General features: G+C 48.7%; 3 protein-coding genes and 1 non-coding gene across 7 annotated transcripts in view; all 4 read left to right on the top strand.

The window, feature by feature from the left end:
• The window catches only part of LOC118356362 (leucine-rich repeat-containing protein 37A2-like), a 64333-nt gene extending 16547 nt beyond the window's left edge, over positions 1-47786 (top strand). Inside the window, 12 exon segments of the mRNA XM_035724458.1 lie at positions 15-86; positions 19836-19907; positions 20478-20552; positions 29368-29486; positions 32096-33408; positions 33411-33908; positions 34298-34402; positions 38384-38433; positions 39773-39827; positions 39909-39986; positions 47124-47188; positions 47283-47786. Coding sequence (XP_035580351.1) covers positions 15-86; positions 19836-19907; positions 20478-20552; positions 29368-29486; positions 32096-33408; positions 33411-33908; positions 34298-34402; positions 38384-38433; positions 39773-39827; positions 39909-39986; positions 47124-47188; positions 47283-47385 — 2605 coding nt within the window. The 3' untranslated portion in view covers positions 47386-47786.
• On the top strand, positions 882-954 carry TRNAQ-CUG. Its single transcript has one exon. It is a non-coding gene; the product is annotated as a tRNA-Gln (tRNA).
• Positions 47787-58945: 11159 nt separating the features above from the next.
• PLEKHM1 (pleckstrin homology and RUN domain containing M1) lies at positions 58946-104670 on the top strand. 4 transcript variants are annotated; one of them, XM_027567901.2, is made up of 12 exons: positions 58946-59070; positions 61743-61882; positions 67329-67576; positions 69280-69906; positions 76824-77232; positions 86615-86885; positions 89567-90487; positions 92745-92890; positions 96079-96272; positions 101031-101094; positions 101531-101688; positions 102442-104670. In XM_027567901.2, the coding sequence occupies exons 2-12, from the start codon at positions 61832-61834 to the stop codon at positions 102551-102553; spliced, it is 3201 nt and encodes a 1066-aa protein (XP_027423702.1). In that variant the 5' UTR covers positions 58946-59070; positions 61743-61831; the 3' UTR covers positions 102554-104670. The 4 variants fall into 4 exon arrangements, with proteins under 4 accessions (XP_027423702.1, XP_027423701.1, XP_027423705.1 ...); XM_027567900.2 differs by having other exon boundaries at positions 61739-61882; XM_027567903.2 differs by lacking the exon at positions 58946-59070 and adding an exon at positions 65223-65311 and having other exon boundaries at positions 61747-61882.
• Positions 104671-105649: 979 nt separating this feature from the next.
• On the top strand, positions 105650-138140 carry ARHGAP27 (Rho GTPase activating protein 27). The gene is given in 19 exon segments (XM_027568153.2): positions 105650-106196; positions 107169-107301; positions 108613-109290; positions 130876-130893; positions 130895-131284; positions 131544-131726; positions 131975-132055; positions 132128-132211; positions 132583-132650; positions 132980-133070; positions 133554-133658; positions 135550-135648; positions 136562-136667; positions 136802-136915; positions 137012-137110; positions 137267-137344; positions 137428-137562; positions 137718-137823; positions 137934-138140. Coding segments are annotated over 17 exon segments (2595 nt in total). The 5' UTR covers positions 105650-106196; positions 107169-107301; positions 108613-108630; the 3' UTR covers positions 138112-138140.
• The last annotated feature ends 4245 nt before the right edge of the window (positions 138141-142385 follow it).

The following is a 142385-nucleotide window of genomic DNA, read 5'->3' as shown; positions in this document are numbered from 1 at the left end:
TTTTCATTTTTCAGAATTCTCAGGGAAAATTATTTGACCGAATTACATAAGGACTCATTTGAAGGCCTACTATCACTCCAGTATTTGTAAGTTAATTAATCATTTATTATGACTTTTTAGTTATCTATAAAACAAATATGGGGTTCAAATTAGATAATTGTGACAATTTCTTCTAACAATAAAATTCTACAGTTCTGTAAGTCTGTAGGGCCCCAGCCCATCTCTAGCATTAAATATCTTCTATGCGTTTTCAGTTTTTTAAATTTTATATACAAGATATAGACAGAAAAAAAGCCCTACAGAGCGAAAGGGGTAATGAGGTCTGAGCAATTATAGACACCCATAGGAACCTTGTTTCCTAAGTGTTCATATACCATCTGCTTACATTTATATTTAGTTTATGGCTCATGGATCAAATCCCACCCATGGTCTGTCTTTATACAGCCTATGAGTGAAGGATGATTTTTACATTCTTAAAGGGCTATAAAAGAGAAAAGAAGAGAAAGAGAAGAATATGCAACAGAAATGGCATGTGGCCTGCAAAGCCCAAAATATTTACTATCTGGCTTTTACAGAAAAGGTTTCTAAAAGTTGGTTTAATAAAATGAGAGGAATTAAAGGTAACCTCAAATTATCACCTACAGGACAAGAAAATATAGAACACTTAGATTAATTTGAATGCCATTAACCCAGAATTTTTTTATAATTTAAGCTAAAATAAATATTTAAATATTAAATATTTAACTAAGCAGGTAAATTATGTAAGCAGTATTATCAATTATCAATACATATTAAGCTACCAAAAGAACAGATTAAGGATTTCAGTGTGGGAATTCTTATACCAATATTAAAATAGGTGTTTAAAATGATGGTTAAGGTGTGCCTGGCTGGCTCAGTTGGTAGAGCAAGTGACTCTGGATCTCGGGGTTGTAGGTTCGAAACCCACATTGGGTATAGAGATTACTTGAGAAAAATAAAATCTTTTAAAAAAATATAAAATAAGGGGGGGCGGAGCAAGATGGCGGAGGAGTAGGAGACCTAGATTTTGTCTGGTCTCAGGAATTCAGCTGAATAGGGATCAAACCATTCTGAACACCTACGAACTCAACAGGAGATCGAACAGGAGAGTAGCAACAACTCTCTGAACAGAGAAGCGACCACTTACTGGAAGGTAGGGCGTGCGGAGAAGTGAATCCGAGGCGATATTCGGGAGGATAGACGGCGGGGGAGGGGCCTCCGCCGGCCGCTTCTGGCAAGTGACAGAGCTGCGGAGCACAAAATCGGACCTTTTAGAAGTTGGCTCGGCGGAGGGACGTCGCTGCAGTGGCTAAGCGGGGGGTGGAATCCTCCCGGGACAGTGTGGTCTCAGGACCCTTGGGGTCACAGAGAGACCGGGGGTGCCTGAGTGCGCCAGAGCTCCCAGGTATCAGAGCAGGAAAGCCGGCTGCAGATACGGAGCAGAGTCGTGGGCTTTCAGCTCGGGGTTGCCATAAACTGTGATCTGCGGCCCAGTCGGGGCACGGCTCCCCCAGCAGGGACCCAACAAGCAGCAGATCCGGGGAGACTCCCCTTCCTTCCCGGGGAGGAGCGGTGCGGGAACGCACTGCAGGGATCTGCTGGGTTTGGAGACTCCGAGCGGGGTCGGGTGCCAGAGATAGCGGCGCTCGATCACAGGCCGGGTGAGCACGGAGTGCGGCCGGAGACCGGGGACACGGAAGTGACTGCTTTTCTCTGGGGGCGCACTGAGGAGCGGGGCCCTGAGTTCTCAGCTCCTCCGAGTGGAGATTGGGAGGCCACCATTTTCACTCTGGTCCTCCAAAGCTGTACCAAGAGCTTGCAGGGAACAAAAGCTCCTGAGAGCAAACCGGAGCAGCTTCCTTAGCCCGGACCGACAAGGGCGGGGCAATTCCGCCTCTGGCAAAGACATTTGGAAACCACAGCAACAGGCCCCACCCCCGGAAGATGAGCACAAACAGCCAGCAAGCCAAGACCAAGTTGATCGATCAAGGAGAATAGGAGAACTCCAGCGCTAGGGGAATACTGCACATAGATTCATGGCTTTTTTTTTTTTTTTTTTTACCATGATTCATTATTTCATCAAAGTTAATTTTTGTTGACTTTTTTTTATTTTTCTTTTTCCCTTTTTCAACCAACATCTTATAAATCCCTTTTTTTAAAAAAAAAACATTTTTTATTTTTTTTTCATTTTTAGAGTCATATTTTATCCCTTCATAGTAGTTACCCTTGTTTTTGGCATATATATATAAGTTGTTCTCTCTTTAAAATTTTGAGGTACAGTTTCTTCTAACAGATCAAAATATACCCTAAATCACTAGTGTATGGCTTTGTCCTAGTCTCCTGCCTGATCACATTCTCTCCCTTTTTCCTTTTTTTTTTTCTTTTTTTTCCTTAAATCTTCTTTCTTTTTTCAAACAACTTATCTTATCAAGTCCTTTTATAAAATCTTTTATACTTTTCATCTTTACAATCATCTTCCATCCCTTCATTGTATCAACCCTTATTTTGTACATATATGTCTTTCTTCCTTTAAAATTTTAGGAGGCACTTTTTTCTAACAGACCAAAATATGCCCAAAATCTAGTGTGTGGCACTGATCTATGCACTAGCCTGATCATATTTGATCATATTCTCCTTTTTTGAATTGTTTTGTTTTTGATTTTATCTTTTTTTTTCTTTTTTTTTTCTTTTTCTCTTTCTTTTTTCTTTCTTTCCCTTTCTTTTCCCCTGGTTTCAGGTCTTTTCTGATTTGTATACAGTATATTTGCTGGGGACGTTGTAAACCTGTTAGCCTTTTGTTCTCTCATTCATCTATTCTCCCCTGGACAAAATGACAAGACGAAAGAAATCACCTCAGCAAAAAGAACAAGAGGTAGTACCGTCAGCCAGGGACCTACTCAATACGGACATTAGTACGATGTCGGACCTAGAGTTCAGAATCATGACTTTAAAAATACTAGCTGGGCTTGATAAAAGCATGGAAGTTATTAGAGAAACCCTTTCTGGAGAAATAAAAGAACTAAAATCTAACCAAATCGAAATCAAAAAGGCTATTGATGAGGTGCAATCAAAAATGGGGGCACTAAATGCTAGGATAAATGAGGCAGAAGAGAGAATCAGCGATATAGAAGACCAAATGATGGAAAATAAAGAGGCTGAGAAAAAGAGGGAGAAAGAACTACAGGATCACGAGGGCAGAATTCAAGAGATAAGTGATACGATAAGATGAAACAACATTAGAATAATTGGGATCCCAGAAGAAGAAGAGAGAGAGAGAGGGGCAGAAGGTATATTGGAGCAAATTATAGCAGAGAACTTCCCTAATGTGAGGAAGGAAACAGGCATTAAAATCCAGGAGGCACAGAGAACCCCTCTCAAAATCAATAATAATAGGTCAACACCCCGACATCTAATAGTAAAACTTACGAGTCTCAGAGACAAAGAGAAAATCCTGAAAGCAGCTCGGGAGAAGAGATATGTAACCTACCATGGTAGAAACATTAGATTGGCAACAGACCTATCCACAGAGACCTGGCAGGCCAGAAAGGACTGGCAAGATATCTTCAGAGCACTAAACGAGAAAAATATGCAGCCAAGAATACTATATCCAGCTAGGCTATCATTGAAAATAGAAGGAGAGATAAAAAGCTTCCAGAACAAACAAAAACTAAAGGAATTTGCAAACACGAAACCAGCCCTCCAAAAAATATTGAGAGGGGTCCTCTAAGCAAAGAGAGAACCTAAAAGCAGCAAAGAGCAGAAACGAACGCAGACAACAGACAGTTAACAGTCACCTTACAGGTAATACAATGACACAAATTCATACCTTTCAATAGTTACCCTGAATGTAAATGGGCTAAATGCCCCAATCAAAAGACACAGGCTATCAGATTGGATTAAAAAACAAGACCCATCAATATGCTGTCTGAAAGAGACTCATTTTACACCCAAAGACACCCCCAGATTGAAAGTGAGGGGTGGAAAACCATTTACCATGCTAATGGACACCAAAAGAAAGCTGGGGTGGCAATCCTTATATCAGACAAATTAGATTTTAAAACAAAGACTGTAATAAGAGATGAGGAAGGACACTATATCCTACTTAAAGGGTCTATCCAACAAGAAGATCTAACAATTGTAAATATCTATGCCCCGAACATGGGAGCGGCCAATTATATAAGGCAATTAATAACAAAAGCAAAGAAACACATTGACAACAATACAATAATAGTGGGGGACTTTAACACCCCCCTGACTGAAATGGACAGATCATCTAAGCAAAAGATCAACAAGGAAATAAAGACTTTAAATGACACACTGGACCAAATGGACTTCACAGACATATTCAGAACATTCCATCCCAAAGCAATGGAATACACATTCTTCTCTAGTGCCCATGGAACATTCTCCAGAATTGATCACATCCTAGGTCACAAATCAGGTCTCAATCGGTACCAAAAGATTGCGATCATTCCCTGCATATTTTCAGACCACAATGCTTTGAAACTAGAACTCAACCACAAGAGGAAAGTCGGAAAGACCTCAAATACATGGAGGCTAAAGAGCATCCTACTAAAGAATGAATGGGTCAACCAGGAAATTAAAGAAGAATTTAAAAAATTCATGGAAACCAATGAAAATGAAAACACAACTGTTCAAAATCTTTGGGATACAGCAAAGGCAGTCCTGAGAGGAAAGTATATAGCAATACAAGCCTTTCTCAAGAAACAAGACAGGTCTCAAATACACAACCTAACCCTACACCTAAAGGAGCTGGAGAAAGAACAGCAAATAAAGCCTAAACCCAGCAGGAGAAGAGAAATCATAAAGATCAGAGCAGAAATCAATGAACTAGAAACCAAAAGAACAGTAGAACAGATCAACGAAACTAGGAGCTGGTTCTTGGAAAGAATTAACAAGATTGATAAACCCCTGGCCAGACTGATCAAAAAGAAAAGAGAAATGACCCAAATCAACAAAATCATGAATGAAAGAGGAGAGATCACAACCAACACCAAAGAAATACAAACAATTATAAGAACATATTATGAGCAACTCTATGCCAGCAAATTAGATAACCTGGAAGAAATGGGTGCATTCCTAGAGATGTATCGACTACGAAAATTGAGCCAGGAAGAAATAGAAAACCTGAACAGACCTATAACCACCAAGGAAATTGAAACAGTCATCAAAAATCTCCCAAGAAACAAAAGCCCAGGGCCAGATGGCTTCCCAGGGGAATTCTATCAGACATTTCAAGAAGAATTAATACCTATTCTCCTGAAACTGTTCCAAAAAATAGAAATGGAAGGGAAACTTCCAAACTCATTTTGTGAGGCCAGCATTACCTTGATCCCAAAACCAGACAAAGACCCCATCAAAAAAGAGAATTACAGACCAATATCCTTGATGAACATGGATGCAAAAATTCTCACCAAAATACTAGCCAATAGGATCCAACAGTACATTAAAAGGATTATTCACCACGACCAAGTGGGATTTATTCCTGGGCTGCAAGGCTGGTTCAACATCCGCAAATCAATCAACGTGATACAATACATTAACAAAAGAAAGAACAAGAATCATATGATCCTCTCAATAGATGCAGAAAAAGCATTTGACAAAGTACAGCATCCTTTCTTGATCAAAACTCTTCAGAGTATAGGGATAGAGGGTACATACCTCAATATCATAAAAGCCATCTATGAAAAACCTACAGCGAATATCATTCTCAATGGGGAAAGGCTGAGAGCTTTTCCCCTAAGGTCAGGAACGCGGCAGGGATGTCCACTCTCACCACTGCTATTCAACATAGTATTAGAAGTCCTAGCCAGGGCAATCAGACAACAAAAAGAAATCAAAGGCATCCAAATCGGCAAAGAGGAAGTCAAACTCTCACTCTTTGCAGATGATATGATACTGTATGTGGAAAACCCAAAAGACTCCACCCCAAAACTGGTAGAACTCATACAGGAATTCAGTAAAGTAGCAGGATATAAAATCAATGTACAGAAATCAGTGGCATTCCTATACACCAACAACAAGACAGAAGAGAGACAAATCAAGGAGTCTATCCCATTTACAATTGCACCCAAAACCATTAGATACCTAGGAATAAATCTAACCAAAGAGGCAAAGGATCTGTACTCAGCAAACTATAAAATACTTAGGAAAGAAATTGAAGAAGACACAAAGAAATGAAAAAACGTTCCATGCTCATGGATTGGGAGAATCAACATTGTGAAGATGTCAATGCTACCTAGAACAATCTACATATTCAATGCAATCCCCATCAAAATACCATCCACTTTTTTCAAAGAAATGGAACAAATAATCCTAAAATTTGTATGGAACCAGAAGAGACCCAGAATAGCCAGAGGAATACTGAAAAAGAAAAGCAAAGCTGGCGGCATCACAATTCCGGACTTCCAGCTCTATTACAAAGCTGTCATCATCAAGAAAGTATGGTACTGGCACAAAAACAGACACATCGATCAATGGAACAGAATCGAGAGCCCAGAAATGGACCCTCAACTCTATGGTCAACTTATTTTTGACAAAGCAGGAAAGAATGTCCAATGGCAAAAAGACAGTCTCTTCAACAAATGGTGTTGGGAAAATTGGACAGCCACATGCAGAAGAATGAAACTGGACCATTTCCTTACACCACACACAAAAATAGACTCCAAATGGTTGAAAGACCTAAACGTGAGACAGGAGTCCATCCAAATCCTAAAGGAGAACACAGGTAGCAACCTTTTCGACCTTAGCCGCAGCAACTTCTTCCTAGAAACATCACCAAAGGCACGGGAAGCCAGGGCAAAAATGAACTATTGGGATTTCATCAAGATAAAAAGCTTCTGCACAACAAAAGAAACAGTCCACAAAACCAAAAGACAACCGACAGAATGGGAGAAAATATTTGCAAATGACCTATCAGATAAAGGGCTAGTATCCAAAATCTATAAAGAACTTATCAAACTCAACACCCAAAGAACAAATAATCCAATCAAGAAATGGGCAGAAGACATGAACAGACATTTCTCTAAAGAAGACATCCAAATGGCCAACAGGCACATGAAAAAGTGCTCAACATCGCTCGGCATCAGGGAAATCCAAATCAAAACCTCAATGAGATACCACCTCACACCCGTCAGAATGGCAAAAATTAACAAGTCAGGGAACGACAGCTGTTGGCGGGGATGTGGAGAAAGGGGAACCCTCCTACACTGTTGGTGGGAATGCAAGCTGGTGCAACCCCTCTGGAAAACAGTATGGAGGTTCCTCAAACAGTTGAAATTAGAGCTACCGTTCGATCCAGCAATTGCACTACTGGGTATTTACCACAAAGATACAAATGTAGGGACCCGAAGGGGTACGTGTACCCCAATGTTTATAGCAGCAATGTCCACCATAGCCAAACTGTGGAAAGAGCCAAGATGCCCATCGACAGATGAATGGATAAAGAAGATGTGGTATACATACACAATGGAATATTATGCAGCCATCAAAAGGAATGAGATCTTGCCATTTGCAACGACGTGGATGGAACTGGAGGGTGTTATGCTCAGTGAAATAAGTCAATCAGAGAAAGACATGTATCACATGACCTCACTGATATGAGGAATTCTTAATCTCAGGAAACAAACTGAGTGTTACTGGAGTGGTTGGGGGTGGGAGGGATGGGGCGGCTGGGTGATAGACATTGGGGAGGGTATGTGCTACGGTGAGCGCTGTGAATTGTGCAAGACTGTTGAATCACAGATCTGTACTTCTGAAACAAACAACGCAACATATTTTAAGAAAAAAGAAAAAGAAGAAGATAACAGGAGAGGAAGAAAAGGGGAGTATGTCAGAGGGGGAGACGAACCATGAGAGATGATGGACTCTGAAAAACAAACTGAGGGTTCTGGAGGGGAGGGGGTGGGGGGAGGGTTAGCCTGGTGATGGGTATTGAGGAGGGCACGTTCTGCATGGAGCACTGGGTGTTATGAACAAACAATGAATCATGGAACACTGCACCAAAAACTAATGATGTAATATATGGTGATTAACATAACAATAAAAAAATTAAAAAAATATATATAAAATAAGGGGCACCTGGGTGGCACAACTGGTTGAGCATCTGACTCTTGGTTTCAGCTCAGGTCATGATCTCAGTGTCCTGAAATGGAGCCCCGCATTGGGCTCTGTGCTCAGTGCGGGGTCTGCTTGGGATTCTCTCTCCCTCTCCCTCTGCCCCTCCTACTTGTGCTCTCTCGCTCGCTCGCTCGCTCTTTCTCTGAAATAAATAAATAAATAAACCTTTTGAAAAAAGAAATTATAATTGTATGTGGAGATAAAAACCTTGACCTCATAATCTAGAAATTGATGAGACCACAAAAGATCCTCTAATCAATTCTTCTGCTCTCAGGAGAGGTTACTTCCAAGATCTATCAAGATCTATAGTTGTGGATTTTATTAAGAAGATCTTGAAGGTGAGACTCTCTTAAGAGAGGTGAGGAGAGGGTAAGTAGAGTTAGGGGCTCTGGAAGGTTCAAGAAACAATTCCTGAGATTCAGAGTGTAGGCAAAAGCTACTTATTCAATACTGTCATCCTACTAATTAGATATCGAATAGATAATTGAGGCAATATTTTCCTTTTACTTTTCCTAGAGATTTATACTGCAATAAAATACAATCTATTGAAAGACGTGCATTTGAACCGCTACCTTTTTTGCAGTTTATGTAAGTTACAAATATAATTTCATTATACTTGGAATTTTTGTTGAACTTAATTGTAAGCCTCTTTGTTAGAATCATTTTGAAATATGATTGAAATTTTATTAGTAGAAAGCTACTAAAATTATGTAGCAAATCTTTTTTGCCTGAGGCAAAGATTAGTGTGAGAATTGTATACAGATCAGACTGAATCATTCTAGAGCAGTGGTTCTCAACCGGGGTGATTTTGCACCCGGGTGACATTTGGCAGTGTCTGGAAACATTTATGGTTGTCAGACTGTAGATGAGCTACGGCATCTAGTGGGCAGAGGCCTGAGATGCTGCTAAATAACCCCCAGTGCACAGGACCGCCCCTCCTAACAAAGACGATCCAACCATAGATGTCACTAGTACCGTTGTTGTGAAACATTTTTCTAGAGAAATAAAGATTACTTAACACAAGTATTTATTGAACATTTACTGATTTGTATCTAATGCACCACAGGTATAAACATGAAAGTATAAATCTTTCATGCAAAATTTTTTTAAAAAGTATCTTCCACAGTGAGATTTCTTCAGTGTATGGAGAGAGTATTGAGGTTATGTTTCATCATATGTAAATTGGAATCACTGCCAAAGGATAAATGTTCTGAAAGAATATCTTTTGTTCTTCTTTTGCTTGTGTCTTTTTTTTTTTTTTAGAAATCTTGGTTGCAATTTACTCACAGAACTGAGCTTTGGAACATTTCAGGCCTGGCATGGAATGCAGTTTTTATACAAGTTGTAAGTGAAATAGAAAATGAATACATGTAAAAAAAATAACTATGTGTAAAAACACCATACAGTTATTGGTTCAGTGGGTGTAATAAGCCTAGTATGAACTCTGAAAAGTATGTCTTAAAATCTATTCATTTCTTCAGATGAGGAAACTAAGGTACAAAGAGGCCAAGAGACTTGTCTGTCTCATAAATGGCACACTCCGCTTTCTCTAGTACTCAGCTTTGGTGTGGGCAATAAAAGACCCCAAGCAAATAACAGCCAAATCAGCATTATCCTGGGACTCCATGACAATGATGCTTCTCCAATAGGTGCATGGTCCTTGAAATTCCACTTTTGAATTTAACTTTGATTCCTGCTCATGTGCAAAGTTCCTAACTGCTTCAATACATGCAAAATAAAGCTTCGAAGAACTAAGTTTAGCACGGAGTTGTCCAGGGAGCAAAAGTGTGGGTCCTTCCTCATCCATCAGCTTCTTTTAAATGGTAAAGCAGAAAGAACTCCTGAAAACTTACCACAAGGCACTTCTCTCCCCAGTCACCCAGAGCAAAAAGTATATACCTCTGAAGTAAACTATCCGGGGGCAGTAGGAACCTTTGAGGTACGGAAACCGATGCGTTTATGTTAAGTTGTAGTGTGGGAAAACGTTCATAAAGAACATACATTGCTGTAGCCTAATTTCATATGCTTTCTTTCCTGACTGTTCTTCAGTAAGAAGCCTCTTATTCCCTTTCAGCTGGAAAATTCCGTGATTTCTCTATGACATATCAAGTCATAGTGGGTATGTTCAATGGCCTGAGGGGCAGTTTAGACACAAGGTGAAGATCTTCCTCTAAACCTGACTTTGGAAAAGACTATCTTACCTGTCTCGTGGTTCAGAAATACAATTTCACACCGTTTATTGTAGAATGGATGAAGGTGTTGAGGGGGTGTCTGGAGCTGAGTAACTGTTGCCGCCGACGTCCATCTGTCGCAGCCTCCTCTCTCCTCTCAATTTGCTGATGCCTCACTCGTGGAAGGAGTCCTCAGGGTCAGTTTTTTGTTTTGCCAGCACAGCAGAGAACAGGCTCATTGGGTTTCTCCACCAAGAGGTATAACGTCTCAAACTCACCACCTTTACTAAGCACGCTATAACACCAAGAGTCTCTTACGAGAGTCTGAATTTCATTATAGTTAGGTGGGCAACATAGGAAAACATCGGGTGGAATCAGGTGATAAAAATTCAGGGATTCACTGAAAAACATTCACCGAGTGCCATGCCCACCACGTGTCGACGCTGTACTAAATACTGGGGGTGCAAAGAAGACTGCCCCCAAGAAACTTTCATACCAGAGGAGGAAGATGGGTGTTGAGGGAAAAGCACACGGGAGTCATGCGGGCATCTGTACAGCAGGGTCACAAGGTGGGGGGGTGACAAAGTAGGCAACGGGTTGCGGGATAGGAAAGATTCGTAATGGATGAGGCAACAACTTGTTTGTGTTGAGTTTCTGCGTGCATCTTAAATGACAGAAAAAGGTAATTAAAGAACCAGAGCTAGCTGGCGTTGAAAATAAATTCGTACACATGTCACATGGTTTGAATAGAGCTGCTCTACTGAAACGAATTCACGGTTCCTTCTGAAAGAAATCACAATATAGTAAGTGTGTATTGGGGGCGAGGCTCCTTTGTTTGGAGCCACATTTTTCTAATAGACAAAGCTAGTCCACTTCAGGAAATGTTTGCCATAGTGAGATATAGACTTTATTGCATCTCTTTTCAAAGGCAAGTTGCCAAGGGAAGATGCTACCCCTTGAATTAGGTCATGTTATTACCTATGTGACATATAACCTATGTCTCTTGGAGTTGGTTTCTATAAGTTGAAGCGATATTTTGTCTGGCATTAACTTAGTCTGTGAAACTTAGAGGCCCCAGCTGAGGTAGATTTATCTCAACCTTACGCCTAAGGGCTCCTCATTTACACAGGCCCCTTCCAAGGTCTTGGGAGGGGGTCCTAGCAATTTTTTCTATTCATAATTTTGCATGCTTTTAATAGACAGGATTTCCCAAAGTAGATGAGGTTCAGGCCCCCCAAGATCCTTTATTTACCCCTGGGTTTCAGGTAATTATAACTCAGGAAGTTTCTTGAGTGAAGCCTCTAAGTTATTGATAAACACAGAGTGAACTAGTTAGCAGTGTGGTAAAGTCTATTTTGAGTGGGCATGGCATTCGGTGAATGTTTTTCAGTGAATCCATGAATTTTTATCACCTGATTCCACCCGATTTTTTCCTATGTTGCCCACCTAACTATAATGAAATTCAGACTCTCGTAAGAGACTCTTGGTGTTATAGCGTGCTTGGTAAAGTTGGTGAGTTTGAGACGTTATACCTCTTGGTGGAGAAACCCAATGAGCCTGTTCTCTGGTGTGCTGGCAAAACAAAAATCTGAAACCCACCTCAAAGACATTCCAAGAACTTATTAATAAGGTACCACTTTCGGGGGTTTCTGTTTCATTTTGTTTCAATAAGCTACCACTTTTTGAATGGTAGTAATAATCGTACCTCTTTCAGATGAAATCAGGAATGAAATATATTATGGAAAACCAGCAGTGGTTGATAATCCTAAATGTTAAGTATATTTTTTTTTTCTGACTTTAAAGTGCTTCTCCTTCATTCACCTACACAGGTCCATACTGATGGCTTATTTTTTTTTTTAAGATTTTTTTTTCTTTTTTTTTATTTTTTATTGTTATGTTAATCACCATACATTACATCATTAGTTTTATTTTATTTTTTTTAATTTTTTTATTGTTATGTTAATCACCATACATTACATCATTAGTTTTTTAATTTTTATTGTTATGTTAATCACCATATATTACATCATTAGTTTTTGGTGCAGTGTTCCATGATTCATTGTTTGTTCATAACACCCAGTGCTCCATGCAGAACGTGCCCTCCTCAATACCCATCACCAGGCTAACCCATCCCCCTACCCCCCTCCCCTCTAGAACCCTCAGTTTGTTTTTCAGTGTCTGATGGCTTATTTTTTAAAATTCTTTTAGTCACACTTCATTGGTTCTAACAGTACAAGCTCCATGATTTTAGAAACTGAAGGACTCTACAATGTAGAGGCCTCTACCTTATCCACGTAGATCACATCCGCATGCCGGCTTGTCTGTGGTGCATCAGTCTTGTGCCAAGAACATAAGCACTAAGAGAGAATGAGGAAAATCTAAGCCTTACCCCTACTGAATTATTTACCCCACTATTGAGAATACCATTGAGGTAGTTGTGGCCACACTGTGAAGGCAAATCGAGCTGCAGTCACAGAGACACCCTAATGCTCCCCCGTCATCCAGTATCGGTTTCCTTTAGACGGCTGTGTGCACACACAAGTTTATACACTGCAGGGTATCGTCATCACTTTTTGCTATGTACTGGAAATCCTGGCAGCTTCTTCTCCGATTCAGAAAGGCATAAACGTTCAGGATGAAAATAATAACTCAGGTCTGTCCTTTGAGGGAACTTCGGGTGGCTGTTTTATTATTTTCTATTTGTAATAGTTCAAAAGGTTTGACATAGTCCTACCCAGCAACTACTATACTTTCCTTCTCCCAGCCGCATCTTATTCTTCCCACGTACCTAACAACACATCTTCTTTCTCTTGGAAGCAGAGTAGTTCTTCCTCTGCCCCATAACATTTCTTTATTACCTACCTCTAGTAGGCACTTACTGTGTTCCAGGCAGTAGGCTAGGGACCTTTACGTATTGTACAAGCAAGATAGTGTGCCCAACACTCTCAGATAGTGCCTGGCTCATGGGAAATGCTCAATACATGCTCTCTCACACTATATCTTATTTTCATGTTTCCAACAGCTCTTGCAATGTGGATATCGTTATCCCCACTTTGGGGACGAGGAAATTGAAACTCAGAGACATTGGGTCACTTGACTAGGTTCACACTGTTCATAAGTGGCAGAGCCGCCTAGGAGCTTTGCAAGTAAGGCAGCTCCTCATTCCCTTGGAGTAGGAGCTGAATGATGACTCTTTGGCGTTTGTGCGTTGTCTCTTGGAGTTGGTTTCTAACTGGAATAGGACCTTTAGAGCAGAGAGCTCCTTTTCCCTATGGCAGTCCCATGCTTCTGGAGCTCCTGGCCATGCCACCTCTGGGCATCCCCAGATTTTCTGCTCACTGCCCAGTGCAAATGTAGCATCATTATTACTAGGCACCTACTCTGTGCCCAGCCTTATGTGAGGTGCTTTGCACATGCTCTTTCATTTAATCCTCAGATTGCCTTATGAGGTAAATGGTGCTAAGTGAGACTCAGAGATGTTTGTTACTCCAGTCACTTCACCAGGATGTGACAGCCAGAATTCAAACCTAGGTCTTCCTGATTCCAGGGGCCCCTGCTTCTTTTGCTGTTCCTCACTGCCAGGAACTCTTCTTCAAAGCTATTCTCAGAACTTTGATTAAAATATAGGCCCACCATTTCAGATTCTTTAGACTTCGCCCTCCCCCACCCCGCCCCGAGAAAGGACTTACGTCATGAAGTTAGATGTCTTGTATTGAGGAGCTTCACAGGGGGGGTCATGTTCTCGTGGCTCATGGACCTATGTAGATGAATAAAGGAAAGGGGTTACTCCATCCCCAAGTACTTCAAACATACTGGAACAGGTTCTAGGTCACTCTGCTTATTTCTTGGACTGCCTTCCTCCAAGGAGCCAGTTTTCCCTGCCTGCCTTCGGATTCTAGCATAGATAGTTTGGAGTTGGTCCTATTTTAAATTTATTTTCACTGCCTGCTTTGGACATGTTTTCAGCTAAGGCTGTTAGGATTTCAGTACATTCAGGACAGTGATGACATGCTTCAGTCCTCAGTTCTTCTCTGTCTCCTCAGTTAATAGAAAGGAAACATAGCCCATCCGTCTGGACCTGTATAGATGAATTTGGAGGAAAAAAAATAACAGGAAAATATATTTTGTGAGCTACCTTTAATCTGTCCCGTTGTTCTACAGCAAAAGGCTTTTGCAAAAATACTTGAGTTTTCCTCTTCAAATAAGGCATATTTTTAAAAATCATTTAGAACAATATTCCTTCAACTTTGATTATGAGACAGCCTTTGAAGCCTCATAACTGTTGTTATGTTTTACTCCTATAAAGATTAAGTCCGTGAATATCAAAAAGCTGATGGACTAGGAGTCAGCACACTTTTTATCTGTAAAATGAGGGAATTGAACTGAAAGGGAAATGGTCTCTAGTGTGATGTCCTCAGTGCCTCTAAAACCATTTGTTTTGTGGTTTGTAGAAAAACAGTTACTGTGGAGTCCCCCATATGTAAACTGTTGGGTCACTTCTCATTCTGTCCTTCCCCCAGGCACAGCTTTCATGAAGGAAAGACAGCACTAAAGACAGGAGGAGGAAATAGGATAATTTAGAGTGGCCCTATATTTTGGTTTCACTAGGGATAAACGCAGGATGTTAATCTCAGTAGGACAAGGGCGGTCTGGTTAAGAGGAAACACTGAGCTGATGGATACAAGGCCATGGGTGAGCACCCAGGAAAGAGTGGAGGGTTAGAGAACTGAGATAATTTGGGGGGGAAGGATAACTAATTGCTAAATGGTTTCGGCTACATAACGCATTATAGTCATTTTGGAAAACAGAGAAACATGCACAGGTGGAGGAACTCACTTGCACAGAGCCCACCAATGAGCTTATAGATTTTAATGCCAATTTTTTTTTCAAAGCAAAGGACATCCAAAGCCTCAAAGTTGAGGAACTGTGCTTAACCAGACGTGTGACACTCACATTCTTCCTCTTTATAACATTATCTTATTCAATATTAACTAGTGTTACAAATCCAACATGTTAATGGTACTGAAAAAAATCTAGACGAATGGGCTAGAATAAGAAGAATAGGGGAGTTTCCAAGGCAAGAACAAAAATGCATGGTTCTTCCCACCCCCTACCCCCCCCACCCCCCCACCCCCCCAACCCCCGCTGCCTCCCAACCCCCACCCCCGCCCAGAAAAAGCATGGCTCCCAGCCTCACCATTGGCACCCTCCGACCTCCGTTGTGGAAGAGTCTGAGCCTTTACTCCCCTTTTCTCCACCTACCAACACATTTGGTCTTCTGACAACTGGTGCTCTATTTATCACAATATGGTTCTTTTTTTTTAAATGGACATAGAATCCACATAATATAATATGCAACATCATAAAATATACAGTCCAATGGTATACTTTGACAGACAATAGTCAGCACTAATGCCAAGGTATTTCCATCAGCCCCACAAAGAAATACCATACCCATCACCTGTGACTCCCCATTCTCCCTTCCTCCCAGGCCCTGGCAACAACTAATTTACCTTCTGTCCCTGTAGATTTGCCCCTTCTGGACATTTCGTAGAAATGTGTGTCTAGCTTCTTTCACCCAGCATGTTAGCTTCGAGGTTTATCCATGTAGCATGTCTCAGTACTTCATTCCTTTTTAAGGCTGAATAATATTCCCTTGTATACATACATCACATTTTGTTCATTCCTCAGTTATTAGATATTTGGATTGTTTCCACTTTTTGACTATTATCAATAATGCTGCTGAGTATTCATATACAAGGTTTTGTGTGGACATAGGTTTTTAATTCTCTTGGGTACATTCCTAGAAGTGGAATTGCTGGGTGATGTGGTAACTCTGTGTTTAACCCTTTTGAGGAACTGCCAAACTGTTTTCCACAAGTGACTACACCATTTTATGTTTCCACCAATGTATGAAGGTTCCAGTTTCTCCATAATCTTGCTACCACTTATCATTGTCTGTTTGTTTGGTTATAGCCATCTTAGTGAGTGTAAAGTAATATCTCATTATAGCCTTGATTTGTACTTGTCTAATGACTTAAGACATCGAGCGTCTTTTCATGTGCTTATTGGCCATTTGTGTGTTTTCTTCGGAGAACCATCTCTTCAAATCCTTCGCCAATTTAAAAATTTGATTATTTTTCTTTTTATTGAGTTGTTAGAGTTCTCTATATTCTGGATATTCTGAATACTAGACTTTTATCCGACATATGATTTGTAAATGTTTTCTCCCATTCTGTGAGTTGTCTTTCACTTTTGTGATAATGTCCTTTGAAGCATAAAAGTCTGTTTTTTATAAAGTCCAATTTATTTATTTTTCCTTTGGTTATTTGTACTTTTGGTGTCATGTCTAAGAAGCTGTTGCCTAATCCAAGGTCAGAAAGATTCCTAGTTTTATACCTTGAGCTCTTCCATTTAGGTAGTTGGTCCATTTCGAGTTAATTTTTATATATGGTATGAAGTGTAAGAATCCAACTACATTATTTTGTATGTGGATATACAGTTGTCCCAGCACCATTTGAAAAGACCAGTCTTCCCACACTGAATTGTTTTGGCATCCTTGTTGAAAATTAATAGAACATACGAACCATGAGAGATGATGGACTCTGAAAAACAAACTGAGGGTTCTAGAGGGGAGGGGGGTAGGGGGATGGGTTAGCCTGGTGATGGGTATTGAGGAGGGCACGTTCTGCATGGAGCACTGGGTGTTATGAACAAACAATGAATCATGGAACACTGCACCAAAAACTAATGATGTAATATATGGTGATTAACATAACAATAAAAAATTTAAAAAAAAAAAAAAAAAGAAAATTAATAGAACATAAATGTGAGTATTTATTCCTGGACAGTCGGTTCTGTTCCATCGATTTATATGTCTGTTCTTTTTTTCTTTTAAAGATTTTATTTATTTATTTGACAGAGAGACACAGTGAGAGAGGGAACACAAGCTTGGGGAGTGGGAGAGGGAGAAGCAGGCCTCCCGCCAAGCAGGGAGCCCAATGCGGGGCTCGATCCCAGGACCTTGGGATCATGACCTGAGCCGAAGGCAGACACTTAACGACTGAGCCACTCAGGCGCTCCTATGTGTCTATTCTTATGCCAGTATCACACTATGATTACTATAGCTTTGAATTGGGTTTTGAAACCAGGACACATGAGTCTTCCCACTTTGTTCTTCTTTATCAAGATTGTTTTGGCTATTCTGGGTCCTTTGATTTGATGTATGATTTTTAGAATTAACTTGCCAATTTCTGGAAAGAAGTCAGCTGCGATTTTGATAGGGAGTGTGCTGAAACCGTCGTTCAATTCGGGGCATAGTGCCATTTTAACAATATTTTCTTCTAATCCATGAACGTGGCATATCTTTCCATTTATTTTGATGTTCTTTAATTTCTTTCAACAATGTTTTATAGTTTTCAGTGTAGTCTTGTACTTCTTTGGTTAATTTTTTTCCTAAGTATTTTATTCTTTTTAATATTGTTACACATGGAATTGTTTTCTTAATTTCATTTTGGACTACTCATTGCTAGCGTATAGAAATACAGCTAATTTTTACACATCGATCTTGGATCGTGCAACCTTGCTGACCCCATTTATTAGTGCTAAGTTTTTTCCTACGTTCCTAGGAATATGTCTTGTGGTCTTCTGGTTTCCCAGGAATATGTTGAAGCATTTCAAAGTCTCTGTGGACATCTTATTTCTCAGCTTTTTCCTTTTAAGCTTTTTGGTTAGGCTATTTTTCTGTCCCTCCTGTTAATCCATTGCCTCACACGACCACCAGGATAAAACCTTTACCTGTAATTGTTTTTTAAAAATGCCCCTTGAGAAGAAGAGGCTTTTAGCATTGTGCAGCTCTCAGTGAGGTCAAAGACAAGCTTTTCAAGTGAGGTTTTCCAGGGAACCCACTATACAGTTAAAACAATGACAGCTCTTTGAAAATGAGGCTTTAAGGAAATCCAGCTCCATTTTGCTCCCCCGGGATGTGGGCTATTTTTCAAGGTGACCATCAGGATAGAGAGCAGAGGTCTAGGACAAGTTAAAACAACAGATCTCACTGTTCTTATAGAAATTAGTTTTTATTTAATAAATGCTCTCTGGGTTGCTGCAAGCCCGTTGGTTAAATTTTCCAAACTTCTAAAAAAGTTAATTCTGACCATTTTTGCCAGTTTTTGTCATTGTTGTTGTTGCTTTTATGAGAGATGAATTTTCAGATGTCCTCACTTTCCCATTTTAACTGATTTGCCTATAACATGGTTTTAAATCTCTAAAGTCTCAATGACCATTGGCTAATTAAACACTTAATCATGGGAGACGATTAGAGAAAAGGAATAAAAATAGAAAATGTAATTCTCAGAGAAGCTCTCCCAGGTGGAGAGATGAAGTTCAACAAAGTATTTCTATATTTAGTGCTCTCAAAGTTAAGTTGAAGGTAACACTATTTTTAAATCCCCTTTGCTTCATACGAGTTAAACACAGGCTTTGAAGTCAAAACTTGAATTCAAATTCCAGCTCTGCTTCTGACTCTCTTGACAATCTAGGACAAATTACATAACCTCTCTGTACCTCAGTTTCCTCATTGATAAAATGGGGTAATGATCGTATCTATCACATAAGGCTATTGTGAGGATTAAATGTGAAATGCGGATCACAGATACCTTACAGTCCAATAGCATTGGTTGTGATGATTATCTTTCTAATATTTGGCAAAAGTACAGCAATGATTCTTGAGTAGAGTCAACCTCAAGGAAGATTTTCTTTTCTTTCATCCTATTTCTTTCACCTTTTTTGTTTTTAAAGCATTGAGAAGAAAATTTATTCAACATTTTGGAATAAAAACTTGTGTCAAAGAATGACAAAATGTTATTTACTTATTCAACAAACATTCATTAAATAACTAGTAAATAACAAGCACTATGTCAGGCACAGGGACAATGACAATCAAGTATGGTCCCTGCCCTCAAGGAGCTGACCGTCCAGGAGATTGACAAGGAAATAGGTGATGACATGCCATGACAAAGGCTGTGATACAAGGGTACACGGAACATGTGGTGGGAGTATAGCTTTCACCAGTTCCTCCTACATTTAGCCCCTATTGTTTGGCTCCAAAACTGAGGAATTGGTCCTCTTTTTGTCTTTAACTGGGTGGTTTAAACTGTGGAATTTTTTAAATTTCTAGAGATAAGAGAAAAGCACCTTAAATCATGGAGGACACTAGAAATAGTATTTCCTACAGAGCCAGGGCTTCCTACTAGTGTAGTCTCTTCTGGGGTTTTCAACCTGAAAAGTTCTTTGCCATCCACTTAAAAAAAAAAATGTTTTTTCTCTTTCCCACTTTATCGTTCAGAGACCTGGGTAGTTCCCAAAGGGAGACTGCTTTACAGATTTATAGGCAAAGGCAGGAAATGATTACTTTTAACCTTCAAGTCCCATACCAAAAAAAGGAACATAAACTTTCATGGTAGTTGTTGAAAATGCAGATAATTTTAATTCCATTGCATTTTTCAGAATTCTCAGTCGTAACCCTCTGACAACTGTTGAAGATTCATATCTTTTTAAATTGCCGGCATTAAAATATTTGTAAGTATTACAACAATCTCATGGCTCATGAGATGATTTCTGCTGTTTTTTAAAGATTAAGTGTTTTGCATTTTGGTTAAAAAGTCATAATTTAAATTTAACTGGGTTATTGAAATAAGAATTATTGGCAAAGAAACAATGTGTATAGGCAAGACAGCCTGCAGAGGAAGAAAGCAGTATTGAAGAACACATACAGATATGGAACATGCAGATGTACGCAGAAATATCATTTATCATGTATGTAGAAATATCATTTGTCTCAAAAAGCAAAGTGGAATAAGATGTACATTATTTTTAAAAAAAAGATTAATCAAGAGAGGTGGATGCAATTGAGAATGAGAAGTAGGATAATGGTAAAAAGAGATTGTACTGTTCATCACCACGGGGATTAATTTGATGATGCACATAAATTTAAATTTCTTCAATAAATGTTCTCTGAAATTATTGTCCATAGCAAGTTAACTCTTGAGCTGGCTTGACGGAATTTAACTAATCACATGTTGTTAAGTCTCTTTTTAAGTATAGAATTTTTGTGTTGGGTATCATTCATGTTTGGACTTTCTCCTTCAGAGACATGGGAACAACACAGGTGTCACTTCCAACAATTGAGAGCATCCTCATGATGACCCTTGAATTGGAAAAACTGTAAGTTGATTTTTCTTATGTTTATTTTCACTTAGTTGTTTATGTTTGTTTTATTCTTTTCTTAAGTCAGATTTATTGAGGTATAATTTTCATTAAATAAAACTTACTCTTTTTAAGTATACCGTTTGATGAGTTTTGGCAAACATATAGTTACGTAACCACCACCACATCTGAGATACAGAACATTTTTGTTTGCAGTCAGTCCCCTTTTCCCACCATCAGCCCCTGGCAGCCACCAGCCTCATTTTTGTCCCTGAGGTTTTGCCTTTCCCACCATGTCTTATAAATGAAATCATACAGTATGTAGTCTTTTGTGATTGGCCCCTGTCACTCAGCATAATCCTTTTGAGATTCATCCAGCTTGTTGCATCTATCTGCAGTTCATTCCTTTTTATTGCTGAGTAGTATTCCAGTTGTATGGATACACAAGTTTGTTTATGCATTCATCAGTTAATGGACATTTGAGTTGTTCTTAGTTTTTTGGCTATTATGAATCAAGCTGCTAAAAGCAGTCACGTGCAGGTCTTTGTGTGAGCGTATGTTTTCATTTTGGGGGAGGTAAAATACTTAATGGTAGGATGGCTTCATCATATGCTAAGTGTATATTTAACTTTTTAAGAAACTGCTTACCTGGGGGCACCTGGGTGGGTCAGTCGGTTAAGTGTCCGACTCTTGATATCGGCTTAGATCATGATCTCAGGGTCGTGAGATCAAGCTCCCAGTTGGGCTCCACACTGAATGTGGAGCCTGCTTAACATCCTCTTTCTCCCTCTTCCTCTCCCCGCACCTCCTCACCCCTGGCTCATATGCACCCACGTGTGTGCTCTCTCTAAAAATATATTTGACAGAGAGAGAGACAGCGAGAGAGGGAACACAAGCAGGGGGAGTGGGAGAGGGGAAGCAGGCTTCCCGCTGAGCAGGGAGCCCGATGCGGGGCTCGATCCTAGGACCCTGGGATCATGACCTGAGCCGAAGGCAGCTACTTTAACCACTGAGCCACCCAGGCGCCCCATGTACAGATACCTTTTTAAATGATGTGTCCTTCAAATCCATTTTTTCTTTTCCTTTTCTTTTTTTTTTGACATTTATTTATTTATATTAGACGAAGAGAGAGAGTGAGTGAGTGTGGTGGGGGGAGAGGCTGGAGGAGATAGAGAGAGAGAATCTCAAGCAGACGCCCCGCCAAGCATGGAGCCTGACTCAGGGCTCAATCCCACAAGCCTGAGACCCTAACCTGAGCCAAAATCAAGAGTTGGACACTCAGCCAACTGAGCCACCCTGGCACCCCCAAATCCATTTTTTAATTGGATACATATTACTGAGTTTTAAGAGTATGTTATATATTCTGGAAAAAGTCCTTTCTCTCAGATAGGTGTTCAGCAAATTTCTCGCCGGTTGTAGTTTGTCTTCATTCTGTTCTATCTCTGAAGACCAGAAGTTTTTAATTTTTAAATTTTGATGAACTCACCTATTTCACCCATCCTCCCACCCCCTGTCCTCTCTGGTATCCATCACTTTGTTCCCTATAATTAAGAGTCTGTTCCTTGATTTGTCTCTCTCTTTCTCGATTCGTCTCTCTCTTTCTCTCTCTTTTTTTCCCTTTGCTCATTTTTTTTTGTTTCTTAAATTTCACATATAAGTGAAATCGTATGGTATTTGACTTTCTCTGACTGACTGACTTCACTAACATTATACTCTCTAGCTCCATCCATGTTGTTGCAGATGACAAGAGTTCATTCTTTTTTATGGTTGAATAATATTCCATAATTTATATATATGAATCTTCTCTTTATCCATTTATCTATCAATGGACACTTAGGTTACTTCCATAATTTGGCTCTTATAAATAAGGCTGCAATAAACATAGAGATGCGTGTATCCCTTTGAATTAGGGTTTTTGTATTCTTTGGTTAAATACCCAGAAGTACAATTAGTGGATCATAGAGTAGTTCTATTTTTAATTTTGTGAGGAACCTCCATACTGTCTTCCTCAGTGGCTGCATCAGTTTGCATTCCCACCAACAGTGGTGGTTCCTATTTCTCCATATCCTCACTAGAATTTGTTGTTTGTGGTTTTTATTTTAGCCATTCTGACAGATGTGAGGTTGATATCTCATTGTGGTTTTGATTTGCATTTTCCTGATGATGAGTGATGTTGAGCATCTTTTCATGTGTCTGTTGGCCATCTGTAGGTCTTCTTTAAAAAAAAAAGATTTTATTTATTTATTTGAGAGAGAGCACAAGCTGGGGGAGAGGCGGAGGGAGAGGGAGAAGCAGACTCCCCGCTGAGCAGGGAGCACCCTGTGGGGCTTGATCCCAGGGCCCTGAGATCATGACCTGAGCTGAAGGTGAACGTTTAACCGACTGAACCACCCAGGTGCCCCTGTGTGTCCTCTTTGGAGAAATGTCTGTTCATGTCTTCTGCCCATTTTAATTGGATTATTTGGGGGGTTTTTTGGTGTTGAGCTGTATAAATTCTTTATATATTTTGGATACTTAACCTTTATTGAATATGTCACTTGCAAATATCTTCTCCCATTCAGTAGGTTGTCTTTTAGTTTTGTTGATTGTTTCCTTTACTATGCAGAAGCTTTTTATTTTGATGTAGTCCCAATAGTTTGCTTTTGTTCCCCGTGCCTCAGGAGACATATTTAGAAAGATGTTGTTAAAGCCAATATCAGAGAAATTACTGCCTGTGCTCTCTTCTAGGATTTTTATGGTTTTAGGTCTCACATTTAGGTCCTTCATCCATTTTGAGTTTACTTTTGTATATGGTGTAAGAAAGTGGTCCAGTTTCATTCTCTTGCACATAGCTGTCCAGTTTTCCCAACAACATTTTTTGAAGAGACTGTCTTTCTCCTTGCATATTCTTGCCTCCTTTGTCGAAGATTAATTGACCATATAATTGTGAGTTTGCTTCTGGGCTTTCTGGTCTGTTCCATTGATCTATGTGTCTGTTTTTGTGCCAGTACCATACTCTTTTGATTACTACAGCTATGTAATATAACTTGAATTGTGGAATTGTGATATCTCCAGTTTTGTTTTTCTTTTTCAATATTGCTTTGGTTATTCAGGGTCTTTTGTGGTTCATACAAATTTTATGATTGTTCTAGTTCTGTGAAAACTGCTGTTGGAATTTTGATAGGGATTGTATTAAATCTGTAGATTGCTTTGGGTAGTAACCATAGATCTGCTTTCTGTTACTCAAAATTGGGTTGCATTTTCTAGAATGTTATATAAATGGAGTCATGTGGTAAGTACTCTTTTCTAACTGGCTTCTTTCATTCACCGTAATTATTTTGATTCATCCATGTTGTTATGTATATCAATAATTCATTTTTATTGCTGAATAGTATTCCATTATATGAATATGCCACAATTTATCTGCTCACCATTGATGGACATTTGATTTGTTCCAATTTTTGGCTATTAAAAATAAAGCTTCTATGTGTGTACAAGTCTTTATATGGATACATACTTCCATTTCTCTTGGGGTAAATACCTGGAAGTGGATGGCTGGTTCCTATGGTAAGGGTGTGTTTAAGTTTTTAAAAAACTATTTTCCACAGTGGTTGTACCATTTTACATTCCCACCAGCAGTGTATGAGGTTTCCATTTTCTTCACATGTTTGCTAATACTTGCTATAGTAAGTGTTTTTAATTTTAGACAGCTGAACAGGTGTATAGTGGCATCTCAGTGTGGCTTTTATTTGCATTTCCTTTATAATTAATGATGTCAGATATCTTTTCATATGCTTATTTGTCTTTTGCCTACATTATTATTGAATTTGGAGAGTTCTTTATATATTCTGGAAAGAAGTCCTCTATCAAATATGTAATTTACTAAGTATTTTCTCCCATTTTGTAGCTCGTATTTTCATTCTCTTAAGGGTGTCTTTGGCAAGATAGAAATTCTTAATTTTGATGGTGTCCAATTTATCCATCTTTTTTTGTAGGCTATGCTTATGGTGTCATATCTAAGAAATCTTGCCCAACACAAGGTCTCCTGTGTTTTCTTTGAGACGTTTATAGTTTTCGGTTTTATATTTAGATCTTTGAACCAATTTGAGTTCATTTCTATATATGGTTTGGATTGATGTTTGCTTTTTTGCATATGGATATCCAGTAGTTCCAGCACCATTTGTTGGAAAGACTATCCTTTCTCCACTCAACTGCCTTGGAACCTGAAAATAAGTTATCCATATCTCTTTCCTTCTGGACTTTCTATTCTGTTTCTTTGATCTGTTTGTCTAAATTTATACTAATATCACAAAGTCTTGAAAGTGTAGCTTCATAAGTCTTGTAATCTGGTAGCGTTAGTCCTCCAATTTTGTCTTCTTTTTCAAAGTTGTTTTGGCTATTCTAGGAGCTTTACATTTCCGTATGAATTTTAGCATTAGCTTGCCAATTTCTACAGACAAGTCTGGTGGGATTTTTATCTGTAAATCAATTTGGGGAGAATTGACATGTTAACAATACTGAATCTTCTGATCCATGAACACTTTATGTCTCTTCATTTATTTAGGTCTTCTTTAATTTTTCCCCGGAATATTTTATAGTTTTCAGTGTGTAAGCCTTTTACATCTTTTCAGACTTTTCTAAGTATTTTATACTTTGGATGCTATTTTTTAATGATGAAATTTTTTAAAATTTCAATTTCTAATTGTTTATTGCTAGGTATTAGAGATAAATTAATTTTTTGTATATTGATCTTTTATCCTACAAACTTGAGAAATTCATTTATTAGTTCTAGTATCCTTTTTATAGATTCCATCAGGTTTTCCCCATAGATAATCATTTTATCTGCCCATAAAGATAGTTTTGCTTCTTCCTTTCCGTTTTGAATACCTTTTATTTCTTTTTCTTGCTGCATTGCGCTGACTGGAACCTTCAGTGTACTATCAAATAGAAGTCATGAGAGAAGACTTCCTTGCCTTTGTCCTGATCTTGGAGAGAAAGCATTTGTCTTTCACTATTAAATATGATGTTCGGGTTTTTTCTGTAGAAGTCTCTTATCAAGATGAAGTTTCCTTCCATTCCTAGTTTGCCAAGGGCTTTTTTTTTTAATTTGTAATCACGAATGGATGTTAGATTTGTCAGATACTTTTTCCCCATCTATTACAATGATTGTATAATTTTTTTAGCTTATTAACTTGGGTAAATTACATTGATTTTCAAATATTAAACCAATCTTGCAATCCTGAGATAAACCCCACTTCGTAATGTAGCATCTTTTCATATATTGTTGGATGTGATATAGTAAAATTTTGTTTAGAATTTTGTATCTGTGCTCATGAGAGATATTGGTCTGTTGTTTTCTTTTCTTGTAATGTCTTTGTCTAGTTTTGATAAAGCAAAAGTTGGCCTTAAAAATGAGTTGGGAAGCTTTCCCTTCTCTTCAATTCTCTGGTAGAGTTTGTGTAGAATTGGCATTATTTCTTCCTTAAATGTTTGGTAGAATTCACCAGTGAAGCATGTGGGTTTGAAGCTTCTATGTGAGAAGGTTGTAAAGTACACATTCTATTTCTTTAGTAGTGCTATTTAACTTACATCTTTATTTTTGAGTAGTTTATGTCTTTAAGGACTCTGTCCATTTCATTCTGAATTTATTGATATGAATTAGTTTATAATATTCCCTTATTATCCTTTTAATATATATAGAATTTGTATTGATGTCACCCCTCTCGTTTGTGTTGTTGAAAATTTGTGTCTTCTCTTGTCTTTTCTTGATCAATATGGCTAGAGGTATATCAGTTTTATTTATCTTCTCCAAAAACTGTCTTTTCATTTCACTGACCTCTCCATTTTTCTGTTTTCCATTTTATTTCTGCCTTGATCTTTATTATGCTATTTCTTCTCCTTACTCAGTGATTAATTTTCTTTTTCTAGTTTCTTAAAAGTGGACGCTGAGGAAGCTGAACACTGTGTTAGCAACATCCCACATGTTGACATGTTTTCAGTTTCAGTCAGTAAAAAGAAATAGTTCTTAATTTCCCTTTTGCTTTCTTTTACCCACAGGGTTACTGAGAAATGTATTGTTTAGTTTCCACATATTTGGAGATTTTTCAAATCTGTTAATTTCTAATTTAATTCTATTGTGGTCACAGAACATATGTTGAATAACTGAAATCCTTTTAAATTTATTGAGTCTTGTTTTATATCCATGTATTCTGGTAATAGATGAGAATATGGTCTATTTTGGTAAATATTATGTGTCTACTTGAAAAAAATGTGTATTCTGATGTTGGGTGGAGTGATCTATAAATGTCAATTAGATCAAGTAGGTTGATAGTGTTCAAGTCTGCTATATCTTTACTGATTTTTTATATTTTTTTCTGTCAATTATTGAGAGAGGGGTATTGAAATCTCCAACTATAATTGTGTATTTATTTGTTTCTCTTTGCCATTCTCCTTAGTATATTTTGGAGTTCTTTTACCAGATGCATAAATATTTAGGTTATGTCTTTTTTATTAGTTGCCATTTCTATCATGATGGAATAACCTCCTTTATCCTGGTGATATTCTTTGCTGAAATTGACTTTGTCTTATAGTAATATAACCACTCAAGGTTCCTTTTGATTTGTGTTAGCATAGCATAATTTTTTCCGTACTTTTAACCTACTTGTATCTTTCTATTGAAGATCATTCTTGTAGACAGCATGTAGTTTTGGCTTGTGCTTTTTTTATCTGGTGTGACAACTCTATCTTTTAATTAGGGTGATTATACCATTTATATTTAATGTAATTATTTCTATGATTACATTTAAAGCTACTGTCGAATATTTTCTATGTGTCCCACCTGTTCTTTGTTTCATTTTGTTTCTCTTTTTCTTCCTGCTTTTGTGTTGACCGAGTACCTTTTTTTATTTTATTTGTTGACTAATTAGCTACAACTCAGGTTTTGTTATTTTAGTAGTTGCTTAATGGTTTGTAGTGTTCATCTTTAACTTACCACAGTCTATCTTCAAATGATGTTATATGATTTTGTGATTGGTATAAGAACCTTACAATACATAGCATACTTCCATTTTTCCCCTCCTGGCCTTTGTGCTATTGTTTTCATACATTTTACTTTTACATCACACCATATTATTTTTTTTGTTTAACCAATAAGTTAACTCTTTTATTGAAGTATAGTTGATGTAATATTAAATTAGTTTCAGATGTACAACATAGTGGTTCAACAATTATATACATTATGAAATGCTCACCACAATAAGTGTATTACAGTATTATTGACTGTATTCCCTACATTGTACTTTTCATCCAGTGACTTATTTATTTTATAACTGGAAGTTTGTACCTCTTAATCCTTTTCACCTATTTTGACCTTATCCCCACCCTCTCCACTTTAGCAACCAGTTTGTTCTCCATATTTTAGAGTGTGTTTCTCTATTTTTTGTTGTTTGTTCATTTGTTGTTTTTTTTAATTCTACATATAAGTGAAATCACATTGTATTTGGATATTTAAATAGTAAGAAAAGCCTTATATATTTACCTATGTAGTTACCAGTTCTAATGTTCCTCACTCTTTTGTGTGGATCCACGTTTCCATCTGGTATCATTTTCCTTCCGCTTAAAACTATTTCCTTTAGCACTTCTACAGTGTAAGTCTACTAGCGATGAATTCTTTCAGTTTTTGCATGTCTCAGATAGTCTTTGTTTTGCTTTTGTTTTTGAAAGATCTGAATATAGAATATTAGCTTGATAGTCGTTGGGTCCCCTCTCTTCACTGCTTTAAAGACATTGCTCTACTGAGTTCCATTATTTCCAACAAGAAATATGTTGTCATTATTATCTTTGTTTCTCTATACGTTGTGTGTGTGTTTTTTTCCTTTGGCTGCTTTTAAGATGTTCTCTTTATTGATGGTTTTGAGTAGTTTGATTATGATGTGCCTTCATGTAGTTTTGTCCATGTTTCTTGTGCTTAGAGTTTATTGACCTTCTCGGATTTGTGGGTTTATTGGGTTTGCCTGTTTGGAAAATTTTAGGCTATTATTTTTTCAAAATTTCTTATATTTCCTCTCCTTCATTCACTCTAAGTACACATATATTAGGCCACTTGAAGTTGTTGCACAACTCACTGAGTTCAGTAGAGGCATGGGTTTTTTAGTGTGGGTTTTTTTAACATATGAAACACAGTTATAACTTTTTTAAAAAAATTCACTTATTTGAGAGAGAGAGAGCATGAGCGGGTGGGGCAGAGGGAGAGGGAGAGATCATCTCAAGCAGACTTCACGCTGAGCTAGGAGCCCAATGTGGGGCTTGATCTCATGACCCTGAGATCGTGACCTGAGCTGAAACCAAGAGTCAGATGTTTAACTGACCGCACCACCCACGCACCCCAGTTACAACAACTTTTTAAATGTCGTTGTCTGCTAATTGTAACATCTGTGTAGATTATGGGTTAGTTTTGATTGATTGCTTTCTATCTTCAGTATGGGTCATATTTTAGACTTATTCAGACTCTTGTTAGAAATCTACCCTCTTCCTGTGTGCTCTCAAGCCAAAGGGAGACTTTTGGGTTGGAAGGAGATACTTCTGAATTCAACTACAGATCAGTGCCACCCAGTTCTCATCTCTATCTTATTCTAGGCATACCATACCCCCTACCATCCTTACCTTTCTGTGGACACCTCTGTCCTTCTATTTATTTACAATATTCAAGAGCAGCAATGGGCCAACTGGTCCCTACCCAAACATCCAGGCCACATGCCTCAAGAATTCCTTTTTGCACAGCCCTGTGATGCCCTTGGCCTGCCTACTCAAGTAACTCCTTTACCACTAATTTAATTCTCTGTGTTTCCATGTATAGGATTTTACCTAGCCGTATGGCCTGCTGTCTCTGCCAATTCAAAAATAATATTGAGGTTGTCTGCAAGACAGTCAAGCTGCATTGTGACAGTGAATGTCTGACAAATGCCACACATTGTGGTGAGTCTGAATTGCCTCATGGTAAATTTTTAAATTTTTATTTTATTTATGTTTTTTTATTTTTAATCAACCATGATAAAATTTTTAACTAATGATGTCATTGCATTATTTTTATTCATTCAGAGTCAAATCCCTAAATCTCTCTTTTGTTAAGAAAGATTTAGTTATTTATTTGAGAGAGAGAGAGCACGCGAGTCGAGGGAGGGGCAGAGGGAGAGAATCTCAAGCAGACTCCCCGCTGAGTGCGGAGCCCAGCGCGGGGCTCGATCCCATGACCTTGAGATCATGACCTGAGCCAAAACCAATAGTCGTATGCTTGAGCCACCCAAGCACACCTCAGATCTCTAAATTTCTAAGAACTATTCCTTTGTTAAAAGTCAGATTCTCAGTTATGTTATTAAATTAATTACCCCCAACTGAAAAGTTGTTGATAGAGTGCCTCACAGTTTGTAAACTGATTTTATATGCATTAGATCTCAGGTGCCCTTTGTCTTATAGGACAGGTGAAGATACATTTTTATTTTGTTTATTTTTACAAGTAATATACTATAAGAGTAAAAGTGGTGCTGATTTATAAAAAAGTGTTATTCAGAGCCTGAGACTCCCTGTTCCCTAACCAGAAGCTGCTACCTTCTAATGGATAGAGAGGGCTCATCAAAAGGAATGAGATCTTGCCATTTGCAACGACGTGGATGGAACTGGAGGGTGTTATGCTGAGTGAAATAAGTCAATCAGAGAAAGACACGTATCATATGACCTCACTGATATGAGGAATTCTTAATCTCAGGAACAAACTGAGGGTTGCTGGAGTGGTGGGGGGTGGGAGGGAGGGGGTGGCTGGGTGATAGACATTGGGGAGGGTATGTGCTATGGTGAGCGCAGTGAATTGTGCAAGACTGTTGAATCACAGATCTGTACCTCTGAAAGAAATTATGCAATATATGTTAAGAAAAAAAAAAAGAAGAAGAAGATAGCAGGAGGGGAAGAATGAAGGGGAGTAAGTTGGAGGGGGAGACGAACCATGAGAGACGATGGACTCTGAAAAACAAACTGAGGGTTCTAGAGGGGAGGGGAGTGGGGGGATGGGTTAGCCTGGTGATGGGTATTAAAGAAGGCACGTTCTGCATGGAGCACTGGGTGTTATGCACAAACAATGAATCATGGAACACTACATCAAAAGCTAATGATGTAATGTATGGTGATTAACATAACAATGAAAATTTAAGAAAAAGATAGAGAGGGCTCTTCTATTCTTGGATTGTCCAACTCTGAACTTGTTCTGAATCTTAAGCTTTTCTGTCTAAAAACACTCAGGTGCTTTTAAGTGTTTTTCTGTATACTATGTTTTATTGGCACTAACTTGATGACTTCCAAAATGTGCTTTTGCACTTGGATAGCTGGAATACAGGTCCTTATCAATGATCTAGGGTACATCAGAAATAATACTAAAAAAAAAAAAAAGAAATAATACTTTGCTACTTCTGTAAGTAAGTACAGTGTTGCTTATTTTTCAAAACAATTTTTTTACCAATTATATTACTCCCTTCTCCCTTAGAGGTGGGTAGAATAGGCATGTTTAATCTCCGTTTACAGGTGAGGAAGACTGTGATCAGAGGTGTTAAGTGCTGTAGCCTAGCACTCAAGTGTCTCATTTTGCACTCTCGGCAAGCCTGTTGCTCCTCCTTTCTCGTGACCCTTATTACCTCCTCCTCTGACCCTCACCACCACCACTAAAAATACTTCCCGATCTTCTGGAAAAGAAACCCAGCAGCACAATGCTGTGCCGTCTATACAAGCTGTGCACCTGACCTTCAGATAGTTGGAAGCTCTGAACAGTTCCCTAAATAAAGCAAGAAATATTAGAAATGAGAGTGAAGTAGGCATCTGGCAAAAGATTCTTTATCCCTTCTGCATGTTAAAACCTCAAGTATCATTCCATTGATTTATTGAACATTCCACATTGACATATCTCTCACACCTGGGAAATATCTTAACCTAGACCCCAGATCCCTGCCCAAATTTAAGCAAAGAGCCAGGGTGGACATAGTGGGTTTTTTTCTGTTTAGAGCTTATGTTATGTGAGCTGCAATATATGGGAGCAGAGACCAAGCAAAGGAATTGGTGGGTAGGTAGAGAGGGCATGTCCAGATGAGGACCTGCTAACAGTGGGTGTTGTCATGGGCATCTGTGATGGCAGCAAGAACACAAGCATGCTGAAGAGTGCAGGCAGGAAGCATCTGAAGCAGAACAGGATGGGGTATATGAATGCCAGGAGTCACATTAGATCTGCACACAGTTTAGCTGAGTGTCTTCCAGCCTTGACTTTTTTTGAGTACTGCACAGTCGAGCCTTTGGGGACCCATGGAATAATCCCAAATACAGTTATTCACACTATGGATGGTTCTGAGTAAATAGCTGCTTTTTCAAAAAATACCCTTTTCTCCTTTTGTTGTTGCCAATCAGAGATTCAAGTTTGAGTTTGTCTCCTCTCTAAATGGTACTCAAATATTTGTTGATTCTTAATTTATTTGGGATGTATGACTGTGGACTGACAAAAAGCTATACTATCAGTCTTTCATTATCAAAACTAGTCTCTTCTTTGTTGACAGATGAAGAATTATCTGTAAGGAACGCAGAAGGATCATTCATGAAGGTATTGAAATCCCGGAAGAAGAGCACCAGTACTGAGCTGACGATTGAGCCAGAGAAGGCATCCTCAGACAAAAATGGCGTCAGTTTAGCCTTTCTGAATGAGCAGCTAGACTTTAATGATGAAAGTGATGTTATTAGTGCGCTGAATTACATATTGCCTTATTTCTCAGAGGGAAATCTAGAAGATGTAGAATCAACGTTATTACCATTCATTAAACTTCTGTTTTCAAATGTGCAAGATGGAGACAAGCCCATGGGTCCCTTGACAAACAACACAGGGAACACTTCTCTTAAACCTGGACCCAACAATTCAACTTACAAAAATAAACTGAGGAAACTCTATTCTCTAGAAAATTTATTAGATGCAGAAATTCAAGAAAAAATTGATGAGGTGAAAAAGAAAGAAAAAACTGCCATGCTTATACATTCCGGCCTTTTCGGTCCCAAATTCAAACGCCAAATCTTTCCAAAGAAATTGGAAACTACCCAAGCACAGGAAAAGAGCCTCGCCAAGGCTGAGAGTGTAGGGAAAAAGATGCTGAGAGTAAAAAAGGTTATCAAGGGCCCAAAGGGCCTAAAGAGAAGGCACTTCAAACAAGTGGGCAATCAGAGAAACTGGCGGCAACAGAATGCCCAGCCATTTGTGGAGAATAGGGCCAAAGAAAGAAGGGTCAGTAGACCGTCCCCAAGGGAGCTGGAGCAGCTTCACATGGCGCAGAGGCCCAGGAAATTAGTGGGAGACTCCTTCAATACGGAGCCTTCGTTCATAAAGGAGCACAAGGCAGCAGTCTCTTCGTTCGTGAAACAATACTCCTTGGGCAGGCCTTCTGCCTCCACTGCTCCAAAATCCCTACCTGAGGTGAAAAACAAATCAAAAGACTTAACCTACACCATTTTTGTTTTAGAGGATGCAAATGCTAGAGTTAGGAATATGAAGGCTTCTAAACCAGTCTCACATTCCAGAAAAAAGTACCTCTTTCATAAAACTCGCTCACGTGTGGTCCACAGAGCACCCAAGGCCAAGCTGAGTCGAAAATTCAGAAAGAAAAGTCCTCTCAGTAATAGGCTGATGCTTGCAAAGAGGCCTCCATTCTCTGCCATCAGGAGCCTCATAAATTCCCCTTCACGGGAGGCTTTTTCATCTTCAGGAGAACTAAGTTCTCAGGAAAATCCCTTTCCAGAATTATTAACTCCTTCAGAGCCTTTTAGACAAAACACTACTGTAGAAAACAGTACTGCACAGAATGTTTTTGAGAACCTATTTCTACAAGAAACATGACTGTGCCAAAACAAACCCTCTTTGAATTCAGGAACCATAAGAATCTTTCCAGTGCATATTCTACAGCCACCACAGACAACTTTATGCCAACTGTTAAACAAACCAATGAAACACGATGGATATACCACAGCACGGGCACTGAATTGCCCCCGAAGCCCACAGGCTTCACTGTGTCGAAGCTTTCAGCCCCAGGTGACCTATTTGAAATTCAGCTAAACCAGCAGCTACGGTCCCTCATCCCGAACAACGACGTGAGAAGGCTCATTTCTCACATTATCCGGACTTTGAAAATGGACTGCTCGGAGACCCACGTGCAACTGGCCTGTGCCAAGCTCATCTCCAGAACAGGCCTCCTGATGAAGCTTCTCAGTGAGCAGCAAGAAGTAAAGGTGTCCAAGGCAGAGTGGGATACGGACCAATGGAAGACTGAGAACTACATCAATGAGAGCACAGAAGTCCAGAGCAAACGGAAAGGGCAGGAGTCCAGTGAGGTGAGGAAAACTCCTACAACATGGGATCTGGACTTTGAGTCAGTTTAGGACATGCCATGAAAGCGCCCAAGGACAAAGGCCAGGGGGCTCCTAGTCTGGGTCTTGTCTTAGCCAGGTCACATTGGCTAAGACAGTGATCTGCCACTCTGCTCATTTAGACAAGAGTGCCACTATCCCCAGGGTAGACGAGAAGGGACCTAACATACCAGATAAACGAAATTTTGAAGAAAAGGCTAATGATAAGATTACATAACACATTAGATTTGGTGTGTTCCTTAAGAACCTGTAAGCCACTCATCTGAAAGAATGGGGTCTATTTTAGAGGAGCTGAAGAATAGTTAGCTTTCATCTTGTGCCTTTGTTTTCTAAAAAAATGATTATTTTTTTAGCTCACAAAAGAAGTTCCAGGTTATGGCTATAACAACAAACTCATCTTGGCAATATCTGTGACTGTAGTAGTGATGATTTTGATTATAGTTTTCTGTCTCATTGAGGTAAGGACAACTGTTAATTCAGATTTTATCTTTATAATAGATTCAGAACCCACAAACTGAAAATCAAAGCCACTTTCCCACCTACTACTACTTGATGTTCCTCTTCAGTCTGGAGGACTGAGATATGCTTTGTTCTCTTTTTGCAAAGTATATTCCAGGGAATTTTAAAGGAACCCCACTGACAGGAGATCTGTGGATTGTAACCAACGCGACAAGCCATTAGACTGTTCTGAGACATTAAGTTTAAGCAGGCCAGAGTTGACATGATAGTAACATTTCTTCAACTCCAAATTATGTTGATTAGATGTACTCACCAGTCACTCTCAGACTACCACTGATTTCTTTCCTTGGCTGAAATGATGAGCGAGATAGTCTCCACCCTCCTGGAGCTATCAGTCATCCGAGAAAAAAGGACATGGCTTACAGATAAAAATGTCATCTTGTTGATTAATTAGATTACTTAGCAGCTTTCTCCTCCACCGTGTAAGGTGTTATGTAACTAGGTTCAGTTAAAATACTGCAGCTAAAATCCTGCATCAGACTCTTCCAAAGCATGTCCTATTTATAGTCGCCTGTTGCTGGAGCTTGCCTGTTTACCTTTTCTCCAATCCTATAATGACTCCTTACTTTTCCCAACAGGCAGGTGCTAAGGTTTTTAAAAGAATGATTTAACAAGTTGACAGTCTTGACTCTATCCTACCAATCCAACCTAATTTACCTTATCTACATTTTCTACTGTTGTGGCAGGCCTCCATTCCAACCAAAGCAGCCCCTCACCACACCCCAGTCACCCCATGCCCATTCCTGTTTCTGTCGGTGACTTTGCCCATCTGAAATTCCCTTAATTTGCTCTGCCTGTGGAAGTAGCGTGAATCTCTCAAAAGCCAACTGAAGTTCATCTTTCTCCATAAAGCCTTCCCTGAATACTCCAGCGCTCCTGGTCCTAGTCCTTCTGTGAGATTTGTCACCATTTCTGAGGGTCTACAGTGATGCATTCCCCTCCCCTGATAACAAAAATAGGGTAAACAATTTTTTAAAAGGCAGCTCCCCAAGAGAGAAACACCAAGGTCAACACATGGAGCAGAGCAGAGCAGAGATATGTAAGGATCAAGTGGCTTCCTGGTTTATCAGACCTGAGTGAAACCTGACTGGATATATTAACTGCTAAAGAGAAACGTGTCTGTCTTCAGGAAGGTTGGTCGGTAGTAAAAACATAGAAATGGTGAAGAAGAGCCCAACATGGGCAGTGCCCATCCTCGGCTTGCCCGAGAGTAGGAACGGCACCTCAGGCAGCAGATGAAAGTCAGGCCCACTAGTGAGGCTGTGCCTGGCGGGGAGACGGGTGGATCTGGCTACTTCAGTCCTTTCTGTTAAACACTGGATTCAGCTGGTTACTTTCCTTCTAATTCTCTTCTCACCAAATAGCCTTCTGATTGTGCTTCAGTGTGCCACGGAGGCCTGTGTCCATGGGAGGTAATTCCGAATCATGTAGACACAGATGCCCTATCTGTGGAACAGATATGTTTCTCATTGTCAAGTCCTAACCTGGCATTCTGATTTTGATCAATCCTGGGGCATTGATAAAGTGAGATTGCCTCTATAGGAAGAAGTGAGTTCGCTTTTGATGAGGACAGAGTCTGATTTCTGAGCCCAGGAGGCTAGGAACTGGCGTGGAGTCAGCTTACCAAGGTCTCTGGGAAGATAAAGCATTGGCCATTGTCCAGATAGTACCCTCTGCATCTCCAGGTGGCACGTGGCCTTTGGTTTTTAGGGAAGTTCTATAAATTCCTATTGCTGTTTTTAATTTCTTAACCTTGTGTTTGTATTTATGAGGTTTCATCATTTTGCCTCCCTACTTTGATGATAAGCTTTTCGATGACAGAGACCATGCAGTGTTTTTCCTTTAAGACAATAGTAGTGTTCATAGGAAGAGAGATGAGACATTATGTCAACTTCACAATGAGGAATAAGGCAGCCTAATATTTATTTGAAGTAGCATACAGAGTCCGGCAATAGACAGACCCATGTATTACTAGGACTTCTGAAATGTTACCTTTTAGTATTCAAACCAGCGGAAGAAAATAAATAAGTGGTAATAGAACAACTGCTTCATTATTGGGGAGGAAAATAACAGCAGATACCCATTCCTCACCTTAAAACAAACATATTTCAGTAAATGTAAAAAAAGAAAACAACCCATAAAACTATTAGAAGAAAACAGAAGCAATATTTTTATCATCTGGTGGTGGAAAAGAGCTTTCTGACCCAATACCACAGGCAGAAACCTTTGATAGATTTGATCATCCTGTCTGTGACACCATTAGCAAACGTGGGACTGGTTTATGCCAAGCCTAGGAAGAAGAATTTTCCATATCTGATTTAATCCCCACAATCCTGTGATGACAATATTACCATCCCTCTTTGATAACTGAAAGAGGATGAGCTTAAGGGATGGCAAAACCCAAAGCAGAACCCCGTTCCGCCTGACTGCAGACCCTGTGCTCCGGTTCCACGTGTTCTGTCTCCTTAAAGATGAAAACACTGGCAAATATTTGAATCATTGAAATTCAATGAAAGCTCCCGAAAAGATTAATATATTTACTATAAAGAGAGTTTTATAAATCAATAGGAAGACCAGCAATCCAGGGAGGGTGAAGGGGGCAAGGACTATGAATGATGGGCAAGGACCTATCTGCCAGTCCTCTCCTCACGCATTCTGGGATGTGGGTCTTGTTAAGGAGGCCTCTGTTGCCTCTATGCTGGTTTCTTCTATGCTCTCCTAACATTTGTTGTCATTTATATTTTTTAATATGTATAGAATCCGTTTTGTTTTTTGGTATGGTTGAGGTGAGGGATCTAACTTTTTTTTCTCCCTACCTAAAGATCCAGTTACTTTAAAATCTTTTATTGAATGGTTCATTCATTCTTCACTGATCTAAAGTACTATTTTTATCTGGACTCTTATCAATCCAGTTTTCTTTCCCTGTACCAGTATCACACTATGTACTTAATTCCGGTTGCCTTATAATAACATATTTTGATGTCTGCTACGGTAAGCTCCTGCTCTTTGGTCTTCTTTTTCGTACATTTCATACCTAGGCTTGCATATTTTCTCCACCAAATGTCAGCTGGCCAGTTTTTGTTAAAAAACAAAACAACTATCTTGAGATTTGAATAGGATTGTTTTGAATTTGTAGGTTAATTCGAGGAGAACTGCCATCTTTGCAACATTCTAGGAACATGGTATCTCACATCATGTACTCATTTCTTCTTAATGTCCTTCAGAAGAGTTTTAATATTTTCATCTCATAAGCCTTACCCATTCTTTGCTATAAGTTCATTCCTAGGTACTTTATGCCTTTTATTGATATTGTAAACGAGATCATTCTTCCATTTGTTGATTAGTTATTTGTGGAATGTAGGAGAGCTATTGTGGTTTGCATGTTGAGCTCTTGATTTTGTATCTAGCCATCTTAGTGACTTCTCATACTTCAGTAAAATTTTAGTTGATTCTCTTGGGCCTTTTAGGTTGTCCATAATTTCATATGCAAATATGTTTTGTTTCTTCCTTTCCAATACTTCATTTTTCCTATTGCATTGATTAGGACCTCGTCAACAATGATGAATAGTAGCAGCAATAATAGGCATCCCACTCTTGTCTTTGACTTTGAAACAATGCTGCTGCTTAGCTTTCTGGTAGATGCTTTTCTTTTCTTTTCCTACCTCTAAGAATTTTTATTAGAAATTACTTGTTGAATGTCATCTAAAACCGTCAATAAGACGTATTGCCAGCTACACACAAGATCCCAAGTTAGGTACAGTGGAAGAGTCATAGGACTATTAAGCAAACCGAATTCCTGTCCTCAAAAAAGTTACCATCTCACTGGCTAGGTAAGACTTAAAATACAAAGGAATGAATAAAGATTTGGAGGCAGTGGTCATCAAGATGGGTAACTGTGATCACGTTTCCTTCCAAAACAGATTTATTCTCAGAGAACAGCATCCGAGGAAGGTAAAGAAGGAAGCTCAAGGTAAATATGAGTCTGGCAATTGTTAAAGTAGAATTTTAGAACTAGATTTTAGAACTCCTCTCTATTTCAATCCCCTTGTTTTACGCCCAGGACACCACCAAAGGCAGAAAGAATACTTATTTGGCCTAATGCTTTGCCTGGATCCAGCAAAATTAGCTCCCCAGCCAAACCTGAGTTAGAATGAGACTGGCAGAGAGCATCTGCTGTCACCAGTCCTGTAAAGAAAGAGGGTGGAGGTGGGGAGGTGTTGGTTCCTGCTGGTAGTGAGCATCAGGCCTGGCCGGAGGCCTTCTCGGAGGCTCTGGGGAAAGGATAGGGAGGGCCACAAAGTCTTAGGCTAAGAGGGCTAGTCTTCAAGGCTGATGGAAGGCAAGATATATGGCTCCTTCCTGTAAAGTGGCAGGAAAACTTTTTCTTCCTCCTCCTCCTGGTTTTCGAGCCCCCACTCTCCATTCCCTTTGTGCAGACCCCATAGAATTGTAACGGGGAGAGGCCTTAGATAATAGTTTGTCTCTTCCTTTTATAATAAGGAAATGGAGAAGAAGAAAAGGAAGGTAAATTGCCCCGTGGTCATACAGCTAGTGAGTGTCAGAAGATGGTTGCTTTCCAGTTGGGCACTCCTCCTCTGATTACGCTGTTCTTGGGCTGCAAGCTACATTTTATGTCACAATTCAGTACACACATACCGTAGAGACGTAAGCAGTTTCTAAGACAAACTTACTATACACTCTTTCTCTATAGTGTTTGTATTCAAAAAGAATATTTTGTGTTTTAGTGGTAGTTGTGACCTTTAAGCTGATTTCACGACATACTCACCAGTGACAGCCTGCAGTGTGAAAGTCAGGGAGCTAGGTATCTTTGCTGGTTGGACTCAGGCATTTTCTTGGTGCGATTCAACTTGCAGGATAAAGCAGCTAGGGAAATAGAAGCACCTCTCCTGCCCCCTCCCCAGGAAATGATGTCTATGAGACTAAGTGCATAGGAGACCAATGTAAAATACCTCCGGAGAGTAAGGTGCTTCTGCCGTGCGACTGCACGGTTTGTTCACTGCACGAGGGCACTTGGCCAAGGGCCCAGGTGAGCGGGATGAAAATCCTGCCTATACTCCATGCCGAGCCACATACAAACATCTCTGACATTGTGGGGCCATTACAGACAGACATGGGAAAATTCTGGAAGCCCAGCATGCATGGGATTATTTTCAAGATCCCAGGCCTGTGGTGATTTTGCTTCCTGTGATTATGGACAGAGGTGTCCTAATAAGACCAGAGATGCACATTGTGAGAGGCATGGGAAATGGTATGAATCACTAATTGTCTGCGTGTGTGTTTCCTCCAAGGGGCTTCTTTCAATCCCTGCTGCGGAAGAGATGCTCAACAGAAAGTGAGAGTCAGGTAAATCTGAGCAGGGTAAAGTCCTGTGGCTGGAGAGTGCAGGGGAAATGCAGAATTAACATCGTCCTTTCTGTTTTCTAGGAGGGCTTTTTCTGGAGAAGGCGGCCACTTTGGCTTCGGGACATGTACAGACCTCTTAATGCCACACGCAAGAAAAACATGGCACAGGAATGGGAGCAAGATGGCGGAGGAGTAGGAGACCTAGATTTTGTCTCGTCTCAGGAATTCAGCTGAGTAGGGATCAAACCATTCTGAACACCTACGAACTCAACAGGAGATCGAACAGGAGAGTAGAAACAACTCTCTGAACAGAGAAGCGACCACTTACTGGAAGGTAGGACGTGCGGAGAAGTGAATCCGAGGCGATATTCGGGAGGACAGACGGCGGGGGAGGGGCCTCCGCCGGCCGCTTCTGGCAAGTGCTAGAGCCGCGGAGCACAAAATCGGACCTTTTAAAAGTTGGCTCGGCGGAGGGACGTCGCTGCAGTGGCTAAGCGGGGGGTGGAATCCTCCCGGGACAGTGTGGTCTCAGGACCCTTGGGGTCACAGAGAGACCGGGGGTGCCTGAGTGCGCCAGAGCTCCCAGGTGTCGGGGCGGGGAAGCCGGTTGCAGATACGGAGCCGAGGCGCGGGCTCTCAGCTCGGGGTTGCCATAAACTGTGATCTGCGGCCCAGTCGGGGCACGGCTCCCCCAGCAAGGACCCAACAAGCAGCAGATCCGGGGAGACTCCCCTTCCTTCCCGGGGAGGAGCGGTGCGGGAACGCACTGCAGGGATCTGCTGGGTTTGGAGACTCCGAGCGGGGTCGGGTGCCAGAGATAGCAACGCTCGATCACAGGCCGGGTGAGCACGGAGTGCGGCCAGAGACCGGGGACACGGGAGTGACTGCTTTTCTCTGGGGGCGCACTGAGGAGTGGGGCCCCGAGTTCTCGGCTCCTCCGGGCGGAGACTGGGAGGCCGCCATTTTCGCCCTGGTCCTCCAAAGCTGTACCGAGAGCTTGCAGGGAACAAAAGCTCCTGAGAGCAAACTGGAGCAGCTTCCTTAGCCCGGACCGACAAGGGCGGGGCAATTCCGCCTCCGGCAAAGACATTTGGAAACCACAGCAACAGGCCCCTCCCCCAGAAGATCAACACAAACAGCCAGCAAGCCAAGACCAAGTTGATCGATCAAGGAGAATAGGAGAACTCCAGCGCTAGGGGAATACTGCACATAGATTCATGGCTTTTTTTTTTTTTTTTTTTTTTTACCATGATTCATTATTTCATCAAAGTTAATTTTTGTTGACTTTTTTTTATTTTTCTTTTTCCCTTTTTCAACCAACATCTTATAAATCCCTTTTTTTAAAAAAAAAAACATTTTTTATTTTTTTTTCATTTTTAGAGTCATATTTTATCCCTTCATAGTAGTTATCCTTGTTTTTGGCATATATATATAAGTTGTTCTCTCTTTAAAATTTTGAGGTACAGTTTCTTCTAACAGATCAAAATATACCCTAAACCACTAGTGTATGGCTTTGTTCTAGTCTCCTGCCGGATCACATTCTCTCCCTTTTTCCTTTTTTTTTTTTTTCCTTAAATCTTCTTTCTTTTTTCAAACAACTTATCTTACCAAGTCCTTTTATAAAATCTTTTATAATTTTCATCTTTACAGTCATCTTCCATCCCTTCATTGTATCAACCCTTATTTTGTACATATATGTCTTTCTTCCTTTAAAATTTTAGGAGGAACTTTTTTCTAACAGACCAAAATACGCCCAAAATCTAGTGTGTGGCACTGATCTATGCACTAGCCTGATCATATTTGATCATATTCTGCCTTTTTTGAATTGTTTTGTTTTTGTTTTTATCTTTTTTTTCTTTTTTTTTTCTTTTTCTCTTTCTTTTTTCTTTCTTTCCCTTTCTTTTCCCCTGGTTTCAGGTCTTTTCTGATTTGTATACAGTATATTTCCTGGGGACGTTGAAACCTGTTAGCCTTTTGTTCTCTCATTCATCTATTCTCCTCTGGACAAAATGACAAGACGAAAGAAATCACCTCAGCAAAAAGAACAAGAGGTAGTACCGTCAGCCAGGGACCTACTCAATACGGACATTAGTACGATGTCGGACCTAGAGTTCAGAATCATGACTTTAAAGATACTAGCTGGGCTTGAAAAAAGCGTGGAAGTTATTAGAGAAACCCTTTCTGGAGAAATAAAAGAACTAAAATCTAACCAAATCGAAATCAAAAAGGCTATTGATGAGGTGCAATCAAAAATGGGGGCACTAAATGCTAGGATAAATGAGGCAGAAGAGAGAATCAGCGATATAGAAGACCAAATGATGGAAAATAAAGAGGCTGAGAAAAAGAGAGAGAAACAACTACAGGATCACGAGGGCAGAATTCGAGAGATAAGTGATACGATAAGACGAAACAACATTAGAATAATTGGGATCCCAGAAGAAGAAGAGAGAGAGAGAGGGGCAGAAGGTATATTGGAGCAAATTATAGCAGAGAACTTCCCTAATGTGAGGAAGGAAACAGGCATTAAAATCCAGGAGGCACAGAGAACCCCTCTCAAAATCAATAAAAATAGGTCAACACCCCGACATCTAATAGTAAAACTTACGAGTCTCAGAGACAAAGAGAAAATCCTGAAAGCAGCTCGGGAGAAGAGATATGTAACCTACAATGGTAGAAACATTAGATTGGCAACAGACCTATCCACAGAGACCTGGCAGGCCAGAAAGGACTGGCAAGATATCTTCAGAGCACTAAACGAGAAAAATATGCAGCCAAGAATACTATATCCAGCTAGGCTATCATTGAAAATAGAAGGAGAGATAAAAAGCTTCCAGAACAAACAAAAACTAAAGGAATTTGCAAACACGAAACCAGCTCTCCAAGAAATATTGAGAGGGGTCCTCTAAGCAAAGAGAGAACCTAAAAGCAGCAAAGAGCAGAAACGAACACAGACAACAGACAGTTAACAGTCACCTTACAGGTAATACAATGGCACTAAATTCATACCTTTCAATAGTTACCCTGAATGTAAATGGGCTAAATGCCCCAATCAAAAGACACAGGCTATCAGATTGGATTAAAAAACAAGACCCATCCATATGCTGTCTGCAAGAGACTCATTTTACACCCAAAGACACCCCCAGATTGAAAGTGAGGGGGTGGAAAACCATTTACCATGCTAATGGACACCAAAAGAAAGCTGGGGTGGCAATCCTTATATCAGACAAACTAGATTTTAAAACAAAGACTGTAATAAGAGATGAGGAAGGACACTATATCCTACTTAAAGGGTCTATCCAACAAGAAGATCTAACAATTGTAAATATCTATGCCCCGAACATGGGAGCAGCCAATTATATAAGGCAATTAATAACAAAAGCAAAGAAACACATTGACAACAATACAATAATAGTGGGGGACTTTAACACCCCCCTGACTGAAATGGACAGATCATCTAAGCAAAAGATCAACAAGGAAATAAAGACTTTAAATGACACACTGGACCAAATGGACTTCACAGACATATTCAGAACATTCCATCCCAAAGCAACGGAATACACATTCTTCTCTAGTGCCCATGGAACATTCTCCAGAATTGATCACATCCTAGGTCACAAATCAGGTGTCAATCGGTACCAAAAGATTGGGATCATTCCCTGCATATTTTCAGACCACAATGCTTTGAAACTAGAACTCAACCACAAGAGGAAAGTCGGAAAGACCTCAAATACATGGAGGCTAAAGAGCATCCTACTAAAGAATGAATGGGTCAACCAAGAAATTAAAGAAGAATTAAAAAAATTCATGGAAACCAATGAAAATGAAAACACAACTGTTCAAAATCTTTGGGATACAGCAAAGGCAGTCCTGAGAGGAAAGTATATAGCAATACAAGCCTTTCTCAAGAAACAAGAAAGGTCTCAAATACACAACCTAACCCTACACCTAAAGGAGCTGGAGAAAGAACAGCAAAGAAAGCCTAAACCCAGCAGGAGAAGAGAAATCATAAAGATCAGAGCAGAAATCAATGAACTAGAAACCAAAAGAACAATAGAACAGATCAACGAAACTAGGAGCTGGTTCTTTGAAAGAATTAACAAGATTGATAAACCCCTGGCCAGACTGATCAAAAAGAAAAGAGAAATGACCCAAATCAACAAAATCATGAATGAAAGAGGAGAGATCACAACCAACACCAAAGAAATACAAACAATTATAAGAACATATTATGAGCAACTCTATGCCAGCAAATTAGATAACCTGGAAGAAATGGATGCATTCCTAGAGATGTATCAACTACCAAAATTGAACCAGGAAGAAATAGAAAACCTGAACAGACCTATAACCACTAAGGAAATTGAAGCAGTCATCAAAAATCTCCCAAGAAACAAAAGCCCAGGGCCAGATGGCTTTCCAGGGGAATTCTATCAGACATTTCAAGAAGAATTAATACCTATTCTCCTGAAACTGTTCCAAAAAATAGAAATGGAAGGGAAACTTCCAAACTCATTTTATGAGGCCAGCATTACCTTGATCCCAAAACCAGACAAAGACCCCATCAAAAAAGAGAATTACAGACCAATATCCTTGATGAACATGGATGCAAAAATTCTCACCAAAATACTAGCCAATAGGATCCAACAGTACATTAAAAGGATTATTCACCACGACCAAGTGGGATTTATTCCTGGGCTGCAAGGCTGGTTCAACATCCGCAAATCAATCAACGTGATACAATACATTAACAAAAGAAAGAAGAAGAATCATATGATCCTCTCAATAGATGCAGAAAAAGCATTTGACAAAGTACAACATCCTTTCTTGATCAAAACTCTTCAGAGTATAGGGATAGAGGGTACATACCTCAATATCATAAAAGCCATCTATGAAAAACCTACAGCAAATATCATTCTCAATGGGGAAAGGCTGAGAGCTTTTCCCCTAAGGTCAGGAACACGGCAGGGATGTCCACTCTCACCACTGCTATTCAACATAGTATTAGAAGTCCTAGCCACAGCAATCAGACAACAAAAAGAAATCAAAGGCATCCAAATCGGCAAAGAGGAAGTCAAACTCTCACTCTTTGCAGATGATATGATACTGTATGTGGAAAACCCAAAAGACTCCACCCCAAAACTGCTAGAACTCATACAGGAATTCAGTAAAGTAGCAGGATATAAAATCAATGCACAGAAATCAGTGGCATTCCTATACACCAACAACAAGACAGAAGAGAGACAAATCAAGGAGTCGATCCCATTTACAATTGCACCCAAAACCATTAGATACCTAGGAATAAATCTAACCAAAGAGGCAAAGGATCTGTACTCAGAAAACTATAAAATACTCAGGAAAGAAATTGAAGAAGACACAAAGAAATGGAAAAACGTTCCATGCTCATGGATTGGGAGAATCAACATTGTGAAGATGTCCATGCTACCTAGAGCAATCTACACATTCAATGCAATCCCCATCAAAATACCATCCACTTTTTTCAAAGAAATGGAACAAATAATCCTAAAATTTGTATGGAACCAGAAGAGACCCAGAATAGCCAGAGGAATACTGAAAAAGAAAAGCAAAGCTGGCGGCATCACAATTCCGGACTTCCAGCTCTATTACAAAGCTGTCATCATCAAGACAGTATGGTACTGGCACAAAAACAGACACATAGATCAATGGAACAGAATTGAGAGCCCAGAAATGGACCCTCAACTCTATGGTCAACTTATTTTTGACAAAGCAGGAAAGAATGTCCAATGGCAAAAAGACAGTCTCTTCAACAAATGGTGTTGGGAAAATTGGACAGCCACATGCAGAAGAATGAAACTGGACCATTTCCTTACACCACACACAAAAATAGACTCCAAATGGTTGAAAGACCTAAACGTGAGACAGGAGTCCATCCAAATCCTAAAGGAGAACACAGGTAGCAACCTTTTCGACCTTAGCCGCAGCAACTTCTTCCTAGAAACATCGCCAAAGGCACGGGAAGCCAGGGCAAAAATGAACTATTGGGATTTCATCAAGATAAAAAGCTTCTGCACAGCAAAAGAAACAGTCCACAAAACCAAAAGACAACCGACAGAATGGGAGAAAATATTTGCAAATGACATATCAGATAAAGGGCTAGTATCCAAAATCTATAAAGAACTTATCAAACTCAACACCCAAAGAACAAATAATCCAATCAAGAAATGGGCAGAAGACATGAATAGACATTTCTCCAAAGAAGACAACCAAATGGCCAACAGGCACATGAAAAAGTGCTCAACATCGCTTGGCATCAGGGAAATCCAAATCAAAACCTCAATGAGATACCACCTCACACCCGTCAGAATGGCTAAAATTAACAAGTCAGGGAACGACAGATGTTGGCGGGGATGTGGAGAAAGGGGAACCCTCCTACACTGTTGGTGGGAATGCAAGCTGGTGCAACCCCTCTGGAAAACAGTATGGAGGTTCCTCAAACAGTTGAAATTAGAGCTACCGTTCGATCCAGCAATTGCGCTACTGGGTATTTACCCCAAAGATACAAATGTAGGGACCCGAAGGGGTACGTGTACCCCAATGTTTATAGCAGCAATGTCCACCATAGCCAAACTGTGGAAAGAGCCAAGATGCCCATCGACAGATGAATGGATAAAGAAGATGTGGTATATATACACAATGGAATATTATGCAGCCATCAAAAGGAATGATATCTTGCCATTTGCAACGACGTGGATGGAACTGGAGGGTGTTATGCTGAGTGAAATAAGTCAATCAGAGAAAGACATGTATCACATGACCTCACTGATATGAGGAATTCTTAATCTCAGGAAAGAAACTGAGTGTTACTGGAGTGGTTGGGGGTGGGAGGGATGGGGTGGCTGGGTGATAGATATTGGGGAGGGTATGTGCTACGGTGAGCGCTGTGAATTGTGCAAGACTGTTGAATCACAGATCTGTACTTCTGAAACAAATAATGCAACATATTTTAAGAAAAAAGAAAAAGAAGAAGATAACAGGAGAGGAAGAAAAGGGGAGTATGTCAGAGGGGGAGACGAACCATGAGAGATGATGGACTCTGAAAAACAAACTGAGGGTTCTAGAGGGGAGGGGGGTAGGGGGATGGGTTAGCCTGGTGATGGGTATTGAGGAGGGCACGTTCTGCATGGAGCACTGGGTGTTATGAACAAACAATGAATCATGGAACACTGCACCATAAACTAATGATGTAATATATGGTGATTAACATAACAATAAAAAATTAAAAAAAAAAAAAAGAAAAAAAAAAAAAAAAAAAAGAAAAACATGGCACAGAAGCTGCATGACAGGGATTCTTCTGATGAGGATGAGATTTTCAACAAGGAACCGGGGTACCTGATTTGCAATTCTTACCTCAAATGAGTAAATTATGAAAAGTTGAATTGTTCCTCTGCAGAGTAAAAGCCTTTGGTATTCTTTTCGCAGAGAGAAAAGTGAAGCCCCAGCAGAGAAGGCTCAGGCCACAGATTCCACCACTGAAGAGCTGGGTGACGAGAGCGAGACCCTCACCGAGATTGTCATCGAGTGAGCCCGTCCTGCCTCAGGTCGCCTACGAAGCTTATGTTCTGATATTGGCTTCTCAGCATTGCTTGTAAAATACTTATTTTTCTCCTATTAAAATGTATGAATTCATAACCAATTCTAGCCATGTGGTAAGGAATTAAAATGGAACTAGTTAAACATGTCCATCCAGGGAACAGCGGCCACAGGCGTGAGGAGCAGGACTGAAGCTGGAATCCCTCGTGGGAGCCAGTGTACTTCCACAAGAGCAGTGCAGGCAAAGGAGGATGAGTAGGGGCGTCGTTCCCTCGTTTCCCTGATCAAATCAGTCTCTGGAAACTGGAAAACATATATTCAGGGAATGTAGACTCTTAAATCAGTTAGCAGTTTATTCTGGTGCTCTCTCCCCTGGCTATTCACAACACGCTTGACCTCCTGCCCAGAGAGGACCATCTATTTCTGGCCCCTCTCATAAGGTCTTCGGCGTTGCCAGAATATTTGGATCACTGAGACTAGCTCCACTGCAGGGCTAAGCCCTGTCTTTCTTCCCAAGTACTCAAACTCATGCACCAAATGTGTGCCCTGTCTTGGCAAGTAGAGGGTTCTTCAGCCTTACAAGCCTGTGGATAATTCACATTGGGGTGTTTGGGGTTTGTTTTCTTAAAAAGAAAAAAAAAGAAGAAGAAGAATGTGTGAGAGCATTAATTACCCAATCTGCGGAAAAGGCAAAAATTCCTCCACTCCTGCGCACCCGGGTGGTTCAGTTGGTGAAAACATTAAACTCTTGGTTTCAGCTCAGGTCATTATGGATGTCCATACACGTAATTGGTGCTCATCACTGGGGGGCTAGTGGTGGTGAACATTGGGGGCCGGGGGAATCGCATCACTAGCTTTCAGGTTACAGCTGCTTTCCATAGATTCAAAGCTGCTGCTGCCACTCAACAGACTGCTGAGGTCACCACAACCCGCACAGTCCCAAGCCCGGTGACGAGTGGGGTAATATGGAGTCCAACGTGCACCCTGCACGTCTGCTACTGCAGAGGAGGAGACAGTGGCTTCCACCTTTTCACCTTCCAGATTTCACACAGGTACATTTTATTGGCAGAACCCTGCTGTCAAGGGAATCTGTGAAATGTGGTTTGTGGGCTTCCAGCACCTGCAAAGAAAGGGATAGAAGTGGGTGTCAAGAGCCAACCAACACAATCCAACAAATGGGTGTGTGTTCAAGTCTTTCTAAAAGGGAGGTGGAGTCTACAAGGAGTAAGACGGTGGAGAGCTAGCTATGTCAGAAACCTAGAAAGGTGTCATTCTAGCTAGGCAACAGGTGAGGTACCAGATACTAGATACTGATACATGCAGTCATCCCCAGAGCTGACTGGAGAAGCACCTGGAGTGGATGATTAGTTTGGTCTCTGGAATGTTCTCATTGGAATGAGAGCTGGAAAGACTATGGGCAATGAGGTATCTGAGGAAACACAGTCCTCAATCAAAAAGGCTGCCAGAGAAAAGGTATCCATAGGGAAACACAAATTCTCAAAATATAGTCTTTAAACATCTAATTCAAACATCCTTGAGATGCTTCTTTAAAAGACTGATCCTGAAAAATTAACAGATTAATTAAATTTAAAGGCTGATCCTGTGCATCTCCCCTGTTGGAAATAAACCAAACCAGAAACTACTTAATTAGTCCAGACAGATCTCAATTAGTAATATAATACTGCAGCAGTAGAGGGAATATAGGACTGTTGTAGTACAGGGGATATGGGACTGCTGTAATACAGGGAATATGGGACTGCTGTAGCACAGGGAAAATGGGACTGCTGTAGTACAGGGAATATGGGACTGCTGTAGTACAGGGAATATGGGACTGCTGTAGTAGAGGGAATATGGGACTGCTGTAGTACAGGGGATATGGGACTGCTGTAGCACAGGGAATATGGGATTGCTGTAGTACAGGGGATATGGGACTGCTGTAGTACAGGGAATATGGGATTGCTGTAGTACAGGGGATATGGGACTGCTGTAGTACAGGGGATATGGGACTGCTGCAGTACAGGGAATATGGGACTGCTGTAGTAGAGGGAATATGGGACTGCTGTAGTACAGGGGATATGGGACTGCTGTAGCACAGGGAATATGGGATTGCTGTAGTACAGGGGATATGGGACTGCTGTAGCACAGGGAATATGGGATTGCTGTAGTACAGGGGATATGGGACTGCTGTAGTACAGGGGATATGGGACTGCTGCAGTACAGGGAATATGGGACTGCTGTAGTAGAGGGAATATGGGACTGCTGTAGCACAGGGAATATGGGATTGCTGCAGTACAGGGAATATGGGACTGCTGTAGTAGAGGGAATATGGGACTGCTGTAGCACAGGGAATATGGGATTGCTGTAGTACAGGGGATATGGGACTGCTGTAATACAGGGAATATGGGACTGCTGTAGCACAGGGAAAATGGGACTGCTGTAGTACAGGGAATATGGGACTGCTGTAGTACAGGGAATATGGGATTGCTGTAGTACAGGGGATATGGGACTGCTGTAGCACAGGGAAAATGGGACTGCTGTAGTACAGGGAATATGGGACTGCTGTAGTACAGGGAATATGGGACTGCTGTAGTACAGGGAATAAGGGACTGCTGCAGTACAGGGAATATGGGACTGCTGTAGTAGAGGGAATATGGGACTGCTGTAGTACAGGGAATATGGGACTGCTGTAGCACAGGGAATATGGGATTGCTGTAGTACAGGGGATATGGGACTGCTGTAGTACAGGGGATATGGGACTGCTGTAGCACAGGGAATATGGGACTGCTGCAGTACAGGGAATATGGGACTGCTGTAGCACAGGGAATATGGGACTGCTGCAGTACAGGGAATATGGGACTGCTGTAGTACAGGGAATATGGGCCTGCTGTAGTACAGGGAATATGGGACTGCTGCAGTACAGGGAATAAGGGACTGCTGCAGTACAGGGAATATGGGCCTGCTGTAGTACAGGGAATATGGGCCTGCTGTAGTACAGGGAATATGGGACTGCTGTAGTACAGGGAATATGGGACTGCTGTAGTACAGGGAATAAGGGACTGCTGCAGTACAGGGAATATGGGACTGCTGCAGTACAGGGAATAAGGGACTGCTGCAGTACAGGGAATATGGGCCTGCTGTAGTACAGGGAATATGGGCCTGCTGTAGTACAGGGAATATGGGACTGCTGTAGTACAGGGAATATGGGACTGCTGTAGCACAGGGAATATGGGACTGCTGCAGTACAGGGAATATGGGACTGCTGCAGTACAGGGAATAAGGGACTGCTGCAGTACAGGGAATATGGGCCTGCTGTAGTACAGGGAATATGGGCCTGCTGTAGTACAGGGAATATGGGACTGCTGTAGTACAGGGAATATGGGACTGCTGTAGTACAGGGAATATGGGACTGCTGTAGTACAGGGAATATGGGACTGCTGTAGTACAGGGAATAAGGGACTGCTGCAGTACAGGGAATATGGGCCTGCTGTAGTACAGGGAATATGGGCCTGCTGTAGTACAGGGAAAATGGGACTGCTGTAGCACAGGGACTATGGGCCTGCTGTAGCACAGGGAATATGGGACTGCTGTAGTAGAGGGAAAATGGCTCATTGTGACCGGAACTCAATTGGGGCTAGTACAGAGGTGACGGGGTTTTTCACAGCGAGACTGAGGGAAATGGGAAGGGAATGATTGGGAACTTTGTTGTCACAAGTGAAAAACTATAAAAAGAGTAAGCTGTGTCAGCCAATATGAACCAAATGGGCTTGGTAACTGGCGCTTATCCAAGTTAGGAACTAACCTCTCCCAGAAGCTGGGATACAAGGGCCCTCTCAGGTGTTGGCTGGAATAAGCAGCAAATTCTTCAGACAGCCTTGAGCTTTCGAAGGCAGGCACTTTAAGGGAGGTTTCAGTTCTACTAGGGATGCATGCATGAGCTGTTCGAAACTATGTTAGTGTTTGTTCCAGTCTTCAAGGGCCAAGCAAGGTGAATGAAGAAGAGGGCTCAGAGGAGACTGGCTAGCATTTAGAGAAAGAGAGAATCTGTCGCCCTGGAAACCCACATGCCCACCCCTCATGAGCTGGTCTCTGAAACAGAGGGACCATTCTAACAAGGCTTTTTTTTTTTTTAGCATTATTTGTTTGTTTGTTTGTTTGTTTGAGAGAGAGAGAGCATGAGAAGGGGGGAGGGTCAGAGGGAGAAGCAGACTCCCTGCCGAGCAGGGAGCCAGATGCAGGACTCGATCCTGGGACTCCAGGATCATGACCTGAGCCAAAGGCAGTCGCTTAACCAACTGTGCCACTCAGGCACCCCTCTAACAAGCCTTTTTATGCTCACCAAACTACTACAAAGTAGGGCAAAGAGAGCCGGGAGGCGGCGGGAGCAGAGGTTCTCTGGCTTCAACAGGGATTGGAGGGTGGGAGAGGCATTGCAGAGCCGACTGAAGATGACCAGAAGGCACCACTGGATTCTTACCCCTGGAGTCCTGAAGGCTCACGCCGGCTGGCTGCCACCCCCATGGAAGTCAGGGCCTCTCAGTCCTGGGGAGCGCCAGGCACAACCAGCTCTGGCTCCTGAGGTCCTAGTTGGGGGGAGATGTTGTTGAGACCTGGGGGGTGGGGGGGGAGCACACCCATTCAAGAGTTAAAGTCCTAGAGGCCTGAAGCAGAAGCAAGAATGGCGCTTCAAGGTGAAGCTTTCTGTGTTCAAGGGTAGTGTTGGAGAGGGTTTGGCGCCATGCTGTGGAGGGTTCCAGCTTGCAGGGCCAAGGGAAATTAAGACCTGAATCTGTGAACAGCATAAAGACCTCACGTGGATGAGGGCGACACCCCAGAATGGTGGAACCGTCAAATAGAACGCCTTCTGGCTCCCTGACACGTGAACCACCAAACCAGCCCTGGACTACAGTCCTTAACCAGATGACTGTATCAGAGATCAATAAGCTTCTTTTTTATCTACCACACTGTTGTGTTGGGTCTCTACTGCGGCCGAACCTATAGCCTAATGAAGGAGTAACATGCACTGGTTATCCTTCGCTACAACAATGCTAACTGATAAACCATCCCCAAACTCAGCGGACTGGAACACCACTTCTTGCAGGATGGCCGGTACAGCTGTACTCAAAGGCTCTGCCGGCTGGGTCAGCGCCGCTTCTCACTGCTGGTCTGCAGATTGGTGGGGCTAGCTCTTTTCTACCTGTGTTGGTACTGGGGCCCCAGCTGAAGAGGCTACCAGAAGGAAGTGTAATAAGAGGCCAAGCAGAAACTTCATCGGGCCTCTTCAAGCCCAGACACAGAACGATCACACTTTCATTTCTGCCCGTTCCTTGGGCCAAAGCAAGTCACATGGCCAAGCCCCAAGCCAGGGGACAGGAAGTACACTCTGCCCATAGGGAGACATAGCAAGAGTGTGGATGCAGGGAGAGCCAATAATCCTCTCTATCCCGGGATGGGACCGAGCCCTGGTTTAGAGGTTATGTACAAGGCCCCGCTCTTTTAGGTGTCCCCTGTAAATGGAGCAGAGGGAAAGATAGTCCATCAATGTGAAAGCCCCACCACAGTTCTCTGTTAGGGCAGGAACCCTGACAAGGAAGAATCACATCTCCTTCCTCTCCCCAATGCCTAGTACCAGACCCTGCCCACAGCGATGACTCAGGAATCTTACTGGGTGGATTTTAAACCATTTCTTCATTCTCCACATATGATTTCATTTTGAAATACAGACTGACCTCCTAAAGGTCAGCATATAGTGCTATGAGTTTGCCCCCGAAGCTGCAAAGGGACTATGCCATTAGGAGCTGGGATTTGTACCTAGATCTGTCTACACTGAATCCTGTATCCACTGCGTCCCATAGGAACCTCCAGAAGAAAGGGCTTCTACAAGTTAAACATCAAACCAGGGTAGTGAGGGGCGCCTGGGTGGCTCAGCTGGTTGCGTGACCCACTCTTGGTTTTGGCTCAGGTCATGATCTCAAGGTCCTGGGATCAGCCTGTGTGGGGTTCCACACTCAGCGGGGAATCTGCTTGAGGATTCTCTCTCTCCCTCTGCCCCTGCCCTGCCCAAATAAATAAATGAATCTTAAAAAAAAAAAAAAAAAAAAAGGTAGTGAAATTTCTTTCTCTTGAGGCCTTTTGAAACTAGAAAGATTCTCATCGCCTGAAATGTCCTAAGAGGGAGGCTGTCTAAAGGCACGACCCTAGTCAGGGATCTGCCTGGACTTTGGACCATTTGAAGAACAGTGAGATTCACCATCAGAGCCCCCAATGCTCCACAAGGCCTCCGGCGCCTGTCATCATCTCTTTTGCCAGCTCTCAGGGCAAAAGCAGAACTGGCCCCAGATGCTCTACCTTAATTGCTGCCTTTCCCCACATACTTTGCACTCCAAAGGAGTACCACTTGAAGAGAGCCAGGATTAACCCTAGAGAATGCCACCATCACCACCGAATTCCAGGCACGGGGCATGTGGGTGGAAAGTATATTTTAGGGCAGTGACTCATGGTAATTGCTTCCTCCAGTCCCTAAATGGGACTATTCAATGTCAAGCTATCTCAGGCTCGGGCTGACAAAAGCAGGGGGATAGGGAATCTAGTGTTGCTGTAAGCTGTTGGTCAGGATACATGAATATATACACTGCTTGAATAACTTGACCAAGGTCACAAAGACAAATATATCAGTCGCTGTTCTTTATGCTCCAAGTGAAAGAAATCCAACTAAAATATGCTTGAACCAAAAATGTCATACAGTGGATCAGCTCATATACCCGGGAAGCCTAAGTGCTTAAAGCTGGCTGCATCTAGGGCTCAAAAAGCGTCATCCTTTCCCCATCTGTTCCTCAACTGTGCTTTCCTCTGGCTTCAGGCTCTGAAGGATGCAAGCCCCAGGGCTGCAAAGATAGTCATTAGTAATTCTAACTCTACACCCATGTAGAGGAAAACCCATCCTCAAAATGCCTCTGGTTGGTCTGCTTGGACGCTACCTCTGGGAAGAGATTTCTGATTGGCCAGCCATGGTCACGTGCACATGCAAGGTCAGGTCTTACACCAGTACTTAAGTTCGGTTAAAGCACAGGGACTGAGTTGAAAGTTAAGAGGGAGGTTGTCTTACCGCAAGATAAGGACGTGAGGTAGCAAATAGAGGATGAAAGATTGAAGCTAGATTGAACAAACCCTTAAGCCTAAACTTGGAACAGGCTTTCACACATTCATAGATGCTATTGTGGTTAAGTAAAACACAAACTCACTTAGGAGCAGGAGTGCCTTCATGATAATTTTGGGTCCTTGTGTATTTTTTTTTCCCAATTCATAGCTACTAAAGGTATAACCACTATCATGAGCCGATCCAAAGACCGTTCTGTTCTTTGATATTCGATAGGGATTCTTAACTGCAGATGAGCTCCAGCAGAGAGAGAGAGTAAAGAAAGCAGGAAGAGAAGGGAGCCAAGAAAAGGCCAACCCAGGAAGCAGTGAGGGAAGGTTCCAGGGTGGCAGCTGTGGGACAGGTGGATGAGGTAGCTGGAGGGTACGGGAAGGCTAAGTACCGGCCACGAGAGCACTGGAGGGGACCAGAGGAGCGCTAACGGCAGGTAGCACAGGAGGAGGAGAAGAACGAAAACATTCCGGGGTCAGGGATGGAAACAATCACAGAGTACATGAGGAAGCTCGGCAGTGAACAGTCACAATTCTGTAAACACTATCAGTTATCTTGAAAGAGTGACCTAACTAAACCCCAAGAATGGACTGGGTTGTTAAAGAATTAACTCCTTGGCTGTGGTACTAGGAAGTCCTTAGACAGTGTCTAAAATGGATAAATCAAGAGCTAGAAGCGCAAGATAGGTGGAGACAAGCATGAGAAGATTCAGCTATTCAGCTAGAAGTAACCAGCCCCAGTGAGCTGGCTCAGGAGGGTGGGGATGGGGGGGGGGGGCGGCAAGAAACTGCTGTGATCATTAGGTTTCCTCACCACTTCATTTCATACTATTTAAACTGTAAACTATGTGTATAACAACATTTGGGGGTTTTAAAAATTCATTATTTTGTCAAAGCTTTATTTTTGCCCAGCTTTATTGAGGTATAATTGACAAATCAATAATTAAAAACCCTTTAAATCCATTTTTTAAAAAGAGAGTGGGGAGAACCAGCGTTCCTATAACAGAACCCAGGAGAACATTAGCTATTCCAGTTTTGAGAAAGGGTTGCATTAGTATTAGTTTGATGATTTCAGTCAGCTGCCAATTAGGGATACATCTGGGGTTCAAACAAGAAAGGCTCTCAAAAAAAAAAAAAAGAAAAGAAAAAGGAAAGGCCCTCACTCCAGTGCTCAGAGAGAAGTTAAAAACGGGGATCTGACTGGATTGGAAGGGGAGAATTAGCCCAAACTATAATAATAATATAGCCAGTCATCTTTTTTTTCCTTTTTTTTTTTTTTTAAAGATTTTATTCATCCAGGGGCGCCTGGGTGGCTCAGTCAGTTAAGCACCTGCCCTTTGGCTCAGGTCATGATCTCAGGGTCCTGGAATCAAGCCCTGAATCCACCCCCTGTTCAGCGGGGAGCCTGCTTCTCCCTCTCCCTCTGCCCCTCCCCCTGCTCATGCTCTCTCTCTCTAAAATAAATAAATAAAATCTTTTAAATAAACAAATAAAATTTTTTAAAAAGAAGGGAAAAAAGATTTTATTCATCCCTTTGAGAGAGGAGCAAGAGCATGAGCTAGGGGAAGGGACAGAGGGAGGGGCCAAGCTGATGCACCGCTGAGCAGGGAGCCCATTGTGGGCTGGACCCCAGGAACCTGGGATCATGACCTGAACCGAAGGCAGACGCTTAACCAACTGAGCCACCCAGGTGCCCTATAGCTAGTCATTTTCAAGTGCTTACTGCAGCCAGAAACCATCCTAAGGATATTATCTTATTTAATCCTCACATTAACTGATATTTTCCCCAATCTACAGATGAGGAACTGAGGCTCAGATAGTTTTGGGAACTTACCTGAAGTCACACACCCTGGCCCCTCTGCCTGGGGCTAATGGGCCTTAGGGTGTTCTGACTTCTCTTTTTTTCTAATCATCAATCAAACTTAGAAGATTCTATCTTCAGTACTATCTCAAGGGGCCTGTGAAAACCACTGACTGTGGCAGTGGTCTTAGCCCCACACTTGCTGGGTTGTCTTGGGCCCCCACACAATTGTAGGGAAGGCCCAGTAACAGTATGAGCTGGTGTTCAAACCTAAGGATTCCTGGCTCCAAACCCCACTTGCTCCACCACCGAACTATGCCAGCCCTCCAACTAGAATGAGTGCTGGGTGAGAGTCCTCCCTCTACCATTTATTAGTTGTGTGGCCAAGTTACTCAACTTCTCTCTTAAGCCTCTTTTCTTATCTGTGCTTTGGAGATAACAATGGCAACCTACCTTCCCAATGGTTGATTAAGGACAAATCACAATTCCTACCTGGCAAACAGCAGAAGCATTTGCACAAATGTTACCCCTCAGCTCCTAGGTTAAGACAGAGATTCTTACATTTTCTTATGCTTCAGATCCACTGGCGGTGAGAGCAGGGCTGAGGAGAGGTGGTCAAGCCGAAATTCTTGGACCCCATCCCAAAGTGACTCTCCAGGGTAGGGGTGGGGTTCAGGAATCTACACGCTGGACGTGTCCCCAGGGAATTCAGACACCCACAGTTCTCCTACCTGACTTTTTGCATAACTCTGCATAGTGCTTGAAATCTAAGCTGACAGACCAGTGGCCTGTGAGGGGTCTTTGGGAATGTTTCAGCCCTTCCTGCACTGGCCTCCAACTGTGTCTGTGCATCCTCCCTTTTCCCCTCACCCTATCTGTCTTTATCACCCCTCCCATCCCAACCCCCCCCTCTGTTCTTGCCTCCTAGCTTCCTCTCCACCTCTCGCTGCACCCTCCCCTGAGCTCAGCCTGCATTCCTACTCACCAGCCATTTCTCTTCAGTCTCTTCACCTGCAATGCTCTTTCCTCTATCCACCTAGAAGGCTCAGATACAAGTTGCCTCCTCCAGGATAACCTTCAAGCCCTCTTCTCTGGCACCATGGCACTTGGCATGTGCCTTTATTACTGTTCAAATGACATGGTAGTGTGAGATTTTTTTTCTGCCTGGAGACTACCTGGTAGACTCACGGCCCATGAATGGTGGAAGTGTGCACCAGAGCAAGATGAAGAGAGGAAGACAAGCCCATAGACTTTGCAGAGGGGCCAAGAGGCATGGGAAGGAAGAGAAGATCAGGAGATGGGACCTCCTGAAAAGGCAGACAAGAGATTACTATGTGGGGGTTCCCACAGCTTTTGCAGATAGAGGCTGTGCAAAAATTCATTGGAAGAACTGAGGAATGTTGCTTGCTCCATTTAAGGGAGGGCATGCTTGTGTCAAGACACTGATGCTCTTGCTGTGCTAATTATAACGAGAAACACTATCCTTTTGCCCAAGAAATGGGATTTCCCTAATATAGCCCTTACTTTCCACCTTGTTTAACACCAAGAGAATACTTTGCCTGTATGTCTTTATTTCTAACTTCCTCCTCAATGATTAACCATACTGAATGCATTCAGGCTCATCTAGTCTAAAACCAGGAAGAGGTGGTTCTCACTCCTGGAGAGAGAATTACTGAAGGGGCAGCCCCCAGGCACTCAAGTGCCACATCTCCAACAGCTGGTTTTATAAATGGAAATAGGCACTGGGACCTGGACCTTCCCAGAAAGGCCAATGAAGCCCCTGACCCAGATCAGTGGAGCTTGCTTCCAAGAACTGTTCCTAGACCAGCCCTGTAGATACTCCCTAAGTTCCCCTGGACCTGCAGGCAGCAGTACCTCTCCACTCCAGCACTCACCCCACACTCAGGCCCTAAGCTCCCATTTGACCAAAGCCTTCAGGCGTGAAATATCGGAAGCAAAGACATCCCCCTCAAACACACACTTCTGACCTTTTGTTCTGGGTTCATCTGAAAGAGAAATATCAACTCTACCAAGGAAAGCAAACAAACAACTACCTGGCTGGATGAGAATAACCGGACCCTTGATCTTCGCGCCTCCAGGCTGATGGGCAGGTTACGGGAGAAAGGCCAGGGGACCTAAAGGCGCTCCCCTGGTGTAAGGTGTGGTCAAAACACGTATGCTTTTCCCCAAAGCCGCAAGGCGGGAAGCACCACCTGCGCTGATGCCCTCAGGGAGGCAAAAATAGGGTAGGCTATTGGTCCGATTTTACAAGTGGGAGCCTTCCCCGCAGGAGGCCAAGAGACGGTCCCAATGTTACACAGGCGGTGCTGTGGCCAGGCGAGGTCATGAACCCAAACGCCAGGATCTAGTCTGACACAGACACTGCTAGAGGCGGACAGGACATGTTCCGCCCGACGCTGATGGCCTTGCCTAGTGACCTCACCTCTTCGCGCTCATCTCGGGGGGTGGAGTCGGGAGCCTGCCAGTTCACTCACCTGTTAACGGTTTGGCAGTTTGGGCGTGCGGAAGCGTTGGCCCCGCCCCACGGCTCCTCCAGCCCTGCGAGTGGCTCCGGGGACCGGGGGCGGGGCCGGGCGCCGAACCGACGTGATGGCGTCAGACGCCGCTAGCGCCGTTTCCTGTTGTCAGTGGCTGAGAGGTCGCAGCGTCGGGTCGGAGTTTTAGAGGCTGCCGCGGCCAGGAGTGTCCCCCGCCCCGGCCCCGCTCCCTCTGGTGAGTTAGGGGTCGGGGGCGAGGAGGGCGAGAAGGGGCGGCGGGGCCGAGACGCGAACGGGCGGTGGGCCACCAGCCCTGTCCGTGCTCCCAAACCCCTGGTTGCCTTGACACTGTCCTGCTTTAGAGCCCTTTCCCTTCCCCACCTAAGCCCCGCACCCCACCCCACCCGGACCCGAGCCTTCAGCCCGCACAGCCACTGCTGACCCGTCCCCTCCATCTTCTCCCGCCCGGGACCCGAGCCAAGCCCCTACCCCCCACCCCCTCACCACTGGTGTTGCGTAAATGCAGCCACAATTTTGACCCCAGGGGTAGCCCAGTTCCATCCCCCAGCGCAGCCACATCCCTCCGCCTCCCTCTAACGCATCTCCTCCTCACCCCTCAATCCCTTTGGCAACTCCAATGTTCCACGCCAAACTCCTCTGATCCCCACCATTCTGGTTTTCCCCTATTCTGGCTCAACTTTCTTATCCTAGCCCCCCAGCCCTCACGGTCTGCCCAGCCGTAACACCCCACCTCCACCCAGCCTCATTTAATACCTACCACCAAAGCAGACGCTCTGTTGCGCTCACCCCCTCTTCTTAATAACTCTGATCTCAGCCCTATCCTAAGTCTTATATGTATCTTCTTGTCCTCACAGACTCAACCCCTAACTTCTGAGCCCACCACATACTTTCTTATCACCTCCAGCCATCCCGAGGACACTTCATCCCTAAGTCTTTGCTAAACTGCCCCCAACTCTTGCTGCCCCAGTTCCTACCACCCCTCCCCGGTCTTATTAAAATGAGGTCTCCACATCCCCATTTCTTCACCCCAACTCTGCACCCATTCTTCCCTTGACGTCCCCATTTGATCTGAGAACTTAGTGCAGTCCCCCACCAACCCCACCTGCTTCCCCTCAACAGCCAAGTCAAGGTGCTTCCTCAGAGCCAGGCAGTTCCTGAGCAGCTCGATGGGTGCAGGGCCTCAGATGGTAAATAAGTGTGGAGGAGTACAGCTCCACCTCCTGTGGTTCAAGGGCTTTTCCTGGATGTCTGGTCCCCTGTACCTGTTGTCCTCAAGGATTGTTTCTAGCATTCCTATTACATTACTTGTGTTGGCTGCTGGAATGGTAGGTATCATCCAAATACCTGGACCTGGGACAGTGGAAACTTATCACTTCCTTTTGGATGGTAATCTGTAGAAGCTCAGAGGGTCCTACCATGTGGGGTTGGCTGTGGTCACAGAGCCATGTCCAAAAGTGTTGTCCTGGCACTTAGAAAGGACCCTCACCCAGTGCTCCCCCCAGCCAGAGCTGATTGCAGATTAGTCCCAATACTGAACACAGGGAAACACAGTACCAGAGGTGATGTTACATGTTGTGAAGAGTATAGGTGAGTGGTCCTGGGGAAGCTGAGGCCTAGGTGGATTCAGAGGCTATTGAATTGCTTCCTCTTTTTGCAGGTACTGGATCATTGAGTTTTGACCATTTTGATGACCCATGAACTCAGAGAGCCAAGTTATCTCAGAGTAGCTAGACCTTCTTGAGGCACCTAGGCCCCATTGTTAATATTTATAATCTCCTGGGTGTTTTGGGTGCACATCCCCTCTTAGTTCTGGTGACCAGGCTCCAAAGGATTGGCCATTTCACAGCAATTGTAAAGGGCCCCAAAGAGGACCCATTGTTTTTGCTTGCCATTTATAGTCTCACTTCTTTGAAAATTGAATGCTCTTCTACCTTCAATATTCCCCTCTCCCCCCCACCCCACTAAGTTGTGATATATCTAAAGGGTTTTCAGCCCGTTGGCAGCTTGGTGTAATGGAAGGAATTCCACAGTGACCCTGCCACTGAAAAGTTGTATACCTCAAGTTCTCCCTGAGCCTTTTTATTTTACTCATCTGTTCATTCAGCAAGTATATTTTGAGCACCATCGTGTGCCATGCAGTGTTCTAGGCCCTAGAAATGCAATGGTGAATGAATTGGGCAAAGTTTCTGCTTTCATTCCTTCAGAGTCTGGTCCTTGCTGGAATCCTAAGGGATGTGGGACAAGAGTATGGGGGAGATGCAGGGCACCTGGGTGGCTCAGTCAGTTGAGTGTCTGACTCTTGGTTTCAGCTCAGGACATGATCTCATGGATTGTGAGATCGAGCCCCGCGTTGGGCTCCATGCTGGCCATGGAGCCTGCTTAAGATTCTCTCTCTCTCTCTCTCCCCCTGCCCCTCCTCCCACTCATGTGCATTCTCTCTCTCTCAAAAATAAATAAATCTTAAAAAAAAAATGTGGGGGAGATGTGTTGTTGGGTAGGAGGAGGGAGGGAGTAAAGAAAGATACCCAATGTTCATAGACTTCACATTTCTGGCCTCACCCACTAGCCTTTAGACTGAGAATCACAAGCTAGAAGTTTCTTGCCCTCCAGCTGGGATTCAGTTGCTTCAAAGGCCTAGTTGCCTTCACCCCCATACACACACACACAGCCATCCCACCCTTCACAGGACCCTTGTCCAGAACTCCAACTTTCTTCAGGTAGAAGGAGGTGCTGTTTACTCACTCAGCACTCACATGTCTGAAGGATCAGCTGCCTTTCTGAATCAGAAGATAACTTTGTCATTTGTTTCCAACTGAAAACCCTGACTCATCACCTGGTACAGCAGCTGGAGGGCTTAAACACCGGCCTGTTGTTCTGTGTAGCCAGGTGCAGGATCGAATTCAGGCTGTGGAGACTGAGGCTGTCACGGATGGCGGGGAAGTCTCCAAGAAGAGAAGGTTGCTGTTTACTGATGAATGGAGTGTTTCGAAAGCGGTGAAGCCAGGTCATCCATTTCTTCTTTTAATGTAAGTCTCATCGGGGCCTTTCTCCTCTCTTCATTTTTCCTTAGTCTCTGGAGGAAGTATATAGAAGGGCGTATAATAAAGAAAATCAACCAGAATGTTTCCTTCCTGTGTGTAGGAACATTTAAGAAAGGACAGTTCTGAAACCTAGCTACCATGGAAAGAATCTGTGCTCCAGGGGGACTTTGGGAGTATCTACAGGGCTAGCCTGGGAACAGGACAGTTCTTGAAAGCAAGCTCCACTGATCTGGGCCAGGGGCTCCATTGGCCTTCCTGGGAAGGTCGGGGTCCCAGTGCCTGTTTCCATTTATAAAACCAGCTGTTGGAGATGGGGCACCTGAGTGTGTGGGGCCTGCCCCTTTGTTATGCTACAGATCTGATGGGCAAGATTGTTTCTTGTTGGTTTTAGGCCTTCTTTGATAAAATGAAGCTTCTGAGCTTCTGCCCCTAAACAGTCTCTGAGTAATAAGTTTGCCTGCAGCTCTTTGAACCAAGGACCTGAGACAGTTTGATCTGGTGAAAGGCACAGGACTTGGAATGAGGAAACCAGAGCATTCTGTCCCTTACCTGAGGCCTGTTTCTACTGAGCCTCAGTTTTCTCCTCTCTGAAATGGGAGATAATCATCCTCCTTTCACAGGATTGTTTTAAGAATTAAATGAGATTAGAGAATGAGATCCTGTGCCAGGGTGAATCAATACTGAGGGACAGAAGTAGACTTAGGATGGGTTGGAGTTTCCTAAAGGCAGACGCCACTCACCTTTTCTGCTCAACTGCGCTTGTGATGTTTGAAGCTCTCTATTTGCTCTCCTCAGCCTGGGTCTCCCGAAGAGACACCCCTCTTTGGTTTGGTTCTTGGTGTCAGTGAAGACTGTTCTGAGGATAGGAAGTGAAGCCAGTCCCATAGGACGGTAGATTGGGGGTCTGGGCCCCCCAGGAGCCCTGCTGACCTAGCAGTCAGGAGACCCAGACCCCAGAGATCTCATAGACTCTTACGTTCCTGCCTCTGAGCCGGTTCTTGCCTCCCTGAGGTGTTAGGGAGCAGACAGGCCTCGGTAGGGTGCTCTGGCTTCTTGCAAAGAAAGGTGTTCCCTTAACTTTGGCCTGACCCCAAAGTCTCATCATTTTGTGAATTGTCAAGTAGCTCTTCTGGATTTCTCTGCACTGTTGTCATTTTGTGGCTTTTCTGACGCTTCACTTTGTTTTAGGCCACAGTTGTCTCCTCCCTGGCCCTGCTCTGATCTCTCAGTGTCCGTTGACTTTGTTTTTTTAGCAGACCCTGACTTGGCCAGGGCACCCACTCACTGATAAGCCTCCCTCCCTCCAGTGAATACTCTATTATTTTCGGTTAATTAATTAATGAGACCTTAATGGACCTACTATTCAAATTGTTGAGGTCCAAGTCATAAGGCTGCCTGAGGGAAGGGCAGTTTTGGAGCTCGAGGTCTGTCGAGAAGGACAGGCCTGAAGGGAGGCCTTAGGCCTCTGGAACTGCTGAAAGGGATTGGATGCCAGGGTCCTGGAGCCAGAGAACCTGGACTTGACCTGCAAGGCTGTATAGGGTAACCTTGAAGGAACCTCGCTTTCAGGATCAGGCACAATTTCAGGAGGGACTCTCACTGCAGCCTTTTCCAGTCACCCTGGTGGCCAGAGCATGGAGTTGGTCTGCAGAGGAGGGTCCTGAGAACTCCAGGCAGGTAGGAGCCAGGAACATGGTGAGGGAGAGGCAGTCAGACAGGGGCTGTAGCCAGGGGCCGGCGCTCTTCCTGCCAGTCTGTCATGGGCTGACCAGAGCTGGTGCTGCAGGGGCCATTCCCCACACACACCTACCTCCCTCTGCATGCCCTTCCTTAGGAAGGTTGGCTCTGGGTCCTGTTTACCCTTGGCCAGCTCCAGAGGCCAGGGCTTGAATCAGAGCATCTAACGTCATTTAGGGCCACCCTGCTGTTCTCCATGCTCCACTGTTCTCTGTAAATCTTTCCCACCAGACTGACCTTGATGTTCCCTTGCACCCCCTCACCTGGGTCCCCAGCTGAAGAGCCCTCCTCCTAGACCCCCCTACTCCCTCCCTACCCACCCCTTAGCCCTAGCTCACATTCGCCTCTTCCAGAAGGGTTGACATCGTCCTAGAGGGAGGTAGTGGAGTCTGCCACTTATCAGCCCTGGAATCTTGGGAAGTTCCTTGACCTGGGTCAGCTTCTATTTCTTATCTGTTAAATCAGGATAATAAAACAGCCCTCCTAGGGTGACTGGGAGGAATGCAAGAAGCAATATATGTAAAGAGTACAAAATCCACTTAGCATGCCTTGGCTTTATTAACTTCTTTGGACAATGACCTATTTTTTGGTATCTCCTCCTGCTTAGGCTATGTGGTCACTAGAAATCTGTTTAGTTGGGAAGGTGCCTGCCCCATCCTGTCCATCCAAGTGGCTGGGGTGGGGCCAGGCCAGCCAGCAGCCCCCACTCAGGCTCAGGTTGAAGCCCTCCCACCTCAGCCACCCCCCAGGAGGAAGCCAGTGCCCTGAGGGAGTTACTTCAGCTGCTTGTGCATGTGCTTTCATGCCCTGGCAATCTTTGCCTATAGGTTTGGATGGCCACAAACACTAGGGTTGTAGGTGCCATTTCTCTTTAGTAACTTCAGGCCCTGTGCTAGGCATTTTCCACATTGATGTCTCCATCTGAGAGGTCTGATAAGGTGCCCCAGCATGCGTAGCTGGTTAGTGGCAAATCAAGAGTCGGACCCGTTTCCCTTTAGACATGTCCCTGTGCTGCTCCAGCTTAGACCGTCGCGCCTGAAGGAAAAGCAGATGTGTGGCCAGAGAGCCCTCCCTTTGGAAGCTGTTGCAGTTGTCCCTGTCACCGCTGAGCTGGCAGACACCAGACTGGGACAGGAGTCAGAGGGGGTAGTTGCAGGGCCCAGGCCCGAATGTGAATTATGAGCCCCTGCTTCCTGGTCCATGTGGGCCCTTGGCACCTTCAGCTGCAGCATCCCCCTTGCACCCTTAGCTCCGTGTCTAAATCAGCCTTCACGCCCTGCTTTTTGTGCCCGCACTGGGTGTGGAATCCAGAGCTCTTTCCAAGCACTGCTTGGGCTGGACCCACCCATGGCGCACAGGACTCCTCACCTCCTGAGATCAGAGCCCTCAGATTTGTTTTCCTTCCTCAGCTTCCTTCCTTAAAATCCACTCTTAGCTTTTACTTTTGTATTCAAACGCCCTTCCATTGCAGTTTAAGGAAGATGGGCTGACCTCCTGCTGCCTGTGGGGGAGTGGGAGGGGGAGGGGGAGAATTGGCTGGGGATGGTGAGCTGGAACTTGCTCATCTGGCCACCATCTGTCTCTGCAGGTGTCATGTGATTCTCCGAGGGCGCTGCTGTGTGAGTGGAAATGCTCTCAGTGGCGGAGAATGGACTGGACCCCCGGGCTGCCATCCCGGTAGGCAGCAAGGGAGGCTCAAGGGTGGGGAAGGGTGCACAGGACAGCCATTTCATTGATTTTTCTTGCTTTGAAATGAATGAGGACTGTCCGGAAAGTGAGGCCTCTGGTTGAGAAAAAGTTATAGCAGAGCAGGCTCTAAGGAGATCCTGCCCTTTCTAGGACATCTTATTGGTGATTAAATGGGAATTTGCAAAAAATGGTGGTGATCTAATATAGGCTACCTGAGGACCAAGGATTTCTCCAAAGAAGTCATACATATGACCCATAAGTACATGAAGAGATGCCTAACATCATCAGACATTAGGCAAATGCATTCAAAACCACAAGAGGCTTCTTCACACCTCTGGGATGGCTAGAATCAGAATGACGTAAGAGTAAGTGGTGGCCTTGTAGAGAAATTCAAACCCTCGTGCATTGCTGGTGGGAATGTCAAATGGTGCAGCTGTCGTGGAAAACAGTTTGGCAGTTCCTCAAAAAGTTAAACCCAGAGTTACACATGACCCAGCAGTTCCACCCCTAGATATATACCCAGGAGAACTGAAAGCACATGTGCATGAATGTTCATAGCAGCATTATAGCCAAAAAGTAGGAACAACCCAGACGTCCAGTAATGGGTGAATGGATAAATAAAATGTGGGGTGTCCACACAGTGGAATATTATTTGGCAATAAAAAGGAATGAAGTCCTGATACCCGGCGACAGCATAGACAGACCTTGGAAATAGGCCCAGTGAAAGAAGCCAGACATGGAAGGCTGCACCCTGTATGACTTCGTGTTTACACAATGACGAGAATTGGTAAATCCATCAAGGCAGAAAGTAGATGAGCGGTTGCCAGGGATTGGGAGAGAAGCAGATAGGGAGTGACTGCTTATGGGCACAGTGTTTCTTTCTGAGACAATGAACATGTTCTGAAATGAGGTAGCGGCTATAGTTTTACAATTCTGTGAATATACCCAAAACCATTGAACTGTATACTTTAAATGAGTGAATTTTATGCTATGTAAATTAGGTCTCATTAAAGCTGTTGTAAAAAAAAAAAGAAGAAGAAAGAACATTAGACTTAAGAGAACCTTAACATGAACTGTTTGGGCTAAAATAAAAATAAAACAGTAAAATATTTATCTGTAATCCTATCAGCTAACAATTCAAACCAGTTTTTCTGCATTCCCTTCTAGTCTTTTTCCAAACACTTAGGTAATTTTGACACACTTATAGTATGACCGAACTGTCCTTACATTTCCGGAGGATTCTATGTGTATGTATTTTATAATTTACTTACAGAACCAACATTAACTGAGTACGTCTATGTGCCAGGCACCATGCCAAGCGTCAAGGACCCAAGGATGAATAAAAGACCAGTCTTGCCCTCGGGGTAATCAGGCGTTCAGGAAGTACGCTTTCTGTTTAACAGATGAGGGCATTAAGATCAGCAAGGTTAAGTGAAATGTCTGCGGTGACCCAGCTGGTGGCTGACAGAGCTAACACTAACCTGGGCCTCTGACTGCCCAGTGTAGGATCTTTCTCAGTGTAGACCTTGCTCCTGTTTTCTTGTTCTAAAGCAGCACTTGTTGCCTCTTGGTGGGATCGTAGTCCCATGAATAAGGTAGACCGTTTCCCCGCTGTCCTAGGTGGGTTCCCCGAGCCCCCAAAGCTGTAAGTGTGATGGAGCCGGTATTTAAACACAAGATTTATATGGCTGTCAATTCACTGAAGTTCAGTTTCTTTTGTTGCTGCTGTTGTTTTGGTTTGAGGTTCAGTTTAAAAAACAAAACAAAACAAAAATATACAAATGTCTTTGCAAAAAAATATATATATCAGTACCCCTGGGTGGTGTAAGTATGTGATTTTCCTTTTCTTCTCTAGGCTTTGTCTTTGTTTTCTATAATTAGCTTGTGTGAGTTTTGCTAGATAGACGCACACATGGGTGCACGTGTGTGGGTGCTTGTGTACATGGCAATGAGCAGGTACATTGCAGGATCTCCTAAAGGCTGTGTTATGTCTGGCACTGACTAGGTCATCAAGAAGAAGCTAGTGGGATCCGTGAAGGCATTGCAGAAGCAGTACGTGTCCTCGGACATGGTGGTCACTAGTGAAGACGGAGATGCCAACGCCATGTGCAGTGCCCTGGAGGCTGTATTTATCCACGGCCTGCACTCCAAGCACATCCGCGCCGAGGCCGGAGGGAAAAGGAAGAAAAGCGCCCACCAGAAGCCTCTTCCTCAGCCTGTCTTCTGGCCCCTCCTGAAAGCCATCACCCACAAGTGAGATCAGCTGGGGAGGTTTTGCTGTGGGGAGGAGCTTCAGAGTGGGGGACACGGGGCTCTCCCTCGCCAGCTGTATGGGAAAGCAACAGAGACACTCTGTTCTAGAACAGAGATGGGTGAGGTAGGGGTTATTGTTATACCAAGCCTCAAGGGCCCCTCAGCCCTCAGGCAATGGCTGGGGGCTGCTTCAAGCGCCCGGCTGGTCACCTTTAGCCACGGCCACCGTTACCACACCGCAGCAAACCGAGGTGGTTGCAACAGAGAATGGGCGGCCTGCAAAGCCTAAAATCTTTACTATGTGGCCTTTTACAAAAGAAGTTTGCCGACCCTGCCTTAGAATGTTTGAACATCTGTGTTGTTAAATATTATACTCGTAACAGGGGATGGCATTCTTTAAACAAAAGTGGAATCCAGATCATCTGATTATTCACCCTGGGATGGTTGTCTCCGTGGCCCTGCCGCTGACCGCCTGGGCTGTGGAGCAAGCGGCTGGCCCTGGGCCTCAAAGGGCTACCTGATGCCACCTTCGGCCTGAGGTGCCTCGTCGGTCTCTATCTTCCTTTTCCTGCTGCCGGCCGCTGCCCTGTCTCAGGTTCTTACCCCACTCCTGGGTGACAGTAGCTTCCTGATTGTCCTCCTTAGCTCATTCTCTCTCTTTAGCCCAGTCAGTGGGGCAGCACTGACTGAGCTGAAGCTGACCAGAGCTCACTCACAGAGCCCCATGGAGCTTGGTCTGCACTCCCACGGGTGAGACATGCACAGGGCACCGTGGTAGTCAGAGGTGGGGCATTTGCATCAGATCAAGGATTCAGGAACTCAGTTTGGTACGTGTGGGATCTGATCTTATCCAGAGCGGCCCACCAAGACGCCTGCGTAACTGTGGTCAAGTCACTTTGCTGTGTAAAAACCCTCAGGCTCTCAAATGCTAGCCTGGAGTCTGATTCACTAGCGGGGGCCCCAGAATCTGTATCCTGACCAAGTTCCCAGGTGATTCTGATGCACAGCCAGGCGTGGGGACCGCTGCCCCGCTTTGCCTCACCAGTTGCATCCTCAAGACCCTGCATTACCTGACTTTGCAACCCAATCACTCACTCCTCCTCCCCATGTTGTAATCGGAATGTACTCGCCACTCCTGTTACAGAGCTGTCGCTTTCCTTCCCTTGGTGCCTTTTTTCTGTCAGTCCTTTGTGCCTAGAAGGTTCTCCTTCCGTTTTCGCCTCTTGAAATCCCTTGCGGCCCAACTCAGATACTGCCTTGTGGCATTTTTCTTACTATGACCCAGAAATGATTGCCTACTCCCACCCCAGCTCTGCTGACAACAGGGTTCACCTCAGTGTGCCTGTGAAAGGTGGTTACCTGGATTGAGGACAGGACCATGTCTTTACCCTGTATCTTAACAGCTCCAAAGACCTTGCCCTTAGGGGCTCATCAGATGTGTTCTGGATGAGTACATGATGTCAGGGGTACCCCGGGTAGTTGTAATGAAAATGGTGATTATCCTTTGTGACAGCAACCTCAAAAAGTTGGGGGTTATAGCTTAATATTTCTAAATTCCCCATAGAGTACTATTATCCAAGATTTTTTCAAGCCTGTATAGATGGGCAGTCGTTATTATGGGCTCTTGCTAACCAGTGGATAAAACAAGACCTTCAGTAATTGGAAATCATTTCTTGAAACAAGCCTGTCCTCCCCATCCTCAGACACATCATCTCGGAATTGGAGCACCTGATCTTTGTGAGCACGGACGTGGGCCGCTGCCGGGCCTGGCTGAGGCTGGCCCTCAACGACGGCCTGATGGAGTGCTACCTGAAGCTGCTCCTCCAGGAGCCGGCCCACCTGAGCGAGTACTATCAGCCCACAGCCCTGCTTCGAGATGCTGAGGAGGGGGAGTTCCTCCTCAGCTTCCTGCAGGGACTAACTTCCTTATCCTTCGAGCTCTCCTACAAGTCCGCCATCTTAAACGAGTGGACGCTTACCCCGCTGGCTCTCGCTGGGCTTTGCCCGCTCTCTGAGCTCAACCCCCTCACTACCTCCAGGACAGAACTACAGCGGAAGGAGTCTCTGGATTCAATTTCCCATTCCTCAGGCTCGGAGGACATCGAAGTCCAGCACTCAGGCCACAAGATCCGACGGAACAGGAAGCTCACGGCCTCCTCCCTCAGCCTGGACACAGCCAGTTCGTCCCAGCTGTCTTGCAGCCTAAACTCTGATAACTGCCTACTCCAAGAGAATGGCTGCAAGAGTCCAGACCGTTCTGAGGAGCCCATGTCCTATGACTCAGACCTGGGGACAGCAAATGCTGAGGATTCGGACCCGTCTCTGCAAGAGTGAGTGCTCCTCCCCCACTCTCTTCCTTCCTGCCTCCTTCTCTTCCTCTTTCCAGTCTCCCTTCCTATAGCATGTGATTGCCTGTCACTGAGCACTGACCTCTATAAGGGCATAAAGAGAGACAGAGGGGACATCGTCTCTCTTCCTCAGGGACTGGAGGTGCTGGGACCTGTAACTGGAGGCCACATGGGGCCGTGAGGAGGATGGATTTAGGTAGGGCTCAGAGCTGGATCAGGCTCCATCCAGTGCTGCCCCTGGGTGAACTTCAGCAAGTTACCTCGTTTCTCTGAGGCGCAGTGTAAAATATTATTATTGCCTCTAGAGGGAAAGAAACCAACAGTTCAGGGTGATAGTTACAATTCCAAAAAATGCAATGAAGCATAACAGATAAGGGTGCTCCTCTGTGACCTCCCAGAAGGCCTCGGAAGGACACAGACCCTGAACAATGACTGGAGGATATGGCAGACAAAAGGGGCGAAGCAGGTGTATGGAGGAAGAGTCCATGGAACAATGAACTTGACTAGAGGAGGGAGCCTGGACAGAGCCTTCTCTTTAAAAAAATTTTTTTAATTTGAATATAGTCGATACACAATGCTGTATTAGTCTCAAGTGTACAACATAGTGATTCATCATGTCCGTGTTACGCCATGCTCACCACAAGCAGAGCCTTCTTTATCCAGGCTTTTTAACAGTAATTTTTGAATAGATGACCTATTTTTATGGTTAGAAAAAGGCTAAAATGTATATGGTGAAAAGCCTTTCACATGCCTGTCACCACAATTATTAATTCCTTACATTTTCTTCTGATGTTTCTAAATGCATCTAACAAATATGAATACAGATTTTTAAGATATTTTTTATTTCTTATCCCTGCCCCCTTTCCCCGCAAAAGCTATTATAAATACACTGTTTGACATCTTGTTTTGGAAGAGATCATATCAGAGTTTTTGTTTTGGAGTGTCCTATCAGAGCTTCTTTATTTTTTTTTTAATTGCCTATTTTTCCATCGCTGGTTAATTTATTTAACCAGCCCTGTATTTAATGGGCATTGGAGTTCACTATTTTTATAAATAACCTTGTGTATGTGGTCTTTTAATTCTATGCAAGTAACTCTGTTCAGTAAATTCCCAAAAACAGAATTGCTGAGCCACAGGATACATTAATGTGTGATTTTCACAGATACTGCCTAGTTACCCTCTGTCAGGGATGGGCCTTTGTCCTCTCAGCCTTGTCAGCAGAATGTATTATCAAACTTTTGGATATTTGCTCATCTAATAGGTAGAAAATGGTAAATTTTATTAAGTACTTCCTTCAGCCATGCTCCCCCAGCCTGTGTTTAGGACCTTCTTATCTACTCCTGGGTGCTCCCCACCCTCTTGGTTCAGGCCTTTACAGGGTTCCCAGCTGGTGTAGGAATAACACCAGGTTGGGGGCTGGTGTGGACTGGCTTGCAGTGGATCTAGTTTCAAGCTCTAATCTACCACTTACAAGTTCAGTAACGGCTGCCAAACTGCTGACTCTTTGAAGTTGTTTCTTCATCTTTAAAATGGGGACTCCCACGGGACGCCTGGGTGGCTCAGTCGTCAAGCTTCTGCCTTCGGCTCAGGTCATGATCCCAGGGTCCTGGGATTGGGTCCCTCACTGGGCTCCTTGCTCAGCGGGGAGCCTGCTTCTCCCTCTGCCTGTAGCTCCCTCTGCTTGTGCTCTCGCTCGCTCGCTCTGTCTGACAAAGAAATAAATCTTAAAATGGAGACTCCCTCATATGGCTGTCTACAAATCAGATCAGATGCCTGGGAGTGAGCTGCACACATAACAGCGTCTGGTAGACCCGTGAAGTGGCTTCTGAGCACTGAGCACATTAGCTAGAACTTTCAAATGTCAAACGGAAGAATTTAGATAGAACATGCTGGAAAGGAGCAATCCCCACCTATGCACTGGGCGGGTGGTGTGACTCGGGTTCGTTCACCTATCTGAGCCCTTTATTCTCTCCCTCCTCCCACAAGCCAGCCATGTGTCTTTGTCATGTGTCTTGCTTTTATATTTCATGGGTCTTGTGATTGGAAAATTTCCAGCTTCAGGTCATTGAATCAGTGACCGTCCACCCTGTGTGGGAAGTGTTGTCCTGGACGTTATGGGACAACTCGAGGGAAGAGGGTCAGGACGTACAGAGCAGCACTGGGCAGTGGTGTGAGGAACCAGCACCCACTGGGAGCACACAGATGCATAAACACACATCCAGCACCAGCTCTTCTTAGGGGGTATGTCTTAAGAGTAAAGATTCTCATCGATGTTTAAGAGTTCACTTATTTTTATTATATTACTTAAATATTTGTAACTTAAAATTAGGCATAAATACCATGGGTTTATAACTCCTTCAACTGTAAAATCAAAACATTGACAGATTAAACAGAAAGTACAAAACATAACATTCCAAATGAAATGTATTAATTTAATCTTTTCCGGAAACCAAATTGCAGTTTGCTTTGTGAACAGAGGATTGATGCCCTGAATAGCTTCTTTTGTGTTGGTTGGGTCTGAATTACAGTGATCGCTGAGAAGCATGACTACAGTCTAGTGGTTAGGAATGTGGAGTCAGGAGTCAGACCGCTGGAGTCTTCCATTAACTAGCTTCGCGACCTTGGGCAAGTTATTCAACCTTTCTGACCTTGATGTCCTCATCTGCAAAATGGGGTTAAGAATGCTAGGAAGAATTAATGAGTTGAGGCATGTAAAGTGCTTAGAGCAGTGCTAGACACAGGGTGAGTGCTCGGTAGGTGGTGTCATTGTCATTTTACTGCTGGCATCCCTGTGATGTCAGTTCTCCCACGACTTGCCTTGATACACACAGCTGCAAAACTGTGGTTAGTGATCTTTGTCAAATGTCGTTGTCATAAGGCCTTCTCTTGGAGGAAAGGATTCTTCGCATATGCAGCCCTCCTCCGTGCTTTTAATAGTGTCCCCCGACTGCCAGACGGCGCCATGGACCACCACACGCCAGTCCACGTGCTCAGGAGAAGCGCAGGCTCAGAATTTCTTGGCAGGGGTACTTTATGAGGTGGTCATCCAGATCCTCCGGCCCATGCTTTTTATTTGTTTCGCACCTATACCTCTACGTACACATATATATGTATGTATACAATACATCTTTTTTCCCCAGTGTCTTCTAAATGAAAGCACAAAGTTCTAGAATTTTTGAATAGACAGTTTTTGAAAAACAGTGCCCTGAGCTGGACAGAACAAAAGTGGACAGACTGGAGTGGTTTCAGTCCAATGTTGCATTTTCTTCAAAGGTTTTGAAAATTTTCTTTTACCTTTCCTTGAAAATCTCATCTCTTAAAAAAAAAAAAATTTCTGGCACTTTCTACACTTGATGTGTATGTCTCTCTTATTCTCTTTGGGTCCTGACGGCCAGCACTGATTCTGGTGAGGCTCTGTGAACTTAATTTCACCTTGACCTTGGTGTTGATTTGGCAGAAGCTCTGTTTTATCACACAGGCTTCTTGCTGTTGGGTGGCATTTCTTTATTCCAACACCCAGTCTACGCTGTCATTTAAAATTTGTCTCACAGATTAGGATTCATTGATAATTGATAACTGTTTTGGTAATGCTAGTGAATATAATTCTCCTTTCCTTACATTTTTATATTCGGGTCCATGGAGGCTAAGCAGTCTTACCAGGGATGATAAGAACAGGCACAGTAACAAATTGAGGTTAATGTTTATTGAGTACTTGTTTTGTGCTAGACACACTACCAAGCATTTTACCCATGTTATCACACATAGCCTTTAACACAGTCCTAACAGGTGGGTGCTGTTACCATGCATGTTTTACAGGGAAGGGAATGAAGTCTGTGAACTTTAGGAACCTATTGTGGGGCCCAGCAGTGTGCCAACCAAAGGTAAGATGCTGGAGCCCTGCTCTTAATCGATCACCACCCCACCTCTCAGGACTCTACGTGGAGCTGGGACCTCACGGGGGCCATCTGTCAAAAATCTGTCTCCCTAGCTCATCTCAGAAAGTGGCCCCATTCTGTCACAATGTTTTGGACACAAGCAATTGGTTAGCAAATGTCCCTTCCTTCTCTGCCTGTGGAAACTACCCCTTTGTGTCCAGGACCCATGAGCCTCAGTGTCTGCTCACAGCAAAGCTGTACTTTTGGATTCTCATTGGTCTGTTTTCAGAGGGAGGCTGAGAGCAAGAACCAGCAGCCCCCTGACTCCCTCCATAACTATTCCACCAACATATTTACACCTTCTTCTGATAGGTCACCTCCTTATTTGTTGAGATATGATTCACCTACCATAAAAGTCACCATTTTAAAATGTCCAATTCAGTGGGTTTTAGTATATTCATAAGTTTGTGCAACATCATTGTGATATAATTGAAGAACACTTTCATCACTCTGGAAGGAAACCCCTTACCTTTTAGCTATGCTTTACCTATTCTGGACATTGAATGTAAATGGAATCATACCATATGTGACTTTTTGTGACCGCCTTCCTTCATTTAGTATGTTTTCAAGGTTCGACCATGTTATAGCATGGGTCACGGCTGAATAATATTCCATTGTGTGGATATACAGTTTGTTTATCTGTTCATCAGTGGACATTTGTTTTATTCCTACTTTTTGGCTATTATGAATATTGCTGTGAACATTCATGTACGACTTTTCTGTGGACATTGTCTTTTAATTCTCTTGGGTATATACCCATGAGTTGAATTGCTGAGTCATATGGTAACTCTATATTTAACTTTTTGAGGAACTACCAAACTGTTCTCCACAGAAGCTACACCATTTCACATTTCCACCAGCAGTGTGTAAGAGTTCCATTTCCTCTACCTCTTTGCCAACACTTGTTATTCTCTGTCTTTTTTTATTATAGGCATCCTGGTGGGCATAAAGTAGTGTCTTATGGCTTCAATTTTTATTTCAGTACTATCTAATGATATTGAGCATCTTTTCATATACTTGCTGTCCATTTGTATACCTTTAGAGAAATGTCTCTGCAAATCCTTTGCCCATTTTTCTTTTTTAAATAAAAAAATATTTATTTGAAGAGAGAGAGCAAGAGCACGAGAGAGAGCAGGGAGGTGGGAGGAGGCAGAGGGAGGGGCAGAAGCAGACTTCCCACTGAGCAGGGATCCCGATGCGGGGGCTGGATCTCAGGACCCCAAGATCATGACCTGAGCTGAAGGCAGATGCTTAACTGACTGAGCCACCCAGGCACCCCTCCTTTGCCCATTTTTCAATTGGATTATTTGTTCTAGTACTATTGAATTGTTAAGAGCTCTGTATATTCTGGATACTAGACCTTTATCAGACATATGATAATACTTGCATATAAGATATGCAGATTTTTTTCCCTATTCTGTGGGTTGTCTTTTTACTTTCCTGATAGTGTCCTTTTGAAGCACAAAAGCTTTTAGTTTTGATGAAGTCCAACTTACCTATTTTTTATTGGATGCTTATCCATTGAATGTCATATAAGAAAACATTGCCTGATCCAAAGATTTATACCTATTTCCTTCTAAGAGTTTTATAGTTTTAGCTCTTAACCTTTAGGTCTTTGATCCATTTTGAGTTCATTTTTTATATCGTGTGAGATAGGAGTCCAACTTCATTCTTTTGCATGGGACTATTCACTTATCCCAGCACCATTTGTTGAAAAGACTATTCTTCCCCCACTGAAATGTCTTGGGTTGAAAATCAGTTGCCCATAAATGCACGGGATGGTCACCAATGCTTGACTAGCTAGCATGTCTTAAAATGTTGTTTGGGGTTTTGATGTTGTAAATAAGAGCAGAGCTCAGCCAGAAGACATTAAGGTAAAAACCTGTGTTCTAAAATCCTCATTTCCATAAGCCAACATTAAGGGAAGTTTGACATATCTTCTGACCCAGTCTAAGCTATTAGGGCAGATACGTGCAGTCTTTTGGGCCCAGCTAGCTTTGTTACCATATGAACCTGCATTTGCCCATGACGTACTCTACTGGGTTCGTAAGCAGAGGAGGAGACAGCTATCGGTTTGCTTCAGAAACAGAACTTGGATTCTCAGAAGCCTCAGGAGAAGGGGGAGCAGCCGCTATAGCCAGTGCACGTTTTAGATGGCCCAGGAGTGTGTTTCCATGTGCGCATGCATGAGTGTACCTGCACACAAAGGCAGTAACACTGGCTCCCTGCATTCCCTGTGCACCCCTGAGGGGCAGGAAGAACCAGTGCCACTGGAGGCGTGAGCAGGTGCACACCCCATGCATACTTGCGCACACACTCACGCACCTTGTGTACACTGATCCAGTAGCAGTTCTTGGGAACGGCGGGCTTCTCTGAGTCCGCCCACAATCCGGCTCTGAGGCAGACCAGCCCTCGCACCTCACCCCGACCCTGCTGTCCACTTACTCTTCCAGGAACAGAGTGGGTCCTCACTTCCCCTAAGTCCATGTCCCGGGGAGTGGGTTCTTGGTGCCTCAGCTGCTTGTGCTGTTGGGGAGCCCTGCTCTGAGACACTGTTCCCTGGGGCTCTGCCACAACAGCTTGAGGAAATTGTTGCTCACACAGCTGTTGGTGTGGCTGAGCAAGCTCTCCAGGCCCGCAGTAGCCTGTTCAGAAAGCAAAAGCAAAGGGCAGCCAGTTTCCGTTCACATCAGTCCTTTCCTCAGCTTTGTGAGCTTTTTCACTGGAGATCCTGGCACCCTGGCTCACTTGGCCACCCACTCTGCCAAAGTCCCAGCGGGGAGGAAGTTTCGTGAGGCGTGTCAGAGGAGGACTGTGTGGAAGCAAGGAGCAATGGATGATGAGAGCCTTGCTTGTTTTTGAAATCACAAAGCAGCAGTGTTCCATTCTTACCACTGCCCCAGTAGCCTTGGGCATTCTCACTGACAACCTGTCACACAGGTTTCTTTGTTTAAAAACTTCTAGGGTGTTGTCGGAATTCAGCAAAGCCCAAGTAAACTCTGTGCCAACCAGCGGACTGAGCGGACTCAGCAGAGAAGCGGAGATTCCTACAGGGCGGGCCTCACCCTCCCTCCCCGGCCCAGAGGCCAGCATCCCGTGTGATGTGCCCGCAGAGCCCCTCCCGGCCCAGGCATCCCCTGCCACTCAAGACGGGCACCGCAAGCAGGAGCAGCCTGCCCAGGCACATGGCGCCCTCGGCCTGCAGCAGTCGGGCACTGCCCAAGCTGTCCCTTCGGGAAGCGCTTCGGGCCAGCAGCCTGCCATTCCCGTGAGAGAGGTGGCCAGAGCGATGGCCCGGGGGAGTGGCCAGCAGAAGCCCCCGGAGGATGACAGAGCTGTGTGGAGCCTTGGGGTGTCCTCACCCACCAGTCCGGTGAGTGGTGCAAGCTTTTCAGGGGGTGGGCTTGGGGAAATGTCTCAGAGCTGGTGCACGGTATCTCCGGCTTGTGACCCCAAGTGGTCTCTGCCTTCTCCCCGCTAGCCCCTCATGTCTCTTGGCGGATATGAGCCAGGCACTGTGCCAGTCCCTTCCCATGGGTGTCTCTTGTCATCTCGCATTGACCCCACAGAGAAGATAATTCTCATCTGACCGTGGATTCTGCCCTTAACCACTGCCACTTAACCAACGTAAGGCCTCAGGCCAGCCGCTTCACCTCACTGAGCCTTGGTTTCTTCCTTCGTGCTTGTTATTTTTAAATTCATATTTTCTAAAATAGCAGGCTTTGAGAATACTCATCTTGCAACATGAACCAGACTTAGAATTGCGCTGTCCAGTATGGCAGCCACAAGCCACACACGTGGCTGCTGAATGAGCACCTAAAATGTGGCCAGTGCAACCTGAGATAAGCTGTACAAAATAAACACTGGATTTTGAAGTCAGTATGAGAAAAAGAATGTGAAATGTCTCAATAAATTTTTATTGATTACATGTTAAAATGAAAATATTTTTGATATGTTGGGTTAAATATATTATCAAAATTTCACCTGTTTCTTTTTACATTTTAAAAATGTGGCTAATAGAACATTTAAAATGACACACGTGACTGGAATTCTATTTCTGTTAGGCAGTGCTGTTCTAGGATAAGCCAGTCTACTTTGCTGATAACCCGAGGGAAGCCAGCCCCGGGAATCTTCTAGACAGAGCCATGGGTCAGAGGCTTGAGAACTATCATCAAAGCTGTGGACCCAAGCTCTTTTGCCATTTCACATTTGTTCTTGTGTCTTGAACAGCCCGGATCGGAAGTTGTATGCCAGTGTGCATATGGACACACAAAGCCCCGAGTTTATCCCAGCTGCTGTCTGGGGTTCATGCTAGGAGGTGGTCTTGCTTTTTCAGCTGCATCCATGTGTATCTCTCATCTGGACTGTAGCTTCCAGATCCTATAACTCAGGATGGCACCAAGGCCACGAAATAGACTAGGAGACAAATGCACACACACACCCTTGTTTTTAACAGCTGTTTTGAGCTATAACTCATACACCATGTAATTCACCTAATCAAAATGTATAATTCAGCTTTTTTCATATATTCACAAGGCTGGGCAACTATCACTACAATCTAATTTGAAAACATTTTCATCCCCCATCAAAGAAACCCCTTGCCATTAGCAGTGACTCCCCATCCGCCTCTCCTGCCCCCCACCCCCCGGCCTCACTCCTCTCATCCCCTGGCAACAGCTAATCTCCTTTGTCTATAGATTTGCTATTCTGGACATTTCATGTAAATGGAATTGTGTAATACGTAATCTTTTGTGACTGACTTCTTCCAGTTAACATGTTTTTAGGATTCATCCCCGTTGTAGCCTGACCTATACTTCAAAGAGTAATAACTCATTGTAGATTCCATTGTATGAACACATTACATTTTATTTTGTCCTTCATCAGTTGATAGACATTTGGTTTTTGCCCCATATTTTGGCTATTACAAATAATACTGCAGTGAACGTTCATGTACAAGTTTTTGTGTGGATATATATTTTTAATTGTCTTGGGTGCATACCTAGCAGTAGAATTTCTGGGTCACGTGGTAATTCTATATTTAACCTTTTGAGGAACTGCCAAAATGTTTTCCAGAGCAGCTGCCCCATTTTATATTCCCACCAGCAGTGTATTCTTCTACATCCTGACCAACAGATCTTATTGTCTCTGTAAAAATTGTTGTGATAGCTATCCTGTGGGGTGAGGAGTAGCATCTCATTATGGTTTTGATTTGCTTTTCTTTAATGACTGATGATGTCAAGTATCATCTTTCTTTGTGCCTTTGGGCCATTTGTATATCTGCTTTGGAGAAATGTCTATTCAAGACCTTGGCCCATTTTTAAATTGGATTTTTTGTCTTTTTATTCTTGAGTCATAATAGTTCTTTATATATTCTGGATTCTATACCCTTATTAGATACATAATTAGCAACTATTTTCTCCCATCCTGTGAGTTGTCTTTTCACTTTCTTGGTGGTATCACTTACAGCATGAATTTTTTTGGTTTTGATATCGTCCAATTTATCTGTCTTTTTCTTTCGTCATTTAGGCTTCTGGAGTCATATCTATACCCATTTCCTAATTCAAGGTCACAGAGATTTACTCTTATGTGTTCTTCTGAAAATTTTATATTTTCAGCTCTTCTATTTAGATCTAGGATCCATTTTGAGTTGATTTTTATACATGGTATAAGGATGGGGTCCAGCTTGATTCTTTTGTGTATGGATAGCCAGTTGTACCAGCACCATTTGTTAAAAACACCATAATTTCCCCCTTTAGAAGGCCCTTGGGTCCTGCGATCGAGCCCCACGTCAGGCTCCCTGCTCAGTGGGGAGCCTGCTTCTCCCTCTCCCTCTGCCTGCCACTCCGTCTGCTTGTGCTCATGCTCTTTCTCTCTCTCTCAAATAAATAAAATCTTAAAAAAAAAAGAACATTTAAAAAAATAATAAATAAAATATAGACCCTTTCCTGCCCACCAGAAGGCTCTCATGCCTTCTCCCATTGTTTCCCTCCAAAGGAAGGCTCCATTCTGACTTCTAGCACCATAGGTTCAGTTTTTCCTGTTGTTGAACTTCATTCATATAAATGGAATCCTACAATATGTACTCCTGCTTCTTTCACTGAGCATTTATCTGTGAGATTCACCTGTGCATTTAGCACGAGGTTCTAGTTCGTTCTTTTCCATTGTTCTGTAGTATTCCATCGTAAAAATATATCCCAGTGCATCTGTCCATTCTCCTGCTAAGAGACATTTGGGTTGTCTCCAGGTTTGGGCTATTAGGACGAGAGCTGTTGCCTCATTGTTGTTGTCTCTCGCACTTGCCTTTCAGTGAACCTCTGCACTCATTTCTGTGGGTATATATCTAGGAATGGAATTGCCAGGTCATTGGAGAGGTGTATGTTTACCTTTAGTAGATACTGCCAAGCATCTTCTAACAGTGCTTGTACTGACTTGTACTCACACTAGCAATACGTGAGCATTTTCATTGCTCTTTATCCTAGCCAGTGATGTCATCAGTCTTTTTACTAGCCACTTTAAAAGGTGTGTAGTGGTGTCTCACCTTGGTTTTTTTTTTTTTTTTAAGGCTTTGTTTGAGAGAGAGTACGTGCACACGTGCGAGCAGGTTTAGGGGAGCAGAGGGAGAGGGAGAGAGTCTGAAGCAGACGCCTTGCTGAGCACAGAGCCGGATGTGGGGCTCGATCCCAGGACCCTGAGATCTCGACCTGGGCTAAAACCGAGAGTCAGATGCTTAACTCACTGCAACACCCAGGTGCCCCTCACTGTGGTTTTAATTTGCATTTCCCTGATGACCAAAGATTTTGATACCTTTTCATTTCCTTACTGGCCAGTCCTTTTTTGGAAGTGTTTAAGTCATTGTTTCATTCTTAAATTGAGTTGTGTGTATTTTCCTTATTTATTTGTAGGGGCTCTTTATGGATTATGGATAGGTCTTTTATTGCAGAAAAAATATATAGCATATATACATATAGCAGATGTCTTCTTTGAGTCTATCTTGCCTTTTAAATCTCTTAATGGTATCTTTTATGGAACAGATGTTCTTGGTTTTAATGATATTCAGTTTATCGATCACTCTGTGGTTAATATGTTTTGTGTCTATTTTTAAACTCTTTGTCTACCCAAGGCTGTGAGGCTCTGAAAACCCCTGTATTTTCATCTAGAAGCTTTACTGTTTTACCTTTTGCAGTCAGGTTTATGATCCGTCTGGGATTAATTTTTGTGTATGGTGTGAGGTAGGAGTCAAAAGTCATGTTTTTCCATAGGGATATCTGATGGACTAGCACCACTTACTGACTATGACTATTTAAATCATGTCACTGTATAAGTGAGGGTCACACTCTCCATTTTTACTATCCTAAAGATTACTTCAGAGCCCAGAATGTCACAGGACCCTGAAGGTTATGAGCAGAAAACTGTCACCACGCTCTGAAGGGTGAAGAAGAAAGGCTCCACAGCCCCTGGCTTGAGCTGGCAGCAGAGGGCTGTCGCGAGGGTTTGTGGCTGTGTGCCCCAGCAGGGCTCCACAGAGTGGCACTGACCAAATTGAGTTCACTCCTGTCCAGGATGTGACTTGTCTTGTGTTGGCTCAGACATCCTGTCTTGCCAGGGTCCCAGAGCTGATGGGACAGGGCAGCTTGTTACCCAAGCTCTTCCTCTGCTTACTGAGTGTTGACCCTCGGGCCTCCTTGCAGCTCCTGACAAAACAAGCTCCTTCCAGCCCTAGGCTTGCCCATTTGCTGTTCCATCTGCCGGGACCCTTTCCCAGCTTGTTCCTTTCCCTCGCCTTTGTCTCTGCCTTTCCTGAGTACCTTGTCTCAAAAGCACCATCCCCAGAGACTCTGTTTCCCATTTGCCTGCTTTACTTTGTTTATAACACTCATCACTGTGTGAAGTCATATTGTCTCTCGATCTGTCTACTTGTTTATTTTCTGCCTCTGGACTCGCATGTCAGCTCTATGATATGAAAGAACGTGTCTGCTCCCTTCTGTAATGTCAGCTCTGAGCACTGTACCTGGGAGAGTATAGACATAATTAATAGTTCTCGAACTCTCAGAGATTCTCGAGATGCTAACTTGTAAGTTTACATTGAGAAGTATACCATCAGGTGCATGGGGTGGGCAGGTTGGTCTGACCAGGGCAGGCTCTGCCTCCCTGCAGGTGTCAGGGCTGAGAGTCACAGGACCCACTCATCCCTGAACTCAGTAGACAGCCTCTGGGTCCCACTGTGCAGCCCGCCAGCTCACACTGGCCCGAGGGACCCCCAGCCTTTGGACAAGGTAGCACCCTGCCCTGTGTGTCGCCTCTGTACTTCTCATCTTTCTGTGCTTTGGGCACTTAGTCACTGCTATTTATTTAACACTTGGGTGGCGTGGGGTGGACAGTGCGGGGAGTAGAGGGGTGTCACTGTCAAGTTGTATAACCATGAGAGCCATTCAGTCTTTCTTTAAAAAAAAAAACAACATTATTTTAAATTCACTCAACACAAAGGCCCTGCTCTGGGCCAAGCACCATGCTTGGTACAGTGTTGGACAGGACGACACAGGCCCTGCTCCCTGGGGACAGACACCAGATTAGACAAGTCATTACCCACATCATAATTATGCTGGTGACAAGTGCTGGGAAGGAAAGGAGCAGGGAGTGGAGGAGCTAAGGGGACTTTTATTTGTGGAGTCTGGGGGCTTGTGAATTGATTTCTCAGTGTGACTCCAGAGGACAGTCTGAATTCTAAAACTTCATCCTAATCACTTCCCTCATGTGGTCCCTTCATCACCGCCTATGGCATGCGGTCCCCTCCCCCAGACAGGAGTACAGGCAAAATCTCTTTGCCTGGTGTAATGAGGCTGGACTGGACAAAAAGCGCTTTTTCTAAAAACAGTCCAGACACCTAGCACCTCCCTCCTCAGCCAGACCCCCCTCTGAGACTTAGCTGTTGTTTACAGCATCCTGCACCTTTACCAGCTCAAGTGGCGCTGCTCTGGCTTAGACCCTTGGTCGGTGGTGGTTTCCCCCACTGTTAAAGGGGCAGGGAACTGGCCAGATGTGGGGCCTGGGTGAGCAGAAGGTAGGAAGGTGGTAGGAAAGGGGGGGGAGAAGGACAACAGTGGTGTGCTCCCCCCCCCACACACTTCATGGTGGGGGGGCTGGCTGGGGTACAGCTGCAGGCCTGTATGCAAAAGCTTCAAGGACCCATGTTCCCACTGTTTTTTCTCTATTGCCTAAGAGAACAAAAGATTCTCCCTGGAGTATCATTTCCTGGTGGCTGACCTTGGCCACTGGCCCATGTCTGAATATTTCCTAGTAGTCTCCCTTGCCTTTCAGAGAGAGAAGCCCTCACCAATGAACATACATCAGCTCACAATTCACATTTGTCTCCTTCCTTCCAGTCCCCTCACTCCATCCTTCCTACTTCATACTAAAGATGTTTGGATAGTCAAGATTTATTCCCTCATCTGTTATAACTCTGTGCCAGGCATAAAGAGAAATGAAAAATTGCAAACAGCCTTAGAGGTGCTAGGCTAGGGGTAAGCAAAGAATGCCATGGGGGCCCAGAGGGATCCCTGACCCAGCCGGGAGGTGGGAGGAGTGTAGACTAGGGAATAGTAAGGAAAGCTTCCGGGAGGAGGTGATGGACGACCCCTAAGCTGAGACTTAAGGAATAGTGGTTTCTCCCATTGGAGCCATTAGCTGGGGCTGGGAAGCCACAGGACTTCCCAGGTATGTACACCAGGCTCTGTGAGGCTCCTCCTGTCCATTTTCCTCAGCGAGCTCCCCTGGGTCTCTATGGCCTAGGCAGGCTTTGTTCAGAATCCTGTGTTACAGGTAGTCCTCAAGTAGCCACTCTCATTGACACATTGTCCTCTCATTGGCAGAAGGAAGCACCTGCTAATTCTGAGGGTTTTTGGAGGAAGCCCTGGAGGCCCAGCATTGTGAGGCCCCCACACTCCTGACTCAGAGCTCTCTACTCTTGGCTTAAGGAGCCATCTAGCATCTGAATGGATTAAACCATCCAAACCAATTCTTCGAGGGCAGTCCCAGCCCTGCTCCCCTTCCTTGTCTCTGGGAGCAGGGAGGGCAGTCTGAGTTAGGGGTTGGAAATATAGCAACTTCAGGGTGAGGTTGGTGACACTTAACAAAATAGCTGGGCTGGGCTCACCCCTTGTGTGAGTCATTTCCTCTGTATAGCCAGTACTTAGGGCAGTCCAACCAGCTTCTTGCCTCTGCTCATCCATGCTTAGGCACAGAAAGGCAAGGAGCACTTGAAATAGTGGGGCGGGGGGGGGGAAGAAAAGAAGAAGCTAAAATCCATTCCCACAATCCCCTGACCCCAGACCCAACCCACTTCTCCCAGCCAGCAAGCAACTTCAGGCCCAGACCGCAACAGAAGAGAAGGGGCAGGGCCTAGCTGCCTGGGGCCTCAGGGGCCTGCTCAGAAGTGAGGAGTCCCAGCAGAGGTGGCCAGTGAGGACTCTGGGTCCTGCTCACCCATGCCTCCCTCATCTCAAACTCTGTAAGCAGGGTTGAAAAATTCTACAAGCCCTTCAACAATCGGTGCTGGGATAACGGGATATGCACATGCAAAAGAATAAAGGTGGACCCCTTCCTCACACCATACACACCAGTTAATTCAAAATAGATTGTAGACCTAGGGCGCCTGGGTGGCTCAGTTGGTTAAGCGACTGCCTTCAGCTCAGGTCATGATCCTGGAGTCCCGGGATCGAGTCCCACATCGGGCTCCCTGCTCAGCAGAGGGTCTGCTTCTCCTTCTCACCCTCCTCCCTCTCATGCTCTCTGTCTCTCATTCTCTCTCTCAAATAAATAAATAAAATCTTTAAAAAAAAAAAAAAAACAGATTGTAGACCTAAATGTAAGAGCTAAAACTATAAAGCTTTTAGCAGAAAACATAGGAGCAAATCTTTGTAACCTTGGCTTAGACAGTGGCGTCTTACATATAACACCAAAGGCAGAGACAAAAGAAAAAATAGATACATTGGACTTCAGCAAAATTTTAAAATTTTGTGCCTCAAAAGGCACCAGCAAGAAAGTGAAAAGACAACCCCCAGAACTGAAGAAATTATTTGCAAACCATGTATATGGTATGGGCCTAGTATCCCATATATCCTAGAATATATAAAGAACCCTTACAACTTGAATGTTTCCTAAGGCCTTTGTAATGAAGTACCATAAACTTGATAACTCAAAACAATAGAAATGCGTTCTCTGATAGTTCTGGAAGCTAGAAGTCCAAAATCCAGATGTTGGCAGGAATGTTCTGGAGGTCCTGAGAAAGAATCTGTTCTGCACCCTTCTCTCAGCTTGGGGTTGCCAGCAATCCTTGTTGTTCCTTGGCTCAAAGACCCATCACTCCCAGCTCTGCTGCTGTCATCACACGACTTTCTCGCTCCGTGTCTGTCTTCACTTGGGATTCTCCTCTGTGTGTGTGTGTCTTTTCTCTTATAAGAACACCAGTCACATTGAAGGGCTCACCTTCCCCTAGCATGACCTCATCTTAACTAATTACATCTGCAACAACCCTACTTCCAAAGGTCAGGTTCTGAGATACTGGGGGTTAAGGTTTTAACATATCTCTGTGAGGGACACAATTCAACCTATAACACAGGAACAAAAAGACAAACCAATTTAAGAATGGGCAAAGGATTTGAATAGACATTTCTCCAAAGAAGATATACCAATGTCCACGAAGCACAAGAAAGGTTGCTGTGTCCTTAGACATTGGGGAGATTGCAAACCCAAACCACAAGATGGTACTTCACACCCATCGGGATGGCTATAAGCAAACATAACAAAAAATGGTGGAGAGGTTGTGGAGAAATTGGAATCCTCATACATGGCTGGTGGGAATGTAAAATGGTGCAGCCACTGTGGAAAACAGTTTGGAAATTCCTCGGAAAGTTAGACATAGTTACCATATGACCCATCCGTTCCACTCATAGGTATGTGCCCAAGGAAATGGAAAACAAACATCCACACAAAATTTTGGATATGAATGTTCACAGCAGCATTACTCATAATTGCCAAGAGGGGGAAACAGCCCTAATGCCCATCAGCTAGTGAGCAGACAGTGTGGTATGGGTACCATTATGGAATACCATTTAGTAATGAAGAGGAATAAAGTACTCACAGCTGCTATAATGTGGACAGACCCTGAAACCATGGTGCTAAGGGGAAGAAGGCAGACACAGAGACCATGTGTTGTTAGAAGATTCCATTTATATGAAATGTCCAGAGTGGACAGATCTGTGGAAACAGAAAGTAGATTATTGCTTGCCTAGAACTGGAGCAGTTGAGGGGAAATGTGGGGAGTGACTACTCATGGGCATGGGCTTTCTTTTTGGAGTAATGAAAACGTTCTAAACTTAGATTGTGGTGATGGTTGCACAACTCTGTGAACACACAAACTATTAAACTGTACACTTGAAATGGGTTAATTTAATGATAGGTGAATTGTGTCTCAATAAAGATGTTCATAAAAAGTTTCAAAAACAACCTCTGGGGGTGCCTGGGTGGCTCAGTCGGTTAGGCGTCTGCCTTCAGCTCAGGTCATGATCCCGGGGTCCTGGGATCGAGCCCCACGTCAGGCTCCCTGCTCAGCGGAGAGTCAGCTTCCCGCTCTCCCTCTGTCCCTCCTCCCCTGCTCATGATCTCTCTCAAATAAATAAAATCTTTAAAAAAATAAAAATAAAAATAAAAAATCTTTAAAAAAGAAAGAAACAAACCTGTCTTCACTCCTTTCCCACTAGAAAAGCAAGAGCTGGATCTCAGAGGATGACTTCTACCGGCCTACCCAGGAGCCGCCCCCAGAGAGCCCCTCAGAACGTTCCGTGGCTCCTTCCGGAGGGACGCCAGAGTCAAGGCCCGGTTTCCTCCGGCATTTTTCTCAAGGACCAAGAAAAAGCTTCTCCATGGAGGCCTTAGACAAAGCTTGTGTGCCTTCCCCAGGAGGCAGGAAAAGTCAGGCAGCCGCGGCGCCGGAGCATAAGAACTTCAGGGTGGTGCACCGCCGGCAGATGGGTAGGTGGCTGTGGGCTTCCAGTGGCCTCGCTGTGCAGGGCAGTGCCTTCCAGAGTGCAGTGCTGATGGCCTCTGGGCCATGTCTTCTCCCAAACAACACCTCTTCCCCCAGTGTAATAAGGAGCACCCTTGCTGAGTAATTCAGGAAAGCATTTCAGGAAAGGCACTATATTGTCTCATAAAATCTCAACAAGTTAATGTTCAAAAGCCTATTTCATATATTGAAATATTGAAACTTTTTCCCTGAAGTCATATGATTATACAAAACCCTGGGTTCTGCCTGGAGCCCAGAGCAAACCCTGCCCCTCGAAGGCATTTCAGTGTCCCCTCCCAAGGCCTTTACCTTAGATGGTTTGTTTAACAGCGCTGGTGGGGTGTATCAGCTCTGCTATCTGATTAGTGTCCTCTCTGTGCTGTTTACAGTGAGGCCAGCTCCATTTCCATGCCCTGTGAAATTCTAGAAAGCGGTCAATAACCATAACCTAACTTATCTACCACCCCCATAAACAAAAAAGTATGCCCTGGCGTGTCTCCTTCCCACTTCGTTTGGTGTCCGCAATGAGCCAGCAGACAATTCTGGCCAGGTTCCTAGCTTGGGGAGTATGGGTAGAGCTTTGGTCTCCAAGCTGGCTTCATTTAGGTTTTTCTTTAGGTCCACAGGGTGATTGTAACCATGCCAGAGGAGGTGTGCTTCCATGCCTAGGCCATCAGGTTCCCTGAGGGTAGGAAGACCCTGTACAATTGTTTGAAATCTCCAAGGCTAGTCCAGGCTGGGAGAGAGAGAACTGTGTGTCCTTTGGACCCCCGGTTGGTGGCAGACCCCCACGAAACAGGGAGCCCTGAGCAGTGTGTGGTAGTTAGGCAGGCGCTCATTTAGCAGATAGTTATCTGCGATGTGCCAGGCTGTTCTAGGTGCTGGGGACACAGCAGGAAGCAAAACAAAGTCTCTGTCTTCACAGACTTATATCCTAGGCAGGAAATAAGATGATTCACAAGTAAATGTATAGTCTGGGCCGGTGATAATCACTGCTATGGAGAACAGTAAATTGGGGAGTACCAAGGTGGGGAGTGTACTATTTCACATGGCCAAGGAAGCCCTCACAAATAAGGTGACCCCTGAGGAGACGTGGAGGGAGGGAGGGAGGGAAGGAGGCAGGCAGGTGCGGGGCAACCTTCGTGTCTCAAGCAGGGGAACAGATGCAAAGCCCCTGCACTGGGCACATGTTCGGGAAACTGAGGAGATGGGGAGGGCATGGTTAGAGATGAGGGCAGAGTGAGCGAGGGCCTCGAGGGCCACAGAAGGGGCGTTAGCTTTCGTTCTGAGGGAGATGGCAGCCATTGCAGGGTTTGGGGCAGAGGGACGTGATCTGACTTCCTTTAAATGGGGAGTCATCCTGGCTCATATGTTGAAGGACCTCAGGGAGAGAGACCAGCCAGGAGGCGCTCGCCATCAGCCAGGCTGGGGGTGACAGCCGACTGAGCCCACGTGGTAGCAGTGGAGGTGGTGAGAAGTGGGGTGTTCTGGCTACGCCAGCAGGATTTGCAGAAGGACTGCAGATGGGGTGTGGAAGAACGGAAATTAAGGATAACTCCAAGGTTTTTACCCCAAGCAGCTGGGAGGATACAGTGTAGCATTTACAGAGATGAGGAATGTTGGGGGAGAGGCCAGTTTGCAGTGGGAGGGTCAGCAATTCATTTTCACGCATGTCCACTTTGAGGTGGTTATTAGGTATTAGACATACGTGGAGCAAGGTGGAGACCTGAATCTGAGATTCAGGGGCAGGGTTCAGGCTGGAGATAAAAACCGGGGCCTTGTTGGCATAAAGCCCTGCAAGTGGGCAAGACCAGGTAGGAGGTGGGTGTTGGAGGAGAGGACCCAGGACTGAGCTCTGGGGTGCCCCCGTGTTGAGATGTCAGGGAGAGAAGGAGGAACAAGCCCAGGGGACAGAAGAGTGGCCCGTTAGGCGGAGTAGGACCCAGAGTGGCACGTCAGCAGCCGAGGGAGGGGAGGGGGCTCAGCTGCATCCAGGGATGCTGATGAGTCAGGCCAGATGGGGACCAAGGGTTAGCCTTTGGATTTGGTGACAAGGAGGACATGGGGCTTCCCTTCCAGTGGAAGGAGGGGACGGAAGACTGACTGGAGCAGATTCAAGACGGAATGGATGCCGGGGCGCTAGAGACAGTTTTGACACCTCCTCAGGGGGTTCTCTGTAAAGGGGGACGGAGGAACAGGGTGGTAATTAGAGATGTGAGTGCCATCAGGAAAGCTATTTTTAAAGATGGCAGAAATAACAGCATGTTTGTATGCTGGCGGGAATGATGCAGGAGGGAAGGGAGAAAGCAGTGACACGGGAGAGGGAGGGTTGTTGGAGAGATGTTCTTGTCCTTGAGTAGGCGGGGGTGGAGGGGGGGGCGTCCCCTGTGCAAACAGAGGAGTTGGCCTCGTCCCTGGTGACAAGGGGGAGGTGAGACTGTGGGTACCGATGCCAGAGTGAGGAGTCTGTGGAGGTTGTCTTTTGAGTGCTTTTTTGGCTCAGTAAAATTCAGGAACAAGGTCAACAGTAGATGGTGAGGATAGGACTCAAAAACTGTTCTGGTGGCAGTCAGTGTCCACACCTGCCGCAGGGCCTCGGGAGGTGGAGGGGTGACCCACCGTCTAAAGTGCCTCTTTCTGCCCCCAGGACTGTCCAACCCATTCCGGGGCCTCATGAAGCTGGGCACCGTGGAGCGGCGGGGGGCCATGGGCATTTGGAAGGAACTCTTCTGCGAGCTCTCCCCCCTGGAGTTCCGCCTCTACCTGAACACCGAGGAGCGCACCTGCGTGGAGACCTGCTCACTACTGCGCTGCGAATCTGTGGGGCCGGCGCACAGTGATGGCCGCTTTGAGCTGGTCTTCTCTGGCAGGAAGCTGGCCCTGCGGGCCTCCTCCCAGGATGAAGCCGAGGACTGGCTGGACCGCGTGCGGGAGGCCCTGCAGAAGTGCCGGCCACAGCAGGAGGATGAGTGGGTGAACATCCAGTACCCCGAGCAGCCTGACGACCCCCCGGATGCCCCTCAGGGTGGCCTCCCCTCCCACCCAGACCTGCTCCCCGAGCCTGACACCCTCCAGGGCACACAGTTCTGCTGGTCCTCTGCCCAAGTTCCCGAGCCAGATGCTATTAAAGAATCCCTTCTGTACCTGTACACGGATGGGACCTGGATGCCCTATATTTTTTCCCTCTCCTTGGAGTCTCTGAAATGCTTCCGAGTGAGAAACAATGAGAAGATGTTAAGTGACAGCCATGGAATTGAGACCATCCGAGACATCCTGCCAGACACAAGCCTCGGGGGCCCCTCCTTCTTCAAAATCATCACGGCCAAGGCCGTCCTGAAGCTGCAGGCCGGGAGCGCCGAGGAAGCCACCCTGTGGAGGGATCTGGTGCGCAAGGTCCTGGCGTCCTACTTGGAGATGGCCGAGGAGGCCGTGACCCTGGGCGGGAGTCTGGACGAAAACTGTCAGGAGGTGCTGAGGTTCGCCACGCGGGAGAACGGCTTCCTACTGCAGTACCTGGTGGCCATCCCCACGGAGAAAGGCCTGGACTCCCAGGGCTGCTTCTGTGCAGGTGCCCACCCACTGTCCCACCACCCCCAGCATGCCCACCTCCCTCTGCTTCCGATGGGGTTCCGGACGTAGGCTCTCTGCCCTTGCCTGGCTCTCCGCACGTGCCCCCGCACCACCCCTGCGATGTGGCAGTACACAGCTCCTGCTTCTCCCCAGCACCCACGGAGGCCAGCACCCCTGCCGAGGGTCGGCACCTGTGGGCGGCAGCTCTGCTAGGCGCTCTGCTGTCTGCTCGGAGTTCAATCCAGGGAGCTCTGTTCTCCACCCCCTCCATTATCACATTACCATATTGCACCATCCGTTTGGAGCAGGGGTATGGCACCCTCCCAAAGATTTCTGCATGCTCTTGCAAGTGCACAGTCTTTTTCAGTTACAAAAATGGGCTTGTACAGCTCAGGGCTGTGCAGTAGAACTTTCTCTGATGATGAAAATGTTCTAGATCTCTGCTGTCCAGTCTGGTAACTCCAAGCCACATGGGGCTCCCGAGTACTCCCGACGGAGCTAGTGTGACTGAAGGGACTGACTTTTCGATCTAACCCACAGGTACTTAAATTGGCCCGCGGCTCGCGGCCGCGGTTTGAGACCCAGCATGGTGGTACCCATACTGTTCTACAACCTGGGGTTTCCTACTTAAGAATGTGTTGTGGATATTATTCCGAGTTAGTACACCTGCTCTATCATTACTGTCATCAAATCTGATTCTTTTGCGGGGGCCACTGGGCCAGCTGCTTTTTGCGGATTATTTCATTTATTCCTCACAGTACCTATCCCAAGCTGGAGCCAGATGAGGACCTTGACGGTCCTAGAAACTTGCTCCAGCCAGGTCCCCATAGGCCCTCTCCACTCCCTTGCTTTTCAAGGCCATGAGATATTCCATGGCTCACGTTCCATTGTCAGCTCTTCTCCCCGATCCAGACACCCATTTCCAACCCTGTGGGTGCTCCGGGCAAACCGGGAGAACTTTGCCCTGCTGCAGAGCGCCACAGCAGGAGACCTGGCAGCAAATGGCTTGAGGGCCGTCCTGTCAGCTGGAGCCTGTGGGACTAGAGGGGAAAGTCCGCTTCGGGCATCTGGAAGGAAGTGGTCTGCGGTTTTCTTCCTGCAGAAAACATGTTCAGGTCCCTGCTCACCCCCTCCCTCCGCCAATGCCCGACACTCACGCTTTACACCTCCAGCCTGTGGGTGTTGGGCTCAGGGAGGAGGCCAGGCCCCCAAGGCCTGTGAGGAGGGTCCCCCAGTGGGTGTAAGTGCTGGCCGGGGGAGCTCTCCCCGCGCCTGTCACCTGCCAGCCCGTGGGCCGAGACCGAATCTGGGGAGCTTGGGCTTCCTTCCTGCCACAGTCACAGCTCTGTGACCAGGCTCCTACCCACCGCTGACATTTGGCTGTATTCATAGTGTGCAGGGCACTTTCAAAATTTTCTCTCGTTTAAACTTTGTAATCACCCCGCAGAAGAGCAAGTAACAGCTGCATTTTATAGACACCGCAATGGAACCTTGCAGAAATCCAGTGAAGGTTAGGATGAGGCAGCTAGGAAGCAGAAGAGTCAGTCCTTCTAGTCCCAAGGCCAGAGGAACCCTTTGCCCCTGGCCCCATGGGAGGCAGGCCTTTGCTTTGCCTACCGCATTCCACTTCTCACTGCCCGCCGCTGCGGAGGGACCTCCCGCAGAGGGGCTGAAGCTGGACACTGCCCCGCTGTCCCGAGGTATCGGGCGTCTCTGACTCCGAGCTGGCACCGGGCGATGTCCAGATGCCCCTGCCTCCGGCTGGCTTCCCCACTCACTCCCTGTGGCCTGCCCCAGGCCCCCAGCTCCTACCCTGCTTACTGTGGCCCAGACTTGGTCACTTCCATTTCTGGGCCCCAGGGGAGGGGGTAGACCTACAGGGGGTTGGCATGAGGTGAGTAAGCAGTGGGAACATTGAACAGGCAGCTAGGCAGAAGAGGATGTGGGCTCTAGCAGCAACCCAAGCCCAGTCCAATGCCCAGCCGTGCCGCGTCATCGTCCTGTGACAGGGCAGGTCTCCTCACCTCTCTCTGCACCGATTTCTTCAGCTGTAAAATGGCAACAACAATTGTTAACAGGGTTCTGTTGTAAACGCTCGTGAATGGGGTTGTTTCTGAGCGGTGTGCATATTGTTTTATCTTTCTGTCCTTTTTAATCTATCCCTTAAAGAGCAGGTCCTTCTGCTCAGTAACTTCTGCATTGATCTCAGACTCTGGCCTCACCACCACTCACTCTCCTGCCGTCCTTCTCCCCAGGCTGCTCCCGACAGATTGGCTTCTCGTTTGTACGACCCAAGCTTTGTGCCTTCTCTGGCCTCTATTACTGTGACATCTGCCACCAAGATGATGCCTCGGTGATTCCGGCCAGGATCATCCACAACTGGGACCTCACCAAGCGCCCGGTAAGCCTCGAGCCCAGCCTGTCGGTGGCCACACAGGGCTGCTGAATGACAGAGGAATGGTCGCTCTTCTTTGCATGGAGGAGTTTGGCTCTAGGGAAGCCCGGGTCGCTGGTTCAGGCCCCATGATGCGGGGGAACTGACCAAGAAAAAAAACGTGGTGCTGGTATATAGTCCCTGGGCAGAGCTCTGTCAGTGCCTGCCTTGGTCCTCATCTGGAGGTCTGAGGATGGTTCTCTGCAGCTCCCCGTGGCTACAGACTAAACTGTGTAGGGCACCAGCAACCAGGTAGGTAGGTAGGTAGGTAGGTAGGTAGGTAGGTAGGTAGGTAGAAAGAAAGATAAATATAGGGATAGGTGGATAAGAAAGGATAATTAGGCTACAGATTAGATACGTAGATGGATGTAGCTAGGTGGGTGGGTAGATGGGTGGGTGAGTAGGTAGGTGGGTGGGTGGGTGGTTGATGGTTGATGGATGGGTAGGTGGGTGGGTGGGTGGATGGATGGTTGATGGATGGGTGGGTGGGTGGGTGGGTGGATGGATGGTTGATGGATGGGTAGGTGGGTGGGTGGGTGGATGGATGGTTGATGGATGTGTAGGTGGGTGGGTGGGTGGATGGATGGGCTGGCCAACCAGCTGTACTTCTCCCTGGAGCTTCTGCCTTCTCTGTGGATCTGTTTACATACATTTGTAAAGTTGGGATCATACTGGACTCATACTTCTTTATAACCTGCTTTGTCCACTGAGTATCACTTAGTCTTGGGTACTTTTATAAGTTCGCCTAATGCCTTTGAATTAGATGTATTCCAAGATCTTTCACATTTCCTCTTCTCCACCTGAGCTTACCCACTCATCTAGCTATGTTACCATTAGCCAATTATTTGACTTCCGTTTCCTTGTCTATAAATAGGGATTAATAAGTGTGTGCCTCAGGACTGCGTGAGGACTAACAGGGACAGGGCCTGCCATGTCTTAGAGCCCTACATTAGTGCCATTTCTTTCTCCTGAGGCCTGCCACCCTTCGGCCCCTCATTCACTTGGGCAGGGCCTGCCTCGAGGAGCACAAACTTGGCTTTACCCCAGAGGCACAGATTTCTGCGTAAGACAGACACAAAAGCACAAAGAAGAAGTTATTACTTCTCTCAAGACCCGGGCCTGCTGGCCACGGATGTGTCATCAGAGCCCAGGGAACGTGACTCTCAGATTCTGTGCCACTCCAGCCTCCCCCTTGCTGGGGACCGGAACCCCAAGGACGTTAGCGTCACTTTGGCTTTTTGGTCGGTTGCCTTGTCCCCACTCCTGCCCCCAGGGGTAAGTATTTAACTAACTACATGTAGAATATTAAACCTCAGAACCACCACACATGCAAATAATTCTTTGGCCATAAAACACACTCACTATTTACAACATCCAGAGACTTGTTAAGCCATCTTCTTATTCATTGCTGTAATCCTTGTGCCACTTCCTTTTCCCCAACTAGAAAATGACAGTACTTTTCCTGGCATATCTGAGATCAGGAAATATCCTGCTCTCGGTCTCTCAGAGATCCCTGGCCTGGGAAAGGCAGGAACGCTCAAAATAGAGAGTGGCTGGCTCGTGGGGTAGGGGCCTTACTGCTCCCTGTTACCGCTGGCTGCCACTAGGCAGGATGTCAGCCCAGGCCTGGGGTTTCTTCCTTGCCTGTCTCCTGCAAGCCCACAGGCCAGGAACAGTCCCGGGGGAACAGGAGGCTCCTACCTGTCCACGCACTTGGCAGTTTTCAGCGCACATTCCTGTGTGTGGTTTCATCTGAGCCTCACCCAAGGCCTGAAGCCGAGTCGTGGGAAGGGCTGGGCCGGGGATAGAGACGAGCCATCTGAACACAGTCCCCAGGCCTTTGTTGTTTGGCTGCCCACCGGCCGGAGGGCTGGTACTTCGGGGCTCTGGGAAATGGGAAAAGGAATTGTCCATTGTTGGGGGAAGCAAGAGATGGTGGTGGAGCTGGATGACCGGAGGCCAGAGGCTCCCAAGCCCCCAGTGTGACCATCTTCCGAGGGCCCTGTTCCATCCCCCACGCTTAAGGGACAGCGGGGTTGCACAGGCACTCAGAGTATGAAGGCAGCTCCCATTCCTGAGGATATACTACTTTTTTTTTTTTAATCTAAACTCAAAATAATCCCATAAGGGAGGTGCTTTTATTTTCCCCATTTTACAGACAAGGAAACTGAGTCACAGAGAGGTTAAATAAGTGTCACAAGGTCACACTGCTAGAAAGTGGCAGAGCCAAGATTCAAATTCAATTCTGACTTGGAAGCCCGACTCCTAACCACTGTACCGTAGCTGATGGTGAAGAACGTCTCAGCTCCTCCATCCTTCTTGTCACAGCGAGGAGAAGACTGAAGCGGGGGGAGGCTTCTCATTAGTTAGTGAGGCAGCCAAGTGTGCAGAGACCACACCTCAGTTTAGACCTGGGCTCCACTTTCTGCAGGTAGATGAGATAAGCCACTTTAGCTTCTGTGAGCCTCAGTTTCTTCATCTATAAAATGGGAATGCTGGCCCCTTCCCCATTGGCTTGTCATAAGCATGAGGAAAGGATGTGGCTGAGATCCTCAGCCCACTGTCTGGCACATCGTAGGTGCTCAGTAAGCTTTGGCATGAGGGTCAGGGCTGAGGGAGGAACCTGCAGCCCCCTCTGAGGTGGGAGAGACTGGGGTTGAACGCTCACCTCCACGCAGGGACTTGGGGGAGCCCTGGTTGGTGCTGCTGGCAAGAGCTGGGGGGCTTGGGAAACCTCGTTAAGCTGTGTCTGATCTGTGGCTTCCTGTGGCTGGAACCTGACTCAGACAGTCGCCTGGTTCCTGAGTCGGCCCCGGGCCAATGCCTGTTTCTGTTAGGCAGGAAAATGGGGGCTGGGAGGACAGGAAACAGTGGGAAGGGTCTGTGGGCCCAGGGGGAGAGGGGCCGCAGCTGATGCCATGGAGGGGGAGTGGGTTTGGGCATTAGGTTACCTGGGTTCAGATCTTGACTTTTATGAGCTATGGACCTAGGCCCGGTCACCTCACCCCTGAGCCTCAGTTCCCTCATCTATAAGATGAGGATGGTACCCTTGGACGGGGGTGGCCGGGGAGTGAGTAGGTAAGACCGTGTCTGTCCCATTGGCGCTCACCAAATGGTCATCTCTGTCCCAACCCCACTATCTGGTGGCACTCCAGATCTGCCGGCAGGCCCTGAAGTTCCTGACGCAGATCCGGGCCCAGCCCCTCATCAACCTGCAGCTGGTGAACGCCTCGCTGTATGAGCACGTGGAGCAGATGCACCTCATCCGGAGATGCCGGGAGCAGCTGAAGCTTCTGGGGGATTACCTGGGCCTGTGCCGAAGTGGGGCCCTGAAGGAGCTGAGCAAGAGGTGAGCATCCTGGTCACACACCGACACACATCAACACACATACAGCCAGCACCCTCACAAGATGCCCTCTTGGGAGAAATGCCAGAGCTGGGCAGAAATCAGCTTCCCACTAGGTTTGGGAAATGACCACATGCTTTGAGAGTGGCTTTTATTTGTTCACGTATTCATTCTTTCCACAAATATTTACTGAGAACCTTCTAAGTGCCCAGGTTTGTGGGCCACAGAAGTGGGCCGGTTAAGAGGATTGGAGGAGGGCAGAGCAGGGAAGACGTCCTGAAGGAACGGACAAATAAGGTGAGACCTGAAGAATGAGTAGGAGTTTAGAAAGGAGAAGAGATTCAGGAGAGAGTGATCCAGACAGAAGGAAGAGTGTGCACAGGCCATGAACGAAGTCCCCATACATGGAAAGAACAGAGAGAAGTCGGGGGTGGGGGAGAGGAGGCTGGGAGGCAAGGGCCATGTTGCCCTGGCCCCTCCCTACCCAGTCCTCCCTGCATGGCTGCTTTGCTGCTGTCCAGCACAGCATCCCTCGCAAAATCCTCAGAAGAGGGCAAGATGAGGGTGGGACCCTCAGGATGCCCTTGGAGAAGCTTCTCGGCCCCCAGAGCCTGGGGGCCTGCTCAGGGTTGGGAGGCGATGTTGTGCTACAGCATGGACTTAGGGTCCTTCTGGGCCCGTCGTAAGTGCCTCCTCGCCCAGGCTACGGTCTCGGGGTTGGGCTCTCCTCAGGCCCTCAGGATGGCAGACCCCAGGTGGGGGAGCTGGTGCCTACTGTCCAGTGGGGCTTTGTGGCTGGGTGTCTGGGGACTTGGGGCAGCCCAGCAGCCCCTCCACATTCGCCCCTGCCCCCAGCCACTTCTCCACACAGGCCTGGCACAGAGACCAGCCCTCTGATGGGCTGTAGCTCTAGGCTCCTGGCTCGTGTTCTCCGGGGGTTGTTCCTGCATGGCTGTGTGGGGCCCAGGCAGTGCCCAGTACAGGCCCCCCGGGACTCTCAAGGAAGGGGCTGCTGCAGGGAGCTCTCTCTGAGGCATAGGGGAGAAGCTGGCTCCTCACAGGCTCCCAGAGCAGCCAGCTGGGCCCTGGTCTGCACAGGGCCTGAAAGGACAGAAAGCCCTCTGGTGGCCACCATGAGGGACCCTCTCAGGCTGCTTCCCGGGGAGGCCCTGCCTGTTGTGATCATCAGCTGGGTGCCTGGGTCTTCCCTCACTGCCCTCCTTTCTGAGATTCTAGGACACAGGGCTCCAGAGAGTCTGTCCTCCAGCCCCCCTAACCAGGGTGGTGAGATCTCACTGTCACCACATTCCAGTCAAGGGGATCTTTTGCACACCTGAGCAGGCCAGGTACCTGCAGGGTGGGTCCTGGGTGCTGGCCTCGCTTCCCTGGCCCCACCCTGCTCAGATTGTTTGGTCTTCGGCCTTACTGACCTGTCTGGGCTGACCTGCGGGACAGCCCTGCCTCATTCTCCCTGACCCTGCGGTTCCCATCCTTGGGTAGCAGCACTGCATACCTACTGTGCAACCTACCAGCCTTTGAGAGAGCAAGGCTAGGCCAGGGGAGGTCCCATTTTGGAATTAACATGGGGCAAGTGAAAGAGATCAGGAGCAGCCTCTGCCCGACCTCAGATTTGCTGTGTGACTCAGAGAGGTTGGTTCACTTACCTGAGCCTCAGCTTTCTTGTCTATAAAATGGGCCAGTAATCCCTGTGCTCATGCGGCCTTTCAGAGTTGTGAGAGCCCCATGAGGGGCTCAGAGTCTAGGGAAGGACACAGACAGACAGACAGATGGCCCTGGGTCAGCATGACTCGTGCCGTGAGGGAAAGCATCTGACCCAGCCTTTTCAGGGCTGGAGGGCCAAGAAAGCTCCCAGAGGAGATGGTGTCTGAGCTGAGGGTTTGCAGCGTTTTCTTTTATTCTTCTCTTTTCTTTAAAAAAGAAATGTGTTTCTTCTTTACAAAGATAGTTAGTATTCAAACAGTGTAAAAGAATCAGGCAGGAAGTTCTGATCACCCCTCCTCCAATCCCACCACCATCAGTACTGTTAGAGCATGCTTCCAGAACTCTGTCCTTACCCATGTACATAGTGAACTGGGATTTTGCAGAAGAACCAGGAGAAGAAAGGGTAAGGGAGGGCCCAGCTTTCCTGGCTCAAGGGGACCGGTGATGTGGAAGGGGACGGGAGTTTGGCTCACCAGGACCCTTGAGGGGTCCGGTGCAGCTGGATCGTGGGTGCGGGTGCCAGACCTCGAAGGTCCTAGGTACCACACTAAAGGTGTTTGGATTTATCCTGCCAACAGTGGGGAGCCCTTCAAAGGGTTTTGAGCACGGGACTGTCAACCTTCTCCAGAGTTTAAAAAAGGCCAGTTTAGGGGGTGCCCTCCTGGCTCAGTTGGTAGAGCATGCAACTCTTGATCTTGGGGTTGTGAGTTCGAGTTCCACATTGGGTGTAACGATTACTTAAACATAAAATTTTTTTTTTTTTAAAAGTAAGCAAGCAAGAAAATGAAAAGCCCAGTTTGGCAGCAGTGGGGCATGGGGGCTGGTGTAGTAATTAGCCCAGGGAAGTGAGGAGGCCTGGCCTGAGTCGGCCAGGGTGGAGGCTGAGGACCAAAATGATTGAGTGTGAGTGGTGAAGTCAGGGAGGAGTTCCCCTTTCCTAGTGGCAGCCCTCTGGCTGGGCCCTCTGAGAGAAAGGGGATCATTGGACAGGCCTGGACATGTCTCCAGGGGCCAGAGAAGCCCCAGAACACCCTCTCAGCCCTTGGGAAGGAGCCATTCTAGGAACACCCTGGAGGGGTGGCTAGAGGAGGCACCTGAGTTCAAAGGCGTCACACAGCCTGGGCCTGGAATGCAGATCTGCCAGCCCTGCCAGCACCCTTTCCCACCCCATCACTGGCTGCAGGAGTGAAGGGGCAACCTCCCCTGTCTTCCACTCTCTTCCAGAGTGCCCTACAGATCTCTCGGGCCCCTTCCTCCTGGCAGTCAGCCTCACACCGAGGAGGACAGAGAGGGGTCTCCTGATTGCAGGGTGGAGAACAGAGTCCCGGAGCCCTGGGGTGTGGATTTCTCCCCTGACGGCAGGATGAGAAGTGGCATCTCACCCCGGGGCCCATGCTCTGTCCCCTCCAGCTTGGACTGAGTCCTGTGGAGAAAGCACCTGCAAGGCCTCACTGAGCGTGTGACAGGCCCAAGGGACAGTGGCTCGCAGGGAGGGTCTCGGGCCTGGCTGCGCCCCAGGGCTTCCATGACTGTTGGCAGAGAGCAGATGACAGAGATGACTCTCCATCCAGATCAACCCCACCCTTCCTGCCTGTTCAGGGACAGCGTGTGCGCCCCCCCACCCACCCGTGTTTTCCTGGTGATAAATGGCGGCTTCCCGTTCCCAGAAAGCTGGAAGTTTACTGGGGAAACTAGCATGGTGACCCGAGCAGCCGGTCAGCAGTGTCCTCAGCCCTCGTGGCACAATGTGGCCTGCCGGGCTGCTTGGTGGAGCTGGTCCTCTCCACTCCGGGTTGGGTTCCCCAAGACCATGACGGAGGCCCATTCCAGATGCCCCGGGGCCTCCTCAGGCATTCTCCCCAGCCCCAGTTACCCACGCGGGCACACACAGCAAGGCGAGGCAGGTGTTGTCACAGGGTGTTTACTCTCCTTCCCTCAGGATGGAACCCCTCGGATTGCTGCCCTTGCCGAGGTGGAAAGTAGAGCCACCCTCAGCCCCTGTCTGCCCCGTGCCCCCCGCCCTCTGTGAAACGGGATCTGGCGTACTTGGGCCACGTCTCCATGCTTCTCGCATAGCACCGACACTGGATGCTTGACTGTCCCTCAGCTAGCCCAGGGGTGACAGGAGGGCAGAGGCCACTTCCTATGCATTTCTGTCCCCAAGCGCTGTCCCTGGTATGTAACGGTGGCAGGAATGACAACAGTTCACACCTCCAGGTGTTACTGGGTGGGTAAGGGTAAGGGCTCCGGAGCCAGGCCCCTGCGTTCAAACTCCAGCTCTACCACTCACTAGCTGTGTGACCGCGGGCAGGTTATTTAACCTCTCTGGGCCTCTGTTCCGTCTTTTTCTCAAAGTGGGGCTTATAAGAGTACCGAGCTCACGGGACCGTGGAATGAGTTAATGGGTAAAGCTCTGAGCCCAGTTCTCCGTACAAATGTTAGCTTTGGTCATCCCCCTCCTCGCTGGTATTTTTTTATAGACGTTTTATTTTTTATACCTTTAAATTTGTTTGCAATTTTTTCAGCCTTATTGACGTATAACTGACAAAATTGTGAGGTGTTTAAAGTGGACATCATGATGATTTGATGCCTATATATGCACTTGTGAAAGGGTCCCTCCCATCTGGCTCATTCACACATCCATCCCTCACTACTTACATACAGACGTTTGGCGAGAGCATTTAAGTTCTACTCCCTCAGCAAATTTCAGGTATACAATACAGTGTTGTCAACTGTAGCTGATAATCACTCATTGTTTACTGTGTGCTGAGCACAGTGCCAAATGCTTTGAATAAATTATTTAATCCTCAAAACAGCTCCATTTCTCAGTTGAGGAAGCTTGAGGCACAGAGAGGCTGAGTAATTTGCCCCAGGTCACCTGGAAGACCAGGTCCCCAACCCAGGCAGCCCACCGTGCTCTTTAGGGACTGCCCTGGCCAGGTGCTCATACCCTGTTAGCAGCTGAAGGAATGAAAACAAACACAGGTTGGCCCGGATCATGGAAAGCCTTATAAGGAGCCTCTTATGTTTTGTTTGAAGGCTCAACCACAGGAATTACCTCTTGGGGTCTCCCCACAAGTACAGTGTTGCCGACCTCCAGCAGGTGAGAGTGCCCTCCCCGACCCCCAGACCTCTCTTAGAGGGGCCTCATTCCTGGAGAAATCAGAGAGGGGGATGCGGGGGGTGGGTGCTGCAGCTTTTCAGGCCCATCCCCAGCAGGAGGGCAGGGGGGCAGGGAGGCCCCCCCCCGGGGGTGAGAGCTGGGGACATTCCTTTCCTGGCAGGAGGGCGCTGTGGATTTGGGTTTCCTCTGGCAAGCCAGTCATCCCCAGGGACCTCTGCATGCAGGAGCTGGACACCCACATCCTTCGGCCTGGTCCGGGGAGCTTTTCTTGCCCAAATGCGGAGAGCCTTCTTTGGGGGTAGGACCTTGTTCAGGCAGAGTGCCAGGAACAGCAGCAGGCCACACTGTCTGGACGGCCTGGGCCTCAGCGCAGCTGCCTGAAAGGCCTGGCGGCCCCCGCCCTTGCCCTCCACAGATCGCAGACGGGGTGTACGCTGGGTTCCTCAATGCCCTCATCGGATTCGCCTCCCAGCACGTCTACCACTGCGACCTGTGCACCCAGCGTGGCTTCATCTGCCAGATCTGCCACCACCACGACATCATCTTCCCCTTTGAGTTTGACACCACGGTCAGGTATGCGGGACGCCCTCCCCACGGCTGGCCCCAGCGTTCCGGGGGTGCAGGCGCACAGGGGACGCCGTGTGTGTGCTGGTGCCACGGGCTGGTGAGGTCATCTACAGCAGCCGATGTCCTGGGCATTCACAGCGGCTCTGGGCCAGCTCAGGGGACAAGAGAGCCCTCCGAGGACCCTTCCCCAGGCCAAGGGAGCTGTCTGTCTCCCTGGAGAAGAGGTAGCTTGCCGCGTCTTTGAGCAGGGGCCTCAGTTCTGTCATCTACAGACGGGTTGAGGAGGGACCGAAGGAGCGGCCACCCTGGAGTGTTGGCACGGGCTAGGCACAAAGTGGGCCCCCAGGGGCTGGCACCCGCCTGGTTCGCCCCGGCAGTGATGATGGTTCTGAGCTGGTTAGCACTCCTTATCAGAAGCCTCTTAGTGGAAAAATTCATCCACCAAACCTCCATTCCAGCCCAGGCAGGAACATTCATTCGTTTTCAGGAGGTGTCTCATGGCCTAGATTCAGCCCCTGGGCTCCGTTTTTTAAACGGCAGAGTGTTTTCAACATAGGCCAGGAGTCATCTCATGAGTCTCCAGCAGCATGTGGGAAAAATGAATTAGAATCGAGTGTCAGTGCCTGGGGGCGGGGGGGCGGTCGGGTGTCTGGCAGTGGGAAGGCAGTGCACGCTGGGGTGGGGGGCGGGCAGGGGCGGAACTCGGGCCCCATCCCCCCCCCCCAGGGCTCTGGTCAGACACTGGCTGCCCTCCTCCAGGTGTGGCGAGTGCAAGACAGTCTTCCACCAGAGCTGCCAGGCCGTGGTGAAGAAGGGCTGCCCCCGCTGCGCCCGCCGGCGCAGGTACCAGGAGCAGAGCACGTTCAGCTAAGCCAGCGTGCCGTCCCCACCCAAGCCCTCGGACGGCGGCACCCCGCCCAGCTGGGCCGTCCCAGCTGGGTTCGGCATCAGCCTGGATCCTCTCGAGGTGTCAGGAAGACTCAGATGGGGCCAGTGCACGAGCCCACCAGACGAGGACCTCGATGATGTCCCCCAGTCCCTCTCCCACCCGTCTGCTCCAAGAGGTGGGGACACCATCAGATGCCCCCTCGGCCCAGGGGAGACGGGCAGGGCAGCTTTGCACTAATCAGGCCCCAGCTCGCCTCACAGACGCGGCATCTCCATCAGGGCTGTTCAAACACTGTGGACACAAACTTGGGCGCATTCTCAATTCCACATTCCTGATTAAAAGGTCTAGTTTTTTAAGGCAGGTTTTTTTTTTTCCCTTCATATTTCAACAGAAAATATTTTTTTATTCTTGACCCTACACAAGTCACCCAAGAAATCCAGGCATTCTCACGCGGAGCAAACGTGTGGGAACATTTGGCCTGCAGGCCGGCGGGTGGCAGGGTGGGCAGGCCACCGTTGGGCCAGAGCCTGTCGGCTGGACCGGGTGCCTTTCCGTCACCCGCACCGGGCCCTCGCTGCCCACAGCTCAAGTACGACGTGCCAAACTGCCCCAGGGGCTGGTGGGACCGGTCCTGATGACCACCTTCTCCCTCTCCCTCTCCGCCCTGCCCTGTCCTCCTCACCTTTCTCCGGGTCAGAGCCCCCTGGCTCCCCTACAGCCTGGGATCTCGGTCACCACGGGAGAAGGGAGTGACTCAGAACCAGCACTGTCAGCACTTTGCGCCTTCCTTGGTCCAGGCCAGGGCTGTCATCTTCCCTACCCCTCAGCCCCCTGCCCTCCACACCTCCCACAGCCATGCAGCCAGATGGGCCGGGGGCTGCTGGAGACACGCTCTCAGGGGGACACTCCCCCCTGCCCCACTGCCTGACTGACCCCTGCTGGGACAGAGGTAGGCTGGGCCCCCAGAGAAGGCAGTGAGCTGGGGCCAGGGGCCAGCCTTGGGCATCGTGACTGCCAGGCCCCACACCGTGGAGTGGCAACCCCCAGCCTTCCACGAAGAGGGCCAGGCGTGCTGCGATGTACGGAGACACGCAGGAGCAGCCACCTTGTGGAAGGATGCTTAGCCTCAGTTTACAAAGCCATGAATCCCCAAAGCTTTGCTGGCCTGGCCCAGGAGGGGCGCTGCCGGAGACTGGAAAATGTCACTGGAGCGTGATTGCCTTTTCAAGGGGTCTTGGGGTAGAGTGGGAGCCTGGAATTGTTTTCAAAGTGACATTTAGACCCTGTGGTTCGGGGGTGATTGCTGCCTTCCCCCATCTCTCCTGGACCCACAGCCGCCCACCTCCCACCCTGGGTCCTCTGGCCATCCTGTCTGCTCTCAGCTTGGATTGGGGGCCTCAGGTGGAGATTGCCCGTCACTGTCAAGAGATGAATCTACTCCCACCTCTCCCTTGGGGTGATTCGGCTGCTGAGTCACCTGCCCAGCCCTGTGGAGCTGGATAAATTGTGCAATAGAACAGAGGAGGTGGTGGGCAGGGGTGGGGGAGGGGAGGGCTGCCACACAGCTTCTCTGTCCCCATCACGGAAGATGGTGCATACCTTTGCCCAGCACACCAAAGCCTCTTAAATGGGAAAGTGGATCCTTATCCCGGTCCCGCAGCCCCACAGCCAGCGTTAATGCTCCCCCACAAACCCAGCCCGAGCACAGCCGCGGGGGCCCCAATCCCCACGCGGACAGGGACTGGCCTGGGATGGGCAGTGCCACCCCCGGGGCCAGCCCTGGAGGGCTGGCTTAGGTTGGGTAGGGCCTGTCCACCCCACGGCCGCCTCCCAGGGACTAGTTGTAGCATTAGAACTGACCCTCTGCCCAGTACCAGAAAGCTGCTAATGCTTCCAGATGAGTTGACTTTTACCCTCTCACCTTCAATGGAAAGCTGATGTGAAACTCAGTGGTGCCCACACTATTTTTAAAATGCCATTTTATGCAATAAACTTTCTAGTGAGGGGTGCTGGCCCTGAGTAGCGCTTTGCGATGTGTGGAAGGAACTGCTGCTGTGTGATTTTTGAATGATTTTGCAGTAAAGACCTGATTTTTCTCACCTCTGGTCTCGCTTCTGAATCCTGATGCTGCCGCTGGTTGGGGGAGGCCACCAGCCATCCTGTCTGGGAGAGGGGGGCTTGTGCACCAGGCCTGGGCATGCAGGGGAGGAGAGGTGACAGTGTTCGGTCTGTCCTCTCCCCACCATGAGCTAGACGAAGGGGGTTTGGAGGGATAGCATTTCAGGGCCTTGGTGGAGGTTTCCTCACATACACTCATATGTAACAACTGAAGCTGATGCCTGACATCCCACCACAGGGGCTTCTTCCCCGTGCCTGTCGAAGCACAGACCCCTAACACCGGAACAGGAGAGATGTCGGGACTGTTTTCCCACTGGGTTTTCCAAAGCAAGAGAGGGGGCTCGAGGCCGGAATCAGGGCTCATGGTTTCAGGGCTCCACGTGGCATTTACTTGGCTGCTACTTTCCCCTGAAGTTCCAGGAGGAGCCCACCACTGCCCATGGTAAGGACAGAAGGAAACAGACGTTCCAGGGAAAGTGGGCCGCAGGAAAATGGGATTGAAACATTCAGCTTTGCAGTTCCTTGTCCTTGAAGATGCCTTTCAGCCCATAGAGAAGCATCGTCTGAGCCCCAGCTTCCCTCAAGGGCCTCAAGTCCCTCCAGGGTCAGTAGGGGGTGGACTCTGAGAAGACCAAAGGAACTGGGTTTGAAGCCTGGGGACAGGGAGTTCAGGGCCATGAGACCTGGGTGCCTCCCTGCCTTTTTTCTCAGTGCCTCCATCCTCAGTAAGATGCCTCTGACTACATGCCTCTCTCCCTTTCCCCCTCCTGCCTAAAGGAGAATGGGGGGCTTGGAGACCTCAACCCAAGACCAAAGAGGAAGACAGCTCATCTTACAATAAAAATTTAATAACGAATATGTGTTCTTACAATAATGTGATAATACTATACCGTGCTTAGTGCAGCTCATTCTCATTCATTCTTGCCAACTATCCTGTGAAGGAGGCGTCACTGTCCCCAGTCTACAGCAGAGAAAATTGAAGTGCTAAGAGTCCAGTTCCAGCAGGCTGCTCTGGGCTTACCCTATGGACAGCCTGGAGGGTGGCCGTCTTCCAGAGAAGGATGGGGGTGGGGGGGGGGGAGACAGAGGGATGGAATCAAACAGTGGGAGGGAAATCTGGCCAGAAGTAGTCGAGGAGACACCCCCCCCAGCCCCCATGCCATCATCCAGGCCCTGCTGTTTCCACCTCCCAGAAGACAGCCAGGTGTGGCCCAGGATCCCAGGAGGTGCAGGGGGAGGGCGGCGTCTGTGCTCCCAGGGCGCTGGCCCGGCCCAGGGGGGGACAGGAAGCCAGGACACCGGGGATTGTCTCTAGCAGCCGCAGCCCTGCCTCAGCCCGGGAGGAAGTTCTGCCGGGCGCTCTCCGCTGGTGCCTCCCTCGCTGTATTGTTGAACAGGAAACCGGGCTGCGCGGGAGCTGGGCGGTGGAGCAGGGAGCGTCGGACGCCGAAACCACGCGCGCCTGCCGGGACCAGTGGAGGCGAAGCCAGTGAGCGGACACCCCGAGGTGCCGAGGCCGGGCCGGGCGGGGGGCGCTGAGCCGAGGGCGGGAGGGGGGGTACCGTGCCGCAGGTGGCGGGTCTTCTCACCCGGGAGCGCCGCGCGCCTGCTCCCCTTCAGCCGGCGCTGGGGCGGGAGCTGCGCGGACCCGGGAGCAGGGCCGCGCGGGTCGGATCCCACGCGAGCAGCGGAGATAAGAAGGGCTGCCCGCCGTCCAGGGACAGGAGGGGCCCATGTCCAGGCCCCCGGCTCCGATCCAGGCGTTGACGCCGCTGTGGCTCGCGTCGCCCGGGGCAGTGGACCCAAAGCACCTCCTGGCGACGGGTCAGACCCCGAGTTCCTGGGATCCTCCCCGCTCCCCTTATCCCTCCGCACCTCTTCGCTCCCCCTGAGATGGGGAAGGAGCCGAGTCCCGGGTCCCCTCCCCACCCAGCCCGAGACCCTGCGCTCGAGTGGGCATCCCTGCTGCGGGAACTCCGCTCGGAGTTTTTCCAGGCCCCGCCAAGTTGCGCCCGGAAAGGGCCTGGGGAGGGCGGAGGTGGGTACGAAGGGAGTAGTGCCGGCACTCAGGCTGGAAAGGGCCCGGTAGTCAGTGATTCGGAGTGCAGATGGCTTCGCTTGGTGTGGGAACGCCCGGACGAGGCAACGAACCGAGGTCGAGCAGTCCCAGAGCAGCGCGCCCGCGGGACGCAGAGCCTCGAGGACAACAAATCCCGCGGCGGGGGGGGTGGGGGGGGGGAACACCAAAGGGGTGGGACCCTACCCACCTCGGGCTCTGCTCGCCGCCCGGCAGCACCCCTTCAGTCGCAGCCCTTCCAGTTCCCGCCCCCTCTTGCCCTGGGCCCCACTGCCACCCAACGTCCCCACGGGCCCAGACACACTCGTTCAAGCTCCTCCTCGCCCCTCCCGGATACAGCCGCGATGGGGATTGGGGGCAGCCCTCCTGAGCATCCCTCTCCCTCTTTGCTCCCCTTGCCAGCTCCTGCGCCCCGAGGTCTCCCCGGCCCAGCCCTTGCAAGCCCCGCCCAAGGAGATGGCCGGGGCCTAACCTGCATCCATCCGCTGGCTCCGCCCGTCCAGCCCATGGGCCCGCAGAGACCTGCCCTGCCAACGTGAGTGAGCGGCGGGGGTGCGGGCGAAGGTGACAAGAAGGGGTATCCTCCCAGGGGCCTGTCGGCTTAGCTCCGGGCAGCTCACTGACTACACCTCCAGGGCCCAGTGTGCCCCCCTCTCCCCGTCGAGGCAAGCTTAAGAAAGTAGTGAAGGAGCGCTGTGAGCCCCCGGCCAGACCCTGTTCCTTGGGTTCCTCAGCCTCAGCAAGCAACCGAACCCCCAGCTGCTGCTCCCGGGACACCTTTACTGGGCAGGAGATGGGGTCGGTGCAAAGGCTTGGAGGGACCAGCCCCTTAGGGAAGGAGCCTCATTAATTTCTGTGGTGGGGAGACACAGGCGGACTTAGAGTTAGTCCCCGACCCCGCCACACCAAGAGCCAGGCTAAGCTGGCATGCCGAGGGGTGGGTTGGGGCGATCACTCCGGGAGAGCGTGGGGGAGGACACCGCATGGGTAGTCACTCACAAAGTGCATTCTCTAGGGTCCGCTCCCGGGGGGCGATGCGGAGATCACAGGGCAGGTGGGCAGGCCGCGAGGGCGGAGCCGCGCTCGGGAGGCAGAGGTGGGAGCCGGAGAACCGGGGGCGGCGCGGGCTGGTCTGGGCGGGCCAAGCTCCGGGTTCACGTCCGCGGCAAAGCCGCCGGGGAAGGAAAGAGAAACCGAGAGAACCGGTTCCCCGGCCTTAGCAGTCCCGGTCTCTTAGGCCAAGGCCCTTGGACTACGGGAAGCAGGGATACTCCCGGCGTAGAGCGGCGCCGGGGCGGCACCTAGAGCCCCGCGCCTCAACTCTGACCCGGCAGGCCCGGGGCGCAGAAGCCTGGAGAAGGGAAGAGGCTCTGCGGGCCCGGATTTCCTGAGGGCTGGTGGCGTCTGGGCGGGGCGGGGCGGGGGGCGGAGGGAATGGGCTGTTTTCCGCACGTCGCAGACCGGGAAACTGAGGCCCAGTCAACTTTTTAGGCAAATGTGGTGTCGACTTATCTCTCGCATCTCTTTGAGGCAAGGCTTACTTGGCTGTAAAGTTGGAGTAGTATTACCCACGATCTCCCCACCAAGGGATTGAATCGAGGCTCAAAGCATAACCAATGCCACAGAATGAAAGTGTCATAATTCCATTAGCGAGTGTAAGAATGGGAACCTTAGAGATTATTTTATCCAAGTCCCCCGTTTTTGAGATAGGAAAACTGAGGCCCTAACGCACACGAGGAATGCAGCATCGGGACTCGAACTCAATCAAGTCTTTGTCCTCCTCGTGCGGCGCGCCTCCCGGCTCGGTGGCCCTGACCTCCGCGCCCCTCCTCCTTGTCGCCCACAGAGAAACGCCACGGCCACGATGGCGGCGGACGTCGAGGGGGACGTGTACGTGCTGGTGGAGCATCCCTTCGAGTACACGGGCAAGGACGGGCGCCGCGTCGCCATCCAGCCCAACGAGCGCTACCGGCTGCTGCGCCGCAGCACGGAGCACTGGTGGCACGTCCGGCGCGAGCCGGGCGGCCGCCCCTTCTACCTGCCCGCGCAGTATGTGCGCGAGCTGCCGGCGCTCGGGGACCCCGCCACCGCCTCGCCGCCACCCGCGCTCCGCCCGGGCCCGGCAGCCCCCGAGCCGCTGGCCTACGACTACCGCTTCGTGAGCGCGCCGGCGCCCGCGGGCCCCGACGGCACGCCCGCCAAGCCCCGGGGCCGTGTGAGCTCCCTGTGCTGCCCCGCGCGGCGCGGCGCGGAGACCCAGCGCAGCAGCCTGGCGCCGGGCCTGCCCGCCTGCCTGTACACGCGGCCCGCGGCGCCCGTGCGGCCCGCGCAGTCCCTGGACGACCTGGCGCGCGCCGCCGTCGCGCCCCCCGCCGGCCTCCTCGGGAGCGCGGGCAGCTTCAAGGCCTGCAGCGTGGCGGGCTCCTGGGTGTGCCCGCGACCCCTGGCGCGCAGCGACTCCGAGAACGTCTATGAGGCCATCCAGGACGTGCGCGGCCCGCCGCGGGAGGAGCGCCCGCAGCAGGTACGGGGAGCCGGAGAGCCGGGGAGCAGGGAGGCGGGAGGGGAGCAGGGGCGCGAGGAGACCGCCCCCTCCTCGGCTTAGCGTCCGGCTCGACGCTGAGCAGCAGTGTCCGCCGGCTGTGGACGAGCCCCTTCACACCGCGCCTCTCTTTCCTCACCGGCGAAACCCGAGGGGCGCAGGCTCCCAATCGCTTATCTGCAATTACGGAATGCTGAAGCTCCCTGGGGCCCGAATGTGTTCCCTAACTCAGTTGGTGGCAAAATTTGACTTGAGCCCGTGGGAAGCCGTTGGTGGTCTTTATTTATGACATTTAGTTCTCCGGCAGAAATGCAGATGAACTTGATCACGGTGTGATGCCCCAAGCCTTGCTGGCAGGTGTGTGCGCCGTATTACCTAACAGCCGCACCATTCCGAAACGCTTGGGGATATGGAGTGGTGGACCTGCAGGCAGCCCTGGGAGCCCTTCTCCTAGAAGCTTGGGGGTCAAATGAGATAATGTGTGAAAGTCAAGGGTCTGCTTCCCTTTTTGGCTTCTCCCAACATTTCAGTTCCCCCTTTATTAAAAAAAATTTTTTTTTGTTTCAGGAAGAGGTCTAGTTATAGTGAGGATGTTTTTTTTTCGTTTCAGAATCCAGTTGTGTTATTTTGGGAAATTGAAAATAGAGCACGTTTTAAAAAACACTTGTACGTCCTCAGAATCCTTCGCATGGCCCTGACATCTTGAACTTTAGGAACTTGGGGCGGGGGGAGCCGTGGAGGGAGGATGCACAGACCCCCTTTTGACATCTGCCACCAGCTGGGTAATTAGGGGCAATTCATTTCCTCTCTCGGGGTCTCAATATGTCCTTTGGCCCAAAGAGGGGTGGAAAGGGTGGAGGGATGAGCCCCCAAACCTTGTGAGTCTCTGATTTCTTTCTTTGTACTGCATGTAAACATTGACGCCTGGCACATGCCAGGACTGAGTCTGGGATGCCCAGCGGAAGGAGACACCGTCCCAGTCTGTGACCTCCTGGGTCTTCCCACCACCCAGTCTGGTTACAGTGCAAAGAGCTCAGGATCTGAAGCTGGGGAGACTCGAATTTGGCCCTGCTGGGTCAAATGCCAGCTGCTGAGGCGTCACTTAATTCCCCCAGCCCCAGTGTCCTCCTGTATAAAGGAGTAGCGTTGTGAGCCTTCAACGAGGTGAGGCATGGAAGCGCTTGGCACGTAGTACGCGCTCCACCAAGGCTGGCTGGGGTCCCATTTGGTATCCTCGTGGGCGCCGCCTTCGTTTTGGTTTTTGCAAGGAGCAGCCCGCCCCTTGTGGCCATGGCGGGGAACAGCATCCCGCGGGTGAGGACCGGGACCCGGACTCCGCCCAGAGGGAACGGGAGCGGGGCAGTGGGGGGATCTTGGGCCCGGCGTCCCTGAAGACCAGTTGGCCAGCTTCTCTGGGACAGATGGCTGGATGCCAGCGCTCCTCACCCCGGCGTCCGTCCGTTTCCCAGGCAGGCTCTCGGAGGCGCATTCCGGGGCCTCTCCAGCTTCTCGGTCCTGCTTGCCCCTCCTTCTTTCGGAGCAGTTACAGCGTTGCGATGCGGGTGGGGCACACAGGGGATGGCGGGGGTGGTGCTTGCGCCCGGAGCTGCTGGGGCGTCTGCCCCGGAGACCTGGGTATTGGCAGAGAGGCTCAGCCTCGTCTTGCTTCTGGCCCTAATTCACAGTGGGACCTCAACAAGAGGCTTAGTGTCTCTGGTCCTGTCTCCTCCCTGGGTCATGGGTATAATCTCGCACTCTCTGTGACCCCGCTTTATTCCAGTGTCAGCTGTGGGTCTCCCCGACACTCCATCCCCTACACACTCCAGGGGTAGGGAGCTGGTTCTCTCCTGGGAGGGAAACCCCTTTCTGCTCTTAGTTGTTCAAGGCAGCATTTAGAGAAGGAATCTCCTGAAAGCTGAGCCTACCTGTTTTCTTTTTGGAGGCAGGAGAGGCTGCTCACTCACCCATTGACTAAGCAGGAACTGGCCTCCCACCTGCCAAGCACCTGGTGAGGCACAGCCCTCCCCCAGCCCTGGAGAGTTACCATCTGGGTCAGGAGCCTGGCAAGAGGGGACAGATGCCTCAGACCAGGCACAGGCCATCTGGGGTAGAACAACACCCAGTGTGCTGTGGCACCTAGGCATGGGTGCCGGTGTGGGCTGTGGCACCCTTGGGGCCTTGCAGCCCCGCCCCCACCCTGCACTGCTGGGGCGCTGTGCGGAGAGGGTGGTGCCTGGCCAAGCAGGGCCTCATGGGTTCTCACCAGGGATGTGGACTTCATTCTGCGGCTGCTGGAAGACTCTCAGCACAGCAGGGAGTGGGGTTCAGAAAAGATCCCCGTGGCTGGGACTTTGAGAAGGGCAGAGGACCTTTGTGGTCTCCCAGGCATGCAGTGAGGACAGGAGATTTGGGAAGCCGATGCCGAGGGATCTGGGGGCAGATGGAGGGTGGGAGAGAAGTCGGGATGAGTCCCAGTCTCCCAGTTGCACACCCGGCAGATGGTGGTCTGTTTATTCGGCGGTGACAGGTCCAGGCAGCAGCCAGAGGCCGGGCCTACTGCCCCGCAGATGGCCCTCAGCACGTGGTGGTGGAGATGGGGGTGCGGAGAGCGTGTGGAGAGGAAGAAATAGTCAGGGAACAAGGAGGAAAAGCAGGAGAGTGCTGGTCCAGACACTGAGAAGTGGCCAGAAGAAAGGAGAAGTTAGATAAAGGCCATTAGACATTTATCGGAAATGGTGGCCCCAAGGTCAACAGCCACCTTATCAGGAGCTGGTCAAGGGGTTACTGAAGGCAGGAGGCAGAGGTCAGCAGGATGAAGGTGACACAGACCGCGTGCAGACAACTCAGAAGCTTGGCAGGGAAGGGACAGATGCTGTGTGGCCAGAGGCAGGTGGAGGTCAAGAGGGGAGGTTCCCCAAAGTTAAGTGAATGGTGAGGGGCCAGGAGAGCGGGAGGCTGAGGATGGTGAGGAGGTGGTTGGTGAGACAGGATTCGGGGAGAGAGGCTGAGGGGGCGCCAGGGCCGAGTGGGAGGGACCTGCTTCCTCTGAGGCAAGGGGCAAGGATGTGAGGATGGAAGGTCAGGGTCGTCGAAGAGGGTGGACCAATGGCCAAGGGGAGAGGGTGGTATGGGGGTGGGACCGTCGGCAGAGGCAGGGCCCCCCCCAGAAGAGAGGAGCCTCCACACTGTGTGGCATTTTACAACCTCATCATTCACCCTTCACTCAACTAGCACCTAATGAGCACCTGGTGTGTCCTGATCAGAGTGCGGGACCCTGGGGACACAGAACGGGTTACACATGACTTGATCCTGTCCCGAAGGGGCTCATGGTCCTGTGGGCTCTCACCCAAAGGCTCAGAAGGCAGGCATGGGCCCCCCCCTCTGCCAGAGTGCAGAGGTGCAGAGGGGTTTAGCGGCTGGCTGAAGGTCACCCAGGCAGGAGGTGGCTGAGTGCAAGTCACTTCCATGCCTCCTGACCCCCAACCCCATGCGGGTCAGCAGGTTCAGTCTCTGCCGGGTGGCCTGCAGGCTTGGCCGTTCCCCTCAGCAGGGACAGTACAAGCCGGAGGCAAACGAGTATTCCCTTTCTATTTTTTTTTTTTTAAGATTTTATTTATGAGACAGAGAGAGACAGAGAGAGACACGGCGAGAGAGGGAACACAAGCAGGGGGAGCGGGAGAGGGAGAAGCAGGCTTCCCGCCCGAGCAGGGAGCCCGATGCGGGGCTCGATCCCAGGACCCCGGGACCACCACCTGAGCCGAAGGCAGCCGCTTAACGACTTTGCCCCCCAGGCGCCCCAAGTATTCCCTTTCTAAGTGTCCGTATGTGCCCAGCCCTGGGCACAGGCCAGAGGGAAGGACGCAGGAATTCCAAACCCTCATCTTCCCTCCTGCCACTGAGGGCCTAGGAGGAGAATAAGCTGTCCCAGGAGAGGGCAGCGGCTCACCTTCGGAGCAGGGCTAGAGGGAGGTGGGGTTTGTGAGCTGGAGCACTCTACCCCCACCCCCTCTAAGGAGGGGCTCCCCAGGAGCCTGGAAGTCGGGTGAGGAGGGGCCTCCGAGACTCCGCCCCTGGGGCTGCGGCGGGGTGGGGGAGGGGGGACCTGCTGACTCGGGGATTTCAGGGTGCGGTCACCGTCCCCGCCCCAGGGCCTCGGAGGTGGAAAGGCCCAGGCCGCCTGTCTGGCCTGGAGCCCGCCCCTGCTGCCCAGGCATTGGCCACAGGGAGGAAAGAGGTACAGCGTCGGGCCGCTGCAGCTTCCTATGCAGCGGGCCCAGGAGGCGCCTCACCTGAGCAGGCGGCCTGGATTAGAAGGAGCCCCAGGGCCCTGGTTCCCTGTCCTCTCCTGAGAACTGTGAGTGACCCCTCAACCTCGAATGGGGCACAGGGGGGCTCTCTCCCCTCCTTCCCTGACCTCCGCCTGCTCTTTTCCTGTACCCAGGCTGAAACCCACCTCCTCTCTGGATCCCAGGCCTGGCGCCCGCTCCTTGGGACAGGTTCCAAGAGCCACCCCAGGCAGCTGTGATTGGGACAAAGGACCTGGCCTTGGACAGACCCACCTGGATCCCCCTTTGGGACCAGCCAGGGGGCCCTCTGGAAAGGGGGGGTCGGTAAGAGCAGGGGAACTGAGGTCGAGGGGAAGTTCCAGTGAGTCCCCTTGTCTGTATGCTCTCCTCCCAGCAACAGCCTTTCTCCCCCTCACCCCCTACCCAGAGAGGTCAGCTGCCCTGGGGTGGCCCAGCAGGTTTCTTCACACCTGGCCTGACCTTTCCTCCCCCGTGACTCACCGGCAGCCCAGGCTGACCCTGGAGCGCCACTGCCCAGCCTGTGGCCTGACCCATGGAACAGCAGATTCTTGGGCAGCCCTCTCCCAACCTCAGCCCACATTCCTGGCCACCAGTGGTCCTCCCCACCCGCCGCTCCCCAGGCAGAAAGGAGCAAACCCCCCCGGGGCGTGGCAGCCCCCGTGGCTCGGTGGGGTCCCCTGGGTGATCTCCCCTGAGCCTGGGCCTTATTACTCACCTCTCAGTCTCTGGTTCCCCATAACCCCCCGGGCCTCCTGAGCCCGGTCCACTTGCCTCCCCACTTCCTTCCTGAGCCCCAGCAGCCTGCTTCTCTCTTGATCTGTTTTCTCTGCCTTTCCTGGAACTGTGTCCAGTAGTGGGGAGGACCAGGCACTTGGCAATGAATGCCAACCCCGATGACGAGTCAGTGCCCGGCCCTCGGCATGGGAAAGCCCATCATCATGACTGGGGTCAGCTGATCAGAACGTGGTCAGGGTTCCAGACCAGAGCGTCAGGGGACAGTTGATGTTGGTTGGCACTGAGGGAAAGGGGCTGCCAGGGTCCGAGGGACATTGGGGTCCTTGCTGAAGTTCAGGAGGCTCTGTTGCCAAACTGAGGAAGGACTGTGGTGTTGAGGGGACTTCCAGAGCAGCTGCTGAGGTACAGCAAGGCCTGCAGGACCCTTCTGCAGCCCAGGCTCTGGGCTCCTATGGGGGCCGCCCTGCATCCTCTCCTTCCCTTGGGTGGAGGTCCAGCGTGAGGCATCAGGTGAGCAGGGCCAGGGCCCCTGTCAAGGCTTCCGTGTCTGCCCCAGGGACTGGGTCAACTTGGCCAGGGAGAGGAAGCCAGAGGAACCAAGAAAGGTGCCAGAAGGGGCCCCGCCTCCAGATCCCCCCAGCCACCTTCCCGCCCCGTCTACGCAACTGGAGTGTTCTTGGAATCATCTGAATTTGTAAATTACTCTTCCCCCTGTAAAAATAGTTTCACGCCATTGCAAATATTTGGCTAATGGAGGGAAATCTCAATCTAATGACTATTATTAGCATTTTGGTTTCTCTCCATCCATCTTGCTTCGCTCTGTGTGGGAGAGTTTTACAGATGGCAGGGGGCCGGGGGTGGGGGGTGCGTCCCAGGGCGCTGACAACAGCACTGTGATTTTTCACTTACAGAGTCATTGATTCAGTACAGGGCAGGGGCCGGACTGGGCACCGGGAGGCAATGAAACACAAGGCGTGGTCCCTGCCCCCAGACAGTTGACTCTCCAGGAGGAGAGCTGGGCAGGCAAACCCACAGTTCCAACCTGCTGTGGCCGGGGGAGGGGGGGGGCTCGCTGGAGGGGTCCTCCCCAGAATCCTGCTAGCCAGAGAGAAACCTAGGATTGCCTCCCCGCCAAAGAAGGGGGACAGCAGGGGAATCCAAAAGGTTTCTACCATTCAGCCTCTTCCATGAACCCCTCTGGACCTGGTGCTTTGTCAGGGGCAGAATCTTTTTTCTCATCAACGGTAATTTGGTCTTTTCAAGTTTTCCATTCATTCTTGTTCATTTTTGGCCATTTTGTTTTTTTTACTAGGAAAGCATTCATTTTTCCTAGATTTGCAAAATCTCCACTTCTAAATTTATGTATGGATTTCTTTGTGACTGAGGAAACGATTTTTCTAAGTTTTTCATAGCCATGGAAAAGCTGTATATTTTGTATTTAAAGGACATCAGGTCCTGTATAGATCAAGCCAAGCTGATCGATTCTATTATTGAAACCTGGGTTCATTTGTAGACCTCTTTTTGGTTTTGTCTTTCCCTCCAGGTCCGATGAGGTTTATTAAGTCTCCCACTCAAATTTTCTCAATAAAGTTCCTCTTGCACTTTTAGTAGGTTTCGCTTTTTATGTTTAGCTAGAACGCTGCTGGGAGCGCACCGATTTTGACAGACTGTGCCTTCATACCATTACCTGGTGTCCCTCTTTATCCCGCGGGGCGCTTTCAGCCCGAAACTCCACCTTGCCATTATGAACCTGGCCACTCTTTCTATTTTATTCGATTTTATTTTATACTCGCTGGTATCTGTCAGTATCCTTTTAGTTTCAACATTATCACGTTTTTTTGAAACCCAAGACGACTCTGTCTTCTGATGGGATAATGCACTCTTTTCCGATTTTGTTTAATGATGGGTACAGCGTACTTGATTTTGTTCCTAATGGTTTACTTTACATTTATTGGTTTTCCTGCGGTTTGCCTTCCCCTCCTATCAGGCTGCTACTGATTCTCTCCTTTGCCTGTCACTCCATTGTCCTGCGACACTTTGCATTTCATTCATGGTTTCTGCTTGTCCCTGGAGTTCCTAGTCAAACATGCCCTGGGATGTGCAGAGACAGGGATTCTTCTTCTCAGCCCACCCCGCTCCCGGAACTCACAGAACCCCATCAGTCTCTAGATAGCCTTGGGTTGTTTGTTTGTTTGTTTGTTTTTCAGCTTAGAGAAATCTGTGTGTTGCATGATTATTGTGTCTTTGACTTTTTCTTTCATTTACACGTTGGCTCTCTTGACAGGCTTCTCCAGTTTTGTAGCTTTGCCCCCTTTATTTCTTATCTCTGTGCGTTTGTTCTGAGAGATTTCTCTTGCTTTATCTTCCAGGCCACAAATTTGAGTCTGGAGAGTGACTATCCATCCTCACCTTCAATGAGTAGTGCAATGATATATTTTAAGTTCTAAAGTAGTCTTTTTTTTTTCTTTTGTGCTTTACTTGAATCTCCTTAATTCTTTTTTGTTGTTGTTTGAGTTGTCACTGTGTTTTCCAGCCCCTCTATCTTGCTAATATCAAGTGTTGTTTTTTTTTTAATGAGATAATGTGGCAGTGCCTGGGTGGCTCAGTCCGTTAAGCATCTGCCTTCGGCTCAGGTCATGATCCCAGGATCCTGGGGTAGAGTCCCGCATCGCATCGGGCTCCCTGCTCAGCGGGAAGCCTGCTGCTCCCCCCTGCCTGTTCGTGCACGTGCATGCTCTCTCGCTCTCTGACAAATAAATAAAGGAAATCTATTTAAAAAATTAGATAATGTACTTTCATGGTTTTTAAAAACCAAAGCAACATTAAAAAGTATATAGTAAAATTCCCACACATAGCCCTGCTTCTGTGCCCTGTCAGAAAGTCACCACTTTCATTCATTCTTTCTCTATTCTTCCAGAGTTTCTTTGTTTTTGTTTTTGTTTTTTTAAGATTTTATTTATTTATTTGACAGAAAGAGACAGCGAAAGAGGGAACACAAGCAGGGGGAGTGGGAGAGGGAGAACAGCCTTGTATGAAGACACACTTGATTACTTGATTTTCTGTCTCTCTTACATAAAGGTAGGATGCAGTACACACAATCCTCTCTCTTGCCTATTTTTTGCCTTTTTGATTTAACAATGTATCTTGGAGATTGTGCATAGAGAGTATCAGTCTCCTTCCTTATCACTACATGGGTTTTCATTGTAGGGATGTATCATAAATTCTTCAACCAGTCTGCTGTTGATGTGCCCTTGGACTGTTTCCCGACTTTTGCTATTACAAACAATGCTATAATAAATAATCTTTCACGCATATGCAGGTAAATCAAGGATAGATCCCGGAAGTAAAATCGCTGGGTGGAAGGGTAAACAATAGGTATTTGTTAGATTTTGCCAAATTGCTGTCCCTGTCCATGGGGCTCACACTGATTTAAATTCCCACCAACACAGATGTGAGTGTGTGACTCCCCGCAGCCTTGCCAACCAAGTGTCGGCAAGATGTTGTTTTCTGCCAATCCAATGGTATATGCTCTTAAGATAGCTTGAATTTGTATTTCTCTTTTCAGTGAGAGTGGGCACCTTTTCATAGATTTAAGGACTGTTTGTTTTCCTTTTTTTGTGAACAGTCTATTCATAGCCTGTGTTCATTTTTCTATTGAGTTATTGGTCTTTTACTTACCGGTTATTAGAAGGTTTTGCCATTCGAGGGAAAATAGCCTTCTATCTCCTGCGTGAGTTGTAATCTCCCCAAGTTTGTCTTCTGACTTTGCTAATGTCATGTTTTGGCCACACAAATCACTTAAGATACATTTATGTGGTCAAGTGTAGAAATCATGTATGTTATGGCTTTTACATTTTGAGTCTCTGTCACCAAGGTCTTTTTTATTTTTTTTTAATTTTTTATTGTTATGTTAATCACCATACATTACATCATTAGTTTTGGATGTAGTGTTCCATGATTCATTGTTTGTGCATAACACCCAGTGCTCCACGCAGAAAGTGCCCTCTTTAATACCCATCACCAGGCTAACCCATCCCCCACCACCCTCCCCTCTAGAACCCTCAGTTTGTTTTTCAGAGTCCATCATCTCTCATGTTTGGTCTCCCCCTCCGATTTCCCCCCCCTTCATTCTTCCCCTCCTGCTATCTTCTTTTTTTTCTTAACATATATTGCATTATTTGTTTCAGAAGTACAGAACTGTGATTCAACAGTCTTGCACAATTCACAGCGCTCGCCATAGCACATACCCTCCCCAATGTCTATCACCCAGCCACCCCATCCCTCCCACCCCCCACCACTCCAGCAACCCTCAGTTTGTTTCCTGAGATTAAGAATTCCTCATATCAGTGAGGTCATATGATACATGTCTTTCTCTGATTGACTTATTTCACTCAGCATAACACCCTCCAGTTCCATCCACGTCATTGCAAATGGCAAGATCTCATTCCTTTTGATGGCTGCATAATATTCCATTGTGTATATATACCACATCTTCTTTATCCATTCATCTGTCGATGGACATCTTGGCTCTTTCCACAGTTTGGCTATTGTGGACATTGCTCCTATAAACATTGGGGTGCACGTACCCCTTCGGATCCCTACATCTGTATCTTTGGGGTAAATACCCAGTAGTGCAATTGCTGGATCGTATGGTAGCTCTATTTTCAACTGTTTGAGGAACGTCCATACTGTTTTCCAGAGGGGTTGCACCAGCTTGCCTTCCCACCAACAGTGTAGGAGGGTTCCCCTTTCTCCACATCCCCGCCAACATCTGTCGTTCCCTGACTTGTTAATTTTAGCCATTCTGACGGGTGTGAGGTGGTATCTCATTGAGGTTTTGATTTGGATTTCCCTGATGCCGAGCGATGTTGAGCACTTTTTCATGTGTCTGTTGGCCATTTGGATGTCTTCTTTGGAAAAATGTCTGTTCATGTCTTCTGCCCATTTCTTGATTGGTTTATTTGTTCTTTGGGTGTTGAGTTTGATAAGTTCTTTATAGATTTTGGATACTAGCCCTTTATCTGATATGTCATTTGCAAATATTTTCTCCCATTCCGTCGGTTGTCTTTTGGTTTTGTGGACTGTTTCTTTTGCTGTGCAAAAGCTTTTTATCTTGATGAAATCCCAATAGTTCATTTTTGCCCTGGCTTCCCTTGCCGTTGGCGATGTTTCTAGGAAGAAGTTGCTGCGGCTGAGGTCGAAGAGGTTGCTGCCTGTGTTCTCCTTTAGGATTTGGATGGACTCCTGTCTCACGTTTAGGTCTTTCAACCATTTGGAGTCTATTTTTGTGTGTGGTGTAAGGAAATGGTCCAGTTTCATTCTTCTGCATGTGGCTGTCCAATTTTCCCAACACCATTTGTTGAAGTGACTGTCTTTTTTCCATTGGACATTCTTTCCTGCTCTGTCAAAGATGAGTTGACCATAGAGTTGAGGGTCCATTTCTGGGCTCTCGATTCTGTTCCATTGATCTATGTGTCTGTTTTTGTGCCAGTACCATACTGTCTTGATGATGACAGCTTTGTAATAGAGCTGGAAGTCCGGAATTGTGATGCCGCCAGCTTTGCTTTTCTTTTTCGACATTGCTCTGGCTATTCGGGGTCTCTTCTGGTTCCATACAAATTTTAGGATTATTTGTTCCATTTCTTTGAAAAAAGTGGATGGTATTTTGATGGGGATTGCATTGAATGTGTAAATTGCTCTAGGTAGCATTGACATCTTCACAACGTTGGTTCTTCCAATCCATGAGCATGGAACGTTTTTCCATTTCTTTGTGTCTTCCTCAATTTCTTTCATGAGTATTTTATAGTTTTCTGAGTACAGATCCTTTGCCTCTTTGGTTAGATTTATTCCTAGGTATCTTATGGTTTTGGGTGCAGTTGTAAATGGGATCGACTCCTTAATTTCTCTCTCTTCTGTCTTGTTGTTGGTGTATAGGAATGCCACTGATTTCTGTGCATTGATTTTATATCCTGCCACTTTACTGAATTCCTGTATGAGTTCTAGCAGTTTTGCGGGGGAGTCTTTTGGGTTTCCACATAAAGTATCATATCATCTGCAAAGAGTGAGAGTTTGACTTCCTCTTTGCCGATTTGGATGCCTTTGATTTCTTTTTGTTGTCTGATTGCTGTGGCTAAGACTTCTAATACTATGTTGAATAACAGTGGTGATAGTGGACATCCCTGCCGCGTTCCTGACCTTAGGGGGAAAGCTCTCAGCTTTTCCCCATTGAGAATGATATTCGCTGTGGGTTTTTCATAGATGGCTTTTATGATATTGAGGTATGTACCCTCTGTCCCTATACTCTGAAGAGTTTTGATCAAGAAAGGATGCTGTACTTTGTCAAATGCTTTTTCTGCATCTATTGAGAGGATCATATGATTCTTGTTCTTTCTTTTGTTAATGTATTGTATCACGTTGATTGATTTGCGGATGTTGAACCAACCTTGCAGCCCAGGGATAAATCCCACTTGGTCGTGGTGAATAATCCTTTCAATGTACTGTTGGATCCTATTGGCTAGTATTTTGGTGAGAATTTTTGCATCCATGTTCATCAAGGATATTGGTCTGTTATTCTCCTTTTTGATGGAGTCTTTGTCTGGTTTTGGGATCAAGGTAATGGTGGCCTCATAAAATGAGTTTGGAAATTTTCCTTCCATTTCTATTTTTTGGAACAGTTTCAGGAGAATAGGTATTAATTCTTCTTTAAATGTTTGGTAGAATTCCCCTGGGAAGCCATCTGGCCCTGGGCTTTTGTTTGCTGGGAGATTTTTGATGACTGCTTCAATTTCCTTAGTGGTTATAGGTCTGTTTAGGTTTTCCAAGGTCTTTTTTAAATCTAGAATTTTGCTCCTCATGTTTTCCTCTTTGAGTATTTTTCTGGGTTTCACTTTTTACATTGAAATCTTTGCTCCTTTAGGGAGTATATGTGAGTGGACAGAGTAAGATGGAGACACACCTTTAATTATTTTTTCTGGATGGCCATCCAGCTGTCCTGTCACCTTTTACTGACAAGCTCCTCTTCTCCCCCTGACTTGGGAGTGGTCTGTAGCCCATCCGGACCCTGCTGTGTTAAGGTCTGATGCCCTCCGCGTGGTGGTTCTGTTTGCTCCAGCTCTCTCCAGCCACTGGCTTGTCAGAGGAGCAGGGTGTAAGTGTCTTTGCTCACTGGGGCGGGGACTGAGCTGTTGGAGTACCCCCACTTGATGGGGCCCTGGAGCAGAGGAATGGTGGTCTCTGCCAATGGGTCTGTGGGGCTTGCTGGGCAGACCCCTGTGAAGACACCATCAGGAATTCTCCCTGCTCCCTGCCTTAGGGGCAGAGAGTGGTAAGCCCACCTGTTTGGCTCCCTGTCGGCTCCTCGGGGTCACCCTGCCTTCCTCCTAGGGTCCTATGGTGGTCCTGGTCTGCGCGGGGATCCCCCTGCGTTCCAGCTTCTGTCTCAGGCAGTCTGCCCTGCCCACCGGGTGGCACAGCCCCTTCATAGAGGGTAGCAGTGGGGAGAAGAGAAGAAGCAGGACATGTTTAAGCTGCAGTATTTCCAGAATTCCTAGCGCCAGAGCCACATCATAAAGGGAGAGAAATTACTACCGGGGATAGGGGAGAGAGCAGGAAGGGCCAGTCTTTCTGGATAAGAAACAATGAACACCTCATAGAGTAGTAACACAGAGAATGCAGAATAGTAAGAAAGTTTAAGGGAGGTTTTTTCCCTTTTTATTATGAAGATTTTCAAACATACAAAGAAGCAAAAAGAATATTAAAATGAATATAATTATACCTATTACTTAGATTTAACAATTACTGCTTGCCAAGTTTGTTCTTTTTTTTTTGCCAAGAGATAATAAATTCCAGACTTTATCATTTCTCATCCCTAAAAAATTCAGCATATATGTCTTAAAAATGTTTTTCTCCATAATCAGAATACTATAACCATTATTATATCTAAAAAAATTCACCTTAGTTCCTTAATATCTTCTCAGACCCAGGCCATCGTCAAATGTCCCTCATTGTCCTAAAACAGATCTCTCCCAGCCAGTTGGTTTGAACCAAGATCAACTCAAGAACCATACATTCCATTTGACTGTCTCCTCAATCTCTCTTGATGGTCCCCGCCCTCTCGTCCTGCCCTGACAGAGACCAGACCAGTTGCCCCATAGGACGTCTCTTCTGGATTTGACTGTTTGCTTCCTTGTGGTGGTGTTCCCATGTTCCCCTAATACCTGTGTCACCTGCAGACTGACAGGTCTGAAAGGCTGAGGCAGGTCAGGTCACCGGGCTCGGTGACTCTAGGTCTCTGCTTGAACAGCCGAAACGATGCAAGACGGAGAGGAGGGGGGAGGTGCACGTGATTTGGGATATGCAGCTTTGGAGGCGTACCAAGGACACCCAGGGTGACAGCTGGGTGCGTGCTCCTGGAGATGGACTGGCGGGTCGTTAACCTAACAGAGCTGGTTGCGCTTCCCCAGGACAGATGAGTGAGAAGCAAAGGTGAGGCCAGGCGTCAAGGACACAGGCCGAGGAAGAGGAGCATGGGCCCAAAGCCAAGCAGGTACCAGAGGATGAGGAGGGAGAGGGTTGGAAGGACTAAGTGCCAGAGGGGAGTCAAACCCGACAAAAACCGCAGTTGTCATCAAGGAAGTCATAGGACACGCGAGCTGTGGGCTGGACGTCGGGGTGAGTGGACAGCAGGATGGTGGGTATGCGCCCGCCTTCCAGAAGTGGGCTCTGAAAAGGAGGCAGGCAGAGCTGGGTCCAGGGGCCCACTTTTGGTTTTTAAGTTGGAGAGACCTCGGGGCGCCCGGGTGGCTCAGTCGGCTAAGAGTCTGCCTTTGGCTCAGGTCACGGTCCCAGGGTCCTGGGATCGAGGCCTGCGTCAGGCTCCCTGCTCAGCGGGGAGCCTGCATCCCCCTCTCCCTCTGCCTGCCACTCGCCCTGCTTGTGCTCGCTCTCTCACTCTCTCTCTGTCAAATAAATAAACAAAATCTTTTTTTTTTAAAAAGTAAAATAAGATGGAGAGACCTCAAGTTTGTTGAAATGCCAAAGGGCCGAAGACAGTCAGGTGGGAGGGGTTAGAGATTTGAAGAGAGGCAGCCTCTGAGCAAGCCGGAGGCATGAGATCCCCAGGGGCCCAGCCTGGGGAGGTCACCTTGGACAGGGGAACCTGGCCCCTCCACTGGGGAAGGAAGGAGGAATGGTGGGTGCAGGTACATTTGACGGGATGGGCCCCTGTCACATTTTCCTCCCTCGGTTGGCTCACAATACAGCCTGACCAGAAGCTTCCTTGGCAGACCGTTTCTGATTCCTCCTGTCCCAGCAGCCTGTGACCTCCTGGGTGGCTGCCATTCGTATCCAGAGCACAGGGCATGGGAGTGGCAAAGGCGCTCGGCCCCAGACCCCACCTGCCCTGGTGGAACAGGCCAAGCACACAGTCCCATTAGGTCACCAAGAGGCTAGGGGCAGAGTCCAAAGCCAAGGGCACTCAATCGAAACCCAGAAGCAGAAAAGCAGAAGTGCAGCCCTCCCTTCCTCCCCATGTCCCCTGGTGCGGGGCCGAGAACTCAGGGCTCTGCTTGACCTTTCACAGGAGCCAGCCCTGTGAGCGGGGACAAAATGACAGCCCATTCTATAGATAAAGAAACAGAGGCCCAGAGATTCAGGGGGCTGCCCAGAGAGAAGCTAAGGCATAATCTGCACGAGACGCCATGTCTCTGAATCCTGCTTCGTTCTTTTTCTCCTTTTAACCCAATGATGCTGCTTCTGCTCCAAACCCCAGAGAAGAACCTCCCCTCGGGCTATTGTGTTGGGACTCAGGCTGCAGGGCAAGCAGTAGGATTACTCGGAGCCTCACCTTAGTACAACATGTCTGAGCCCCAGCCCAAACCAGTTACACTAGACTCTCGGGGTGGGGGGGGCAGCTCCAGGCATGGTTCCCCACCATTCTGAGGCTTGTGGACCCTGCAGGGTGACCCCCAGCTTCCCCACTGCACACCGGTGGACTCGTCGCTCAGGGCTAGGGGTGAATACAGTGAGGCCCGGACTTTGTTCTGGAGAGGGTGTGCTCAGGGGAGGGAAGGACGCCACTGCTGTGCACTGCGCTAAGCTCCCTGAGGCAAAGATCACAATTTATTCTCCACTCTCCCTCCACCCAGCCCGGCTGGCATGGAGTCAGCAAAGGAGGTCTCGCCCCCTCTGCAGCCCCCTGAGCCCGTGTCTGGGCTCCAGTCACTGGTTTGAAGGCATTTCTTTTGCCTCTGGCCCCAGACAGCTGATAGGATTTTCTGGTTGCACCTGCTTGTGACGGTTTTGAGGAGAAGGGGTGAGGACAGAGGGCTGGAGAGGCGGCCCATGTGCAGCTGGCTTGTTCTGTCTCCTCCTCCACCATGTGCCTCCAAAGGCCAGGCGAGGCGGGAGGGTGTGGCTGGCGGAGGAGGACCCCACTGGGGAGCTGCTGTGCTTACACCTCCTCTCCCCGGGGAGGGGAGGCCTAGACTGGAGGCCTGAGGAGCCAGCCTCCTTGATGAAGAAGAGCAGGCCAGAGCTGTGTGGGTTTTGCTCCGTCCCCAGAGTGTGGGGCCAGAGCCCTCCGGGAGCCCCCGGGCATGGGAGCCAGGCTTCTTCCTGGGGGAGAAGCAGCCTGTGGGTTGCCTTTTCTGTGGGCCCGGTCTCCCGTACTGTCACTCTTGGTTCCTGACACGGGAAGACCCTGCTTCCTAATTCTACAGCAGGGCAGTGCTAAGGGCTTGGGTTCCCACACTTGCCTCCTCTCTCCCCTTCCCTGCCCCGGCTCCTCCCTGCTGCCGGCATTCACAGAGGCTCTGCCCATCTCCTGGGCCTGACTTCGTCTCTCCTGGCGACCTATCGTGTGTGTGGCCCATGTCCCTCAGGGCGGGGGCAGTGGGATGCGTCGTGTGTGTGACACGTGGGAGGACTGCCCGCCTCTCTGCCCCTGGTGTTCCGGGCTTCTGCGCCCCACAGGGGATGGCAGGCTACTAGAGCTTTGAGGCAGAGTAGGGCCTAAGTCCCTGGCTTGCGCTGGATGTGACCTGCCCGAATGTCCCACGCTCCTAGTCCAAACCCGCTTACACCAGGGGTCCCTGTCCTGAGGCCACAGTGGGTGCAGGGAAGGAGTGGCCTGGGGGACATGGGCAGGGGAGAAAGTCGGGCCAGGGCTGGGGACAGGAGGGTTACTGAAACGGAAGAGCAGGAGACGAGGGGTCTGGGATCCGGGGTAGAAAGTGGGGGTCAGAGCCTGAAGGAGGAGCTGGGCAGCCTTTGTGGGAGAGCCGTGGGCGGTGGGTGGGTGGGTGGGTGGCATGGTGCTGCCTGGCCTTTGGAGCTGGGGAGGAAGCACCTGTGAGGGTGTTAGTAAGACAGGGTGGCCCCCAAGGGCTTGGAGGGGGGGCAGCAGCGTCTCACCCAGGACGCGCTGTGCCCGTTGTGCCTGGCTGGGGTTTGAACCCCCACCTGATGAGAGGGTGAAGAGAGGGGAGGCCAGGGGAAGCTTTCGGTTGTAGGGCTGTGGAGGAGCTAGTCGCTGTCCCCTGAGAGTGGGGGCATGTAAGTGGACAAGCAGGCGGAGTGCATGCACGCATCTCGGTGACCCAGGCCGGAGGAGGTGGGCTCAGGCAGTCAGGCGAGTAGACTGTGGCCTGGTCAAAATCCCTCCTGTCGTCTGTGTGGCTGGAGGACTCCAGACACTGGCTTCCTCTGATCACAGCTGCCCAGGCCCCTTCCTTTTTGAGACATGCCCCCCTGCAACACACACACCAGCTTCCTCTTCCCCATCACATCCTCTCCGGGGCTTTGGGGGAATTGAGGGCCACTCCGTGTCCTGTCTAGGCGAGCCCAGGCCCCCGCACCCAGCACCCCCGCCGCCCCCTCCCATGGCCTCCCCTCCCCCACCCACGGTCCCAGTGCTGTCCTGTCATGCTCCCCGGCTATGGCTGGACCCTGGACTCAGAACTTGCCGGGGATCAGGCCAGTGCTTCCCGCGACACATAAAAATACCCCTGACCTGAGACACCCCCACTTCACCCCACCCCACTCTATATCAGGCAGCCTGTCTCAGGCAGCACTTCCGCAGCCCCGACAGGAAATGGGCTGGAGGCTCAGCCTCCCGCCATCTCAAAGCAACTTCTTGTTCCCCGGTTGCCCTGTGCCAGCCCTGGGGTTGTGCCCCTTGGCTCCACCCCTGAAACCTTCCCAGGGCTTCGTCCCAGCAGCTCCGAGGGAACAGGATGGTGGACATGATTGCCAAGCTGACCAAGAGGCGGAGTCGGGCCCTGCAGGCACAGGTAGGGGACCCTCGCATTTGGGGGCAAGCTCAGCCTCTGATGGGGATGGCTGAGGGCCTCTGCGTCAAGGGGCCTCCAGCGGTTCTCCATCCTCTGGCCCTCTCAGGAGCTGGGTGAGCTGGGTTTTGGAGCAGGACATCTCCCAAACTTGGGGGACCCCTCCCTTCTTTCCTCCTTCCTTTTCCAAGGCCAGATAGGCATATCTGTCGGGGGCTGCAGAGGGACTCTGAGAGATGGTGATCAGCTTGGGGGAAGAGAGGCAGGCCGGCCACCTGCTTGTGGGCAAGGGGAGGGAACTGGAGATGAGGGGAGTGCTGGGGGGCCGGGCAGCTGGGTGTGGTGAGAGCCAGAGCCCCTCTAGGCTCTGTGCTCGGGCCTGAGGTGGGGCACCACTTCCCCTTTCCTACTGGTGTCCCCCGTGTCACTGTTGTGATTGGGGTCTGGGCCTCAAGAGCTACTGGTGCCCTCATCAGGGCCCTGTTGACAGGCTGTGACGGGGTGTTGTCTGGGCACCCAGGAGTTGTGGGCCGGGGTGGCGGGCCCTGCTCTAACCTGGGCGAGCTTCCCCTTGAAGGCCAAAGGGCACGGAGGGACTGGCCCCACCTGGCTTCCAGTCTGATCCTGACTCTGCTAGGACAGGAAAGCGCCTCTCTCTTAGCACTGTGGGGGCCCTACAGAGGGTTCTAGAGTTTGAAGGGGCCTCAGGGCTGCTGTGGTCCAGCTCCCCACACAGGGCTGCAATGTCGCTAACAGGGGCTGGACCCTGCCTGCTCACCCCCAGGGAAAGCCCCTGACTACTTCCCGAAGCAGCCTGTGTCTCTAGGGCAGCCCCAATCCTTAGAATGTGCTTCCTTCCAGGGGGCCCTGTCCTGCCCCCATTTGGCCTCTAATCTGCAGTCTGGAGCCCCACAGTGCGATCCTGCATCTTCCCTTCCTCACAACAGCCCTACCATGCCAGGGGCCTTAGCATCTACCTCCTAGATCTGCTCTGTATCTGCGAGGGGTGTTCTTTGTGCAAGATCCCCCTCAGCATGACCAGGCCGGGACTCCCCGTGGACTCCTAGCCAAGACCAGCAGTCTGTAGGTGGAAATTCCCGCTCCAAACAGCCTGGCTCCTTCCTTAGCTCATCCCCCGCCCTGTATGACCTTCCAGCCCCTGTTGCAGGGATGGGAAGGCCACTGCCTCAGTGGGTCTAGCTGGGGTGGGCAGGAGGTGTGTCTGGTCATCCACCTTCCTCTGCCCACTGCCTCCATCCCATCCTCCCAAGGAGTCTCCTGTGCTGAACCTCATTCCCAGGAAGCCCTTGTTCAAAGCTAACTTCACTCTCTCCTGTAGTGGGTGTGCGTGTGTTGGTTGTTGCTGAAGTGTGGCCTGGCGTTGGCTCGCGTACTCAGGCAATAAGTCCCTTTGGTGGACCAGCTGCCTGCTTTAGGGCATTGGGCCACCTGCTGGAGGGCAACTGGGGTCAATTACATCATCCTGGGTCCTGCTCTCAAAAAACCCCTGCCTTTGGGATCAGAGGAGGTAGGCAGAGGGGCGGACGACGAACAAGCCAGCAGGGCAGAACGCTGCCCGGCCCTCGCAGGGGATGAAGAGTGACAGCGGACTAGGCCTCTCTCCTGAGGGAGAAGTTCTCTCCCAGGAGCCCTGGAGTGGAGCTGCAGAGGAGCGGGGTCTGGGTAGGCAGGTGATGAGAGCGGGAGGGGGGGTTCCAGGCTGAGGGACCCCTGGAGCAAAGGTCCAGAGATGGGAAGACGGCTTTTGTGTTTGGGTGAGGGTCCACGGGCTGGAGTGGGTGGGATCCGGGATGCTTAGGGGGGCTGCAGCCGGCAGAGAGAAAGAAGTGGGGTGGAGGGTCCTGCCTCAGCCACACAAGAGCTTGTGGGGGGAGGGAGGTGAGTGAGGAACTGGTGTACCCAGCTCTTCCTGGTTCCCCCCAGGCCTGGGACCTGCGCCGCCCCCCCCCCCCGTTGGTCTAGAACCCGCTGCTTGTTTGAGAGTTTGTCTCCTTGCTAGCAGTAATTATCATGGACGTGCGTGCATTTCACTCATCCCCCTGCTCGGCTCCCGGCCGGCTCCCCGACTGTTTACACAGGCTGCCCAGTGGGGATTTGGGTCCCTTTGTTCACTAACTGCGTTCCCAGTGCCTAGAACAGAGCCTGCACTGGACAGGTGAATCTTTGTGGGACACATGAATGTGGTTTTGGGCGCCTACCTAAGGCCGGGGAGAGGCCACCTTGACAGGATTTGCTTCCCCTCTTGGGGGGCTTACAGCTTAGCGAAGGCATTACAGTCACAGAGGGACTTCTGTGATTTAAAAAGGGGGGGGGTGGGGGTGGTTATTATACAAAATTTTGAGAAAGGTTTAAAGAAAAAAATAAAAACAAACCCAATCCCTATAATCACACTGCCAAGAGATAACCTCCGTTAGCATTTTGGAGGGTTTCTAAAAACACATAATTGGAACTATATGCTGTTCACTGTGTTGAAATCTGCATTTCCCGTGTAGCATTATATATTCTTAGAAACAGTATTGGGGCGCCAGGGTGGCTTAGTCAGTTAAGCGTCTGCCTGTTTAAGCATCTGCCTTCGCCTCAGGTCATGATCCCAAGGTTGGGTCGGGCTCTCTGCTCAGCGGGGAGCCTGCTTCTCCTTCTCCCTCCGCCTGTCCCTCCCCCTGCTTATGCTCTCTCTCTCTCCCTGTGTCAAATAAATAAATCTTAAAAAAAAAATTAAAAAAAAAAAGAAACAATTTATCAGGGGCGCCTGGGTAGCTCAGTCCGTTAAGCATCTGCCTTTGGCTCAGGTCGTGATCCTGGGGTCCTGGGATCAAGGCCCTCCCCCTGCATTGCATCAGGCTCCCTGCTCAGCGGAGAGTCTGCTTCTCCCTCTGCCCCTCACCCCGTGCTCTCTCTCACTTGCTTGCTCTCTCTCTCAAATAAATAAATAAAGTCTTTAAAAAAAAAAAGAAACAATATATTTTTTTAAGATTTTATTTATTTGAGAGAGAGAGAGCGCACGCACATGAGGGGGGGAGGGCCAGAGGGAGAAGCAGACTCCCTGCTGAGCGGGGAGCCCGATGCGGGACTCGATCCCGGGACTCCAGGATCATGACCTGAGCCGAAGGCAGTCGCTCAACCAGCTGAGCCACCCAGGCGTCCCGAAAAGAAACAGTATTAATCTTCTGGTGCTGTTCTGCTGGCTGGGGTTTGATAATGTCGTTATCTATCCCTCTGGCAGGCTGAGGGTGGTAGGCCGTGGTGGGCACACTAGAGGAATCTCAGGAAAGGTCTTGAACCTGACACCTGAGCTGAGTCCTAAAGAAGGAACTGGAGTTGGCCAGGTGAGAAAGGGGTGGGGTTGGGCCTAGGCGGGCTGTGAATGGGCTGAGGCCGAAGACACAGCCCAGAGGGTGGGGCCCCCAGCAATTCCCTGCTACTAGAGCTTAAAGTTCAAGGCAAGGGACCAGGAATGGCCGGAAATAAGGTGGAAGACAGGCAGGTGACAGACGCCTCTGGTGCCCTGGTGCCCTGTAGACTTTGCCCGGCAGGCGGCAGGGAGCAGTGGGGTGTTAACTATGACCAGACTCATGTTCTGTGTGACTGAACCCTCCAGCCCACCTTGCTTTCCTTTGGACGGCAAGAGGGGCTCATCTTTCCTTGCTCCTCCTTCCTTGCTCCATCTGGCTCTCCTCTCTCCCTTCTCTGCAGTTGATTCTCAGGCCTGCAAAACCCACATTCAGGAAGTTTCAGTCCCAGATCCAGAAGTAGTACTGATTCCAGTCCCAGAGCTTTCAGGGCCAGGAAGGAAGGAGGGGTGGGGCTGTAGAGTGCCGCAGGGCCCTGCCCCCCGTGTGACCTGAACGGGGAGGAAAAGGAATGGGGCCCAGGCCATTTCTCTATTCCCGCCCAGCCTCTGATTCGCCCCCTGGAGTGCAGAGTGAGTGCACAGCTGGGAGAACTCAGTTATCCGTATTTTATTATTGTTAATAAATAATTAATGTAACTGCCCTATGCATCTGGGTCATTTCATACTTTGCAATGCACTTTCAACATTTCCTCATTCTCTCTTCACTACAATTTCTGGAGCGGGCAGGGCAGCCATTGTGCAGCCGGCGGAACTGAAGCCGGGGTACCCTAACTTGCCAAAGGTCACCCAGAAGGCAAGTGGCCGAGCCCGGACTGTGTGACCCCGGAGCTGCCCTGAAGGTCACGTGTCCTTCCTCCTCCCGCAGGTGGACGACCCCCCCGGAGGAGCCCGTGTATGAGAACGTAGAGAGGCAGCCTTCGGTCCCTTCGTTGGGCGCCACCGCGCCCCCCCGGCCCCCGGCGTGGGAGACGCACACGGACGCGGGCAGCGGGCGCCCCTACTACTACAACCCAGACACGGGCGTGACCACCTGGGAGTCGCCCTTCGAGGCTGCTGAGGGCGCCGCCAGCCCGGCCACCTCCCCGGCCTCGGTGGGCAGCCGCGAGAGCCTCGAGACCGACTGGGGTCAGTATTGGGATGAGGAGAGCCGCAGGGTGTTCTTCTACAACCCGCTGACGGGCGAGACCGTCTGGGAGGACGAGACGGAGGACGAGCCCGAGGACGAGCTGGAGATGCAGCCGGGCCTGAGCCCGCTCAGCCCCAGGGACCAGAGGGTGAGGGGGCGGGGCCTGGCCCGGGGGGGTGGCCCCGAGGGTCTCAGACCCCGCCTCCTGCCCCCCGCAACCCCCGGGAAGGAGGGAGAGGGGCGGGGCCTGGCCGGGGGGGCGGGGCGGCTCTGAGGCCTCAGACCCCGCCTCCTGCTCACCACAGCCCCCAGACTGCTCGTGGGGGGCGAGGCCTGGTCTAAAAGGGCGGGGCCAAGGGTGCGTACTGGCTCTGAGACCCTCTGACTCAGTCTTCTGCTCCCTGCAGCCCCCTACCCCTGAGACGGATTACCCCGAGTCGCTGACCAGTTACCCGGAGGAGGACTATTCCCCCGTGGGCTCTTTCAGTGAGCCTCGGTCCACCTCGCCTTTGGCCACGCCCCCCGGCTGGTCTTGCCAAGTGAGCCCCGACGGGCAGACGCTCTACACCAACCACTTCACCCAACAGCAGGTACGGGCAGCGGGGCAGATGTGCCCAGACAGCCCCCCCCCCCCCCCCCGCTCATTCCTCCAACTCGTCCTCACTAGTAGCTCACCTTCACACCATAAACTGCAGCTCCTGGGTGGGCTCCAAGACACCCCCTTGCCGCTCCTGACCCTGCAAACTCCTTGGGGGTATATTGGGTTCTGATCAAAGGGGAACTTTGCCTGCCCTCCATTGAGGTGGGCTGGGAGCCCTGACCATCCCTCTCCCCACAGTGGGTGAGGTTGGAGGACCAACACGGGAAGCCCTACTTCTACAACCCAGATGACGCCTCAGTTCAGTGGGACCTGCCCCAGGTAACCAACTGGGAAAGGGAGAGCCTTGGGGAGAGGGGACGGGATTATGTATGACAGTGTCCTTCTCCTCAGGTTCCTGTCCCTGCCCCTCGAAGCATCCACAAATCCGGCCAGGACAGTGAGACCCCAGCCCAGGCCAGCCCACCTGAGGAGAAGGTAAAGGAAGGAGCATGTAGGCCCTGGCAGGGCCCCCACAGAAGAAATAGGGGCTTCCTGAAGGTTGAGGCTAGGTTGGGGCTAGGCGAGGGCCGGGCATGTCTCCCCCACAGGCCCCAGCACGAGCCTGGGCTGAATGAACCTGGGTCTGGGTCATCCCCGGCCCGGGGCTGGGTGAGGTTGGGAGCTGGGAGGAGATCTCTCTTGCTGGCTGGCGTGAGGGCAGGCACCCCACCAGCACCAGCAGCAAAGGCAGTTCAGTGGTGACTCAGGCCCAGCCTGTAAGGAGTTGCTGGCTGTGGAGGAGACTAGCCTCTGCCCCCTGTGGCCCACCCCGTTAACTGCCTCCTCTTTCCCCTCGGCTTCCTCAGACCAAGACCCTGGAGAAGGCTGGTGTGCTCCATCGTACCAAGACGGTGGACAAGGGAAGGCGGCTCCGGTGAGAGCCCGGCTGCACCCGGACCAGGGCGGGCTGGGGCTTCACGATGACATTTACTGAGCACGTTCTGTATGCCAGGCTCTTGTTAATCCTCATGGCAACTTTCTAAGAGGTCCCATGAGGACCCTGAGGCACCGAGAGATAGGGACTTGCCCAGGGTCCCTTGGCTACCAAGTATTAGAAATGGGAGTCCAGTGCTCACCATTGGATGCCCCAAGCCGAGCTGTGTTCTTCAGCTCTGTGCCCTGCTCCTGGCGCTGGCAGGGGCCCTCAGCCCAGGGCCAGATGCAAGCCTGGTCACCCCCCACTTCCCCCCCCCACACACCTAGGAAGAAGCACTGGAGCGCCTCCTGGACGGTGCTGGAGGGTGGTGTGCTGACATTCTTCAAGGACTCAAAGGCCTCGGCTGCAGGCGGCCTGGTGAGGGCCAGACTCCCAGGACAGAAACCCCCCCCAATCTGCTCCTGACTCCTATGGCTCTTTACCTGATCTGGCTTGTCAAGGGCTAGGTCTGCGACAGTGGAACATGAGTGCCAGGGGAGCTGGGCCTTGGCAGGGGGTGACGACAGCAGATTCAGCCCACGACAAGCACTTCCAGCCACCCTGGACATGGGGAGCTGTCCTTGAGGGTGGCCACTCCAGCCTGGTGGGCAGGCAGACTAGGGACTGGGCACGCCTGCTCCCGGGCATGAGGGCTGTTCTTCTTTCTCCTTTCCTCTCTTTGGTGGGCAGGCAGCAGAGGACCAGCCAGCCCAGGACCTCTGGGTTCCAGGAACCCTTCCCTATTCTGTTCCTGGAGCCAGGGGAGCCTGGTGGATTGGAGCCAGGAGCCGTGGCAGGCCTGTCTGAGCTGAGGGCTCCCTCTAACTGTGCCCCCCCCAACCCTTCTCCCCTCTCCCACAGAGGCAGCCTCCCAAGCTCTCCACCCCTGAGTACACAGTGGAGCTGAGAGGAGCCTCTCTGTCCTGGGCCCCCAAGGACAAATCTAGCAGGAAGAATGTGCTGGAGGTGAGTGGTGGGGGTTGGGAGAAGGAGAGGGGGCTCACTGATGGCTTGAGACCCTCAGTAGGCAATCCCCAAGAAAGGGAGAGTGGAACTGGAATTCTCAGGGCTCAAAGCCAAAGTTGTGTCCACCTTGGGGATCCGTCCATGGTGTTTCTGGCATCACGGATTCTGCAGTTCCCTTTTACTAGTCCTTGGCACTGGAGTGTGGTAAGGAGTAAGGGGTCTCTGGGGGATGAAACCCATGCCTGGAAGGACAGCCCTCATCCCAGACAGGAGACTCCCTGTCCCCGGCTACTCACTTTGACAGGGTGGAAACCTGTTCTGGCCGGTCAGAGCCCAGCTTCCAACTGAACTGGGTCCTCCATGAATAAACTGGGTCCCCAGTTTCCCAGGCTCCCCTAGCAGGAAGACTGGGACCATGTGGGGCCCAGGCAACGACCCTCACGATGCTACACCCTCCACTGTCCACGTGTTGTCTTGCTTTTAAACTACCTTTACCCTCACTTCAGTCCCCAGAAGTTCTGAGGAAGCTCACAACAACAACAAAACACATGGGGAGCTGGTGAAATCCACTGAAAAGCCAGACCAGGCACAAGTTAGAGCAAGGGGTCCATGTGGAGAGGCATTGGGGGCAGATGATGTACAGGGGCTATGTTGTTGCTGAAAAAAATTAGCTCAGGTTTCCTGGTAGCCAAAGTGAAAAGAGAAGGAGGATCAGTTACGTGGTTCTTCTTATGGTGGTGGTGGTGCGGGGGGGGGGGGGGGGGGGGGCTTTCCCCAATTTGTTGAAGCCATTTTTAGTGCACAGCTCCAGCCTAGTTTAGTAAGGGACCCTTGGAGCTGCTTCAGGTAACGTGAGAAAAGCCAAAAGCATAACCTCACAGTTCAGCTCAGAAAAAGCAGTTCTGCCAGGCCCTTGAGAGTTTTCTGAAGATCCACCAAGCTTCATTCAGTTCTAGAAGCAGCATATCCACAGAGCAGGGCTGGAAAACCAGATTGATCTCCTGAGCTGCTCTGGTCAGTAGGTCTGGAGCCTTTCTCCAGGCTCAGCAGGGTCGAGTGCAGTGACTAATTAGCAATGTCTGTCGTGGGTGTCCAACTGAAGAAGGACATCGCTTTTGCTGGGCAGGTTCCTTCCCCGACCTAGAGGGACATCCTTCAGCCAGTGCTCTATAAATGTCGCCTCTCTGTCTTGCCTTTGGAGAATGCTGCTGAGTAAACGCTTCCCAGTTGTCTTTTCTGACAAGAACCGGAAGGCAGATGGGACTCTTGAAAGCTACTCAAGCTGTTGGAAAAGCTGACAGTCTTGAATGGAACTGGAGGAGCCCCCGCCCCCACTTCCTGGCTGGCAGGTGGCCATCCTCCCTCCACTCAGGGGGTGGGCTGCAGGCATCTCTAGAATTTTTCTCAAGAGACAGCCCCACATTCTAGATCGTGGCCAGGTTATTTGGGCCTGGCACATTTTCACAGCGGGTCTTCCTCGTCACTCCAGAGTCACAGAAAACTTCAGTGATAGTCCTTCCAAAACAGCTGGTTTGGGCAGCTCAGCTTGCCTGTGCATCCAGCAGCATGAATGTTCTGGGAGATATATTGCTGGGTAACCATATAGCTTTTCCTTCTGTATGAAACTTTCAGAAAGGAACAGATTGTGTTTTGAGAGGGCCTGGGTTTGCCCATCTGTAACAGAGAGACTGTCACTTACTGCTTTGAATGAGGCGGAATGCCTTGGCCTGGGGTGAAGCCCTTGCTCTACTGTGCTCTCAGTTCCTGGGGACAAGGACAGATCATCTCCACCGTTTCTGTATCTCCCCTCCCCACACCCCCTACCACTGAGGCCTGGCCCCAGAGCCGACCCGGGGAGCCAGAGATGACTGAGTGACTCCTGTCTCTCCAGCTGCGGAGCCGAGATGGCTCAGAGTACCTGATCCAGCATGACTCTGAGGCCATCATCAGCACCTGGCACAAGGCCATTGGCGAGGGCATCCAGGAGCTGGTAAGCAGAGCCTGGGGCCTCCGGGGCGGTGGGGATGGGGTGGCCAGCCATTATGCGGAGGAGAGGGTGGGTGAGTGCCCCTCCCTGCAGATGCAGGCCCCACTTAGGGCTGTGTGGCAGATGGGCTGCTGAAGAAATAGTCTTTCTTAAGTATGCAAATCCAGCCTGTGGGGTTGGCCCTGCAGGAGATCTCTCCAGGTCCGGGCCGGGGGGGGGGGGGGGGGGGGGGGGGGGGGGGGGGGGGCACATCCTAGAGGAATGTTCCACTTCAAGGGAGGCAGGCAGAAAAGGAAATCTGAGAAAGAGCCTCAGGCTGGAATGACAGGCTAAAACCAGAAGGGAAAATTTTAAAGGATTGGATTGAAGAGTCTGCTGTTGTTTAGGTTCAAAATATTCATTGCATAACTAGAGATGGAACAGGCCCCCTCTGACAGCTCTTCACCTGGAAGCAACCTGGGGCTTTTTGACCCTCAGTTCCCTAGGAGCCAACACTGAGTACAGAGTTTGGCTGTATTACTAGAGGTAGGAATCCAGGTCTAGGGGGGGTGATGCAGTTGTTGGCAGTGCTGAGGCCTCAGCTGGAACTGTAAGTTCAGAACTCGGGAGCCACATAATTGAGGAATGCTGACCTAGTGGGTTGTGTGCAGAGGATCTAGGAAAATATGGGCAAGGGGGGTGAGGATAAGAAAGAGTGGGAGAGAGCAGGATGACTGTCTCCAACACCTGAAGGGCTCCATGCAGCCAAGGGAGGTGAACGTTCTGAGGTTCCGCGGTGGTCAGGGGAGTGACCTGGAGAAGGGAAGCGTGCATTCTGCTTGGGAGTCATCGGGCCGGCTGGGAGGGCTCTCGGGGCCCCTCACGCCGTCCCAGAAGCCTGGCCCCAGGCCCTGCCTCTCTGACCGCGTGATTCCAGTCCGCAGACCTGCCTCCGGAGGAGGAAAGCGAGAGCAGCAGCGCGGACGTCGGGTTCAGCGAGCGCCTGGGAAGCTGGCGGGAGGACGAGGCGCGGCCGGGTGCAGGTGCGCGCGGGGTGGGGCGGTGGAGGGCATCTCCTGGGGGCCGGCGTCGCGGGGGAGGCGGGGCGGTGACAACCCGGCTGGGGCCAGCCCGGCCAGTCCCGGCGCCACCGAGTGACCCGGCCCCGCACTCCCAGGCCCAGGCGCAGCCACCCCGGAGAGCGACCTGAGCAGGGTCCGGCACCGGCTCCGCAAGTTGCTGCTGAAGCGGCCCACGCTGCAGTCGCTGCGGGAGAAGGGCTACATCAAAGGTACCCGAGGGAGCCGGAGCACGCGCTGTGGGGGGGGGGGGGGAGGGACGGGGGCGGGGCACGGGGCCGGGCGGCGCTGACGAGCCTCTCCCCCAGACCAGGTGTTCGGCTGTGCGCTCGCGGCGCTGTGTGAGCGCGAGAGGAGCTCCGTGCCGCGCTTCGTGCAGCAGTGCATCCGCACCGTCGAGGCCCGGGGTAGGCGCGGCGCCCGGAGGCCTCCCTCCCGGACCCCAAGACGGAGACCCCTGGGGGGGGCGCGGGCGGGGGAACGGGAGCCCCTGAGTGGGAATCCGAGCAGGAGCTTTAGACCTGTCCCACCCAGCCCGAGGTCAGCGCCTCCCTCTGCCCCAGGGCTGGACATCGACGGCCTGTACCGCATCAGTGGAAACCTGGCCACCATCCAGAAGCTGCGCTATAAGGTGGACCACGGTGAGACCCGGCTCCCGTCCCTAACCCCAGGGCCTGAAGGCACCAAGGGGTGCTCACCGCCTCTTCCGCTCCCCTTGCCGCAGATGAGCGCCTGGACCTGGACGACGGGCGCTGGGAGGACGTCCACGTGATCACCGGGGCCCTGAAGCTCTTCTTTCGAGAGCTGCCGGAGCCCCTCTTCCCCTTCTCGCACTTCCGCCAGTTCATCGCGGCCATCAGTGAGCGCCTGGGGGAGACCGGGCGGGTGGGGTAGGGATGGGGCCGGCCTGCCGCCCCCGCACCCCCTCGGCCGAACTCCTCCCCCTTTCCCCCCCCACCGGGACTCAGCCCCTCCGTTCCCCTAGCCGAGCCGACCCTCCCTTCCCTTCCGCAGAGCTGCAGGACCAGGCCCAGCGCAGCCGCTGTGTGCGGGACCTGGTGCGCTCTCTGCCCGCCCCCAACCACGATACGCTGCGGCTGCTCTTCCAGCACCTGTGCAGGTGAGCGGGCGAGCCGCGCGGTAATGGGGAGGCGGGTGCGGACGGACCCCCCACGCCCCCTCCAGCTCTGGGCCCTGATTCCCCCCTCCCCACCCCGCTCCCCGCTGCAGGGTGATCGAGCACGGCGATCAGAACCGCATGTCCGTGCAGAGCGTGGCCATAGTGTTCGGGCCCACGCTGCTGCGGCCCGAGACCGAGGAGACCAGCATGCCCATGACCATGGTGTTCCAGAACCAGGTGGTGGAGCTCATCCTGCAGCGCTGCTCAGACATCTTCCCGCCGCACTGACCGCGGGCCCCTGCTCACCCCTCGCGGCTGGCGCTGCGGACCCGGGACCGGGGGTGGCGACAGTGGTCCTGCCTTGGAAGCTGGACGGTTGGAGGCCGCTTGGCTGGACTCATCTGTGAGACCCTCCGCCTCCCAGCGGTCCCCAGGCCGAAGTGAAATCTGCACCCCTTGGTGCAGTATGGTGTCCCCTGGTGGGCAGTTTGCAAAATGTGATTTTTTTTTTTTCCCCCTCTCTGGCCTGTCCTGTTTGGGGCTTACTTGGGTTCTGTTCTTTATTACAGCGACACCTGCTGGGTGTGAGAGAGGGAGAATGCGCTGGGGTGAGAGTTGCTTTTCCGGGACGGCTGGCCCTGGGAGGAGGAGTGTGGGTGAGGGGCTTCTCGGCTTCTTCAGGCCTGCACCTGGTGGGGCCTTCAAGGACAGCCCGTGGGGACCGGGCCCCGTGTCAGCCCCGGAGCAGTCGCCTACAGCGCCCCTGCTGCCCAGCCTTGCCTTGGGCCTCACTCCCGCCTAACACTCTCCGCCGCTGCCGGGGGGCCATTTCCATCGGCTTTCCGGTCCCGGCCGCCGCCCTCCCTGATCCCCGGGTGCTGTGTGCGCGGGTTCTTCACCCTCAGTGTGTACCCTGCCCTGGCCGCCTCCCCGGCACCGTCTCCACACACGATCCCATTTGACAAACGAAGAGAGGCAGGTGGCGGTGTGGGCAAAGTGACCCGTCCAGGGTCCGGTTCAGGCTGCTCTCACACCACGCCTCCTGGGAGGGCGCCGTCGGTCCTTCCAGCTACCCCTCCCCTCCAGGCCCCCTGCACACCCGACCATGGGCTCACTGGCAAAGCATAAGAAACTGCGGCAGGAGGGTTTTGTCTGGGCCTGGGGAGATCCTGAAGGCAAACAGGAATCCTGCCGCAGCTGTGCTTCTGGCGGGGAGGGGAGATAGCACTGGCAGGATCCCCGCCCCCAGCCCCTCTCAGCGCCCTGGCTGTCTGGCGGCCTGCCTGGTGCCCACCTTGTCCTAAGGACCTAGGAGAGGCCTGCAGGGCTGGGGGAGGCGGGTGCAGCCTCTGGAAAAGGAAGCGTGAACCCTGGGGCCAGCCATGCCCTTTCCCTCCTCACACACAAACCACCTCAGTTTCTGGGTCTGGGCCCCCCCGCCCCACCCACTGTTCGTCTGTTCGGCAAACAATAATAGCTACTATTTATTGACATTTGCACCCTGCCAAGCGTTTCACTTGGATCATCTCATTTGTCTCTCACAGCCAATATTTATTATCTGCTCTTCTGTGCCAGGCACGGTGCTCGGGGGCAGGGGTACTGCGCATGCGGCCTCTCGGGTGGGGCTTGTGCCCGGCGGCGGACCCACGCCCACCCCACATGCCAACAGGGCCGGGATAAAAGTACAGAAGGAGGCCTCACACCATACGTGGAAATACTGTAAAGTTACAAATCAAGTTATAACTGTTCAATAAAATATGTTCTATTCTCCTACTTTGACAAATATACTTTCGTGATGACCTAGAAGACAAGGTTCCAGCCCACACTTCCTTGACCCTTCTGAATTCTGTGCCCAGGCACGTTGGCGTGAGAAGAGCTGGCTCTGCTATCAGCCTGCCCCTCGTATCTGCCCTCAGAGCCATCCTGCCCCAAGGGGAAGGCCGCGTGCTCACATGGGGACGGTCCGGCCCACTAGCACAAACTGCCATGTGTCCCCTGCCCCCTGCTGCCCTTCGGCCACCCCGCATGGCCCACCCTTCAGGGAATGAACCTTTTGGGCAGGGACTTCTGGGGTCTTGCATATCAGGAGCATGGTCCAGAGGGAAGGGCCTGGGCTCCAAGAGGCCCCACAGATTCCTCATCCTGTAGGGAGAGAGCACAGACTGAGAAGGTCAAGAGTAGAGCCTTCTAAAGCGGGGGACCCGCAGCAGGGCAAGTGTTCTTCACCCCCAAGTCTTAAGGACAGAATGGGACAGATGTTAAACAACTGATTACTTGGTTACATTCCTGTGTACAAATGTAAGAAAGTGCAGGGTGCTCTGAAGGTGGGTCGCTCGGATGTCACTGTCCCTCAGGAACCTGAGATGCTTCTGCAGAAGCCCCATCTGGGCCCAGCACTAAAAAATGAAGAGGAGTCAACAAGGTGAGGAATTAAGGGAAGCGTGTCCAGTCAGAGGGGACAGCATGTGCAAAGGCTCTGTGGCAGAAAGGCTCGTAGAGAGAACAAAATCTGCAAAGAGCCCACACAACTGGAGAGCATGGGGGCGAGGTGGGGCTGGAGAGGCTGACGGGGGACAGGGTGTGCAGGGCCTTGTAGGCCACAACGAACGGGGGTCTGTGGCAGGACAGCAGGCGGGAGGCCTTGGGAAGTGTCAGCCCCCCCGCCCCCCGTCTGATCCTCACTCCGCCCCAGGCTTCTGATGCTGCCAAGGCCTTGGTGAGCAAACCATGTAGCAGCAGGCAAAGAAGTCCCAGATCCATCATATTTTGCCACCAGGAAGAGCTGCAGAAATCACCCACTGCCAGTGAGGAAACTCCTAGAGAGACAATGTCATAACTCACGGGAGGTCATGGGGCAGACGGCGGCAGAGCCTGCCCAGAGCTTCGTTTGCAGCCTGAGGGCCACCAGACGTGTGGCCTCAGCCATGAATCCTCAACACCACGCACAGTGCTCGCACTGTGGGTGCTCACTGAAAATGTTTGGAATGAATTGGATTTTGTGTGAGACACAAAGATACATAAAAATAGTATCTGCCCTCTTGAAGCACCAGCTGGTTGGGGGACAGAGCGAAAAATAAGTGCGCAGTGGATAAGGGCTGTCCCAGAAGGCCCTGTCCCCAAGCTTGCCCCCTCTCAGCAGATGCTCCAAACCCTCCTACAGCCTGGCATCTGCCCCCGAAGCTGCCCCAGAAAAGGCCACCAGTGCCTGCCTGGTTGCCAAGTCTGGCGGGAGCGCTCGATCCTCATGCGAGTGGACACGTGAACTGCCTGTTGTCCCCCCCATGAAGCTCGCTGTCCCTTTGCCTGCAGCATCATGGGTCTTTGCCCACCCTGTAAATAGTGATGACTGCTGGGTTGTGGCCTCAGCCCATGGCCCTCTCCCCTCCACCCACCCTAAGGGCCCTCAGCCATTCCATCCGGGGGACTCAGGCACCAGGCCTGCACATGGGTCACCCAAATCTCTCACCAGCCAGGACCACTCTCTCCTGAGTTCCAAGTGCAAATGGCCACCTGCTTACAGGACATCTCTGCATGGATGGCTGTCGGACACCCTGAGCGCAACCTGCCTGCAGTGAAACTCCGGGACCAGCCCTTCTCCCTGTTGTAAGGCATGGCCCCTCCATTGACCAGAGTCTCCTCCCCCCTCCCCCAGAGCCAGTCAGCGGCGCCCCCCACCCCCGTCCTTATCTTCTGCCTGTAACTCTTCCTGGGGTCTGCCTCCCGTCCCCCTCAGTCTCTCGCCTTGGTGGCCCAGTGCTCTCTGAATGGGCTCCTCTCTTCCAGGTTTCATCCTCCACCCAGCAGCCGCCTGACCTTGTCACTTCAGCAAGTGGCCTCCAAGGCCATTCCCAGCCCATCTCCCACCTCTTTGCACATGAGCTGTGCCCCTGCTTATAGCTCCCAGCCAGGCGGTCCCAGCCTCAATGCCAAGGGCTGCCAGTCACCCCTGCCTTCCTCCCTTTCACCTGCCTGAATCCTTCCCCTCCACCCTCTCCCCCCCTCCTCCCCGCAGCTCACCACCACCACCACCACCACCACCACCACCACCCACCTCCCCCAGCTCTCAGCACCCTGGCCTCGCTGCCCTGTAAGTGTGCTTCCATTTCGGGCCCTTCCCCACTAGGCTCTGGGCCAGCATGTCTTCACCACTCTCTTTACGGCCAAGTAAATGCCATTGTATGGAGACACCGCATTTCTTTCTTCATTCATTCATTGATGAACATTTGGGTTGTTTCTACTTTTCCGCTATTAGGAATAAGGCTGACTATTTCATGTACGAGGTTTTATGTGGACACACAGTCTGAGCTTGGGCTGCCATCACAAAATGCCATAGATCGGGTGGCCTAAACAACATAAATGATTTCTCACGGTCCTGGGGCTGGAAGCATCAGATCAGGCCACTGGCATGGAGGGGTTCTGGCAAAGGCTGAATATGTTGGAGGGGTTCCTGGCTTGCAGACGGCTGCCTTCTTACTGTGTGCTCACATGGCAGAGAAAGAGCTCACCACTGTCTCTTCTTAAAAAAAAAAAAAAAAAAAATTTATTTATTTTAGAGAGAGAGC

This window comes from Zalophus californianus, chromosome 16 (genome assembly GCF_009762305.2).
Source record: "Zalophus californianus isolate mZalCal1 chromosome 16, mZalCal1.pri.v2, whole genome shotgun sequence".
NCBI lineage: Eukaryota > Metazoa > Chordata > Mammalia > Carnivora > Otariidae > Zalophus > Zalophus californianus.
This window is presented reverse-complemented; position numbering and strand designations above follow the sequence as displayed.

Bases quoted from the DNA above. Each gene is read 5' to 3' on its own strand.
- PLEKHM1 (XM_027567901.2), top strand. From the start codon at position 61,832: ATGGAGTGTTTCGAAAGCGGTGAAGCCAGGTCATCCATTTCTTCTTTT. The intron at 61,883-67,328 runs GTAAGTCTCATC...GGCACTGACTAG, and splicing joins CATCCATTTCTTCTTTTAAT to GTCATCAAGAAGAAGCTAGT. The intron at 96,273-101,030 runs GTGAGCATCCTG...TTTTGTTTGAAG, and splicing joins CTGAAGGAGCTGAGCAAGAG to GCTCAACCACAGGAATTACC.